The sequence below is a fragment of the Mytilus californianus genome, unplaced genomic scaffold (genome assembly GCF_021869535.1).
Source record: "Mytilus californianus isolate M0D057914Y unplaced genomic scaffold, xbMytCali1.0.p SCAF_2, whole genome shotgun sequence".
Taxonomy (NCBI): domain Eukaryota; kingdom Metazoa; phylum Mollusca; class Bivalvia; order Mytilida; family Mytilidae; genus Mytilus; species Mytilus californianus.
In genome coordinates, this window is record NW_026262668.1 from 70,200,703 (window position 1) to 70,344,881 (window position 144,179).

The 144,179-nt window shown below is 32.1% G+C and overlaps 3 protein-coding genes across 5 annotated transcripts in view; 2 read left to right on the forward strand and 1 right to left on the reverse strand.

Annotated features, from left to right (window-relative positions):
* Positions 1-649: 649 nt before the first annotated feature.
* Positions 650-5,530, reverse strand: LOC127728102 (uncharacterized). Its single transcript, XM_052235330.1, has 2 exons — positions 5,453-5,530; positions 650-3,061 (listed from the first exon to the last, which is right to left on the reverse strand). Exons 1-2 carry the CDS (start codon positions 5,455-5,457, stop codon positions 1,861-1,863), a joined length of 1,206 nt encoding a protein of 401 aa, XP_052091290.1. The 5' UTR covers positions 5,458-5,530; the 3' UTR covers positions 650-1,860.
* A 33,888-nt stretch (positions 5,531-39,418) lies between these two features.
* On the forward strand, positions 39,419-90,986 carry LOC127728050 (uncharacterized). The gene is made up of 14 exons (XM_052235225.1): positions 39,419-39,522; positions 55,796-56,092; positions 56,265-56,444; positions 57,083-57,400; positions 59,168-59,374; positions 59,905-59,976; positions 62,848-63,018; positions 63,761-63,842; positions 66,494-66,708; positions 67,344-67,517; positions 68,857-68,990; positions 70,850-71,015; positions 81,314-81,469; positions 88,171-90,986. The coding sequence occupies exons 1-14, from the start codon at positions 39,462-39,464 to the stop codon at positions 88,281-88,283; spliced, it is 2,346 nt and encodes a 781-aa protein (XP_052091185.1). The 5' UTR covers positions 39,419-39,461; the 3' UTR covers positions 88,284-90,986.
* Positions 90,987-101,888: 10,902 nt separating this feature from the next.
* LOC127728023 (uncharacterized) overlaps positions 101,889-144,179 on the forward strand; it is a 94,763-nt gene continuing 52,472 nt past the window's right edge. For 2 of the 3 annotated variants that reach the window (XR_007993979.1, XM_052235172.1), the window contains exons 1-19: positions 101,889-102,008; positions 114,371-114,664; positions 117,018-117,197; positions 117,741-118,130; positions 120,577-120,777; positions 121,058-121,129; positions 125,209-125,379; positions 126,913-126,994; positions 129,465-129,682; positions 130,786-130,956; positions 131,936-132,069; positions 134,241-134,397; positions 135,283-135,438; positions 136,878-137,183; positions 138,361-138,540; positions 139,286-139,669; positions 141,150-141,350; positions 142,095-142,175; positions 142,901-143,080. Coding sequence is in view for 2 of the 3 variants with exons in the window: in XM_052235172.1 (XP_052091132.1) it covers positions 101,948-102,008; positions 114,371-114,664; positions 117,018-117,197; positions 117,741-118,130; positions 120,577-120,777; positions 121,058-121,129; positions 125,209-125,379; positions 126,913-126,994; positions 129,465-129,682; positions 130,786-130,956; positions 131,936-132,069; positions 134,241-134,397; positions 135,283-135,438; positions 136,878-137,183; positions 138,361-138,540; positions 139,286-139,669; positions 141,150-141,350; positions 142,095-142,175; positions 142,901-143,080 (3,619 nt within the window). In the remaining variant the exon portion in view is untranslated. The remainder of the gene's footprint in view (positions 102,009-114,370; positions 114,665-117,017; positions 117,198-117,740; positions 118,131-120,576; positions 120,778-121,057; positions 121,130-125,208; positions 125,380-126,912; positions 126,995-129,464; positions 129,683-130,785; positions 130,957-131,935; positions 132,070-134,240; positions 134,398-135,282; positions 135,439-136,877; positions 137,184-138,360; positions 138,541-139,285; positions 139,670-141,149; positions 141,351-142,094; positions 142,176-142,900; positions 143,081-144,179) is intronic. The other variant, XM_052235171.1, reaches the window with a different exon arrangement.

Genomic DNA, 144,179 nt, shown 5'->3' on the forward strand with positions numbered 1-144,179 from the left:
GATATATCATTAACTTTATAAGATATCTTGAAATGGAATAAATATAATCAAAGTACTGAAGTACTGAATATCGGATGACCGCAAGTTCTTGTGGATGGTCACAAGCACTTGTCTCAGAAAAAAAATCACATCTCTATACCTGAAAGTGAGGTTAATGTACAGATATAATTTTGTTTCTTAGACAAGTTCGTGCGTGGATGATAAATAAATGACAGGGAATTCAACCTCACCGTAATAAATATGATATTGAAGTGATACAAATCAGTATCATGACTCTGGTTTGTTGTTATATATTATATTAATATTTGTATATTACAGTTACATGTATATATAATTTTCATCCATTTATATATCATTCTATTCTACTATATTAATAATAGTGCAGTGCGAGTGCATGGAGGACACTCTTCTGTAATAATTCGATTTTTCTAATATATTGGATTTGAGTAGGCATTCATATTTTCCCGCCAAACTTTCAATCTCCCATGCAGAGTTATTGGTCCTTGAAAAAGAGCGAGGACCGATAACTCTGCATGGGAGATTGCAAACGTTCTTGAGATATTCTTCCGCATGCGTTAACACACATTTTCTGTACGTGTGCATAGATATTAAAGATTTTTTACTTATATACATATTTCTAACGACAAAACATTTTCATATTATTAATTTATGTTCTAAAAAAATATTTTTAGGAGTATCCATTGAAAAAATGAATTTATAACAAGTGATAAGGAATGTTATTTTGCATTCAATAATGTCTGCGTATTTATCATGTTTATAGATCGGTTACAATCCCAACACGAAAGTTACGTAATGGAAATCTAGGCGACTGCAATACACCGGAATGCCCTCACGGTTATCCGATGTAAAAAACGGCATGCTATATAGGGCATTCTAATTTCATATCCAGGTAATACACAGTTGTGTCACATTTATATATTTAAAACATGTAGTGTTGCATAAAAGTTGAAATTTGAAGTTTTCTTTTTTACCCCTAACGGCCTACATTTGTAAATGTTATATTCAGAATGAATTTACGTTTTGTAAGATCTATGTCTTCATTCACCTTTCTTAACTTTGGTTTATTCGCAAATGGATGGAAGCTAGCCATGAATGCCTTAGTTGCCGTATTTGTTGCATGAACCAATTCAAGACAGACTTTATTTTCATCTGTTTCATTAATTGGATACTCGTGAATTATTATTGCGTGATGGTCGTATATTCTTCCTGCAAAGATAATATGGTCCCCTGGAAAAATGTCTTTCCATAAAAAAGCTGGAATTGGCGTTAAGCATTGTATACATGTTTCTGAAGTCTCGCTATTGTTTTTGTTTGATTTCAGTAAAATGGGCAACCGTTAGAGTGTATCTCAATAACTTATATGAAACATCAAGATAGCTTAGTCCCATCAGTCTACGTTCACCAAACATCCACTTTTAGTATGTGCAGACGTCATTCACAAACAAACAAACAAAAAACGGGCGTTCTCGTTATTACTACAATAATATTAAATTAGTCTTTAATTCAATACGTTTTATCACTCAGTTTAACTCCCGATTAGATATAAGAGAGAAATCTATGTTGTGCATTCCAGTAATGGGAAATAATACAAAGTTGGCCGTTTTGTATATGAGGATTTTACCAGCCCCTACGAGGACCTCTTACTTAAAGCTAAGGTGCCCTCCTTGCAGATTAGACGGATTAGAACAGTGGCTCTAGAAACTTTTAAGATTATAAATAATATAGCTCCTGTGTGCTTACAAAATTTGGTGAGTGTCAAAAAATCTAAGTATTCTTTCAGGTATGTAAATATTCGTCGCTGATGAAGCATTTAACGATAAGGATATCAAATGTTTTAAGTTAAGTTTTGAAACTAATACGTGTTGTCCGTGTGACATTTTTCTCGTCTCGATGTAATTTCAGCTTACACCATCGAGCAAATTGACTTGAATCATTTGAAAAGAATGCAAAAAGTTGTTCTCCAATTCTACTACGCGCTCGTTTGACAACTTCCTGAGGTTCATATACATTGTACTCCTCGGAATACGTTATCACAAACATTGAACCATCCAAAGGGATTGGCAGTGGATCCTCTTGTATTGTTCGATGCTTCCAAAAACCACAAAAAGCATTGTGCGCTATTTTACACTGAACCACCTTTTCTGTAGTTTCAATTATTTCTAGTACGACAGCACAGTGCCACAAATTATAATAGCTATACATTATAATTTCTCCAATTTGAACATGATTTTTATCCTGAATTGTCGTTTTCTCTGCACAAAGTAATTGTTTATTTCTTTCATAGCATGTTTTACAGAGCATACCACTCTTAAATTCTTTTTCATTTCGTTGATTTTCGTCGCTTATTCCTCGAAATCCGCTTCTAAAAAACATTTTCACAATCATGCCGACTTTTCTCACTTGTAAACTTAATGTTTGACCGGTAACGCACCAGGTGGCAAAATGCTCACAGTTATTTACAAAAAGGTCATACTTAAATTCACCTTTTCCTCCTTCTGCATCTGCATCTGCTTCAGCAATGGCTCTTTTTATTATCTCATCTGGATTAAAGTGTTTAATAGTATTCTGGTATACATAAATCATGACTTTACTTTTTGTAAGATCTATGTCTTCTTTCACCTTTCTTAACTTTGCTTTATTCCCAAATGGATGGAAGCTAGCCATGAATGCCTTAGTTGCTGTATTTGTTGCATGAACCAATTCAAGACAGACTCTATTTTCATCTGTTTCATTAATTGGATACTTGTGAACTACTATAGCGTGATGGTCGTATATTCTACCTGCAAAGATAATATGGTCCCCTGGACATATGTCTTTCCATACAAGAGCTGGAATTGGCGTTATGCATTGTATGCATGCCTCTGAAGTCCCGCTTTCGTTTTTGTTTGGTTCTATTGATTCTGACTCTTGATTTGTCGCATTTGTAATTTGGTGTTCACGAAAACTTGATTTCACAGTTTCGGACGATGGTGATCGTTGAAAGAAATTTGGATTAAACTTTTCCAGCCGCCTTGTAATATCATCTATATCCTCTTCGTTGCTGTAAAAAAATATTAATATTCAAAATGTCAAATAAAAACCATAAGAAAGCTTAAGCAAATACCGTATATCGCATTGGTCAGAAAAGTAGCACAACTGAAGAACTAGTAATGAGCCCTTTGGAATAATTTATTCCTTTGGTAAAGATTGAAACGAGGTCTGGAGGTCACTTAAACACGACTCATTTAACATTTGATTTCTAATCAACCGTTTAATGTGCAGCTACAAACATCCAGGGATTTTAACATTTCCTTTAGCTCACATAGATTATTTGCTTAAAAATAAATATAACAATAGTTTGAGGGCTATCGTTAAAACTTCTCCCGGGAGTATAAAAAAAAGGGGCCAATCGAACAATTTGGCCTCACAAATCAGAACAAACTGTATCAAAAATACATATTTTCGGCTATGTAGAAAGGAACGGGTCATCTTGCCCCCTGAATCCACCCATATTTCTACTACACCTTATGTAATAATGCTGTATTTTGATTTGGACGAGAGAAATGGTATTTTTCACAAATTTTCTATTTATTGAGATTTTCTTTTGACTTTCGGTGAATTTGTCATTAAGAAATTCCTTTTGCCGTGGTATTTGCTAGTAAATACCACGGCAGATGGGAAATACCATGTCTAAAAATAACGCGACTTCCGAAGGCCTCTAGACTTTTCTTAGATATGGATACAAAAAATATTCGGTGGAATTAAACAATTATATCATGCTAACAAGGGGTATTTGTAAAAAATACCGGTTTCGAAGTAATCAAATTTTCCTCGCCCAATGGCTCTGAAAATTTATTTACTTCTTTTTTGGCAATTACCCCTTGGAAGCATGATATATGTGTATAAAACCTATTTGTTTTAACTTTGCATTTTCATGGACCACTACGCTAGAAAAAAGGGTTGAAACCTAAACCATGTTGCAATCTTATCAATATGGTAATAACCTTAATACATAGTTGAAGAAGTTTTTTCATGTCGTTTACTTAAAATAATTTGGCAAAGTTTTCATTGTAAAGGAAAATAACGGGAGAACCAAATATAGTTTGAACCCAAAATTTAAAAACATCTGAGGTTTTAAGTGGATACTATATTTTATTAAACAGTATATCAATATATCTTATTCAGTTTTTTTAGATATCATATTTAGATAACAAGAAATCTTTAGTTCAAAAGATATCTTGTCTATTTTAAAAGAAGTCTTTTTCACTATATGAGATATATAATACAATTAAGATATTTGCTAAATCAATCATATAAGATATCTTATGAATTAATAAGATATATATAACAAAGTTGATAATATATCATATACTTTTAAAGATATCTTATAAACAATACAATATATTCCATAAAGTATTTGTTTAAAATATATAAAATATGTAATTTAGTTTAATAGATATCATATAAAGGTAATAAGATATCAGATAAAGTATATCAGATATTGTTTTAACTTCAAAGTAAATAAGATATCTCATAAAGAATACAAAACATCGTATAAACTTTATAAGATATCTCATATATACTTTATAAGATATCTCATATATACTAGAGGTAAAGAGGGAGGGTTGAGATCTCAAAAAACATGTTTAACCCCACCGCATTTTTGCGCCTGTCCCAAGTCAGGAGCCTCTGGCCTTTGTTAGTCTTGTATCATTTTTAATTTTAGTTTCTTGTGTATAATTTGGAGTTTAGTATGACGTCCATTATCACTGAACTAGTATACATATTTGTTTAGGGGCCAGCTGAAGGACGCCTCCGGGTGCGGGAGTTTCTCGCTGCATTGAAGACCCATTGGTGGCCTTCGGCTGTTGTCTGCTCTATGGTCGGGATTTTGTCTCTTTGACACATTCCCCATTTCCATTCTCAATTTTATTTATCAGATATCTTATTCACTTTATAAGATATCTTATATATTATTCTTAATCAGAGATCTTATTAACTTTATAAGATATCTTGCAATTGAATAAATATATTAAAAAATGGGCTTCTACTATCAACCCGGTTTATATCCAGGTAATCCATATATTATGTACACAGTTGACCCATATTTAATTTAACAAACATATAGTGTTGTATAAAAGTTACGTTTAATGTGTTTTATCCCTTACCGCCTACATATATTTCGAAGTTTAATTCTTTTAATATTTCTCGTTAAGTCTGCGTGAATAATCTCCTTACTTCGTTTTTGATATCGTATTTGTAATATTTATATTTCGCTTCCTCCCATGTTTAGTGTTGTTGTGAAATGCGCAAGAATAAATCTTCGTCCCTGTATAGTCTTCAACAGAAGGAAGTACAAAAACCAATAAAGCGTATATAATTACTAATGTTATAAAAGAGTCTATGTAGAACAAGCAATGACAATTGAAATGAAAAATTTCACATATCTTACCTCATTTTGCTTAATGTTGATAATGTGTACTATATTGGTCTGTATGATCTGTACCGTAAATTATATATACACACACACACATACTATGACATACTTATATATAGACTTTACATTGTATCTGTTCTTTTCAAACTTAATAATAAATTCGTAAGGGTTTAGTGAGTGGAGGAAAAATTGTACAAAAGATGATTAAGAACCCTATAGCATCTTCAAACCAGGTACATGCCTTTACGAACAAACAAATACCAGGATTTTAGGATAAAACAGAATCTTTGAATTAAGTACGAAGTTCAACATGTCACTGTCTTACATGCATGTACAAATTTCTACAAATCAGGTCTGATCAGTATCATGAAAAATGATTTATATGCTGAATTCACGTATTGAAGCTATTTTAGTTAATAAGTAAAAAAGACATTCAAGTTAATTCATTCTAAATTTTAACGATATCGTGTATCAGCGAATTTTATCATCTTTCTGATATATAAAAGTTTCCGAAACCAAGTGGTGATTTGGTTCTCGGAAAAAGGTTCAAAGGTTAACGATTATAAGAAATTATCACATTATTTTTTTTACCCCAGTTTACAAGATAGTGCTGGCATATATCTCTTTTTAAGCAGTAGAGAACAAAGGAAAAATCATACTGAGTTTGCTGCTGTGCAGTTTTTCTTTATTTGCATTTATGGTTTTTGCCCATTGTCAATCATAAACCACATTTCCTTAATCAATACTATGTAAGCATGCGATTATGTTTCGGAGATGGAGACTGTATGGTCCTGAGTCAGAATGAGGTATCCTCGTGTTACAACGTGCTTTCCGACAGACTGTTATCCTTCAACTTCGCATTCCTCTATATAGATGATGTTCTCTCACTAAATAATTCAAAATTTGATGACTATGTTGAACGCATCTATCCCATCGAACTTGAGATAAAGGATACAACAGACACAGTTAAGTTGGCCTCATATCTTGACTTGCATCTATTAATTGACAATGATGGTCGGCTAAAAACAAAACTATACGACAAAAGAGATGATTTCAGCTTCCCAATTGTCATCTTTCCATTTCTATGTAGCAACATTCCCGCACCAGCGCCTGCATACGGTGTATATATCTCCCAGTTGATACGATATTCCAGGGCTTGTATTTCCTATCATGATTTCCTTGAAAGAGGGTTGCTGCTCACAAGGAAGCTATTAAACCAAGAGTTCCAAGTAGTGAAGTTGAAATCGTCCCTTCGTAAATTTTACGGACGCCATCACAAGTTGGTTGACCATTACGGAATATCCGTTTCCCAGATGACAGCGGATATGTTCCAATTGTCGTAACTACAATCCCATAACCCCTTTTTTCGAATGTGACCTACCGAATTAGACTTATCATCGGGTTTGTACTAACATGAGCAATACGACGGGTGCCACATGTGGAGCAGGATCTGCTTACTTTTCCGGAGCACCTGAGACCACCCCAAATTTTTGGTGGGGTTCGTGTTGCTCAGTCTGTTTTTTGTTTGTCTTTTTCTTTTTTAGCCATGGCTTTGTCAGTTTGTTTTCGACTTGTGAGTTTGGATGTCCCATTGGTATCCTTCGCCTCTTTACCTTGTTCGATGTAAGCTAACATGTTTCGTTTTATTATACAAGACCTAAAGATGCAAAGCAGAGAACTTCATGTCACATTTATATTAGCTTGTCTCGAATATGTATGCAAATGCACTTGCGTTGAACCTTGAGCAACCATCAACGAATAAATAAGTATTTCATATCAAACAACCATATGCTTTAATCATTAAATCATAACAATCAATCATAAATCATTCAATCAATGTACAGAAATACACGATGAAACATTAATAAATGTGTTGTTTTCGTTTTAATGTTGGCATGAAACTGCTTACTGTCATTACTTTTAGGCTTTATTGTCGCTTTTTCTGTTTTGTGCATTTTATGTAATAATATGCTCTAATCGAAACAATCTTTCGTTAAATTTTCTCTCCATAATAAATGTATCATTTCATTTCCAGTGGCGGATTCAGGAATGCTGTATACATTATGCTGATTTTAACGTTTGGTTAAACCTTTAGTTGAATGAATGATATTGAACTGACAACCAACCACTATTGATACTGTCACTAGTGAAATACTCATAATGTAAGTGGTGGTTTTTGTTTTTGTTTTTGTTTTTTTTTTTTTTCATCATATAATGGTTTTGGATTGCCAAATGACATCATCTTACTTTTGTATATTCAAAGTGTTTTGCGCGCTGAATTCTGTAATTCAAAAATGTAGTTAATTTTCGTGATTTACAGTGATCTCCCTTTCCTCACTTATTGACCGTTATGGAATATCTGTTTCACAGATGACAACGAATACGTTCCCATTGTCGAAACTACAATCCCGTCCTCTTTTCCCGGAATGTGACCTACCGAATAAGACTTATCACCGGGTCTTTACATACATGAGCAACACGACGGGTGCCACATGTTAGTTTTCTATGTTGTGTTTTGTGAACTGTTGTTTGTCTGTTGATCTTTTTCTTTTTTAGCCATGGTGGTGTCAGTTAATTTTCGACTTGTGAGTTTGAATGTCCCTATGGTATCTTTCGCCTCTCTTTTATTGCAATTTAGATGTTAGAATGACTCAGGACACAAATGACACAGTAATTTATTTCATGTTTTCATTGCACTATAAGTATTTTAAGTTTAAGTGTTGAAGACCTCACTGTGACTTTGAGATAAAGAACAGCAATAATAGCGCTGTTCCCTAAATGCTTTTTGTGTGTTTTTTGCTGTGCATGTACTGATTTTGTGTCATGGATGGATACCCCATATTCTTTGTTTTTTCTATTCTATTTCATTGCACAAACAAGTTCTTTTGTCAAATATTCGAAATAAAAAAAAAAAATTAAAACTTTGTAAATGTTATGCGTCAAAATGCTTTTCTGAATTTACCCTTATCAGCCAACTATTTGAAAGCTAAGGGTGTTTAAGTACCGACACACGTTCAGAGTTTTACGAAGATGTGTGCTGTTTTTAAAGTAATTTGATTTGAGGAGTGAATACCGAATTCTTTTGTTTGTTACAATGAAGAAAAAATATATTCGACCGATATTTTTTTTCAATTTTTCTTTTGGATACAAAATAATAGTTTCTTTCTTTGTTTTTCTATATAAACACAAAGCATATCATATATCAAAGTAAATTAAGAGGGTCCGCATGGGGTTTACAGACTAGAGAATAATGGGGGGAAAGGTGCAGAATAAAGAACAAAAATATATAATGAAAAGAGAAAAATAAGCAAAAAAAAAAAAAAATAGAGAATATTGGAGCACTGAAATATAAAGAATAAAGAATAATGGGCAAAAGATTAAAGAATACAGAAATGAATGACCCCATCCAAACCCTCAAATCAGGCCCTTATATAATTTCTCCTAAATTTAGTGCAAATTTAAAAATTATCATACACGACCTCATATTTGCCTAACATGTGTTAAGGTAAAAGGTTAAAGAAATTGCCATTTAGTGTGTTACCTTGGAAAGAAACCATGGCCAAATCAGTATATTTTGTGAAAGGACGAGGTATAATAAGAGCCATGATTATTTGGCCCTGAAATTACTGAAATATTGGACTTATGCAAGCCTTAAATTTTAAGATTTATGTTAATTTTATTAAAAATGAACAGTAAAATTGAGAATGGAAATGGGGAATATATCAAAGAGACAACAACCCGACTAAAGAGCAGACAACAAACTTATATAGTCTGGACATTTTAGTGCAGAAAAATGACATTTGATGTCACTATGACGTCATAAACTTGTCGTTTTTGACGTATTTGACTTAAAATACCCGTTTAATGAATAGTTTTTATTTGGTCAAAATATATATGAGCAAAAGCTTTACCAAAAAGATATTTTGCATACATTACTAGAGATAAAGAATACTACAGATACAGTTAAGTCTGCCTCATATCTTGACTTACATCTAGAAATTGACAATGAGGGTCGGTTGAAAACAAAACTTTACGACAAAAGAGATGATTTCAGTTTCCCAATTGTGAACTTTCCATTTCTATGTAGCAACATTCCAGCAGCGCCTGCATACGGAGTATATATCTCACAATTGATACGATATTCCAGGTCTTGTATTTCCTATCATGAATTCCTTGATAGAGGATTGCTGCTCACAAGGAAGCTATTAAACCAAGAGTTCCAAATGGTGAAGTTGAAATCATCCCTTCGTAAATTTTACGGACGCCATCACGAGTTGGTTGACCGTTATGGAATAACCGTTTCACAGATGATATCGGATATGTTCCTTATGTCGTAACTACAATACCCTTCCCTTTTCACGAATGTAACCTACCGAATTAGACTATTTACCGGATTTGTAATAACATAAGCAACACGACGGGTTCCACATGTGGAGCAGGATCTGCTTACCCTTCCGGAGCTCCTGAGATCACACCCAGTTTTTGGTGGGGTTCGTGTTGCTTAGTCTTTAGTTTTCTATGTTGTGTCATCTGTACTATTATTTGTCTGTTTGTCTTTTTATTTTTGGCCATGGCGTTGTCAGTTTGTTTTCGATCTATATGTTTGACTGTCCCTCTGGTATCTTTCGTCCCTCTTTTAACTTCCTTGTAAAATACATTTTGTAGCTAGAATATCTTTTTTTGGTAAGACTGTTGCTCATATCTAAATATTAATGACAAGATTAAGGTATATATTTTGCTCATCGTTGAATCTGTACGGTGACCTGTAATTTATGCAACTCTTTACCCGTTGTTCTTTAATGGATACAGAAGTTGTCTATTTGACAATCCTACCACATCTCCTTATTTTTTTATTGTAAGCTAAAAATTATTTAATGGTTTTGAAATATAGATTCTCTAATTTTTATGCTATTTTAACATTTCCCGATCGGTTCAATAAAATTGGTGACATGAGTACCACTGTTAAACCAACAACACACAAGGTTCAAGTTAATATATATTCGTAATGTATTGATGATTTCCCAATGACAAATAATATAGAATATGTATCACCATCAATTCAACTTTTGGCGTAGCCTGGCATCCTGACCCAATCTAATACTTCGTCGATAGGACTGTGGAGCAGTGAGCCAGGATCCCAGACTACTTTTGGCGTGGCTCGGTATTTATACATCCCGACATTGTGCTATGGACACTTTTGTATTCTTGTCTTCGATTTTTGCGTATGTACTTTGTCTATAGAGTGTCTATATGCCACTTTGTTTATCTTTGTTGAAATAGTTATTTGTTTTTATAGTGATTACGTTTATAGCACAGTGTTGACTGCTGCACCCCATTTTTTGACATTTTTACCTATTATGTCTGTTTTGCTCACATATTGTTCTCAATATAATGGAATTCTATGCGGCTGTCATACAAGTGAGAGGTTTAGCGTTGTTGAAATAGGTTTTTTTTAATAGTGATTACAATTATAACACAATGTTGACTGCTGTACCTCAATTTTTTGACATTTTAACCGGATTTCCGAAGGAAATAACGGTTATTAATTTGGTGATGTACGGCGGGTGGGCGGCCGTCTGCCAAACAGTGTCCGTTCAATAAGTTGAAAACGCTTTGCCAAAATGTCACTTATGATAAATGAGAGGTCAAGATTGATTTTGGTCTTTCCATTTCTGAACCCTACAAAAATTATTTTATTGTTTTTACTTGATCCTGAGGTTTGGGGGTCCAAATTTGCAAATATCATTTTCGGTTTGCCGTCAATCTGACAGCCTCTTATTACCTATTATGTCTGTTTTTGTGCTCACACATTGTTGTCAATATAATGGAATTCTAGGTGACTTTGAGAGGTTTAGCTAGCTATTAAACTAGGTGTAACCCACCATTTTCTTCATAAGGAAATGCCTGTACCAAGTCAGGAATATGACAGTTGTTTTCCTTTCGTTTGATGTGTTTGAGCTTTTGATTTTTCCATTTGGTAAAGGACTTTCCGTTTCGAATTTTCCTTTGAGTTCGGTATTTTTGTTATTTTACTTTTTTTCAAATAAAATATGGTTATATCTTTGTCTTAGAAATACTATGACATTATGAACCCTTTTCCAATTATTACCTAAACACCCGTTTAAGCTATAAACTAAACAACCTTCTATGCGTTGATTTGGCACAGTAAAATCCCCAAAAAATATCTAGTGTCATTAAAAATAAAACAAAAGACTTTAATTAAAATTTATTTACATGCTATACGCTTTTTGTCCAGATAAATATTCGTCATTTAAATATCATATCTCTTCTAATCTCCAGGACATACAACACCTTATAAACGTTATACAATTTCTGTCATGCATATCTTGTAAAGTCTTAGTAGAGAACTCGTGTACTGTCGGCTAACTTGAATCCTTCAATAGTTTTGGCTGTTATGTTGAAATATGTTTTTTTTTTTTTATTTCTTTGATTTGTTTGTGTTTTAAAAACATGGGTTGTGTATTGTTTTTGATGGTATCCAAAAATTTATGTATCGATAGCAAACTAAGTGTTTTGATTGATAGTTAAAATTGAGAATGGGAATGGGGAATGTGTCAAAGAGACAACAACCCGACCATAGAGCAGACAACAGCCGAAGGCCACCAATGGGTCTTCAATGCAGCGAGAAACTCCCGCACCCGGAGGCGTCCTTCATCTGGCCCCTAAACAAATATGTATACTAGTTCAGTGATAATGGACGTCATACTAAACTCCAAATTATACACAAGAAACTAAAATTAAAAATGATACAAGACTAACAAAGGCCAGAGGCTCCTGACTTGGGACAGGCGCAAAAATGCGGCGGGGTTAAACATGTTTTTTGAGATCTCAATCCTCCCTCTATACCTCTAGCCAATGTAGAAAAAACAAACGTACAACAGTACACACAGTAAAACTCAGTTTAAGAGAAGTCCGAGTCCGATGTCAGAATAGGAAACAAAAGAAAATAAACAAAATGACAATAATACATAAATAACAACAGACTACTAGCAGTAACTGACATGCCAGCTCCAGACCTCAATTAAACTGATTGAAAGATTATGTCTTCATCATATGAATATCAGGCACAATCCCTCCTGTTAGGGGTTTAGTATTATACCATCATAAAATATATGAGAAGAACATAACCCGTGTCATGCCAACAATTGGTTTTAGAATAAATATGTTTAATTCCGATGCAAAGACCCTATAAGTGAATCAATATTAAAGCCAAAATATGCAATCTTTAATGACCTGACAACAGTATCGTAACTATATCCCTTCTTAATAAGTCTGTTTAAAGGTTTCGTTAGCTTTTGAGGTGAATACTGACATTTTTGTGCTTTGTAAAGAATATTACCATAAAAGATTGGATGTGAAATACCCGAACGTATAAGATGTCTGCATGTTGAGTTATATTTACGAATGATGTCCTTATACCGATGATAAAATTTAGTAAATGTCTTGACTAGTTTATGATATCGAAAACCCTGGTGTAATAATTTTTCAGTAATACATAAATTTCTCTCGCTAAAATTTAATACGTTGTTACATACACGAGCGAATCGTACAAGTTGAGATATATAAACACCATAAGATGGTGACAAGGGAACGTCACCATCTAAAAATGGATAATTAACGATAGGAAATGAAAAATCATCTCTTTTATCATAAATTTTTATATTAAGCTTCCCGTTAATGATATAGATATCAAGATCGAGGAAAGGACAGTGGTCATTGTTAGTATTAGCTTTATTTAAAGTGAGTTCAACAGGATAAATTTCTTTAGTATATATACTGAAGTTGTCATTATTGAGAGCCAACATAAAGTTGTTTGTTTCACCTCTACTGTTAAATATTTCATGCAGATATTTACTTTTAATGTAAATTGAAAGATACGTTCTGAATAGATGATCAATCTGCAAAAAAGGAAGACGCGGACTGCCAGTGGAAAAGAAGCCAATTTTGGATGGAAATAGTCATTTCGCAAAAATGTCATCTCAAAGTTATGGCAATGTATCTTTTACGAGACCAAAAATGGAGCATCGAATTTCAGGTATCGTTCCTAGGCATGCAAAATTGTCCTTAGATGAATTTGGCTATTCGTTTAGGTGACTTTTGGTCATATAGCTCCTATCATTTCTATATATTTAAGCATCCCTGGTTTTCAAATGTTTTGGTTTGAGCGTTCCTGCTGGAGATAAATCCAGAAAAGTGCCGCTACGACGCATGGTCCGACGCATGGTCCGACGCATGAAATTTGTAAAGTGTTATTTCCATTAACTGATTTAGCGTTGATTTCTTGAAGTCCTATGTCAATCATTTTATGCGTACACAGAACGAGAACAAATTGACCAATACAATGAATTAATGGGGACTTCAGAGTGGGTAAATCAGGATTATAGACTGCAACTAATTAGAAAAATGGTGTATATACATGTATGTGAAGATAGGTTGAAATTTAGTTTTAAAGTAGACAAACATCGGCCACATCAAAGTGTTGTTGTAGTGGTTCTTTTGCGTGGTGCCAGGTATTGCACTCTCACATCACGAATCATTGGATGAAACGTCCCAATTTTACCCGGACATGACAGCTAACGTCTTTTCATCTCGGACAGCCAAAGGAACGCCCACACAAGTACGAGTTTTTTTGTTTTTTTTTTAGTTTAAGATTATTTATTTATTTAATAAGGGAGCAACCATTTAACTTCAAAGGGGGGTTATGGTTTTTTGTCCGAGTCGGAAAAATCGACGCTATCAACCAAATTATTCTTTTCAAAATTTAACACTATAAGGTATGGGGAATATCTGGATTCAGAATATTTTTTTTGTCATCTGCTTGACCACAATATTTTTGTTCGTCCAATTGGGGATCAGAATATTTTTTTAGGAAAAAACAATAACCCCTCCCTTGAAGTTAAATGGTCATTCCTTTAAGAAATCTGTTGTTGAAGTAAGGTAAGTTTGCAACAATGAACGTTGCAAACTTACCTTACATCAAGACGAAGCAGGTTCAATTACTTCATACTTGTATTAGATTAATATAAAGTGAATTATTTGTATTTTAATTTAATTTCAATATTGTATATCTACATCGTGAATTAAATGCGGATGATGAGTCTTTTGTAGACGAAACGCGCGTCTGGCGCAAATACAAAATTTCAATCCTGGTATCTATGATGAGTTTATGTATAACTCATGTAAAAAGGACACAACTCGTAAGAACAAATTGGCACCACACAAAAATGTCATATATTTTATATATTCTAAGTAACATGATTGTTTTATAACCATTTGAAATTGTGTTATTGTAAGATATCAAATTCAAATGCAATAAAGGCAGGCATAAATACGTTAATAAACATTTTTATGATAGTTCCCTTATAAAATTTCAATTGTCTGAATGAGATGGCAAGTTACTAATCATCCCTTCGAAAAATATACGGACAGCATCACGAATTGGTTGACCGTTATGGAAAATACGTTTCACAGATGACGACGGATACGTTGGAACTGTCGTAACCACAATCTCGTCCTCTCTTCCTCAAACGTGACATCATCGAATTAGACTTATCAGAGAGTATGTACTTACATGAGCAACATGTGAAGCAGGATCCACTTACCCTTCCAGAGCACCTATGATCACCCCTGTTTTTTGGTGGGGTTCGTGTTGCTTTATATGTTTTGTTTTGTGTACTTTTGTTTGTCTTTTCGTCAATTTTCGTTTTTAGCTGCTTTTCTCATAACTTGGCGTCCGTCGTCCGTAGTCGTCGTCGTCGTCATCCCTGCCAGAGCACCTGAGATCACCCCGGTTTTTGGTGGGGTTCGTGTTGCTTTATATGTTGTGTTTTGTGTACTTTTGTTTGTCTTTTCGTCAATTTTTGTTTTTAGCTAACCTGGCCGAAAGACCAAAAGAGCTTTTCTCATCACTTGGCGTCCGTCGTCCGTCGACGTCATCGTCCAGTACGAATCTTAATATCCAGCCAAGTTGATAATCTTGTTCTACATTTCATCACAATGTTTTAAAATTAAGATATTTTTATAAATCTTATCTCTTAAACATAAAATATACGAACGTGGAAATTGTTTTTCGCTATGTCAGACCACTATTTTACAAACAGGGAGAAACATTCCTTTAGATAACAAAACATTAATTGTACCTTTTTTAAATATGTTTTTTTTTCTTCAAAAATTATGAACGACTAGATGTATTATATATCTGTTATCATATGGATGATATAATGAAAAGCCACCCAACTTTCAGAAACAACTTATCCGTGCACACTCAGGACAAACACGTCAAACATTATTTTTAAGATGAAAAGTAGATAATTGTCAATCATGTGTTTCCTAATCTTCGTTTTGTTTGTTTATGTTTTGTTTTATTGATTGGAGTTTTTGTTAGTAGTTTTTGTTATTTTTATTTGTCAGTGTTTTTGCGATTTTTTTTATATACTGGAGATTTGATGTAGAAAGGACAACGTCTTTGTTTAAGGCTTCCCATTTTGGCAGATTTAGTTTGTTTAGGGCATTCATTTATATTTAGATTGTTTTAAAGTCTCCGTCAGATTATATTGAGAAGATAGAACTACAACAAAATTTATGAAGTCATAAAACACATAATAGTAACTCTTGGTTATATTTATCATATAGCACTTTTGCTCTCTCTCTCTCTCTCTCTCTCTCTCTCTCTCTCTCTCTCTCTCTCTCTCAGATTATATTACGAAGATAGAAATACAACAAAATCTATGAAGTCATAAAAACACATAATAGTTAACTCTTGGTTATATTTATCATATAGCACTTTTGCTCTCTCTCTCTCTCTCTCTCTCTCTCTCTCTCTCTCTCTCAAACGTAGACTTAGAAGGTTAAAGTTAAAGAAACAGGACAGCTATTATTATTTTTGTTGTTGATTGTGCAAAAGAAAAAAAAGTACTAAGCATTCGAACATGCACATGTAATTAAATACAGAAAATTACAGACTAAACCTGTCTAGGAATTAATTATGTGTGAAGATCAATTAGTTTCAAAGCGTAAAAACCGAATTGACTTATAAAGCAAGTTCAAAAATCGTGATATAATTTTAACTAAGAAGAGATTGTTCCATATACATATACAACATACATAAAAGAAGTCAATGGTATGAAAAGTCGAAGATATCTTTATTGACAGTTGATCAGCTGATCAAAACTTTCAGATACATGTATGGCCACACCAATTTGATGAATAGTTCTTTGGATTTTCCCCTCCTGTTTTGGAGAAATTGACTTTTCAATAAAAAAAAAAAAAAATACCGCTTCCGCAAATTTTTTATCCGCATGCCGCTTCAAAATTAGTTTCTCCTTGAAATTTTTTTTCACAGACGTTTTTCTGTTGCATATAATGCTATTATCGTTTTAAACGCACGTGCGGTAAATCGAGTTGTAAATAAAAGATCAAAAAACGGGATGCCAACATGCAGTTGTGTCAGCTCATTGCCGTGGACAAGTAGTTATTGAACACACTGTTATTCGAAATGCTTCTCGTTTTACCGTTAAAGACCTGTTATAGGATGCAAAAAAATAAAAATCTGTCGTTTGATGACCACAAACACATCAATATTTGTTAGAACCATCGTCACCCCCGATCCTTGTTTCAACAGGCATAGACCTATCTATCTTTTGGATGAAATGAATGGTAATTCCCATGAACTTTTTAAAACATCACAGAAGTATTTGATGTTGATGAAACCCAATATCCCCTTGTTAGTCTTTTGGCATGCAAGTAGAACTATCCTTTAGTTGGGGCAATTTAAAGAGTACCGACGAGACCACGGTGATGCCGTATTGTGATTGGCATGCTCATAATAATTAGGGGTGTGTAATTGGTCCAACCACTTCTAGTCAAGCTAAACAGCTTTTTTAGGAGCAAAAGGAAAGAGTATTTTGCTCAGTAAGAAAAATGCATGTGAATGGTGACAAGTATTTTAATGGAATATTTTAATACATTTGGATCTACATGTATAGCAATATAACTATCTTACTCATGATGTTGTTTTAGTACAAAGCAAGAAATATTCACCTCACTCATTATTTTGATCCAAAATATGCATAAAATAGTTCCAACTGGATGTCAAGCAGCCATTAAATGAAGGCAACATTAGTATACCGCTGTTCAATAGTCATGATAATTCGATTAAGCAAAAACAAATCCGGGTAACAAACTAAAACCGAGGGAACACATAAACTATAAGACGAAAACAACGGAACAAAGAAACACTGAACTACAACAATAAACAATCATTACCCTATAAAGAAAACTATCAAAATATCTTTCAGGGGCATTTTTTTGGATACATGTACACATATTTTAATTTTATTCAACATGTGTCATTTACCTAACTAACATACTTCCTCTTGTAAAACTGCATCTGCTATGCTTCCTAAATATGTATATGGATTTGAATGGAAATTCACATAGGCAAAGCTTATTAGAAGAAAATAACCAAAATTAACTAAACCACAATGAGACAAGAAAGTCTGATATTGTACAGGCACCAATAAATCAAATTATATGCATTAGAGCATCTGTTGCTCCTCATTTTTCTATGAAATAACACAGTTATAACATGTACATAAATTGTACAACTTCTATATCACACAATTTAAAAAAAAAATTTATACCGCTCGCTTCACTTGTAGACCACTCGACTCAAAAAATCTCATGTTCAAGAAATATATAAAAACAAAAAAAAATTCGCTCGCTCCCCATATTTTTTGAAGCTTTTGTCCGAAGAACTGTTAATCAAATTGGTGTGGCATATAGGCTCGGTTAATTCCTTTAGGCCATGTCAAATTAATACCTCGTTCGTCGGATTCCCCGCGTATTGTGGAAGGTCGACGAGAAAAAAGTACTTTTTTAAAAAAACCCGCGTCCGTCTCTAAATTTATATAACCAAAATTTTAATAAGTTGTGCGTTTTAAAGTAACGCCATACAGACACAAAAACGGACACCAAAAACGATCTAGATCTAACATTCACAACGTTTTTTTTTTATATATGGACAAATATAATATGATATATTTTCTAAACGTAAGACATGAGGGGAATAATTGCAGTTACAGTGGTAACACAGGCAACGACCTTACTACCAAACACAGAGTGGAATGTGATTTTGACAATTCTTTTACCGATGTGTTTGAAGTGCTCCGTGCAAGACAACAAATGACACAAAGCACCAACGCCTCCGAATTGAATGATTGAAATGATGACAATATAACATGCATGAAAATAAAAGAGAATCCAGAAGTTGACGGTACATGCTTTGAAATGGCAACGCAATGATACTACTATATTTTTTACTTTTTTTTTTTATCTTTTAGTTTTAGAATAAAAGTTTGTTTTCCCATGAAACTTTTATTTATATTTGTTAGTATTATTACAAAGTTATAAAGCATGGAATTTGACAAAAAAGTGTTTGTGGTAATTGAATATAACATCAATACAACTTCGCAATTTACAAAATCTTCTAAATATAAGAATGTGTATGATTGTCAATGAGACAAACTTCCACCAGAGACCAAATTTGTTGAGGTTTGCAACCAGTAAAGTTTACGATATAGCCTGCAACACAGAGCAATATCCCCATATACATAGAGATTTGATTGCTATTAAATTCTTCTTCCCCTCAAGGGTGACTGCGGAAAAGAAATATGATCACCATAGCAGTCTTCCTCCGACTGGCTGTAAAACCCTCGCCAGAGTTGGGCATTCGAATGGCTGTGCGGGATATATAAGTGCATAGCCACATCAAGTCAGAATGGGGACGTTAAATCAGATGCCTCGTGTAGGGAGAGTGCCAAACTCTCTGCACGTTAAGAACTCTTGCAACAAATTTTTTAGGGTCAGTAGCTAGGTTGCCTGTTGCAAGGCTGAATGTTTGTCCCTGTCCAATGTACCCTCATTTTCCCGTGTGGTGATCCAAATTTCACCGACCTTCGTCTATGATGGCCTCTGTTACAGGACCTTTCCAATGTGTTTATTGTTTATTTGTTCTCGTCCTGAACATGCATGAAATATTTGCCACTGGATGTTAAGCAACCAATAATCAATCAATCATTCTAAAATCTTCAGCAAAGCATGACTATTTTAAAGTTGAATGTATTAAAATGTACCTGTAATTGTTTAGTTAGTATATAGCATCTGGTGTGATGCATTTGTAGTAGTATAAATTGGTGTAGTTTTTGAAGGACAGTCCTTTATAAATTTTCATCTTGTTGTATTCACAAATATGTATAGTTGTATATAAAAGCTTTATACATGCATATATGCTTTGCATACGTTTATTTGAAACTACATACATGTACCATTCTGTATTATATGCCTGTCCCAAGTCAGGAGCCTGAAGTTTGCTGGTTGTTGTTGAATCATGTCTGTCAAATTTGTTTTTCGTAAATTGTTTTGTTATGAATTAGGCCGTTAGTTTTCTCAAATGAATTGTTTCATATTTGTCATGTCAGGGCCTTTTGTAGCCGACTATACGGTATGGGTTTTCTCATTGTTGAAGGCTTTGGTGGAAAGTTGTTTCATTGGCAATCATATCACATCTCCTTATTTTTATAATGCATCAATTATAACTGACATCAAACATAGATTTCTACCTGTTCAATGCTGTTGTACTATTTCATGTTCAGCTGGATCTTTTATTTGAGCAGACTACACGACACGAAGTTGTAGGCTTTGCTACTAGTTAACCATTTTTGTACTGAAAATAGTGTGTCTGAGAACATATTAAGAAGCAAATTGGGGTAATATAAGAAGTAGGATACGAGTAAATTTATGATCGCTGGCTTGAATAAATGCTTTTGATGGATTTTATTTTTTTAATATTTCAAAAATAATATAGCTCGCTAGTAAAAAAATACTTTCGCCTGCCAAAAATCAAACTTCGTAAAAAAAACAAATAAAAACATTTCGCTCTCTCGCTACCCATTTTTACGGAAGATATCCGAAGAACTAAAAACTAAGTTGGTGTGGCCTTACTGTTACAAATTACTGATCATGGCAAAACATTATAGATTCACAACGAAATTCCTAATGTTTAGTAATACTTTTAGATACTTTCAGTATTTCTCATGTATCTTTCAAACAAAATAATGTATGATAAACGATAATTTCCTTAACTGATTTTTATTGTATGCTCTACTATGTTTCCTTTGTTAGTTAACTAACCGAGAGTTAAAAAAGTTAAGCTGAGATCTTAAACTTTAAAATGCGAGGCTGTGTATTCCTGTATTAGAAAATGCTCATAGTGTAAAAGTGCCTAACGATTATTATTATTTTCGCTACAAATTCTTTGTCTTTTGGAGGAGTCATGATATAAAGTATTTGCATTGTATTTTATCTTGAATTACTTATCCTTAAATCTTATGTTACAGACGTCTCTTTGTCGTTATATCAATTTCTAGACAAGACAACTGACCAGTAGTCTTACATTATCGTTAGGGTTTCGTGTATTAATAACTTCTGGTTTATCATCCAATGTCAAAAGGGTAGTATGTAGAACTTAGACTAGTATAGAGAATATATCAAAAGATCAGCTATATTTGCTGTTGACTAATATTTTACAAAACAATATGTATTACATCATATGGTTATTTAACTCTGACAAAGACTTTCTGTTCGAAACAACGTGCATGAAAATTTAATAAGCTTTGTTCACTGTAATCAGACAATAACACTTGAGTTTACTCGTTTTTTTATTTTTTGTTTTGTTTTTGTTTTTTAAAGTTTTCACATTTAATCAATAAAACTCCGATTCAGCGCAGAATCTATATGTTATTGTTCTAAAGACGTCTTTCACTTATGTCAATTTGTTTTACTACAAAACAATCGAACATTCGGCAAGTTTTCCGGTAAAATTCCAATGTCGTATGTTTAAAGTTGTCGTAGGATATCAAATACTTCAGTTGCACATTTTATGTTATAATAAAGATTAACAAGCAAAAGAAATCCCATATGTATGATGTCATAACTTTTTCAGTCTTGTTTTAGTAAATATATTTACGCATTCCCTATTTTTCCTCCCACAAAAATCGGACCTTTTCATTTGAAATGTAGATGCATTTAACTTTTAAAGAAGAAATTGGCATCATTATTAGGTTCTATTTTACTACACCAGATGCGCATTTCGACATTTAAAGTCTCTCAGTGATGGTCGAGCCCAGAATATTTGAAAGTCCGAAAACTAAATACAAACGTTGAAAAACTGATAAACCAAAAGAAAGAACTAATCTAAACCCAAATCCGGCCTTGGAATATGTGCCATGCATGAGGGAAATTCATTACTTAAATTGAAATTATTTTCCTTATTTACAACATATTCCAATCAAACAATATTCGAATTTCCATGCCAGCACACGAGTCGAAATAAAATCACTTTTTAACATTGAAATAAAAAATACCATCTGAGTGTTTCTTATCAACGTAAACATAACACATCAATGACATTAGTTCTAGAGCTTCTTAGTTCCATTAATACACTATTTTTCGGTATAGACTTTGTTTTTTAAATAGTTTATACATAACTAGCATACCATGTGTTACTATTCTATTACTTAAACTTTTGAAATGAATCTACATCTTGTAGATACTTACATTTTCGCATTGAACAAACTAATGCTTTTTTTCGGACTGCATATATCGTTTTTACACTAAATATTCTGAACCCTTCTTTATTATATTTACAATAAACTAAAACATTTGGTAGTTTTAAACTAAACAACCTTCTGTGTGTTAAGTTGCCCCAGTAAGATCATAAGACAATGAAAAATAAAACAAAAGATTTTAGTTAAAATAGTATATATGCTGTAAACTTTGGTCTACATATTTTTTCGTCATTCAGGTATTTAATCTCTTTTTAATTCAAGGACAAAAAACAAAAGGATATAATGTTAAAAAAGTTCTGGCGTGCATATCTTACACAGTGTAACTAGCAAAATCATGCATTGTCAGTTAATCCTTCATTAGTTTTATAGCTGTTATATTTAAAATTGCTTATGGTCTTTATCCTCTCCTTGATTTGTTTATGTTTAAAGACTGAGTCTCGTTTTTGTGCATCGTTGCTGGTGTATCCAAATATTTACTTGTCAATTACAAACTAAGTGATTGATTGTTGTTGTTTCTTTTACTTCTTTCACTTCTAGATTTGGTTGAACTTGAATATAGGTAGATTATGATTGCCAGTCGAAAGGGACGTTTCGTGGAAGGAAATAGATGTTTTCTCGCAATTCAATTCAACTCAATATTTTATTTAAGTCTCGTCTCTCAATAATATATAATACAACATTACATTTAGCGTAAAATTAAATAGATATAAAAAGAGAGCCATTCTGTACAGAATTATAAGAGACTATAACATTAAAAATAACAGAGAATTCGTCTATTATAAAACATATTAATAAGAACATTATTTACAGTATAAATACAGTATAAAACATTTCTACGTTTATTTAAAATAAGATTACAGGCTTTGGCACAGCTACGAATCATATTAATATCTGTAAATAAAAACACTAATTTCTGTTTATCATCAAAAGACATAAAATCACTATTAAAATGTGTTGCTTCATAAAATATTTTTTTTCTAAAATCGTCATATAAAGGACACGATAAAATAACATGGGCTTCATCTTCTAAAATATCCTTACAACTATCACAGACTCGCTCCTCTAAAAGTAATTTTTCAAATCTCCCCGTTTCGATTCTTAATGGTGATACACCACATCGAAATTTGTCAAAAGATCTCTTTTGTGAAAATGACATTGGAATTGTACAATAAGTTTCAGTTTCAAAACTGTTCTTAAATAAATTATTTGTTCGAAATTTGTTACCACCTTTACCAAACAAAGCTTTCTGTGACTGTAAATTGCATTGCCACTGTTCAACATATTTACTAAACATTTTAGACATAACAGTATTGACCACTGAGGTACTATCAACATATTCTGTAATATTACACAAATGTTCTGCATTGCACCCAGAAAATGTTTTCCGTACATAAAAATTCAAATTTTTTATACACTTGTGTCTTCTACTCATAATGTCTGCCCATATGAAAAGTTTTCTGTTTAACCGATTAGAACTCATATTGTCATAAACGGTAACATAGTCGAATTAAACATTGCCATTGTTTTTGAAAGATGGGTATCCACCCCATATCCCCTGCAACTGCAGTATTTGGAGTATATTTACCAACTCCAAGAAAAAATCTGCATGCTCTATTGTGTTTGGCATTAATAAAAGAAAAGTTTTTGCAACCCCAAATACCAGCACCATATTCAACAATTGGAAGCACCAAACTCATATAATTTTGAAAAGACATTATGAGTAACACCACCTAAGATTTTGCACTTAGCTTTAACAAGACCAAGTGCTATATTTGCAGAAGCTGCAGCAGCTTTAGCAGTTACATTATAATCTAAAAATTCACTTAAAACTAAACCTTAATAAGTATAAGTAGTAGAATATTCAATGATATTAATTCCACATTTAAATACAGTATGTGACTTATTAACAGAAGGTGTTTTAAAATGCACAATATTACACTTTTTGGAATTAATAGTCATACAATTATCTCCACACCATTTATCTAATGCATTTAACAGGGTTTGTAATTCTTTTTCATCGTTTGCTAGTATAACCATGTCATCAGCATAAAGTAAAATACAAACTTTTTCATCATTAATATCAATACCACACTCATATGATTTCAAGAACGAAACTAGGTCATTTATATAGAGATTAAATAGCATAGGTGATAATGGGCATCCTTGTGTAAGACCACTGTTGACATTAAACCATTCTGATAAATGGTCGTTTAATCGTACTGAACATAATACATTTGAGTAAATAGACTGTATAGCAGCACAAAAATTTTCTGCAACACCTATCACATTTAACTTTGACCATAGTATATTTCTATTTATGGTATCATAGGCCTTCTTAAAATCAATAAAGGGACAAAAAGTAGATTTACAAAGCTTTTTTCTGACATCAATTATGTTTGTAAGAGAAGACAATTGATCTATAATGCTTCGATTTTGACGGAAACCATTTTGCTAGTCGACTAATATGTTATTGTCATCTACCCATTGCGTTAGCCTTTCGTTTAAAATATTACAATAAAGCTTATACGAAACACAAGCTAATGCAATATCTCTGTAAGACAAGGGGTCGCGCGGATCTGTCATGTTTGCTTTTAAAATAGGTATGGGATTGATAATAATTTTGTTCCATAAATCTGGCGTTTTTTTGGAACCTAGAGCAAAAATCAAATAGATGGTACAAACACAAAGAATATAGGTAGATTATGATTGCCAGTCGAAAGGGACGTTTCGTGGAAGGAAATAGATTTTTTTCTCGCATGAGGTCATCTGCGTTGATCAACTCAAAAAGTCACAGCATGCCGAAAAAGGAACTGTCCCGAAAGCCGAAGGGAGAATCGAGTTTTACTGATTGAGTATTGTTTAGTTCGATGTAAAACGTTTCTTGCGTATAGAGTACGGAATACCTTGAATTAATAGGGACTGCAAAGTGAATGAGTCTGGATTATAGACTGGCAATTAGAACTTCCAATGAAAAAGGAAGCATGTGTAAAGATGGAATAAAATTGAGTCCTGAAAAAGTCCACCTACGAACTCCTCAATGGGCTCATGCAGTTCTTTAAATGCCAAGTATGGTGCTCTCACGTCACAAAGCATCTGATTTATCATCTCATACCAGTGCATGACCTCTAATTTATTGTACATCTTGCACCGCAAAATGAATGCCCTATTTAGCACGGATCTAAATCTTCTGTCCATTCGGACACCTGTCTACATTTCAAAGTTTTTTGAAATTAAAGAAATAGAAATGTTAAACCTTAAATAAAAATTATAAGAACATGAAAATTGACTTTTGCTATGATGGATCTATTGTTACAAACAGGACGACATTTCTTGTTAGTAACACAAACGTTAACGTTACCAATTCTTATATTGTATTTTTGTTCTTAGACTTTAGAAATAATGAATAAGACCTTCTATCATATAAATTATATCGTGAATGATTACCAAATTTTTCGGACAAACAAGTTAAGAAATATTTCTCAAGTTGATAAGGAAAAAAAAAGCCCAAAATACAAACTGACAAATGACAAATACAAACTTACAAAAAAAATCATATCAATAGAATGATTTAAACATAAAAAAAAGTCGAGGAAACAAATAAATAACAATTATATTCTAAGGGTGAGGTGATGTAAGGTCGACTTTTAGTTTAGGGCTATTCAGTTCGACAATTACAAAAATGTGACTACCATATGTTCCGACCATAAGCGTTAGGTCAGGGAAATTAATACGGGTTACTTTTACTGTCAATTCCATAAGGTATGACCCTCCAAGATGACATAAATTAAGAGAACTCTGACTAAATTTATCCTTTGGTAATCATTGTTACATGGAAATTATCGTTTTTTCCTTACACATACAATATGTTGACTTCGGAAAATAACTCCAATAAATGTCAAAATGAAGTGTTAAACAAGAAGTGCCTATAAATAGCAACACATAACATACAAATCTATTGAGTGTGTTTTTGTTTCCGTCTTTCTTGGGCCTTGGGTTTGTAAATATGCTGATGTGAAGGAACAGTGTGAACTTTATCTCTTTGAAATTTCTTCCTTTATTTTTCCCTATGTTTGGATTGTTCAATTTTTTTTATATCTTCGAGGCGACGTTTTATTGTTGGTAAATCGTCACGTGACATGTGACTACTGTAGATGATATCAGATATTTCATTTTGAATTTGCTTGTAGTTTGTGGTCTTAAAAGAAAGTAACAGTTGAAGTAGAACTTCTGGAGTGCAAGGATAAGAATAAAGGAGTCAACAGAACACCTCTTGTACTCACTTACCATCCTAATTTTAAAAATGTGTCATCCATTGTTCGAAAGCATTTAAATATAATAGAGAAATGACTCCAATTTGAAAAAAAAAAATTTTCTTCACCACCAGTCATGGCCTTCAAAAGACCTAAATATATCCGTGACAAATTAGTGACAGCTGTATTAACAAAGCAACCTACTCCGCCTCTCGGTTGCTACAAACAAAGTGGGAGAAGGAATTGCTTATGCTGTAAAGCTGCCAATACTAGCAATTCTTTCATCAGCTCCTTTACAAAACAAAGTTATACCATCTACACAAATTCAAACTGTAAAACGGAGAACTCAATTTATGTATCAACATGTAACACCTGTGGCATTCAGTACGTGGGAGAAAAAATGGACAAATTTTGATATTCGGCTAAATAACCATCGATCATGGTACAAAACCAACAAAAACTGTCCACTCACAAGACATCTTCGCTCAAAGAAACATCCTTTTGATAATGTTACTTTCCAAATCATAGAAGTGAACACTGAGTGGGACACCACGGCGAGAAGGAGAAGAGAAAACTTCTGGATCCACCAGCTCCATACTTTAGAATTTGATTGGCTTAATCAAAAAGACGAAAAAAGATACAGGAAAGATAAAGAATAACTAATTATACAGCATCGTCCTTTATATCTCTGTAATATTGGCCAATGAACGTTGCAAACTTCAACCACAAATACAAATCCCGATACAGGTTAAATAAAAAAAAAATTGATGATATTTTTTTGTTGTTTTAATTTACAATACTTTGGCAAGCAATTAAACTGACACATATATAATCTCATAGATACTAGGATTCAAATATTGTACGCCAGACGCACGCCTCGTCAACAAAAGACACATCAGTGACGCTGGAATAAAAAAAGCCCAAAAAGCCCCAAAAAAGAACTTAGGACACAAAATTCCGAAAGGTTTTGCCAAATACAGCTAAGGTAATCTATTCCTAGAAAAATCCTTAGTATTTCGGAAAATTTAAGGTTTAATAAACAGTTAATTTATAGTAATTACCATATCAACGATAATTAGTGCTGACTACTGTGCTGGTGATACCATCGGGGAGGAATTCTCCATCAGCCGTGGCATCTACCCACTGGTTTAAATAAACTCATAGATACCAGGATTAAAATGTTGTACGTCAGACGCGCGCCTCATCCACAAAACACTCACCAGTGACATATGTACGTGATAACTGACATTAGTGACACTTTTTTTGTCTGTAATTTATGTTTAAAAGTAAAAAAAAAAAAAAATGGTATGAAATCTGATCGTCAACGATATTTGATACACTTTTTAACTGTAGTGTGTGTTGTCTACTTTCTTCAACAATTAATTGTTGACACAGAGATATGTCTCGCCATCATGCAATTTGATAGTAAAATGCAAAGTTGGTATCAAAATGGCCATATTCTAAAATGTATACTATGCAAAAGATCCGAAGTCAATGGAACATGACCGGGTTCAGGATAAAAAAATACCCATGGAAACTGGATATGCCAATGCCAAAAAAACTGCATAATATATATCATTGATTTATCATTAGGGATTTTCCTTCAAATGACCTAATCAACTAATCGAGGCGAGAGGAAAAAACTGCAGTATAAGAAACAAGCATGGGAACTACTAGTTCCATACTCAATTACTTTCAAATTATGAAAATAAATGCTACTATATGAAAAGTAAAATTTCATGCAACCTTCGTGATTAAGTACAAAGGTCAAATACCATAACAGGATGGGTCCCCGTTGTTGTATGCCGACCACTTGATAAATTGTCCTTCTTTCGGCCATAATTCAATGTGATCATGGTGGGGTTTCATTTTAATTGAATAATAAGACAAATTAGAACATATGTCAAGTTCTTCGTGTATTACTGATTAACAGCCCTAAACATGCATTTACATTAAGCTTTTTAAAACGTTTCCGTTAGATCTAATGAAACAAGCTGATGAAATGATGAAAACACATAGTTCTAGTGTTAAACTCTTTGTTTGATTTGTCACAAAGCAGTTTTTGTTCTCTCTCTCTCTCTCTCTCTCTCTCTCTCAGAAATGTAGAATGTTTCACTGTGAAGGTTAAAGTTAAAGATATAGATCAGCTATTATAATTGCTAATTTTTGTGTGGATAGGTATTCGACAAAACAATAGCCATTCGAATATTTTTTAATATGGTTACTAACTTTTACAAAGACAATCTATTAAAAAGTCTATACATGCAATTAAATACAGGAAAGTCTAGTCTAAATTACCTTACGAATTAATCACGTGTAAGTTAAGTGAAATCATGAATTAATCATGTGTAAGTTAAACGAATTTAAAGTGAAATCATGAATAAACAACTTGAATGTGAAATCAAAGGAAATGTATACGCAAAAACCGAATTGATTGTTAAAGCAAGTTTCAAACATTGTGATATAATGTTAGATAATAGGAATTTTCTCGATACCCTTATACAAACTACGTATTTACAAGTCAAAGTGTGTGATAAAGAAAGAAAAGAGAGATTAAAAAAGAAACTTAATAGAAACTTAGTTCAACAGCAACTTGAACAGAGAGCCAAATTATGTAATTTCGTTATTTGCTTAGAAATAAAAACAGCACTTTTTTTAAAATTCAATGCGTCCGAAGCGCTTTTCATGATTTGCCTTCATCAGAAACGCGCAAAGTCGAATATATGAAAGTCAGGATGTATAAGAACCGAAACAGTTGAAAAGCTTTATGACCAAAAAAAGGCCCTAAAAATAATAGCAAAATCCATGTAAGGCCAACTTTCCCTGAGGGAGTTACAAACATATATACACACGTATAAAAATTGCGGTTTTTATCCAACGCAATCATAGGTTTGAACGTTGTTTTCAATTTAGACTTGTTTATATATATATATATATATATATATATATATATATAGAAGTCTATAAAAAGGACCAACCAGCAAATTTACTATGTACCGGATCGTCTAGAATAGACGATACTGTGCAGATAAGGAAAAAAATTATATAAGTCTAGAGATTTGCACAACGATACTAATATAAGATGGTATAATACCATCTTATATTAGTATCGTTGTGCAAATCTCTAGACTTATATATATATATATATATATATATATATATATATATACAAATCTAAATTGAAAACAACGTTCAAATCTATGATTGCGTTGGATAAAAACCGCAATTTTTATACGTGTGCATGCAAAACAAATTTCTTGGTAGAGGGGTCTAACTACAGCACAAACAACATTTTCCAAAAGACCAAAAAAGTGAAAAAGTATATTTTAACAAAACGCATTTGACTAGCAGGTCGAACAACTGATGTTCTTAAACCCTGCTGACTGTCATTGGCGACTGCCAAATAAACGGATCACCAGATGTAACAAAATGGATCTTATTATTGATTTATTACCAAACAGAAAACAATAAATTTGCGGAAAAGATGGTATACCGCAAACATGAGGTGCACAAATTTGTACACCATATCCGGATTTCGACAACTAATGTCTCTTCAGTGATGTTAGGAATCGAAACGGTATTTGGAAGGCCATATAATTTACCTCAATTTAGGATAGACTCATGAATTTTGAAAGAGTCGAAATAGGATGAACGGATCATATAAACCCGAAGGCAAATATAATACAAACGAAAAAATATAAACAAATCTAAATTGAAAACAACGTTCAAACCTATGATTGCGTTGGATAAAATATATATATATATATATATATATATGTGTGTGTGTGTGTGTGTGTTCATACGACTAAAAAAAGGCTGCTGTTTTACTGACTAGGTTACCTATACTGTTACGAATAACTGTTTATGGGAAAATGTCATAAAGATACAACAAATATCCTCTTGGTAGATATTTTAAGTAAAACCCTGCAGATATTTTCAAGAAATATTCTCTGTTAGCAAAAAGATAACCTCACTATTTTACAGGATGTATCCCAATTGATACGATATTCGAGAGCTTGCATTTCCTATCAAGATTTATTTGATAGAGGGTTGCTGCTTACAAGGAAGCATTTAAACCAAATTGTTTCAAGTGGTGAAGTTGAAATGACCCCTTTGGAAATTTACGACCGCCATCAGGAGTTGGATGACCATTATGGAATATGGAATACTAGTATCTGTTTCACAAATGACGACAGATATGTTCGAATTGCCGTAATTACAATCCCGTCCTCTTTTCCTCGAATGTGACCTATCGAATTACACTTATTACCGGGTTTGTACTTAGTAGTACATACACGAGAAACACGATGGGTGCCACATGTCGAGCAGGATCTGTTTATACTTCCAGAGCACCCGAGACGAAAAAGTCATGATTGTAATCCGACTAGACAAAATCGGCTCAGTCTACAGAGTGTTACGAGAGGCACATTACAATCGGAAGTGCTTGATTGACCTCTCCAGAACATTCACGATCCGTAGGACTCTGTTACGAAAGTATACAACTGCGTCCAGATAATGAGAGGACATTCCAGACCATTTTCACTTTTCGTGTCGTAACGCTGTCTGATCTCCGCATTATCGAAAGTACATTTTTCTGAGAATCCCATATGAGCGTTTTTGCAGTAAAGACTTGGATGTCAATAACTGTTAAAATTTTATAACTAAAAATATGTTGCTGTAAAAATATAGATATCAGACAGAAAGTGGTCAAAACGCTTGCTTACTTATACATAAAAAAAAATAATAGAGATCTTTGTATATGCATTGAGATTTCTATAGGATTAAGATATCTCCCGAATGAATTTGAAGAAACATGTGTATTTCGCATTTTTCTGTACATTGTAATATTTGTTATAGAGCAACAAATATAATGGCGGTCCTCCAATCCTATTGTTTTAGCTTAAAAGGCTTATTGACAAAAGTTAAATTGTTGTTATTGAATCACTGAGCCTGAGTCTAGTATATTTGGGATAAACATTGATTGATTGATTGGTGTTTAGCGCCAATTTCAGCACTATTGGCTTCATCGTAGCAGCCAGTTTTTATAAGTAGTGGAAACTGGAATGCCCGGAGAGAACCACAGACCTTCGGTGGGAAAATTTGCAATCCTAGTCAATTAAGATTAGAGTCGAACGCACAGGTCTGCCAATTGTGGTGTTTGAATTCCCAACGTCGGTGTTGACAAACTAGTGATTGCTGTAGATGAACTATTTAGACCACTCAGCCGACGAGGCCTTTTGGGATAAACAATAATTAGCTTCTTTGTATTTTAGTTTTACACAAGTCGAAATGTTCATTTTGTTTTCCTGTGTTGGAATTCTGTCGAATTTGTTCTTGGTATTGTATACGATCATGCTTTATTGTATTATATATATATATAGATTCTACCACTGCATCGAGTGTGATACGCTATTTATCCACTCGAGACAGTTAAATTTTCAAATTTAAAACGCGAGTGGATAAATAGCGTATTACACGAGATTTGGTGGTGGAATCTGTTTCTCTAATGATTTTCAAACAATAAGCAGGCAAATTTATTCCTTCTTTTCGAATGATCTGCAAAAAGATGTGTTCTTTCTATGTGACGTCATCAGGCATGGTCGCCTTTTTTCATGTCGTCACAATAGGAAATTCAGAGGAAAGCAAGAAAACTCGACGTCATAATCGGATTTTAACCAATGAAGAACCGAGATCAAACGAACCACACGTTGATTAAATTTTTTTTATACAATGGGTGCAGAAAGGGATAAATTGACGAAGAATTAGAGAAATATAGATTCTACCACTGCATCGAGTGTGATACGCTATTTATCCACTCGAGACAGTTAAATTTTCAAATTTAAAACGCGAGGCTCGCCGAGCGTTCTAAATATTTAAAATTTAACTGTCGAGAGTGGATAAATATCGTATTACACGAGATTTGGTGGTGGAATCTGTTTCTCTAATGATTTTCAAACAATAAGCAGGCAAATTTATTCCTTCTTTTCGAATGATCTGCAAAAAGATGTGTTCTTTCTATGTGACGTCATCAGGCATGGTCGCCTTTTTTCATGTCGTCACAATAGGAAATTCAGAGGAAAGCAAGAAAATTCGACGTCATAATCGGATTTTAACCAATGAAGAACCGAGATCAAACGAACCACACGTTGATTAAATTTTTTTTATACAATGGGTGCAGAAAGGGATAAATTGACGAAGAATTAGAGAAATATATATATATCACTTTGTTATAAAATCTTCTATGAAATATAGCCACCGATATTGAAATATATTCAGAAGTAACGTACTTTGAGCTTGCTTTTATTAAGCGCGAGGAGTCTTTCAAACGGTATAATGATTGTTTATTATTGTTTTGTTACACAGATGAATTTACGGAAAGAATGCAAGCTTCTTTTTAAAGTCTCTGTGGTTTAAAGATAAGGTTAGAAACTTATGAAACTTATGAAATGAAGAAATATATATATACCTTACCTTGTGTTATACTTAACGTAAAATATTCTATCTCTCTCTCTCTCGTTATTTTTGTCGAAACAATACAAATTGGGTCATATATTTGTTTCTTTGTTTTACAAGGACATCCTGTTAGAAATAAATTAAGGTACATGTGTCTATGAAATTAGATTATGATTTGTTATATAAGTGTGAAGATAACATTGTTTGAATAGTTTTACCAGTGTAGCCCAACCCTAAACCCAAAAAATATTATGTCGCGTAATATCTTTCGGATGAGTCTTGATGTGGCAATTAACTTATATGAAAACATATGGGATATATCAATGAGACAGCAACCCAACGACAAAAATAAGAAATAAACCAGAGTTATTCTTAAAAAATAGACCAGTGTCTAAAAATATTCCAAGCTCTAAAAGCCTAGAGTCTATAGAACATTTGTGAAAACATTTACACAGTAGACTATTAAAGATCTACCATCAATGCCCCTTATAAAACATCAAAGTGTTATGAAAGACAACCGCTTACAAGGTTCCTGCATGACTTGGGACAATTAAAAAATAATCTTGATTGGTTTAAATAATCATTTGTTATATAGAAATCTGCTCGTATTTCTAAAATGAGGCGTTTCGTTTGGCCTCCATGGACTTTAGAAATACAAATGTAATTTCTAATCACGAAGGAAAAATCTGCAATAAGATGCGCACATGCAGTTAGTGCCGCTCAGAATACAAATTAGCTGACGGTAGGTATACTTATCCTCAAAAGGAACATAAATAATATAGTGCCAAAATTTTTAGCGCTCACTCATTTGCTTCCTTTTTCTATAACAGGAATTGAGTGCAATGAAGTTTTTCGGATAAAATTGTATACTACTAAGTAAACCATTACGACTTGTTAAGAAATCCGGTTCAAAGTCGAATCGTTTGCAAAGTGACTGAAAAAATGCGGTAAGAAAGTTTTTGGACTGTTACTTTGTGCAAATAATGCTATGACAACAGTGTTCCAATATCGTGAACCAACTTTAAAGTTAGAATAGAAGCTTGCAAACTCAGCTTCAAATAGATCTATAGTTTCACGGGAAAGTTCAAATTAAAAAAAACCCGGGTCTAAACGAAATACGTACAGTTAGTGGCACGTGATTGTGAATATTTAGTAAATCAATGGAATGTTGTGTTTTGTGTACTGCTGTTTGTCTTCATCGTCATTCGTTTTTTTCCCATGGCATTTTTTTAAATACTAAGGATTTTCTACCCCTGGAAAAGATTACCTTATCTGTATTTGACAAAACCTTTCAGAATTTTGGGTCCTCATTGCTCTTCAACTTCGTTCTTTATTTAGCCTTTTTAATTTTTTAATTCGAGCGTCACTGAAGAGTCTTTCGTAGACGAAACGAGCGCCTGGCGTACAAAATCTTAAACCTGGTATCTCTGATGAGCTTATTGTCATTTTGTTTTCTACTTATCAGTTTTAATGTCCTTTTGGTATCTTTCGCCTCTCTTTTACTATGTTTGCCATAAGGATCTCACTGTGAATACTCAATATTCAGCGTAATCGTAATACATTCTTTTGTAATGATCTGCAAAAATGTTTGTAATTAGGCGCGGTCGTCCTTGTCAATCACGAGAAACAGAGGACGGCAAGTAAGTTTGACGCAATACTTTTTCACAAATGAACTGAGAACAGGCCGACTACACGTTTATTGTCAAACTAGTCAGGAAAAGTTCAAATCAGCTAATATTGAGACAAATTCTGATTCATTCATAACATCTTATTGATAACGATATGTACATGAATACATGCGAGATAGCTAATTTCCCCTTTAAAATGCGAGGCTACTGACTAATGAATAAGAAAATGTTGATAATGCAAAAATACCTGACGATGATTATGATTTTCGCTGTAAATTCTTCATAATTTGAGTATCAATGTCAGCAGTTCGTATTTGTGTTTCCGCAAGAGCCGATCACTAAGAAGTAATGTATACTTAGCCCTATATCACTGGCGTTTATTTGACGTCATAGCATTTGCAAGCAAGGAAACTGACCAGATCTCTTGGACTGTCGCTAACGTTTTAGTTTATTGAAAACCTCTGGTTATACATCTAATGTTAGAAGGGGTAGTATATAGAACTTACACCTGAATAGACAATAAATCAACAGATCAGCTGTTTGTGTTGCCGACTGAAATAAGATCAACAATATGCATTCGATCATAATTATGGTTAATTAACTCACACAAAGACTTTCCGTCAGAAATTATGTGCATGATAATTCAAGGTTAGATCAGATTATGGGTGGTTAATTAAATGTGAAGTTCAAAAAGTGTAAAAGTAAAGTTATTAAAAATATCTTTTCAAAAGAAACGTGCATAAAACCCTATTTGATAATCACGTTAAAACGTAGTGATATTTTGTAACAGACCAACAATCCGCTTCCGTCCTTTTGCAAAATACATTCAAAGAAACGAGTTAAGTTTAACGGATATGATCAAAAGAACAAGAAAGATCAAGGATATACAAATTGGCAGTTCACCAGCTGGTCAATATCTGCAGATATTGCAAAAAAAAAAAAAAAGGTCACGTACGCGTATACAGAAACATAGATACATAAGATACGTGTATAACCAATATGAACGGAGAGACGAGCTTATATATATTTTTAGAAATGGAAACAGATAAACATGTTCACGATTATGTAAAATAATCTACAGGTCGTCAGATGTAACACTTTCAGTTGTACGTATAGGTGACGAACGAAAAGAAAAAACCCGTTACTCCGCCTAGTATAAGAATACAATACACAGGATATTATGGAATGTGTGTCACAGATAACCACGCAAGTGTTCCTGTGTCACTATTGTCGTTCCCTGCGTATTTCGCGTTCTCTCAACGAATTTGTGAAAGGTTCATGTGAAACTAAGTTTTCTTTGTAACGGTTCGATACATCTTAAGATATACTTATATTTGTCTATGTTTTTGTTTATTGGTTATACGGTCGACGTACCCGGTCTCCCGCCATTTTGAGTGTATGCGATTACCTGGCGTTTTCCCCTTTTGTTTGTGTATTCCCGATACATTTGCAATTTTTAAACATTGGTTTACTTCTGCTGCCTCTTATTTCAATCATTTTTTTAGTTTCTTCGTGACTTTACTTTGTTTCTAAGTTGTCTGGTTAAATGTATCCCCTGTATTTTGACTTAAAAAAATACTGGAATTTTTAAAATAATAAAAATCAAATAAGAATATTTTGACCCCTGGAAATAGAAAATATTCATGATGGGAAAAAGCTAAGAGTTTCTAAAAACATCAACGTTGCAACATTACTATACTTCTATAAGACTAAACTTGATTCTTTGGGTGGGCTGCAGTCATGTTAAAATGCATGAAAACAAATGATGTTTAGCTACACATTTTAAAAATACAGAAATTTCAATTACGTGAAAGGCAGGTATCAATTTGGCCTGAATTTATTTATAAACCTTGTATCTTTGGTTAGTTTCTATTTCAATTTTGTTCATTTCAGTTTCATACATTTGTCTGTAGCTGCATTGTGTGGTATTTCCAAACTTGTAGCTAAATAATTAATATAAAATAGCTCAAAACTGCAATTTTGAAAGATTTCAGCCAATTACGAATATTAATATGAAATTAAGTCCATCGAAATTACATTTGATAAAGTTAAAAACACTTACCGTTATTTTGATGATATATTTTGCTTTAGATAATCAAGAATTTTCTAATTATACAGCGGAAATTTATCCAAGGTAACTTATTCTAAATAATTGTAATAAAAACAGCAATAAGTGTCAGTTTTACTTGAGAAACTCTATACAAAACTTTACGACAAAATAGACGATTTTTCGTTCCTTATTGTTAATTTTCCTTGTTTGAACGGTGAAGTTCCTTTGTCCCTTTCTTATGGTGTGTATATTTTACAATGTCTTCGCTATGTCCGTGTCGGTAGCGACGTTTTAGATTGCATTGAACGTAATCTATGTATAACTGGTAAATTATTAAGTCCGTGATTTTGTTTCCAAAAATTAATTAAAACTTAAATTTGTTCATGGAAACAAAGATTTGTTTTGGAAGTTTGGCTGTTCCTGTAGAATTCTTATTAAAAACGGGACATCATATACTAATTTTTACGATGATGTTGATATGATTCATGTAAACTCGTTGATCTTTTGAATAAACTTATTCACGAAGGTCAGCATTTTAACGCCGAGGTAAAATCTTTAAATATTGTTTATATAAAAATAAGGAGATGAGGTATGATTGCAGTTTATATCGGTACTAAATAAACTCATCACGGATATCAGGATTAAAATGTGTACGCCAGACGCGCGATTCGTCTACAAAAGACACATCAGTGACTCTCGAATCAAAATAGTAAAAAGTCAAATACAGTATGAAGTTGAAAAGCATTGAGGAACATTAAAACTATAACATTGATTGTGTCAATTGTGTCAAAAACATTAAAAACTAACATTGATTATGTTAAAAAATTAAAACTAACATTGATTATGTTAAAAACATGAAAACTAACATTGATTGTGTTAAAAAGTTTTTAACAATAAAAACACTAAAACAAAACTGAATATATAGTATTTTACATGTACAGGTAAGAGTACTTATCATTCTACATCCTATCGATACTGTTTACCTATATAATTGGCATTGCACAAGATCGTGCCTTTCTCAGACTGTTTTTGATGTCTTTGCGCTAAATCCGTTGAGTCTGTACTGATTGATACTTGTGTTTGGGAGAACATGATTATTTGTTGTAATTGGCTTTGAAATGTGAAGGTTTGGTACCATTAAAACGTTTAAACCCGCTGCAATTGTTTGCACCTGTCCTGAGTCAGGAATCTGATGTTCAGTAGTTGTCGTTTGTTGATGTGGTTCATAAGTGTTTCTCGTTTCTCGTTTTTTTATATTATAGATTAGACCGTTGGTTTTCCCGTTTGAATGGTTTTACACTAGTAATTTTTGGGGCCCTTTATAGCTTGCTGTTCGGTGTGAGCCAAGGCTCCGTGTTGAAGACCGTACTTTGACCTATATTGAATTACTTTTATAAATTTTGACTTGGATGGAGAGTTGTCTCATTGGCACTCATACCACATGTTCTTATATCTATTCAGTAACTGCGAGTACTCTTATATTAGTGTCTATTGTCTATTGTTTTATGTTAGTTGGTCTGCGTACCGATCAATTGGGTAAAGCCATTTGCAACTGAATTTTAAAGTTTGTTCTTATGTTGTGCTGTTACACCACTGTCCCTGGTTAGAGGGATAGTTGAGCGCTTGTTGTCTCATTGGCAACCATACAACATCTCCATGTTTTTATATTGAGAAGGATATTCTAAACCAACACCAAAACTATCAGAAGAAAAGCTATGATTGATTGATTGATTGTTAGTGTTTATAGCCACTTTCAGCACTATTGTCTATATCGTGGCGGTCAGTTCTTATTGGAGAGAACCAGCTAACTTCGGCAGGAAAACGGACAATTCTAGTCAATCTAGATTGGAGTCAAACGCACCTGCCACGTGCGGGTTCGAACTCATTACGTCGGTGTTGACAGGCTAGTGATGGCTAGTGATACAGTAGATGAACTCGGCCATTGTTTACATCTGTTTCTATGGGCTTTAAAAGTTTAATGAAAGTGCCTAATTAAGGACTTTATGCATTAATGTACGTGTTTTTCTTGAATTATGGTACATGTATGTAACTTCGAGATATTTGTAAACTTTTAAATTATAGACAAATTTTTACAAAACAGTCGATTGTGGTAGATGCAAATACATGTGGATCTTTTTTGTGCATAAGCATAAATTCCACCGAAAAAATTCTAAAGAATGATTCATAATAAATTGATCTTTTTAAAAGCATTAATTTGCATCTCTGGCGACAGTTTTTTTGGAAAAAATCCCCAAAATGGGCAATACTTTCATCGAAAAGAGAGTCGAGTACACCATATTATGTTAAGGCGTGTTTAAGTTGACTTCTGTCTTAAAAACGTATAAAAGAAAAATATTTGATACATCATCTCGCTTCAGATTCTATTATTTATATATATTTAAGCTCTAGGTTGATATTATAACATTAAAAACTTCTTTTTACCTCTAAATTAAATTTTAAATATATAACAACAACAACAAAAAAACACGTTTAATTAAGTTATTTATTTATTGAAGCGATAATTTATTACTATTATCATCATTTTTATTATTATTAACACTCATTTTCTAATGACATGGGAAAGAACACTATGTGCTGTAGAATGACCAATAAATTTAAATCAATATGCAAACATTTTCTGTTGTTATACTTTTTATACTTTTAAACTTCCTTAACAGAAAAGATAGTTTAAAACTTATATAATAAGCTACTATTGTTGATTGGTTTATAATACGCAGTAAATATATTTGTTTTATTACCTTTAGTTAATGATCCGCCCATTTGTCCCAGTAATAAATAGCATTTTCAAAAAATATTAGACATGCGATATGCACCTTAGAAGGTTAAAGTTCAGTGATTATCTTTCCATTTCACCATGTCCATTTCAAAAGCTGTTTAACTTAGGATAATGGGGCATGCGTGATCTGACTCGAATAAAATGTAAAACTGTGGTTTCTGTTGGTTAAGTTAATTAAACATTTTAAACGTTAATTGACAATGTGGATCTCAGATGTTTTCTTTCTTTCAGTGTGTATTTTATCAAGTACTGCAGTTGGAAGTAAGTATTCAATGATACGTAATTTAAATGTGCTAGTGAAATGGGTAGGAAAAGAGCAGTGGTTAAAGAAATACAATTTAACATCTGAAAGGAAAAGGGAATGATATCAATGCAGGATTTTGAGTAAGGAAGTTCGATCTGAAATAATGACTTAATTTTCATATCTACATTAAAATAAGGTATTTTACGATTTCCTTCAGCATGGGCCCGCCCCAGCAACGTATGAAATAGTTAACGAGAAAGGAATAATATCAACAAGTGGTACCAACTTCTGTATGCAGAACGACGATTATTATTGGAATACTAACCTCCATCAGGAACAATAGTTATATACTAACAGATTTAAATACATAAAATAGTTAAGTTCCTCATAAACAAAAAGGGCATACATGTAGACAGGACAGCCAAATCTTCCCTGATAAACTTGTCTGAAACAGTTCATTTTTGTCGAGCCTTCGACTTTTGTCGAAAAAGCGAGACATAGCGATCCTACATTCCGTCGGCGTCGGCGTCGTCGTCGTCGTCGTCGTCGGCGGCGTCCACAAATATTCACTCTGTGGTTAAAGTTTTTCAAATTTTAATAACTTTCTTAAACTATCCTGGATTTCTACCAAACTTGGACAGAAGCTTGTTTATGATCATAAGATAGTATCCAGAAGTAAATTTTGTAAAAAAAAAATTCCATTTTTTCCGTATTTTACTTATAAATGGACTTAGTTTTTCTGCCAGTTTACATTAGATTCACTCTGTGGTTAAAGTTTTTGAAATTTTAATAACTTTCTTAAACTATCCTGGATTTGTACCAAACTTGGAAAGAAGCTTGTTTAATTTATGATCATAAGATGGTATCCAGAAGTAAATTTTGTAAAAAAAAAATTCCATTTTTTCTGTATTTAACTTATAAATGGACTTAGTTTTTCTGCCAGTTAACATTACATTCACTCTGTGGTTAAAGTTTTTAAAATTTTAACAACTTTCTTAAACTATCCTGGATTTGTACCAAACTTGGACAGAAGCTTGTTTATGATCATAAGATAGTATCCAGAAGTAAAATTAATAAAAAAAATCCAGTTTATCCGTATTTAACTTATAAATGGACTTAGTTTTTCTGCCAGTTTACATTACATTCACTCTGTGGTTAAAGTTTTTTAAAATTTTAACAACTTTCTTAAACTATCCTGGATTTGTACCAAACTTGGACAGAAGCTTGTTTATGATTAAAAGCTAGTATCTAGAAGGAAAATTTGTTAAAATTTTGTACCATTTTTTCCATTTTACTTATAAATGGACTTTGTTTTTCTTCCAGTTAACATTACATACAGTCTGCAGTTTAAGTTTTTAAAACATTAATTAGATTCATAAACTATCATGGATTTTTACCAAACTTGAACAGAAGCTACTTACAATCAAAAGATAGTATAGAGAGGAATATTTTTATTAATTGTTTTCCTCATTTTTGTTGAGCCTGCGATTAACAGCAAAAGTAGGCGAGACACTGGGTTCCGCGGAACCCTTACGAATTATTTCTAAATCATGCCAGTAACACGTCGAAAACATTGGCTATACTTGTGACTTGGTGCACGGTATCGAGTGTAACTTGACCGGGCGACCATTGAGTAGCAGAACTTTGACAAATTTACAACGTATGCTACCGAATAATAGGGATCAAGGCGCGGGTTTCTTAAAATAATCCTTATTAGGTTCGCTCGAGACTTACAGTTTGGAAAGACAGAACAAAAAAAGGTCGAAGACACCAAGGGTGCAATTAAAAACCATAAGTCGAACATAGACAGAACAAACCATGGCACAAAGAGCTACACAAAACTAATTTATTAAAGTTGGAACGCATAATTATGATAGTTATCAGTGTTTGATGATATAGGCATGCCAGGTTGTACAGCAATGTTCGAGAAGATTATCATTCAATGATTTTCACTTTCATGCATGTATATAATGTATTAGTCCCAGATTTTCATAAACGTTATGCGGTATTTAATACAGAATTTTTAATGTTGTCCATGAAAAGTACAATTATTGTTTTTTATCGTATTTATTGATGAAAAGGGTATTATACTTAAACTACCAACTGTAATTTCAATCGCGTATATCTTATAGCATGCTTGATATTTTATTTTCTTAATTTTTTCTACATTTTTTCGGCCAAAGTTCGATTTAATATTTTTATAAGTTCCAAAGAAGCAATGGCTTAAAACAATTCTTATATGACTTTTAAACTATATATAAGCCTTCGGTTTCAATTTGTTTAGATATGTTATTTAGTAAACGTGTATGAAGGAAAACGTCTAACGGAATCAGACCTTTAAGAAGTTGTATTTCAGCTTTTAACATTTTTAAAGGGTTTGATCAGAGACATATAACTCAGCTTTTAACATTTTTAAAGGGTTTGATCAAAGACATATAACTATGTTTATATTTTTCTCTGGTTTAATTGAAGCAATACACAAAGCATTCATTTGAAATTATATTCTTTTCTTTTTCTTTTTTGTTGTTGTTTTGTTTTATGTACAAAACATTAAAAAAAATAACTAAATATTTCAATTTATATTTTAGAACTGCTGTTGTTGCTTTTATAAATGAGAGTAAATAAATGATAAGTATTATAACCACGTTAGCTCATCAAAATTGTAAGGGCTTGTCACATAACTTTTCATCCGGCGTGTTCCCCAGTCCGAGTTAAACTTGTGTACTTAAAAAACAACTGAGAATGCACGCTTAGCAAAATGAAACCATTCTTGGGTGAAGGATAGATGCTTGAGTGATCGATCATAGCCGGAATTTTTTGGTAGCGATCCAAATATAGTCAATGAATATACTTGTTATGCTTTCTGTTCGGCTGAAAATTCAAAAAATAAAAGTGTTATTTACTAAAATTGAGATTGTAACTCCATCACACAGAGTTTGTTTTAGACGATTTGTGGCTGTTCTGTTTAGGTTTTATACTCTGGGGCGTTAAATATATTTGACTTCCCCAACTTTTGGTCCACGATCGTACATGATCTGTTTAAGATTATTCGAGAATCCCGTGTTTTCAACATGGAAAAAGTTATCAAAGTTTATATATTATATGTTTTGTTTTTCCGTTTGTTTTGCTTTTTGTTTTGTTTTTAACCGAAAATGTTATACACACGGTATAAAAAGATACCAAATTTAGCATCATAAGTAACAATACTGACAATTAAATTTAATTTTTGAAACTCTGGAAGTTTAGCTAATTTATAACAATGTAGTTGCATCTTAGGCCATTAACGGTACGCGGAATCATATAGTTGCTTAATTACTACTGAATCGGTGAAACATTTTTTTTCAATTTCTTGCGTTTGTTCTGTATAAACGGAAATATTGAATGCTGTTATTTGGAACAGTATTGTTAAAAAATGTGAAATTGTAAATTGTACTAATTTAAACCAGCGTGAAAATCTATCGAAATCAATAACCGTATCACTTTAAGCGATTTTAGGTTCGTCCTAACATTTTTGCCAAAAAAGTTAAGTTTTTCTGAGTACGGACAAACATGTGTGTGGACCTAGAAAAGTTTTAGGAATGCCAGGACTTCGATATATAAAAGTCAATGCATTTTAGAATATTAAAACATTTTTTGAATCTTAGATTCTTATTTTTAATGAGCATTCTAAGCATATGATTCAAATTCTCAGAATCTGCAAATTTTCAACAACTTATATTTTCGCCACACTAGTCTATCCTGTGGCCAACATTTTATGTACAAAACATTAAAAAAAATAACTAAATATTTCAATTTATATTTTAGAACTGCTGTTGTTGCTTTTATAAATGAGAGTAAATAAATGATAAGTATTATAACCACGTTAGCTCATCAAAATTGTAAGGGCTTGTCACATAACTTTTCATCCGGCGTGTTCCCCAGTCCGAGTTAAACTTGTGTACTTAAAAAACAACTGAGAATGCACGCTTAGCAAAATGAAACCATTCTTGGGTGAAGGATAGATGCTTGAGTGATCGATCATAGCCGGAATTTTTTGGTAGCGATCCAAATATAGTCAATGAATATACCTGTTATGCTTTCTGTTCGGCTGAAAATTCAAAAAATAAAAGTGTTAATTACTAAAATTGAGATTGTAACTCCATCACACAGAGTTTGTTTTAGACGATTTGTGGCTGTTCTGTTTAGGTTTTATACTCTGGGGCGTTAAATATATTTGACTTCCCCAACTTTTGGTCCACGATCGTACATGATCTGTTTAAGATTATTCGAGAATCCCGTGTTTTCAACATGGAAAAAGTTATCAAAGTTTATATATTATATGTTTTGTTTTTCCGTTTGTTTTGCTTTTTGTTTTGTTTTTAACCGAAAATGTTATACACACGGTATAAAAAGATACCAAATTTAGCATCATAAGTAACAATACTGACAATTAAATTTAATTTTTGAAACTCTGGAAGTTTAGCTAATTTATAACAATGTAGTTGCATCTTAGGCCGTTAACGGTACGCGGAATCATATAGTTGCTTAATTACTACTGAATCGGTGAAACATTTTTTTTTCAATTTCTTGCGTTTGTTCTGTATAAACGGAAATATTGAATGCTGTTATTTGGAACAGTATTATTAAAAAATGTGAAATTGTAAATTGTACTAATTTAAACCAGCGTGAAAATCTATCGAAATCAATAACCGTATCACTTTAAGCGATTTTAGGTTCGTCCTAACATTTTTGCCAAAAAAGTTAAGTTTTTCTGAGTACGGACAAACATGTGTGTGGACCTAGAAAAGTTTTAGGAATGCCAGGACTTCGATATATAAAAGTCAATGCATTTTAGAATATTAAAACATTTTTTGAATCTTAGATTCTTATTTTTAATGAGCATTCTAAGCATATGATTCAAATTCTCAGAATCTGCAAATTTTCAACAACTTATATTTTCGCCACACTAGTCTATCCTGTGGCCAACATTTTATGTACAAAACATTAAAAAAAATAACTAAATATTTCAATTTATATTTTAGAACTGTTGTTGTTGCTTTTATAAATGAGAGCAAATAAATGATAAGTATTATAACCACGTTAGCTCATCAAAATTGTAAGGGCTTGTCACATAACTTTTCATCCGGCGTGTTCCCCAGTCCGAGTTAAACTTGTGTACTTAAAAAACAACTGAGAATGCACGCTTAGCAAAATGAAACCATTCTTGGGTGAAGGATAGATGCTTGAGTGATCGATCATAGCCGGAATTTTTTGGTAGCGATCCAAATATAGTCAATGAATATACCTGTTATGCTTTCTGTTCGGCTGAAAATTCAAAAAATAAAATTGTTAATTACTAAAATTGAGATTGTAACTCCATCACACAGAGTTTGTTTTAGACGATTTGTGGCTGTTCTGTTTAGGTTTTATACTCTGGGGCGTTAAATATATTTGACTTCCCCAACTTTTGGTCCACGATCGTACATGATCTGTTTAAGATTATTCGAGAATCCCTTGTTTTCAACATGGAAAAAGTTATCAAAGTTTATATATTATATGTTTTGTTTTTCCGTTTGTTTTGCTTTTTGTTTTGTTTTTAACCGAAAATGTTATACACACGGTATAAAAAGATACCAAATTTAGCATCATAAGTAACAATACTGACAATTAAATTTAATTTTTGAAACTCTGGAAGTTTAGCTAATTTATAACAATGTAGTTGCATCTTAGGCCATTAACGGTACGCGGAATCATATAGTTGCTTAATTACTACTGAATCGGTGAAACATTTTTTTTCAATTTCTTGCGTTTGTTCTGTATAAACGGAAATATTGAATGCTGTTATTTGGAACAGTATTGTTAAAAAATGTGAAATTGTAAATTGTACTAATTTAAACCAGCGTGAAAATCTATCGAAATCAATAACCGTATCACTTTAAGCGATTTTAGGTTCGTCCTAACATTTTTGCCAAAAAAGTTAAGTTTTTCTGAGTACGGACAAACATGTGTGTGGACCTAGAAAAGTTTTAGGAATGCCAGGACTTCGATATATAAAAGTCAATGCATTTTAGAATATTAAAACATTTTTTGAATCTTAGATTCTTATTTTTAATGAGCATTCTAAGCATATGATTCAAATTCTCAGAATCTGCAAATTTTCAACAACTTATATTTTCGCCACACTAGTCTATCCTGTGGCCAACATTTTATGTACAAAACATTAAAAAAAATAACTAAATATTTCAATTTATATTTTAGAACTGCTGTTGTTGCTTTTATAAATGAGAGTAAATAAATGATAAGTATTATAACCACGTTAGCTCATCAAAATTGTAAGGGCTTGTCACATAACTTTTCATCCGCCGTGTTCCCCAGTCCGAGTTAAACTTGTGTACTTAAAAAACAACTGAGAATGCACGCTTAGCAAAATGAAACCATTCTTGGGTGAAGGATAGATGCTTGAGTGATCGATCATAGCCGGAATTTTTTGGTAGCGATCCAAATATAGTCAATGAATATACCTGTTATGCTTTCTGTTCGGCTGAAAATTCAAAAAATAAAAGTGTTATTTACTAAAATTGAGATTGTAACTCCATCACACAGAGTTTGTTTTAGACGATTTGTGGCTGTTCTGTTTAGGTTTTATACTCTGGGGCGTTAAATATATTTGACTTCCCCAACTTTTGGTCCACGATCGTACATGATCTGTTTAAGATTATTCGAGAATCCCGTGTTTTCAACATGGAAAAAGTTATCAAAGTTTATATATTATATGTTTTGTTTTTCCGTTTGTTTTGCTTTTTGTTTTGTTTTTAACCGAAAATGTTATACACACGGTATAAAAAGATACCAAATTTAGCATCATAAGTAACAATACTGACAATTAAATTTAATTTTTGAAACTCTGGAAGTTTAGCTAATTTATAACAATGTAGTTGCATCTTAGGCCATTAACGGCACGCGGAATCATATAGTTGCTTAATTACTACTGAATCGGTGAAACATTTTTTTTCAATTTCTTGCGTTTGTTCTGTATAAACGGAAATATTGAATGCTGTTATTTAGAACAGTATTGTTAAAAAATGTGAAATTGTAAATTGTACTAATTTAAACCAGCGTGAAAATCTATCGAAATCAATAACCGTATCACTTTAAGCGATTTTAGGTTCGTCCTAACATTTTTGCCAAAAAAGTTAAGTTTTTCTGAGTACGGACAAACATGTGTGTGGACCTAGAAAAGTTTTAGGAATGCCAGGACTTCGATATATAAAAGTCAATGCATTTTAGAATATTAAAACATTTTTTGAATCTTAGATTCTTATTTTTAATGAGCATTCTAAGCATATGATTCAAATTCTCAGAATCTGCAAATTTTCAACAACTTATATTTTCGCCACACTAGTCTATCCTGTGGCCAACATTTTATGTACAAAACATTAAAAAAAATAACTAAATATTTCAATTTATATTTTAGAACTGCTGTTGTTGCTTTTATAAATGAGAGTAAATAAATGATAAGTATTATAACCACGTTAGCTCATCAAAATTGTAAGGGCTTGTCACATAACTTTTCATCCGGCGTGTTCCCCAGTCCGAGTTAAACTTGTGTACTTAAAAAACAACTGAGAATGCACGCTTAGCAAAATGAAACCATTCTTGGGTGAAGGATAGATGCTTGAGTGATCGATCATAGCCGGAATTTTTTGGTAGCGATCCAAATATAGTCAATGAATATACCTGTTATGCTTTCTGTTCGGCTGAAAATTCAAAAAATAAAAGTGTTAATTACTAAAATTGAGATTGTAACTCCATCACACAGAGTTTGTTTTAGACGATTTGTGGCTGTTCTGTTTAGGTTTTATACTCTGGGGCGTTAAATATATTTGACTTCCCCAACTTTTGGTCCACGATCGTACATGATCTGTTTAAGATTATTCGAGAATCCCGTGTTTTCAACATGGAAAAAGTTATCAAAGTTTATATATTATATGTTTTGTTTTTCCGTTTGTTTTGCTTTTTGTTTTGTTTTTAACCGAAAATGTTATACACACGGTATAAAAAGATACCAAATTTAGCATCATAAGTAACAATACTGACAATTAAATTTAATTTTTGAAACTCTGGAAGTTTAGCTAATTTATAACAATGTAGTTGCATCTTAGGCCATTAACGGTACGCGGAATCATATAGTTGCTTAATTACTACTGAATCGGTGAAACATTTTTTTTCAATTTCTTGCGTTTGTTCTGTATAAACGGAAATATTGAATGCTGTTATTTGGAACAGTATTGTTAAAAAATGTGAAATTGTAAATTGTACTAATTTAAACCAGCGTGAAAATCTATCGAAATCAATAACCGTATCACTTTAAGCGATTTTAGGTTCGTCCTAACATTTTTGCCAAAAAAGTTAAGTTTTTCTGAGTACGGACAAACATGTGTGTGGACCTAGAAAAGTTTTAGGAATGCCAGGACTTCGATATATAAAAGTCAATGCATTTTAGAATATTAAAACATTTTTTGAATCTTAGATTCTTATTTTTAATGAGCATTCTAAGCATATGATTCAAATTCTCAGAATCTGCAAATTTTCAACAACTTATATTTTCGCCACACTAGTCTATCCTGTGGCCAACATTTTATGTACAAAACATTAAAAAAAATAACTAAATATTTCAATTTATATTTTAGAACTGTTGTTGTTGCTTTTATAAATGAGAGTAAATAAATGATAAGTATTATAACCACGTTAGCTCATCAAAATTGTAAGGGCTTGTCACATAACTTTTCATCCGGCGTGTTCCCCAGTCCGAGTTAAACTTGTGTACTTAAAAAACAACTGAGAATGCACGCTTAGCAAAATGAAACCATTCTTGGGTGAAGGATAGATGCTTGAGTGATCGATCATAGCCGGAATTTTTTGGTAGCGATCCAAATATAGTCAATGAATATACCTGTTATGCTTTCTGTTCGGCTGAAAATTCAAAAAATAAAAGTGTTAATTACTAAAATTGAGATTGTAACTCCATCACACAGAGTTTGTTTTAGACGATTTGTGGCTGTTCTGTTTAGGTTTTATACTCTGGGGCGTTAAATATATTTGACTTCCCCAACTTTTGGTCCACGATCGTACATGATCTGTTTAAGATTATTCGAGAATCCCTTGTTTTCAACATGGAAAAAGTTATCAAAGTTTATATATTATATGTTTTGTTTTTCCGTTTGTTTTGCTTTTTGTTTTGTTTTTAACCGAAAATGTTATACACACGGTATAAAAAGATACCAAATTTAGCATCATAAGTAACAATACTGACAATTAAATTTAATTTTTGAAACTCTGGAAGTTTAGCTAATTTATAACAATGTAGTTGCATCTTAGGCCATTAACGGTACGCGGAATCATATAGTTGCTTAATTACTACTGAATCGGTGAAATATTTTTTTTCAATTTCTTGCGTTTGTTCTGTATAAACGGAAATATTGAATGCTGTTATTTGGAACAGTATTGTTAAAAAATGTGAAATTGTAAATTGTACTAATTTAAACCAGCGTGAAAATCTATCGAAATCAATAACCGTATCACTTTAAGCGATTTTAGGTTCGTCCTAACATTTTTGCCAAAAAAGTTAAGTTTTTCTGAGTACGGACAAACATGTGTGTGGACCTAGAAAAGTTTTAGGAATGCCAGGACTTCGATATATAAAAGTCAATGCATTTTAGAATATTAAAACATTTTTTGAATCTTAGATTCTTATTTTTAATGAGCATTCTAAGCATATGATTCAAATTCTCAGAATCTGCAAATTTTCAACAACTTATATTTTCGCCACACTAGTCTATCCTGTGGCCAACATTTTATGTACAAAACATTAAAAAAAATAACTAAATATTTCAATTTATATTTTAGAACTGCTGTTGTTGCTTTTATAAATGAGAGTAAATAAATGATAAGTATTATAACCACGTTAGCTCATCAAAATTGTAAGGGCTTGTCACATAACTTTTCATCCGGCGTGTTCCCCAGTCCGAGTTAAACTTGTGTACTTAAAAAACAACTGAGAATGCACGCTTAGCAAAATGAAACCATTCTTGGGTGAAGGATAGATGCTTGAGTGATCGATCATAGCCGGAATTTTTTGGTAGCGATCCAAATATAGTCAATGAATATACCTGTTATGCTTTCTGTTCGGCTGAAAATTCAAAAAATAAAAGTGTTAATTACTAAAATTGAGATTGTAACTCCATCACACAGAGTTTGTTTTAGACGATTTGTGGCTGTTCTGTTTAGGTTTTATACTCTGGGGCGTTAAATATATTTGACTTCCCCAACTTTTGGTCCACGATCGTACATGATCTGTTTAAGATTATTCGAGAATCCCGTGTTTTCAACATGGAAAAAGTTATCAAAGTTTATATATTATATGTTTTGTTTTTCCGTTTGTTTTGCTTTTTGTTTTGTTTTTAACCGAAAATGTTATACACACGGTATAAAAAGATACCAAATTTAGCATCATAAGTAACAATACTGACAATTAAATTTAATTTTTGAAACTCTGAAAGTTTAGCTAATTTATAACAATGTAGTTGCATCTTAGGCCATTAACGGTACGCGGAATCATATAGTTGCTTAATTACTACTGAATCGGTGAAACATTTTTTTTCAATTTCTTGCGTTTGTTCTGTATAAACGGAAATATTGAATGCTGTTATTTGGAACAGTATTGTTAAAAAATGTGAAATTGTAAATTGTACTAATTTAAACCAGCGTGAAAATCTATCGAAATCAATAACCGTATCACTTTAAGCGATTTTAGGTTCGTCCTAACATTTTTGCCAAAAAAGTTAAGTTTTTCTGAGTACGGACAAACATGTGTGTGGACCTAGAAAAGTTTTAGGAATGCCAGGACTTCGATATATAAAAGTCAATGCATTTTAGAATATTAAAACATTTTTTGAATCTTAGATTCTTATTTTTAATGAGCATTCTAAGCATATGATTCAAATTCTCAGAATCTGCAAATTTTCAACAACTTATATTTTCGCCACACTAGTCTATCCTGTGGCCAACATTTTATGTACAAAACATTAAAAAAAATAACTAAATATTTCAATTTATATTTTAGAACTGCTGTTGTTGCTTTTATAAATGAGAGTAAATAAATGATAAGTATTATAACCACGTTAGCTCATCAAAATTGTAAGGGCTTGTCACATAACTTTTCATCCGGCGTGTTCCCCAGTCCGAGTTAAACTTGTGTACTTAAAAAACAACTGAGAATGCACGCTTAGCAAAATGAAACCATTCTTGGGTGAAGGATAGATGCTTGAGTGATCGATCATAGCCGGAATTTTTTGGTAGCGATCCAAATATAGTCAATGAATATACCTGTTATGCTTTCTGTTCGGCTGAAAATTCAAAAAATAAAAGTGTTAATTACTAAAATTGAGATTGTAACTCCATCACACAGAGTTTGTTTTAGACGATTTGTGGCTGTTCTGTTTAGGTTTTATACTCTGGGGCGTTAAATATATTTGACTTCCCCAACTTTTGGTCCACGATTGTACATGATCTGTTTAAGATTATTCGAGAATCCCGTGTTTTCAACATGGAAAAAGTTATCAAAGTTTATATATTATATGTTTTGTTTTTCCGTTTGTTTTGCTTTTTGTTTTGTTTTTAACCGAAAATGTTATACACACGGTATAAAAAGATACCAAATTTAGCATCATAAGTAACAATACTGACAATTAAATTTAATTTTTGAAACTCTGAAAGTTTAGCTAATTTATAACAATGTAGTTGCATCTTAGGCCATTAACGGTACGCGGAATCATATAGTTGCTTAATTACTACTGAATCGGTGAAACATTTTTTTTCAATTTCTTGCGTTTGTTCTGTATAAACGGAAATATTGAATGCTGTTATTTGGAACAGTATTGTTAAAAAATGTGAAATTGTAAATTGTACTAATTTAAACCAGCGTGAAAATCTATCGAAATCAATAACCGTATCACTTTAAGCGATTTTAGGTTCGTCCTAACATTTTTGCCAAAAAAGTTAAGTTTTTCTGAGTACGGACAAACATGTGTGTGGACCTAGAAAAGTTTTAGGAATGCCAGGACTTCGATATATAAAAGTCAATGCATTTTAGAATATTAAAACATTTTTTGAATCTTAGATTCTTATTTTTAATGAGCATTCTAAGCATATGATTCAAATTCTCAGAATCTGCAAATTTTCAACAACTTATATTTTCGCCACACTAGTCTATCCTGTGGCCAACTGTCAAATTTTAAAGATTTGTCTCTGTGTGAATAATTCGACGCGTTTTTCAACAAATGATCGGTCATGATTTCTATGGGAACCAGCTATGCACCTCTGGATTTTATATATAATACCTGGCTATTAAATCTATGATATGATATACAATGTATATTAAAAAAAAAATATTTGACTTCATGTTAGCAGTGAGATCAATTTAGACAGAACATGCAGAATTGCAATTTGATACATTTTAAGGAAGATTATCTATAAATCTTATTGTGATAATGTTTCAAATTTTTATGTGTGCTCATTGAAAAATAAGGTGATGCAGTATGTTTGCAAATGAGACAACTATCCACCAAATTCCAAATGAGGTGGATGTAAACATCTATAGACCATTATACAGCCTTCGTCAATGAGAAAAAACATTATGTCTTGAGTTGCTGGACCAACACTTTCTAGAATTCATACACTTTATAATAAGTCTCAAACAAGTGAACTTATAAATTAATATATTATGTCTTATAATATCTTTGCATTTGTAATTGATCACTGATCAATCATCTTAAGGGCATACGATACAGTTTTGATCCCACTGTGAATTTTTGACGAACTGAGTTTGCATACAAGCTATTGTTCACCTAGTTAATTCAGATATGTAATAAAAAGTATACCTTCATGTGCCACTTTAAGAGATAAATAGGGTCGAAATTTTAGACATTTACTGGAAAATTGGCACAAATCTTCATACATAATCAAGCCTTTTAAAATATCCCAGTTTGATGTCGTGAAAAATAAGTTTACCTTAGCAACGATTACCTCCCCTGTATCTGTATCGGGGTTCATGGAAAGTCTTCCAATCTAGCAGTGCGGTGCGAATTGGGCACATTACCTATTAGCATTAAATGTTATCAACTTATGTATAATAAATACTATGTGCGTCTCAGTGATATTGGTGAACGGTCTGGTGGTCCACATGAAATTCTCAAGGCTGCTTTTGAAGTGGACAAAACTCTCACAAATAGAGAAAATTCATTCATGGTCTAATAAATTATGTGAATTATTAAAATATATTGGAATACCCTTAAACAAGCATTGTAATAGTAATTTCAAACAGAAACTAGAAGATTTCTACAAAAATAAAATTATATTTGAACTATCTAAGATAAAAGATGGAAACTGTGGTAAACTTTTATTTTTTTAGTAAAATTTATACTAAATTTAAACAACAAGAATATTTGAACTTTAATGTTCCTAAATATCTTAGAAAAAAACTCACTAAATTAAGAATAAGTGCACACTCATTAGCAATAGAAACTGGTAGGTATGCAAGACCAATAATACCCTCTAATGAGAGATTTGGTAAATTTTGCACAGGAAAATTTGAAAATGAGATACATTTCTTGATTGAATGTCCTCAATATAACAAAATTAGATCTAAATATAAGATCCGTGATAGTAACTCAAATAATTTGGATGAAAATTTACAAAATGTTAAATCCTATGTCTGAAAAAGAACTAAAATCTATTTGTATGTATATTGAAGAAGCTCTTAATTTGAGAGACCACCATACTGTTTCATCAGATAATAATCCTTTATAGAAGTTTGTGCATATACACATATATCTTATATAGGTGATTGTGTGTTTTAAGTAAAATTATGAAAAATTAGAATAATCGTGATGTATATATGTGTATTGTATTAATATGAGTTTAGAATGTACATGGTAATCAAAGAATATACTTAGAATGTTATGATACCCATAGAATTTACTCAGTTATGACTTGCTGTTACATGCATCTATATTTCATGTATATGTTGCTTTAATATTATTATTGTCTGTATTCGGATCACGCCTCTATTGTGCTCTTTCCAATAAATATTGAATTGAATTGAATTGAACAGAGACATATAATATACACAGAGATTGGCAACTATGTGTATATATGTCTCTGAATTGTATTTCGTATTACCCGTGGCTAGTTTTACCCAGTATTACCCGGTAAAACCCAGTTAGAACTTCAAATATTGTAATATTCTTATTCTTGTCCAAATTTTTGACTTAGCAATTTTAAAAAAGTTAGCCTGGGATCCTTGCATTCTGACGCGAAACAGAGGGTGGGCCAAGATGACAGGCGAAGAGCCAAACACGTGATAGGCTTAGTCCGACGTATAACAAACTAGCTAGATCTAATTAGAAAAATTGGCGCCAACTGCACTTTCACTTTCGATTTTGATGAACGCAAGGAAGCTGCACGTGGTATTTTTGTAGGAGAAATAACTTATCACACTCCAATACTCATAAAACTCAGGTTTTTGCCAACCCTGCTCAGTAAAAGCCATGGCTTATTATTTTATGACCCGAAGACAAAGGTACAAAAGTATTACTAGTATAGCTGCGGAACCGTAACTCGAATGTTCCTTATTTTATTTTTTGATTTGTGTGGATCACAAGGACATAGGAGCTACGATTCCACAGCTATAACTAATATACAAGTTAACGGTCTTTATTTCTTTAAAATCGGAAAAGTATATGAATTGAACGGCTGAATTGGTGTTCAACCTATAAGTATAAAAGATAGACAATCCTGTCTTTAAATTACATATGTTTGTCTTTGTGGAACTGGCCAGTTATTTAAATGTTGGTACTAGGTAACAGTTTTCTCTTTTACTCTTAATTAATTAATAAGGACTAGGTAACAGTTTTCTCTTTTACTCTTAATTAATTAATAAGGACCTGTTTTTAAAGTCAACTCCAAAAATTTCAGCTGAAAGATATTTTTTAGAATATATAATTGTTTTTATAAATTACCACAACATATGATTTGAATTAAGAGATCATGGTGATTGCAAGCATTTAAAATTCTGAAGTCTATCTTTGGTGGATTGTATTTTATTATATCAGATGAAAGACAACTCTGACCTTTTGTCACGTGACCAATGTCTTGCCTTAGAAGCCATTAAATCGTTTGCCGTTCAACTGATATTAATTCATATGATGAGACGTACTGTCATATTTATGTTTTGGGTCATGAGTCAAGACACAGGTACAAGGCGAGAATTTTTTAATATATGTATATATACTGAATACAGTGTATTCAGTATACATACATACATACATGACACATAATAAAAAAATCTCTTCTTGTACCAGCTGGGGGTCAAGAGGTCATCAAGCTAAACTAGTCAAAGTAGAATCTTTTTCCTATGATAAATATCTTGTTTTTTTTGGTTAAATGTTTAAATTAAAAGTTCAAAACATTGATGGATTTATGAAGTTTTCAAAATAGTATTTTATAGATGTATTTTGCATTTTTGATGTAAACCGATTTCACAGAGGTAATATGATAAAATAACAGTGGGTAGAAATTTATATGTCAATGGGTCATAAATCTTCATCTTCTGTTGTAATGTCTGTAAAAATTGTATACTAATTTGTTTTGTCTAGTACCGGTAAACATCATTGATATTAATATGAATGATCCTATGTGACTTACATCTTTTAAAATAAGATGTCATAGATTGTATTTCTGATAACTGGGAAAATATATCAGTTGTTTATGATTTTCCTATGAAATATATGAATATGAAGGGATTTTAGCAAACAACAATATATGAATGGGGTTGGTTTTTAAACCCCAGCCGGACCTCTGTCCCAAATTTGTATGTTGAGACCCCCATGTTTTTTATCGTTTCGTTCTTCAAGTTTATCAATTTAATATCCAATTATGTCAGTTGTTGATTCAATATTGAAAATTTGAGATAAACAATCCCTAGCCTCACCATTTTATTAGAAACATATCTGGCTGCAAAATATGGGATCACCCATTTTTGATTACCTAAAATTTGGACCTGTGAGTTGCTAATGTTACTTTGTATGACTACACAACAGAATTGTTGTACTTTTAAGAACCAGAATATTTCAGGGAGCCTGAATTTGATAAATGGAAATGAAATGACCAGTTGCAAGAACATTGGTTAATTAGCACATGAACAACATCTACAGATTATTCTGTAAGTTTGTATTCTTACTTATATTTTTACAGTTTACTACAACTTTGATGGAGATGAAGGAACCAGTGCATCATTGAGTTGTAATGGAGAAGCAGTATTAGTGTCTTATTACACTGACTATGTATACCCATTAAATCCATACATTGTTATAGATGAAGTAAAATACACATTAGAGTCCTTTAATGATTGTCTACATAATTATACATATGGTGTAAAGAACAAATGTGACAATGAAACAACTTGTAATTTTCAAATATCCAATGAGTTAGTTGGGAGTTCCTGTGGCACTAGAGGAAGTGCATCGTTAACTATACGCTACCACTGTGTCCGTAAGTTCAACACACTTTTTATTACTTGATTTAAAGACTTTCATTGCAGAAGTTAAACTCATAATAACATCATATAATTCAAATTAATATGTTTGAAGAACCTCATTATTGACTTATGTTTTGTTTTTGTATGTTGTGCATAAGCATTAATATTTCTATATATTTTATACAGGAGACGGGGCCTGGACAACATGGAATTCCTGGGGTGTTTGTTCTAGAAATTGTGGAGGTGGCTATAGAACTCGGACACGGACTTGTACTAATCCTTCACCAAATGAGTTCAGTAAAAATCTAGTTTGTATGCATGGTAATGTGAATCAGATAGAAAGATGTAACTTTGGAACTTGCTCATGTAAATATATATATTAGTACTACATACATCACTTTCTTGGGTGGATTTTTTTTAAATATATGTACAACACAAGATTATAAAAACAAATTAACATGATTGTTGTGATCATAGAAAATACACTCTCTTTCTATAGGATGGATTGTGGATAATATTATAATGTAGAAACATAACGGCCAACTTTTTAGAGATTGACAAGAAATTCTGGCAAAATTTGTTAGAGTTAGTACAGCATTAAGAAAAAGATCTGATACTGAATCAAGAGACACAAATCAAATTTTGATATTTAAATATCATTTTTTGAAGATTCTAAGAACCCAAAAGGATTACAGTACAAAGAAAGTAAGGTATCTGAACCTAATTGAAAATATGTTGCAGAATATTTAGAAATGTTAGACACTACCATGACTACCAAAATCTATCATTGCCTATGTATATATATTTAGAGTTATTGATATCAAAAACTAACAATAAGCTTTTATCATGTTTATTTTTTCCGACATTTGAAGAGGAAACTTTGTACCTACATTCTGCAGGTCATTTCAGTGATGCTGAGGTAAATTATGATAGGGATTCCTTTAAAAATATATTCAGAATTTTTTCTTGTAAGCAGGAAGAGAATCATATCTTTTATATTTCAGATTCTAGTCATCTTTATAAAAGTAGTTATTTTAATCCAACTTGTTATAATCACAATACCAATGGAAGTCTAACTGTTACCTCTGCTTCGTGGCATAATGGTTGTGGGTGTGTATGGCACAATGTAGCTGAAACATTTCAGACCCCATGTAATAATTACTATACATGTTCTGTTCCTGTTGGACCTAATAATTTACCTAATTGTAATGACAAATGCTATCAAACACACAGTTCAACAAATGAATATAATGAGGTTAGATATTATGTAACTTATCACCAAGAAGTTTGTGATACTTTGGACTATACATATACATGTAAAAGTAAGTATCTTACATATCATAACATCATTAGATGTTTTAACTTTATAATTACCAGGTAACATGAAACACACAACATACACACATCTGACAGCTTTTTCTCTGTTTTTTTTTTTACATTATAAAAAAAATAAGATTTGGTATAAATGCCAATGAGACAACTCTCCACCAGAGACCAAATGACATAGATTTTATAAGAACTATAGGTCACCATATGGCCTTCATTAGTATTGTTTCTAGAGACAGTAATCAGGGATTTGTCTAAACTCTTTTTTTCTTATCTTCTTAGAATGATAAATAGCTAAAATATGAAGCTGGGTATGAAATTTTACTAGACAATTTTGAAATAAATACCAGTAATTCTAGATTTCAAATTTGATCTTGGAACATAAATTTGAATAACTTAAAATTTTGTTGCCCTCCACAATGTTGTAGGTTGTTATATTGAAATACATTCCGGCAGTCTGGTCTTGTAAGCACTCTCATGCATACATATCTTGACAATCTTTTATGAACTTTATACCTGCACTGTCTCAGATAAGCTTAAAAATTTGTACTGATCAACTATTTGTAAAGGAGATACGGTATGTCCCTTGGGAATATAGATTACCGGTATGTTGAAAATTACATTGTAAGTTCTCTACATTCCTTGTAGGATTTTCATATAATTTAAAGCCAAGGTTTATATGCAACAATGTCTGATTCAAAAATCAGCACTGATCAAGTATTTTTAGCTCATGCAATGCAAGTTTTATCTATTATCTTGAAACCGCTCTTGATAGAGAAAATCTGACAGCAGGAATGTTAAAAAATTTGAGATCTACCTACTGTCCCTTTAAATCAAAACTGTCAGATGTCTTCTTATAGGAATAATTGCCCTTAAATGAAAATGTTAAACCTTTTTTGTGGCAAAACTATTGAAGATGGAGAGAAACTTTAAACAGATAAAAAGATCTAGAATACTAGATTAACAAAAAATAGATTTTAGCCGTGACTTATATTCTAGTCTACAATGTTGGAGAGTGCCCATTGTTGAAAATGCTCATAGACCTAGGTGAGCAACACAGGCTCCTCTGAGCCTCTAGTTAAACATGGGAAAGGAATTATGTGCATAAGAAATATAAATTCTATGGAAAATTGCATTATTAGTGCTCTAAAGCCTACTTTTCTTGTCAGACTCTTATTGGCATTTATATCAAAGGTTTATATCAGTTATGCATTGTATGAGTTTGAAAATTGATGCTTATCAACTATTTCTACAGGAATTATGTCCATTTGAAATTTAATTTATATTAAAATTGCATTGTAAGCATTCTCATGCCTACATTTTTGGTCATATTTTTATGAAATTTATAGCAAAGGTTTATTTCAGCAAGGTCTGATAGAAGTTCATAATCTGCACCCATCAACTATATTTGTGGGTGTTATGCCCTTAAGAAATAGAAATTGTATCCTGTGCATACATAATTTGTAGAATAGTTATGAAAATGTTTGAAAGAACCTCTAAAAAATTGTATTGGAGTTATTGGCCGTTACCATCAGTGGGGGACATTGGCACACTGTTCCTTTAGGTTCAACATTTTATTTTATCAGAATTTGTTTGAAATTTAATAATTTTAGAAACATAATGTTCATGGGAGTAAAAAATAGTTCTGGATAAATATTCAGTATACCTTAAAATAATGTGCCTTTCTCACAACCATGTGGTGAACGTTTTTAGTTAGAATATTCCCATATACCATACTACTGTACAGTTGACAACTTTTGTAGTTCCTCAATGGTCTCAGTGGACTGAGTGGTCCGACTGTTCTCAAACATGTGATAGAGGATCTCAGAATAGAACACGTTATTGTGAACCGGACACAGAATCAGACACAAATGATGGCTATATAAACAGATGTGGACAGAAATATGATGAAACACACATACTAGAGACCAGGGAATGTTTACTAATAGGGAATCATCCATATTGTACTTGTAAGTACATGAATGAGCTCATTTATTCCATTCTGCATGTAACCCCTATACTTAGAAGTTATAATGTGTTGCTTATTAATTAAAACCTTCAATTGCACTAACAAAAAATATTATTCTTTCCAACAGAAACCTGGCAGTCATGTTTTTCTTTTGAATTGTCCCGTTTTTTCCAGATGAATTTTCACAAGCTTTTAATAAAAGTTGTAAGTAGCTGTCAGAATCCAAATTGGACAAATAATTACTCCTTGATTTAGGTCAAGTAGAAAATACCTCATTCTTATCTGAGTTGAATCCTAAAAAACTTGTTTTACAGTTCGCATTTTTTTATACAAATAAAAAAATGTTTTTGTCATACAATATTGTGGCCCTTCATTTCATTTATAACACATTTTGATAGATTTGAATAATAAGCATTTCATTGGTACATATACTGGGCACAGCCGTGTAGTTAAAAGAAGTGAAATTGCTGTTGCTCTGTAAAATTAATGGCTAAAAAAAGTTTTTATGTTACTTTTTAAATTATTTCATAGACTGTGAAGACAGAACATTTATTTATGGTGATGAAGTGGCATTAAGAACTGCAGAAAATGACACAGATGAAGGTATAGTATAAAATTGAGAATGTAAATGAGAGACAACTAGACCAAGGAGCAAAAAAACAGCCCAAGGGCACAAATGGGTCTTCAACACAGAGAGAAAATCCCGCACCCAGAGGCGGAGGCGGGATTCAGCTGGCCCCTAAACAATAATGTATACTAGTTCAGCGAAAATGGATGTCAAACTAAACTATGAAACATATAAATGAACCACTAGTCAGTTGAATTTCCATTTAAACATTTGTTAAATAGTATTCCTGAAAAGAAAAACAGCTTGCTGCTGAATAATTTATCATCCAGTTTGTGACGCCAGCTGAGCAGGTTTAGTTTCAACACCTGAATTTTTTTAAAAACAAATCTTCTTTAATCAAATTAAGTTCAAGTGTCAGACCACCAATTCACTCCCTCCAATTTAGAACTTATGTAAAAGTAGCCCTAAATTAGTGCTTTTGATGTCATTGTTTACTTACACTTACTAAAAAATTTGCAGAAATTAAACTTTTGATGAAAGAGAAATATATTTAGACCATTTTGAGTCAAAATTTACTTGTCTATGAGTTTGAATTAAAAATTGAGGCTTAATGCGCTCCATAGTTAACTAATTTAACATTTCCAGAAATCCAGGGGTTATTTTTAGTAGTACTTGGCTTCCGAAAGGCAGTTCTTTCTTACAAGACGTTAAACATGAGTTGAAAATTGGCATGTAGAAAGGTGATATATGTACAATTCAGGATATACCTGGTTTCTATAAGTTAAACTTAAGGTAAAATATTAAGAAAGCTGTGAAAATTGCAAATTTGGTTGAATAGATAAGGATTTTGAATTAGTGGTCTGACATCTTTAAAGCTAAAAGCGGTGAAACAAAAAAATCAGAAAACAATTGATTTTTTTGTCTTAACTGATCATTTGAAATGCAATTGGCAAAAAGTCACATATTGCAAAATTTTCTACTCTAAATTTTATTAACTGATAGTAAATGTAAAAATGTATAACTACCATGACCATAAGAAATTCCTGTAGAAGTCCCTGATGAATTAACAAAATAGATAGTTCCAGAACAAACTGATTGAATGCCTTTGAAGACTATTTATTATCCAATTTATAATCATTTTCATACAATTAAAAACCAATTGTTCAGAGAACAATTGAAGGTCTTTCCACCAACTGATATGGAAAATATTAAAATTCGGTTTGAAATGTCACTTCCAGTGCCAAATAATAGCTTATAGTAAGCTGATTTTAAAAATATATGGTTTATTTACACTTTTGTTTGAAATAAAGGAAGATAATTTGTTACTTTCGGTTTGAAAAATGTCACTTTCAGTATTATCTGATAGTTTACTTGACACTGATTCCAAAAATATATGATTCTATATACTCACATTAAATAAGTACAAAAAATAGCTACTTCCGGTTTACACAAGGTCATTTTCGGTTGGCTTTTTCAAGGACATATGGCTAGCGACCTAACAAAAAAGTCCTATAGCTTTATCATGTATTCAGTTAAAGAAAAGTTCAAAATCTAGAACATCAAAATTACATATGACCTTGACCTCAATTTCAAGGTCATAAACCTAGGACCTCTAATCAAAAGACCCGAGATCTTTATTATATATGGTTAATGAGCTATATCACCATTCGAATAATTTCAAATATAGAGCGGAGAAAACTGCCATTTAATGTCAACGTACCCTTTCAACCAAAATTTATGTGTTACGACATGTCGCAACTAACAATTTAGCAAAATATGTTGTTGATATCTTATAAGATTTTTGAAAAGAAGTGAAAATAAGCCAAAATCCAAATTTAGAACATGACCTTGACCTAATTTTCTTTTTATTGGACCAAAGACCTAAAATCAAAAGACCCTAGGTCTCTATCACTTATGGTTTTCCAGTTAAAATTACGTTTAACTTATTTTAAATACAAAAGGGGAAATAACTCTCATATGGAGGCTCAGGATCTCTTCGGTCAAAATTATTCTTATGATCCTGAGGATATAACGAGCAAATTGGTGAAATAATTTTGTCCTAATCTTTTACAGTTGCGAAGGAGATGCGCACACAAGAAAAACAGTGTTTGGGGAGATAACTCTTACAATAAAAAGTGTTCGGTTAAACAGGGTCAGTTTCAAAGTTGCAATAACTGTTCGATATCATATGCAAAAAATCTAAGCGACATCTTACGAAACCACCAAACACCGGCGGAAGAAGAAAAAAATAATAATAATCAGAACAAAATCAATAGGTCTTTCCACAGAAAAGTGGAAAGACCTAATTTTTGTTTATTTAACCTAAGAAAGTAATGGCCAATGGGAGATAACTCTATCTTCTAATTTCCTTAATTTTTCTATTTAGTATAAATTGCTGCCTGTAATAGTGCAATTAATAACTTAACATATCACCCTTATTTGTCAATCACCTTAACAACAAACTATAACTAAATTTTAAACTAAAGGACCTCATTTAAGAGCTCTGGGATAAAGCAACAGATTGGTATAGAACCATTTTAAATTTTGACTTCTAAATTCATTGATAAGCACAAATCCCTCAAGAAATACCACCCATTAACAGCTTAGTAAATAGTGCAGACAGTTTGCTCCTATAGGGAGAAGATAACTGTATGGTACCAGTGATGTTTAAATGTTGTTGTGACTTGAAAGCTTTCAATTTTGGTCCTGAATTAATAACAACAAATAGCACTTGATAGTACTCTATATGGGTTATTGAAATTCAAGACTGTTGAAAGCAAAAAACCTTTTTACCAGTACTTAGTAAGTTCCAAATAATGGTGAGAGTCCATGAAAATTCATATTTCAACAAAGTCTTTACTGGAATAGCACTGAAACATGAGCTTTTATGTATTTTCTGATTATAGGAAATGCTGTCTTGTTGAAGAATGATATAGACATCATTAGATGTTGTGGATTAATTACATATTGGGAATTTTTTGTAATCAATCCTGGAACTTTGAAGTTGATTGTATGGAGATCTACCAGTAATGATAGCAGCTATAAAGTTGTAGGAACCAACTCTGTCAACATTTCTGGTAATTTCTACTCTTTGACAGGAAATATTGAAGTTTAATGTTAAGTTTATTGATTTAAGTAAATGTAGTATGAGCCAATGTTGCTCAAATTTCAGGTGAGTCACTGGGTATAGGAATATTGAATTGTTTTCTGTAGATCTAGTTATTTAGACGACTTTGTATGATGTCACAGGTACAATCTCCATAATGCATCTTTACTTTGATCTATCGCTATGAATGATCGCTATAAATAATTATAGAAAAGAATTCTATCAGCATTTGTCAAATCAAAACTAAAGATTCTGATATGTGCAGACCTACCAGTTATAAGAATTCTAGAAAAAAAGTATCCATAAAAAATATGTGCTGTCAACAATAGTATAATCTTCATATATTAGAATACTGTTTAATACCTGTCTTAAGGTGGTACATAACACTACAGGGAGATAACTCTGTAAATATTAGCTGAACATTTTAATCACGTTCTATTGTTAAGGAAATATTAAGCTTCTCAATGATCAAAATTAGTGTTTGTTAAACTGCTATGTATCCAATGAAATTTTTCCGATAAAGTGTGTGGTTCAAGTTTTTTTTAAATTTTTATATTTTTGTCAAAGGGTCAAAGTACATATTTTGTCAAAATTTTATGAAAAATGAAAGAGTCAAATTAATTTTAGTCAAGGTGTTTTGTGTCACCTTAACAATGTATGGTATATATATTATTTCACTTTGTGATATTAACATAGAATTAATTATATGACAGATGCTGATGTCAATAAGATATTCAAATTTATACCTGACAGTGCTGACCGTATCACAATTATAGCAGATGATTTAATTGGATGGTAGGTTTTCAATATTTAAAATTAGGAGGGAACTTATACCCAATTGTGTCTTCACCTGTCTTTCAGTTTGTTTGAGTCTCACAAAAGATTTGCCTGTTCAACAAAGATGTTTCAATCAACACCCCATGTGGGGGGCGGGGGAGGGGGTGGGGGCACCTCAATACTTAATTGATAGGGGTGCTGCTGTGGTTCTGTTACCCCACCCTTTTAATATAATTCAGATTTTAAAAATGTATACCTTTTCATATATTGCGTAGGTAAAAATGTAACCTTTTCCATTATTATTTGGTTTTCATGTGGTGTGTGATGTTAGAGTGGAATACCAAAGTGTCAAAAGAGAAAAATTGGTTGATAAAAACACAGCTAGGAACACCAAGAAAGATGACAGACAAAGAAGTTATAGGAACTTTATTGACCTTATTATATATTTCTGATAGTTTTCCTGACCTATTCATATATTTTCAAGCTTGACTTAGGTTTTAGTATTAGATATTTTTACATCCAAGAATCTAGTCATCTTGTTACAATTAATGTATTGAATGCAAACTGTCTCTCTAAATTACATTGCAGATTGACATTCTTTATAGACTGGCTGTTAAATAATCAGTAAATGTGACCAGAAATTATTGTTAATTAATGTTGACCCAGATGCCTGAAACTTCACAGAAGTCTAAACCAGCTTATAGAATGGTGATGATGGAAGAGGGTGGCATAAAGTGGGAACCTATTTTGTATAATCAACTTCTCCTACATTTTTCAACCCAGACCACTGGGAACACCTAGAAACATTGCACACATGTTGTAATGGAAGTGTGATATATATAATTATGGAATTGTTTGAGGAACTTTTTCCACATTAAAGAACTTAGTTGTTTTTTTAGCAAAATTTACAAAAATAAAGAACCAGTTTTGTGTAATCAACCTCTCCTACAGTTTCAGTCTAGACACCTGACACTTCCCAGAAACTTTGCACTTTTGTTGATGTTGTACAGCTGCTGTTATGGGATTGTTTGAGGAATTATTCCAGTTTTTCACACTTAGGAACTTAGTCATTTTTCAGAAAAAGGTTTATGCGAGTTGAAGCATCTTCAGAGCTTATAATAAACTGAAAGTCAGGTTTATATCTTAAGGCTGCAGTTTCAAGCATATGTATTTGGCTATTCAAATGCAAAAGTTTTCAGTAAATCTCAAAAAACAATGTCTCAATTCAAGGTTCCAAAATTTTGCTGAAATTATCTCCCTTTGCACATGGTGATCGTATATAATACATTATGGGTTTTTTGCTGTGAAGTTATATAAGTCCCCAAGTGCCATGTTGTGAATAAACTTAAAATGTTGATAAATAATGGTTCAGAATTGAATCTTGGATTAAGCATATGAGACAGCAACTTAAAGCAAGAATTTGTTATTCTATTTTTTTTTATAAAGAACAGATATGATGTAACTTAAGGAGAAAAACTCATCCCTGTTTTTTACATCGGATGACCATGAGGGCATTCCCGTGTATTGTTGCCACAGACATTTCTACCCACGTGACTTTCGTTTTTGAATGATAACCGAACGCAAAATAACATTCCTTATCGCTTGTTATATATCAATTTCATCAATAAATATTCATGAAAATAATTTTTAAGAACATAGATAAATGATATGAAAATGTTTTGTCGTGAGAAATATATATATCAATAACAAATCAAGAATACTGAAAATTTGTGTTAACACATGCGGAAGAATATCTCAAGAACGTTTTGCGGGAAAATATGAATGCCTACTCAAATCCAATCTATTAGAAAAATCGAATTATTACAGAAGAGTGTCCACCATGCACTTGCACTGCACTATTATTAGAATAGTAGAATAGAATGATATACAAATGCATAAAAATTATATATACATGTAACTGTTATATACAAATATTAATATAATATACAACAACAAACCAGAGTCAAGATACTGATGACAAATTTATATCACTACAATATAATAGTTATTACAGTGAGGTTGAATTCCCTGTCATTTATTCATCATCCACACACGAACATGTCTCAGAAAAAAATGTATCTATGTACCTCACTTTCAGGTATAGAGATTTGATTTTTTTTTTCTGAGACAAGTGCTTGTGACCATCCACAAGAACTTGCCGTCATCCTATGTTCAGTACTTCAGTACTTTGATTATATCTTTATATTGGTTGATATACCTGAATTGTCATTCTTAACATCCATTTGGAAAAATTTGCTTATTTGGAAATTGCTTTGGAAAAAAAAGTCTGAAAAATTAAATCCTGATACTTGTTTTTCATGTTTGTTATAAAATACATGTAGATATGGTTACGGTTATATTGTTGTCAGTATTACAGGTGGTGATTAGGCTAATGTCTTTTTAGAACTGCAGCAATTAATATTTCTGTTTTATATGATAGAGTTGATAAATAGTTCTTTCAAATATTTGTTCAATGTGCACCCCATGGCATGTTACTTTGCATGGATCTATGTTCCTCAGCCTAAACTATTATAAGTTTGTTGCAGACTTTTATGAAAAATTTATTTTGAGAATTTTTTATGATTAACAAACATTTTAAGTCATATGTATATTTCCTTTAAAAAAAAAAAGATTGTCATAAAACTTAGGCATTTTGTTTATTTTTTAAGGTTTGATGATGGTGCTAATATAATTGGCTATGACAACTGTAGTTCTACATACAATGCATCAACTAGTAATCATCGGGACCTACGACCAAATTACTGCCCAACACAGACCTATAAAATGACATTGGACATGGAACCAGAAGATGAAGATGTTGTCCTTTGGTCTGGTACCCGTTACATTGACAGAGTATATGTGATGCAGTACACTACAGTGGAAAGTAAGTTTTGGCACTGTTTGTGCAAACATAATAATAGATTTTAAATACCAGTTCCCTTAAAAAAATCATAACATTGGTAAAATGTGCCATTAATCATTGTTGAAGGCCATACAATGATCTATAGTTGTTAATTTCTGTGTCATTTGGTCTCGTGTGGAGAGTTGTCTCATTGACAGCCATACCACATTTTTTAATTTTCATATACACTAAATTTATTCATAATCCTTATAGTGTTTGCTCATTGAATATTAAAATACAAGAATCTAGATTTGTTTATCAATTTAAAAATGAATTTTGGCAGCAACCCCCCCCCCCCCCCCCCCTTTATATAGTTTAACTACAAATAAAAAGTTGCATTTGTCTTTGATTTTATTTACTGTTAAGCATATACTATGGATTCATTATAATTCGTTGGATAACAATTTTCATGGATTTCGTGGGTATAGGTGAACCACGAAAGCAAATGTTCAACGAATGACAAATTTCCTATAGGCTTATATGCAGAATTTGGCAAAACCACGAAATTAAATATTCACAAACATGTAAGTTTTCCTTAATCCACGAAAATTATTACCCAGGAAAAAAGATTAATCCAAAGTATGTAAAATAAGATGCCAGTTTTCTATATATTTTAGATACTCTTCCATATCTCAACCTGTCAAGATATCACAAGACTATACCTGACCATTCATATATAGACTTTAGTATTATGGACTTTTACTTCAATGATACAGATTATGCTGACTGGTTTGTTTTAGTTAAACCAGAACATGATAGGGATCCATATTTCTATTATGATACTTTTGCAAGTAAGTTTGTATTTACCTTTGATTCAATAGATTATGATGATTAAAAACATAATACAGTTAACTCTCGTTGTCTTGAACTCTGTTGACTCAAATTTTCGGATGAGTCAAAGTTTTCTCGTGGTCCAGAACTTTGTTCCATATAAATATATGTATTTCGACTTCTGATGAGTCGAAATTTTAGTTGACTCGAAACTAAATATACAGTCCCAAGGTTTACATGTCACGGAATAGAAGTTCCTTCATAATATAAGTTCCAAATGGAAACAATATTCTGGAATATTATTTCAACTGGAATAAATATTACAGTAAATGTTCCTAACGGAATAAATGGTATAGAATATTTGTTCCAACAGGAATAGATATTATGACATTGTTTGTAACAAAGTTTCCAGTGGAACTTCTGTTAGGCAGAACAAATATACGTTGACATTCAAAGGCATTCAAAATTCATTATTTATTTTAGCCTTTCCAAGCTAAGCGAGAATTGTGTCCGTTGATATGTCAAACTTCCTGTTTTCGTTTGTGAGTGGAATTACAGGTAACTCGAAATATTTCTCTGGTGCAGCTGACTTCGAGATAATAAGAGCGGTCTGTAAATACATGATAAAAAGAAGATGAATACTCAATTTGATATTTAAGTCTTGAAAAATGGAATTATGCCCTTACAATAAATTTTTTCACCTTGATGCCTTAGTATTGATTGCAGCAAGTGAATAAGTGATTTAATGAATCTACAAGCCCAAATAATTTTAATGGCAAAAAAAAAAAAAAAAGTTGATACCAAGCATTTCATTTTAGCTTGTAAAATATTTCTTTTTATGCCCCACTTAGCGGCATTATGTTTTTTCGGTCTGTGCGTCCGTTCGTTCGTCTGTCCGTTTGTCCGTCTGTCCCGCTTCAGGTTAAAGTTTTTGGTCAAGGTAGTTTTTGATGAAGTTGAAGTCCAATCAACTTGAAACTTAGTACACATGTTCCCTATGATATGATCTTTCTAATTTTAATGCCAAATTAGAGATTTGACCCTAATTTCATGGTCCATTGAACATATAGTGCAAGTGGGGCATCCGTGTACTATGGACACATTCTTGTTAAAAAGTTATTTTAGAAAAATATGAATGGAAAAATTGCTGTTATTAAAATTTTCTCCAGCCATAAGGACACCTGAAAAGCAAATTCTTTATTTATAATCAGTTGCACATTTTCCGGCATTAGCCATTAAAATTGTATATAATTCTAAAGCCTGTGATTTCTATAGAATAATATCTTAAGTTTCATGACTCATGACATGGATGTCGTGTGTTATATAAATATTAATATTTTCCATATTTTCTCTCTACAGAAACTGTTCATGTGAAAGACCAACTTCCCCATATTAGTGGTACACAGAATTATATTCATGAATTCATTGTATGGGCTGAAGATTCTTGTTACAATAGAGTTACGGGAACTGTAACAATAACATCATTCAATGGAGTAAGTTAACTATATGTTATTCAGTGAGTCATTTTAAATTTATTTGATCATTTGACATCTTGTGATAACTAAAGTTTACTTTATTGGACTATTTGTAAATATTTTACATTGTTCCTGTTTTGATGATGACTAACTCCCTTTTGAAACTTTTGTTATTAATCATATACAATTATGACCCGTAGAAAAGGTTATTTCATTGAGGGCACAGCCCGAAGTAAAATTACTTCTGAGGGTTGACAATTTTGGATATTCATTGCTTCTGAGAAGCCACAATTGTTTTATTATACCAAACAAAAATTGGAAGGGCCTCTTGAACCATTGGAGAGGCACTTGCCTGCAGTAACAGATTGCCAAAACACTTATGTTAGAAAACTATTTTGTGTCAAAGAATTTCTTGTATCATTTCAACAAAGGTAGACTCTTTATGTAAAATATAGATGGCCCTGAAAAGAACCGTTCATGAGGAATATCCTAGGCATTAGATGAATTTCCAAGCCTTGTTTGATCTTGTTTCCTCTTCACTCAATCGTCTTTTAAAGTGGCGGTTTCCATTTTGTTTACTAAATTTGACTGTGATGTCATTGTGATGGGAGATTACTTGTGTACAAATCAAGAACCTCAAAAGATTATTCACCAGCCAGTGAATTATAGGGTTATTCATCGTTTGGTGCAAATTTTTAGGGTTATTCATCCTTCCTTGCATTCAAATAAAATTTAACTGAATTATTCCATGTCACGTGATAATGTATTACCCAATAGAATTGTTTATAAAATATCTAAGGTATAATGATACCATTTGTATGCTCCCCTTTTGATAGTAGAGGTGCATTATGCTTTCAAAACTGAGTCTGCATGTTAATCTGTAGGTTCGTATGTCCTGAACCAGTTTTTGTTTAAGGTTGTTTTCAATGATGTTGTGGTAATTTCAATTTGAAACTTAGTACACATGTTCATTTCAATTTGAACTTACTTAATTATATGCCAAATCATTGTTTAACCCAAACGTTTTGATCGCTGAGCATGGCTAATGAAATAGTGTGAAATCAGTAATGTTCTCAGCTTGAAGATTTGTTAACTTGAATCACACACATGTTAATAATGATTTGAACTTTTGAAAAATATGTGCTATTTAAAACTTTTGATCCATATTTTGCCATTCATGGATTATGGACTTGTACTTTACAAGGGGGACAGTTTCCTCAAAATTTTCAATAAAAATGGTACCAGTTTTGTGTAATCAGCTCCTCCTGCAGTTTTTCTTTTATTAAAACTTCCAGAAAGTTTGCACATATATTAAAGTTATGGATTTGTTTTAAAAAAATGTATCACCGTTCATCGCATTAAGTATATCCATATATTTAAGTTCTCCTTTGTATAAGAAGCATTCTATTCAACATTGCCATTTGAGTCCTTGATCATTTTTGTTGATGCTGCAATACTTTGTCGCAGAAGCAAGACTTATTGATCTTACATTCTGTTTCCGTCATCAACATTTTATCTTTACTTTATTGTTGATGTTGGTTTCATACAAAAGTTAAAATTTGGGAAGTTTTTGTTCAATAAATAGCAGTGAATATTGAAAGAAATATTCAGATCAGCCTTAATAGACTAAAGTTATTTGTGTCTGGCATCTATGTGAGTACAGGTCTTAGTTTTTAATTTGTACACATTCAACAATTCAACAACCAAAGCATCTCTGGTGCTGTCATCTATAAAAGTAGTTCTTTCAGGAGATTACAGTACCTAAATATAAACTTTAACATAACTAAAACATTAACCTCATTTTAAATTTTTTTGACATTTTGCCACAGCTTAGCAATCTTGCTTTAATTTATTCTAGAATGGTCTTCTTTTTTCAGCCTCCTACATTTCCTGATTTACCAAAGAAGATATCGATAAGTGAGTCAAAGAGAGGAGCACTATATACGTTTAGTGTTGACGATCCATCGTATGGACCAGACAACATCACATGTCAATACGAAAGAGCAATACCAAATTCAGAAAGCCAGAAATTTTATATTGAGGGTAGGCATAATATTCTTATGTCTAATTATTTTATCATATCAATAGTATTTCATGGAAATATACAATTCAGGAGCCTTCTGACAGAACATAAAGTGCAAGTACTGATAATTTTCAACTATTTTAAAAGTACTATAAGCATAAAAAGGATATAATTTTTTAATACTGAATGAAACTTGGAAGAGAAGGAATCCAGAGAAAACTTTAATAATGTTTATTTCATTTTAAGCTCACTTTACCATAGGACCATGTGATCTATTGCTGTCACTTGGCATCTATTGTCGTTGTAAACTTTTTCAAAGATCTTCTCCTCTGAGACTACTGAACCAATTTCAACCAAACTGATAAATGATCCATATAGGGTATCTAGTATAAAGTTTGTGTTTTTATACATCCGTTTACGGGACATATTATGGCATACCGTTGACTGTCTATCCATCTGTCTGTCCGTCCATCTGTCCGTCTGTCCATCCATCCGTCGTCAACATGTCGGACATTAATTCAAAAACGCTTTAACCAATATGCATGAAACTTTGGTGAATTGTTTATATCTATTGACGTGAGCTCCCTTTCGTTTTTTATAAATTTCAATTTATCATTTCCGAGTTTTGGGGTTTTATTCATTAAAAAAGGGGGGATTTTCCAGTTTTCGGACAATAACTCAAAAAAAATTTCACCAATTTGCAAGAAACTTTTGTGAATTGTTTATATCTTTTGACCTAAGCCCCCTTTCGTTTTTTATAAATTTCAGATGTACTGTTTCCGAGTTTTGGGGTTTTATTCATTAAAAAAGGGATGATTCTCCAATTTTCAGACAATAACTCAAAAACAATTTCACCAATTTGCAAGAAACTTTGGTGAATTGTTTATTTCTATGGACATGATCTCCCTTTTGATTTTTTATAAATTTCAGACTATACATTTCCGATTTATGGGGTTTTATTCATTACAAAAAGGGGGATTTTCCAGTTTTCAGACAATAACTCAAAAATGCTTTCAGCATTTTTTATGAAACTTTGGTAAATTGTTTATATCTATTTTTGTAAGCTCCCTTTTTATTTTTATAAATTTTTGATTTTATGTTTCCGAGTTATAAGATTTTATTTGTTTATAGTCTGACAACAGATTTACTAAGTATTACGCTACAGCACAGTGTATTGCACAACAGCAAGAAATCTTTCATATAACCAATTTCAAGTTCTTTGACTACATTTATTCAGAAACCTATAATATATCAGAGCTCCAGATAAGCTGTGTATTTGCGTGATCACGCAATACAAATAATTAAAAACCCAATGCAATTGCCCATTGCAGGGTTCAAAAACCCAATTCATTTAAAGGAAAACCCAATTATATGCCAAAACCATGAGTTCTTAACGCTTTTATTCGCTATCGTTTGCGTTATTTACCCTTATCTGATTACAGTCGTTGCGTAAATCTATTTTTATAATATTTATAATTGGAAATGTCCTTTCGTTCTAAAAATAGAGCCCTGCATCAAGTAGCCGAAATGGGTCCGTTGGAATTTTCCGTTGTCAAAAGGTACACGTGTTTATGAAAACATTTCGATCTTCTCGGTGTTTATCCAATTAGCATTTGTCTTGTTGTCATATTTTTTTCGAATTGCTCGGGATTTATCATAACATACGATGAATTAAAACGAAGGTAAATATCCGATAAAAATATTGAATAGAAGCATGTTTTCAGCTTCTTTTTGATACTTTAGGGAAAGTTATTATGATGATAACAAGACCCGTTTGCGTACCTTAACGAGAATATTGCTAGAACGATAAACACGGGGTTTTGTCAAGAACGAAATCAGCGGTTGGAAAAAGTGAAAGGCCAAATCAATTATGACATAATATATGTAGTTGGAAAGCATCAGAAACCAAAAGTTCTAATCAGCTGGGACAACTTAACCCAGATTTATGTAAATTAAATTAAACAAAAACATTCAAGTATAATTTTAGTTTATATATTATTTTTTTCATTTTAGTTGATGAGTGAATACACATATCCGTTTTTTACGTCAATGCATCTTGACACTTTCTTTGTTTTGGTCTTTAATATTGCTCTGTATGCTTATGATAGTTGTCTTATTGGCAAGTGCAGTTTAACATTGTCATTTATTTATTTGATGTTGCAGAATTATTTGTAAATTTAACTCTGTAAATTTAAGTTGAATGTGGTCTCCGTCATTAAACCTATATACCTGGTCAAGGTTTTGGGGTATATCTTAAATCTGGGAACTACTTATTATTTTTATTAAAAAGGAGATCTGGCAAATAGGTGAAAGGACTGGCAAAACTTTCTTACAGCACCTAAATTTCACATATATTACATAAAATCTAAACACTTAGCCACGCCTACCCCAACTAAACTGTAGGGTGATCATATGGGATCTAGAAAGGTAATTAGTAACTGTCCAACTAGTGACACCAGCTGCAGTTTATATAAGTTGTGAGAAAACACAAAATTGGCAGAACGTTTAAAATCGGACACAAATTAAACGTACAATTGCTCGTCAGTGAATAAACCAAATAAAACAGCTAGCATATATACAAAGAAAGAAACACATTTAAGATGGAAAAACATCTGCATGGGGTTGATATAATGTGATTATAACATGCCTAAACATTCAATATTGTGTTGATGAAAAAACCCAATACATTAAGGAGCTTGGTGGTGAAAAACCCAATTTTATATTTGCTTGAGGGGTGAATTGGAATTGATAATGCAATTTAAAAACTTTATCACCCAATTACATAAAAAAATGGTGGGTAAAAACCCCAATTTGTGAATTCTTATCTGGAGCTCTGATATATCAAATATTTAATTACAATCCAAATTTAGACCTGTATCAAGCTTGAATAATGTGTCCATTTTTGCCCCAACTGTTTAGGGTTGGACCTCTACGGGCATATCCAGCTGCGCTCAGCGAAGCAGTTTATTCCCATGTTAGTCAGCAAACATGGTGACTATGGCTAAACATAAATAAAGTGTAAAAAACTCATCAATTGTCTTATATCATGAAAATCATAATAGTTAGAGAAAATTTGAATTTGACAAAATACTCTGTATGTGAAGATCCACCTATTTCCTATTCTCACCATAACTATCAGATTACTCCTAAAGGAGTAATTGCCATTAAATGATGATTTTTGAGGAATTTGTATGCATTTGTCAAAAGTAATAATATTATAGAAAGTAGAGACATCAACACCCATGTTATACCAAAATAATATAGAATTTATTATGTCTACATGTTTCACCACATGAGTGGCATCATCAGGACGGTTACAATAAGAAAAAAGTACATTGTATGTGGACTTCCGTAAGTTGATGAAAGCGGAAGTGGAAGTTGATAAAAGCGGAAGTGGAAACAAATATATAAAAAGAAATTAGAAATAAAAAATTAAAAATAATAATAGATAGGTGGAAACTAATAATGCATGGCAAAAATGATTAGCAAAACAAGATCTACAAGAAAATGCCAATATGACCTAAACCATTGGATGACTCCTCAAGGAGTTATGGTAGTTAAATGAAGATTGATCAGCAATATAGGATCTACCAAAAAAGTTGTATGACCAAAACCATTGGATGACTCCTTTAGGAGAAATAGTCTTGAAATGACAATTTTTGATGAATTTTCATGTTTTAGTTAACTACCTCGAGAACAATAAAAGAATTGATAAAAAATCTTAACAGCAAAACTAATTAAGAAATAATTCCTTGATGTCATTCTCTATGCTCATTTTAACATGGGTAGACATTATATTTGTCGATATTTTACACTGAGCAGTAGCTTTTGGCCTAAGATAACAGTTTTTGACTATTTTTTAAAAAAAATTTTGCAAATTATCATGAAACTATGATAGAACAGTACAAACTGTGAACTGAAAAAAATTATCAGCAATACTGTGGATTCATTTATTTTCGTGGGTACCAATTTTCGTGGATTGAGGAAAACTTGCATATTCGTGGATATTTAATTTCGTGGTTTTGGCCAAGTCTGCATACATTCCTTTAAAACATTTGTAATTCGTTGAACATTAAAATTTGTGGTTCCCCTGTACCCACGAAATCCACGAAAATTAGTATCCAACGAATATTAATGAATCCACAGTATACAAGATCTACAAAAATAACTAGGCTGATTGCAATCAAGGTAAAAATTAATATCAAAATGACATGTCTTTACCAGGTGGGATTCAGGCTTATAATTGCCTTTTGTTCTTTATTCTGATGAATCAACCTCATTTTAATTTTTTCAGAGATGCAGTCTGGGTTAAAGGTTTTTTACAAAAAATAAATAACTGTGTCAATGCTTCATTAAATTTTATAATACTTGAACATAAGTTTCTGTATTATCAAGAGATATCATCTGGAGCAAAATTTTGAAGATATTTTTGCATTTTTATTCTTAAATGGACTTATTTTCTGTTGTTGCATTTAATATTTTAATGCAGTTTTGGTTAAAGTTATATAGACATCTTATATACTAGATTTACTTATTGGGGGTGTGAAGAGATGATTGAAGCTGTTACTGTAACTTGACTGTTAGTGTTGCTCTCCACCTATTGCAACTTATTCAAGATTCTGACCAAATTGCAATTTGTTTTATAAAACCAAACTGTTCAACTGGTCAGAAATTTGTACAAACTGCCGTAGAAAACCACAGTAAAGTCGTGAAAGTGCAAGGTGATAAAATAAAGCATACTTACAATCCTATAAGACTTTAATTCCACTTCAAAGTTATTATGAAAAATCAGTCTAACAGTTTGTATAGAAATTTTATTGTTATTGTCATGCTAAAGGTAATAGGTAGTAATTTTGAATTGCTATAAAAATGTCCAAACCAGGGATGGGGTAATCGTAATCTGTAATCGTAATCGATTGTAATTGATTACATTTTTTCCAGTAATCGACAGTAATCTGTAATCGAAGACATTTTCGATTACATGTAATCGTAACTTAATCGATTACAGCAAAAATCGTGATGTAATCATCGATTACTGTCGACTACATTTTGATTACTTTAGTAAAATAGTTTGATGAAATATAACCTATTTTAAATGAAAGCATGTATGTATTCATTACTTTGAAGTACTGATATGACTTAAGAGTTTATCAACTGCCTTTATATTTCTATCTATTGTCTCAAGCTGCATTATGATCAACCAGATCCCCTACCATAATTTACTTTATATCTAGCTTTTGAAACAAATGGATTTATGTGCTTGTCAATAAGTAAACACCTTTTATATTAAAATAAGAAAATAGATTTGAAATAAGAAATTAGATTTAAAATAAGAAATGTGTCTTAAGTTAAGTTCTGTACTTCCTTAAAGTAGTAAGCTTATTTGTATTACATTTCCTAAAAGCATAATTTTCAATAAGATTTAAGCTTAGAATAGATAAACAGTTGATTTCTTATAATCTTATGATATGCATGTATATAAAAAATAAGAAAGTACACAAAATCCTTTTAACGATGAACCAATGCCTATGCATTGAATTTCTTTTCAGAAAAAGATACATGTATCCCTCGTTGACACTATAAATATATAATGTTTATAATTTTATTAGAGAATAAAAAAATCTTAACAAACTTCTTGTCTTTACTAATCAGATGATCAAAGTCTTCTAATCACTATATAAGACACATACTTTGTTTTTATTTCAATTACTGTTTGTCTAATTAAGATGGAGATTTACATTATTTTGCCCCAGGTTATAAATTGTACTCCATTGGCAGTTTTATAACCTATAATTAAGGTGGTTATCCAACAAAAGGATTCAATCATTTCTGTCATTATAATTATAAATTTTGATCTTTAAAATTAACTGAACTAATTAATAATTCTACTTTTTTTATATTTTCTTCAGAGAAAACTTCCTACATTGTAAATAACTATGCTAAAATATACCTGCTTTTAATGAATAAAAAAGAAAAAAGCTAACTAAAGTCAGTACGAAAGCAAAATTATTGAAAAAAACGTAAACATACATATAAGTGATTGATGGAATGTGATGTAATCTCTAATTCATGTTGAAAGTCAAAATTTCAAGATTTTTTTAATAATTCTGATCCTCAGTTAGAGATTCCATCTCGATAACAACTGTCAACTTATAATTTGGAAATAATGCTTTAAGGATGTTCGCTCCTCTTGTTTTTGAATTTTTGTCAGATATTCGGAATCAAGGGTCCGGAAACGATCATATTTGCCAGTCATGTCCTAAGATGAAACTATTTGTCCTAAACGAGTAATTGGGATTTAGGACAAATTTTATTTTTTTACAGAAGTAATTTCTGTCATTTAATTGACTCAATGTTTGAAATCGGATTTCGTAATCGCCATTTTGCACTTGTGATCACTTGTTTTTGTTTATAATCCCTTTCCTGTAATAAAACTGCCACTAGATAGTTTGATAATCCTGAGGGCCCTCCTAATATCTATACCAATGCCTCCGGGAAACATTGGCTAATGATCACTAATCACTTTTTACCTGTGGTTTTAATTCACACCTGACAGTGATCACAAGCTCAGAATAATTCAGTAAAATATATGTGAAATTACAATACATTGTTAATAAGTTTCCATGGGAGATAACTTAAAACATTATTCTTTTGAATATAGAAGACTTTTCGAAAGAAAAATTGATTATCTCCCATGGAAACTTCCTAACAACGTATTGTAATTTCACACATATTTTACTGAATATAAATTTTCTATACAAACTGTTAGACTGATTTTTCATAATAACATTGAAGTGGAATTAAAGTCTTATAGGATTGTAAGTATGCTTTATTTTATCACCTTGCACTTTCACAACTTTACTGTGGTTTTCTACAGCATTTTGTTCAAATTTCTGACCAGTTGAACAGTTTGGTTTTATAAAACAAATTGCAATTTGGTCAGAATTTTGAATAAGTTGCAATAAGTGGAGAGCAACACTAACAGTCAAGTCACAATAATTTTCTCCTTGATAATATTTATGTACGTTTCGGCAATAAAGTTTATCGACAGGTTGTAGGTATTCCTTTGGACACCAATTGCGCCCTTTAATAGCAGACTTGTTCTTGTACTGTTATGAATCCAAGTTTATGACCAAACTGAGTAAAGACTCGTCTAAATTGCATTTTATTGATAAATTCAACAAGACTTATTGTTATCTTGATGATATTTTTCGTTAAATAATCAAGAATTTTCTTAATATACTGCTGAAATATACTCAAAGGAACTTACTTTAAATAAATCAAATATAAACGGTAATAACTGTCCATTCCTACATTTAGATATTTCAGTTTTACACGTGAAAATCTACACTAAAATTTACGACAAAAAGGACAATTTTTCGTTCCCTATAGTTAATTTTCCTTTTTTGGATGGTGATGTTCCTTTGCCACCATCTTACAGTGTTTATATATCACAGCTCATTGGCTATGCCCGTGTCTGCTGTGACGTTTTGGATTTCAATGAACATAATCTATGTATAACTGGTAAATTATTAAGTCAGAAAATTTGTTACCACAAATTACTTAAAACCTTTACTTAATTCTTCCATAGATATAAAGATTTGGTTTGGAAGTTTGGTTGTACCTGTAGAAAACTTATTTTTAAGTACATTCAAATTTTTACGGAGATGTTGTTTACCGAACCTGGAAATTTAGATACAATCGGTATAAACTTATTGATCCTTTCAATAAAATTATTCTTAAAGGTTACCAATTCAACACTATAATAGATCTTTAAATATTGTTTTTATTGGTATTAATATTGATTTTGTTATCAGTAAATTAAAATCAAACTAAATATTATTTTTATATACATATGGACATTCATGGCTCTACAATCTGTCGATACCTGTATCTTGGCATTGCACAAGGTCATGTTTTTCTCTGACTGTTAAATGACATATTTATCCTAAATCCATTGGATGTTGGATGTGTACTGATTGATGTATTTTAGTCTTAGATGCATGATTTTTGTCGAGCCTTCAACTTTTGTCGCAGAAAGCTCGACATATGGATAGTGATCTGGCAGTGGTGGCAGCATTAACTAACTACTTAAAAGCTGTATATTTTAGACGGTGGAAGACCTGGATGCTTCATACTTTGTATATAGATGCCTTATGTTATGAAGTTTCCGTCTGTCATATGTCCATGGTCCTTGACCTCATTTTCATGGTTCAGTGACTACTTGAAATAAAAGTTAAGATTTTTTGTAATGTTAATTTCTCTCTTATTATGAGTAATAGGATAACTTATTTAGTACATGTATATGCATACCTTGCAAGGTCCTCATGTCTGTCAGACAGTTTTCATCTTACTTCAACCTCATTCATGGATCAGTGAACAAGGTTAAGTTTTCATGGTCAAGTCCATATATTAGATACTATAAGCAATAGGTCTACTATATTTGGTGTATGGAATGATTGTAAGGTGTACATGTCCAACTGGCAGGTGTCATCTGTCCTTGACCTAATTTTCATGGTTCAGTGTATAAAGTTAAGTTTTTGTGTTTTGGTCTTTTTTTCTAATACTATATACAATAGGTAAACTATATTTGGTGTATGGAAATATTTTACGATGTACAAGTCAGTCTGGCAGATTTCATTTGACCTTGACATCATTTTCACGGTTCATTACTCAGTGTTAAGTTTTTGTGTTTTGGTCTGTTTTTCTTAAACTATAAGCAATTGGTCAACTATATTTGGTTTATGGAATGATTGTAAGGTGTATATGTCTGTCTGGCAGGTATCATCTGACCATGACTTCATTTTAATGGTTCATTGGTCAATGTTAAGTTTTCATGGTTAAGATTGTTTCTTAGATACTATAGCAATAGGTCAACTATATTTGGTGTATGAAATGATTGTAAGGTTAATATGTCTGTCTGGCAGGTATCATCTGATCTTGATCTCATTTTCATGGTTCATTGGTCAATGTTAAGTTTTCATGGTTAAGTTTGTTTCTTAGATACTATAAACAATAAGTCAACTATATTTAATGCATAGATTGATTGTTAGGTGTACATGTCTGTATGGCATGGTTCATCTGCCCTTGACCTCATTTTCATGGTTCATTGGTCAATGTTAAGTTTTCCTGATTAAGTTTGTTTCTTAAGAAACTATGAGCAATAGGTCAACTATATTTGGTGTATGGAATGATTGTAAGGTATACAGGTATTTCCGGTTTAGTTTATCTGACCTTGACCTCATTTTCTTAGATCATGTTAAGTTTATGTGATACTTGTAGTAAAGCTTTATATTTAGGACTATCAACATAAAATTAATGGTCAGTAAAGCAGGTGAGACATTTCAGTTAGTGCACTCTTGTTTTATTAGCTGTTATTGGCTTTGAACTAGCTGTCAGTAACTGCGAGTACTCTCAGATTTGTACTTAGTGTCTTTTTGTTGTGGGGATGTATAAGTACCCTGCCACGTCCACTCTGTGTTTTTGTTAGATGTATTTCTGCTTTGTATCGATCTGATGAGTTAAGCCCTTTTCAACTGATTTTTATAGTTTGTTCTTATGTTTTACTGTTACACCACTGTCCCAGGGTATGGGGAGGATTGGCGCGCCTTCAAACTAGTTTAACCCAGCCACATTCTGTATGTGCCTGTCCCAAGTTAGGAGCCCGTAATTCAGTAGTTGTCGTTTGTTGCTGTATATCATACTTGTTTTTCATTCATTATTTTGTACACAAATCAGGCCGTTAGTTTTCTCATTTGAATTGTTTTACATTTGTCATTTCGGGGCCTTTTATAGCAGACTGTGCGGTATTAGTTTTACTCATTGTTGAAGGCGGTACATTGACCTATAGTTGTTAATTTCTATGTCATTTGGTCTCTTGTGGAGAGTTGTCTCATTGGCAATCATACCACATCTTCTTATTTTTATATAAATAATTTTTGTTAAACATTCATAGGAATTTATTTGATGTGGTAAAACTTCAAAAATATCAAAAATATTATCAGTTATTAAATAGTATAGCTGAATGTATATTAATAGCATCTGACACTATGAACTTCAACAAAAACAATTTGTTTCCTTCTTTTTTTGATTGGTTTGAGTGAAACCCTCCAGCTGTCTTCTTAGTTATGTCTTACATGCAAAACAGTAATATTCCAACTTAGGCTAAACAGTCTGTAATTGATCCACATAATTGTCTTGATACCACATGGTTGACCATTTTCAAGGTCAGATGAAGGTCAAGGTGATTCTTCTCTAATACTGTTGTTCATTAGAACATAAATTAATAATTTGATATAGTCTTTGACATGTTTTCCAGGTAAGACAATATACCTCTACAGCAATGCTACACTGGACAAAGACCTGAATCCTGAATATGAGATTGTAATATCTTGTGATGATGGAACAGACACATCAGTCACTTTCCTTAAAATAGAAATAACTAAAGAAATAACAGACTCAGAAGCACCTCCAGGTATTTTTTGTCTGAGATTATCAATGTTACTTTCTGCCACTGTGTGAGTAATATCTTATGTGAAGATTGCCTCTGTGATCTCGCGGTAGCTTTCTTGCCTTAAGTGTTGGAGGTCATGGATTTGCTGCTTCTCCACTAAGCACATTGTATTTAGGAGTAAGAGCAAAGACTGGTTTGCTGAAGTCTTAAGTAATGCGTCTTGGTAAGGTGACATGTCTACTGGTATCTGCAGACAGTTAGGTTGTTGACTAGCATCCATCATCATTATCTAATGTGAAGTTTTCTGATTCGAACCATTTCAGAATAAAATACTTATGATACAGGAACCCTCAGTTATGGTCATGTGGCTTTGTAATTGAATTTTTAAAGCTTTTTGATTAGGTTTTTATATGCAAAATTATATATGTGGATAAAGAAAGGTGTTGGTTATGAAAATGAGACAGCTTATATATAGACAAAATATAACTAACCAGTAGACATATTGAGGGCAATATATGGTCCTCAACATTTGATGTTTAAAAAAGTGTTCATATTAAATGTCAAGCTCTAGGTCATCCAAAGTTTATAAAAAAAAGTATGAATTGATTTAAAAGAAATTATTTAAAGATTTGCCATCAAAGTTGCCATTTTTATACGACCGCAAAAAAATTTTGAGGTCGTATATTGGTATGACGTTGGCGTCGTCGTCGTCGTCGTCCAGCGTCATCGTCCGAATACACAATGGTTTTCGCACTCTAACTTTAGTTTAAGTGAATGGATCTCTATGAAATTTTACCATAAGGTTCAATACCACAATAGGAAGGTGGGGATTGATTTTGGGGGTTATGGTACCAACAGTTAAGGAATTAGGGGCCAAAAAGGGGCAGAAAATAAGCATTTTTGTAACTTCCAGACATAACTTGTGTGTTAGCATATGGATCTCTTTGACATTGTACCACAAGATTCCATATCACAAAGGGTCAATGCTGGGATTGATTTTGGGGTTAATTGCCTCAAAATTTTAGGAATAAGGGGCCAAAAGGGGGCAAAAAACAAGCATTTTTCTAGTTTCATGACAATAACTTGTGTGTAAGTGTATGGATCTTTCTGAAATTTTACTACAAGGTTCCATTTCACAAAGGGAAAGCTGGAATTGAGTGTTGTGGTAATTGCCCAAAACATTTAGTAATAAGGGGCCTAAAAAGGGGTTTAAAATAAGCATTTTTTAGTTTCTAGACAATAACTTGTGTTCAAGTGTATGGATCTCTCTAAAATTGTATTACAAGGTACCATACCACAAAGGCAAGGCTGTTATTGAGCTTGGTTTGGGGAGAAAGGGGGTGGGGGTGATGAATCATAAGGGGGGCGGGGGTCAAAAAAGGGGTAATTTTTTTTTTTCCTTTTTTTTTTGTTTAAAATTTACATTTTAAGTTAGTTATTTTTTATCACGAAGAGAAAGTAGGAATTGAGTTTTGGGGTTAATTGCTCAAACATTTATGAATAAGGGGCCAAATATTGGTTGAAAATAAGGATTTTTTTAGTTTGCAACAAAAACTTGTGTTCAAGTGTATGGATCTCTGTGAAATTGTATTGCAATGTACCATACCACAAATTGAAGGTTGTGATTGAGGTGGGGGATGATGAATCAAAAGGGGGTTGAAAAAATGTGTGGGGGGTAGGATTTTTTTTTTTCCTTTTTTTTTCTTTAAAATTTTCCAATTAAAGATGGTTGTTTTAGATTTATATATGAAAGAAAATAATAATGATACGGTTATATATCATGAGGAATTGAAATTTAAACTTATGTATATTGGAAATTTAGGTTATATTGGAAAGTAATAATTGGCTTTGGGGGGGGGGGGGGGGGGGGTGGTTATGGCTCTAATGTTTAAGGAATAAGGGGAAAAAAGGTTAAAAAACAAGGGTTTCCATTTTAATAGACAAATAATTGAGTAAAGAATATTATTTAAAAGCAGTGTAAGGTTGGTAATTCAAACTCATTTAAATATCTCATCTACACTGCTTTTAAATTATGTAAATTGGAAATTTGCCAATAACTTTATTGTTAATAAATGCATTGGAAATTTGCCAACAATTTTAGTGTAATAAACTTCATTGGAAATTTGCCAATATAAAATTTTGCTGATGAAGGTTTTTTGTTTACCTTTAGCCTTGACTATGAAGTCATTTTCTATTTTTATAGCCTTATGATGTAGTTGAATTATTTAATACTTTTATGATGTGTTTAAATGGAGTTTTATCATGTTTATGGTTGCAAATTTATTGTTTTAGTATAATAAACTCCATTTAAAATTTGCCAATAAAAAAAATTTTTGTTTATTTTTAGCTATGATTATGATGTCATTTTCTATTTTACTTTTATGGTTGCAAAGAAATTTTTATTTTTGGAAAATGACGCTATCAGCGGCATGTTTCCGATACCAGTGACCAGAACTTACGGAAGTCGATTATTGCCTCCGCCTACCGCACTCGGTTTCATATTTACTATTTTACATACTAACTGGAATCTGCTTGTATTACGCTACACTCGAACAAAGTGTTGTAGTCGGACGGGAACCAGTTTACATACTTTATTTTATTTACCAAAAAGATATCTTGACCTGTCCATATGTTTTTTGTTATTAAATGGTATTTAGAGCTATCCCTTTGTTATATTTTTCATATTTATTCGAGCTTTCACTTTTATGCACATGTCTTACAATAAACAATCGGTATGTATACATGATAAATAGATCCGTTTTGTTATGGTGTTGGACTTTTTACCCTCCAATGATCAGCAATCGCTAGACAAAATAGTTCTCCTCAATAATGTTAGCCTTTCATGCCATTTCAACTTTACAATCATTAAAAAAGTGAAAATCGGAATAATTTTGATATCCATTGGATAGAAACTGGTTTTTATCCAGATTTACGAAGATTTTAAAAATCGGAAATTAGTAATACGGTTATACCCACGCGGTGCGTATGAATCTTTGTTTACAATCAGGATTTCGGAACGTCTTTAGTTTTTAGATCGTAAGTCACGATAAACTCAAACTGAAAGTAAACAGTTGTTTGTAAGACGCAGGTTTACTCACCATAAACAAGTTGAAACGTTCAGTATGGCATATATTTTAGGTTAAAGACGGTCCCATTCATTAAAAAGCATTTTGAAAGTAGACAATGGGATTATTTCAGGTTTGGGGAACGAGTAAATTATCACAAAGTTCATTTCTTGACGACCTCATAATTTCATCATGTCGATGGTACAAATCGATTTTTACTGTTTACTGTCGCTTCTCATGTTTTGTATTTAAACGATCGTTTATTTTTAAACCCGAACCAGGCCTCAAAAAACATGTTTAACCTCGCCGCATTTTTGCGCCTGTCCCAAGTCAGGAGCCTCTGGCCTTTGTTAGTCTTGTATCATTTTTAATTTTAGTTTCTTGTGTATAATTTGGAGTTTAGTATGACGTCCATTATCACTGAACTAGTATACATATTTGTTTAGGGGCCAGCTGAAGGACGCCTCTGGGTTCGGGAGTTTCTCGTTGCATTGAAGACCCATTGGTGGCCTTCGGCTGGTGTCTGCTCTATGGTCGGGTTGTTGTCTCTTTGACACATTCCCCATTTCCATTCTCAATTTTATATGCATTCTGTAATTGTGCAAATCTTCGTTCTTTGGTCAATTGGCTTATGGATAGTTGTATCAATTTCAACTCTTACATTATTTTTTTTTTAAATATATTTGCATTACACATGCAATGGCAGTACCTTTCCAATTATTTTTTATGTGTTGTGTCTAAATTAAAGTTGTAACACTTTATAGTGACTGGAAAGGGTAGAAAAATTCATCAGATGAGAACAGGCTGAAGATACTTCAAACGGCACAGAATCATTAGATATTGCATCTTATAAAAAGAATCTGAGATTTGGATAGTTCCACTTCAAGGTGAAAATGTTTATCTCTTGTGAAATGAAATAAAAAAAATATTGTAACACTGTAGTTAATTAATAAAAATACTATTACATGTATTTTTGTATTGGCCTTATTATTGGTCCTCGGCCAGCAGTATTGGCATTCCGCTTCGCCTCAGACCAATACACCCAAGACATGGACCAATAACAAGGCCAATACAGAAATACTTACGCAATGATATTATAGAATGACAGTATGGTTCAATAGCGGGAATCAGCCCCTCAACTACTTTTTACATAAATATTAACTTCTGGCTTCAACGCTTTGTACGTCTTGTCTGGAGATCTTGCTGTAGTTCCAGTTCAGCAAGCATTTTAGAGACGTATCCCGTCCATCCTCTTTTGACTTGTAATCTCTGGTGATAGATTTTGCCGCTTGACATTGTATCCTTTCAAGCTTGTTTTTTTTTTGTTACCGTGTAGGGGTCCCATACTATGGCTCCATATTAAATTATAAGATCCATTCCTAAAGATCTAGATAATTGTTCTAATCTGACACAAATTTCAATAACTGGAATGCTACCCAAGTTGAATATATATTGACCCACGAGAACAGCATTATCACTATTGAAATTGTGTTTAATACCATGATTGTTCAATGTCATTAACTTAAATGGAGACAGAAATTTGACCTGAAAGACATGAAAGGTGGCGTGGGAGTGCAAAATCAAAAACTAACTGACTATGATATATGGTTAAAGAATGAATATCAATTACATGGTTCAACATGGTCAAGGGCAGAGATGTTATAAAATAACAATATGGCAGAGAAGTGGTTTCAAGTTTCATATAAAGCGACCTGACTGACATGAAATAAAAAATCGAAGGAGTATCCCTATTTGTCTAATCTTCAAGGTGAAATAAAACTAGTAAAACAATATTATACTATTGTCTAAATATACAGAAATATAATTTGCTTCAAGTAACAGAAATAACTAGGTCACTAGTACCTTATTTAATGAGTATGTGGGGTATGAGAGCTTGCTAACACCAGGCTCTTCATAATCATTTGGTTTGAAAAGGATACTAGTAGTCTATATTCTTGATTTAGAAAAATGTAATTGCAAGAAAAAAATCACATTACTTAGAATACTTTAGATCATTCAAGTAGTCTTTATTTATATGTACATGTACAAAAGAACAGCCAGTAGTCATTGGATATTGTAGATCATTCAAATAGTCTTGACCTTTTTATTAGTACAAAAGAACAGCCAGTAGTCATTGGATATTGTAGATCATTCCGGTAGTCTTGACCTATTTATTTATACAAAAAAAAGCCAGTAGTAATTGGATACTGTAGATCATTCAGGTAGTCTTGACCTATTCATTTATACTGAAAAAACAAACACATATACGAATATCAATTATATGCTTACGAGACATGTTAAACTTATTACGACATGTGAAAATCAAGACTTGCATAAAAAATATCTCAATATTAGAGACAGTGGCGTCATTTTTACTCAGAGCTTTCAGCTCTTTGATTAGATATTACTGTTAAATGATGCTGATTAAGGTTTTTGCTATGTTTAGCCATGACTATGATGTCATTTTCTATTTTAATATCTGTTATGATGTATTTAAATGGGCTTTTATGGTTACAAAGGAATTTTATTTTTAGATATTACTATAAAATGTTGCTGATGCTGATTAAGGATTTTGTTTATTTTTAGCCATGACTATGATGTCATTTTCTATTTTAATACCTTTATGATGTAATTTCCCTTTTTAGATATTACTGTTAAATGATGCTGATTAAGGGTTTTTTGCTATGTTTAGCCATGACTATGATGTCATTTTCTATTTTAATATCTTTATGATGTATTTAAATGGGCTTTTATGGTTACAAAGGAATTTTATTTTTAGATATTACTTTAAATGTTGCTGATTAAGGATTTTTGTTTATTTTTAGCCAAGACTATGATGTCACTTTCTATTTTAATACCTTTATGATGTATTTAAATGGGCTCCCATGTATTTAGATTTTTGATTATTTATAAATGTTACCAAATTGGTCCACATTGAACAAAAACGGTCCAAATTTCAACTTTATTACATTACATCAAACATTGAATTCTACATATTCTTTGATATATTGAAATTAACAAACAATTTAGTTTATGGATATTCCACCATAATAGGTAAATTAAATTTTTTCCAGTTCTTACACCACATTCATCCTGTGTCAGAAACCTATGCTGTGTCAAATATTTAATGACAATCCAAAGTCATAGCTGTATCAAGCTTGAATTTTGTGTCCATACTTGCCCCAACTGTTCAGGGTTCGACCTCTGCGGTCGTATCAAGCTGCGCCCCAGCGAAGCATTTTATTTATGATATGCTGGTGGAAAATTTCTCCTGTTGTTTTTGTGCATTTTTTTTATTTAATGTCATGTGAGTATTTCCTCAGCATATAAACTTCTAATTAACATTTACAAATAATTGAACAGTTCATTTAAAGTATTCATAACAATTAGAAACCAAATACATGTACCGACAAATCAGAGTTCAATTTGATTCATCAGTATATCTGTTCATGACAGACTTGTTTATGATTGTTTTGCAGTGTAAAAAATTATTGAAATGAAATATTAAGCCAGAATTTTGTTTGTATACATAAATACTGCAGTAAAATTTACTTTCACCTGAATAAACCTTGTCTGTAAAGATTAGCATGTCCAGCAAATTTTAAGATCATGATTTGTATCATATCTTTTTATGTGTATTTTTTTTGTGTGTTTCAGATTTTGTCTTGATAGAGACTGGTGTCATCTTTGCTGGTACCTTTATTGCTGTAGCCATTAATGTAGGTGCTATATATACTATAATGATGAACTCATTGGTTATAACTCCATGAAAATGAAATACAATATTGTAAAAACAGAAAAACTGTATTTTGCTTGAATTAAGTCATATCTGTTTATTCAATTAGGGTTTTCTCTGCAAAAATTTTAATATCCTCAGATTATGGTTTGTTGCTTTTAAGACAGTGTAGATTGTTGGTCGATCAAATTGATTAGTTTGTGAAAATATCATACACTGTAAATTCAGTAATTAATCCAAGGTTTTTATTATAGAGAATAATGCCACTAGGTGAGTATCCCAATAATAAGAAGTCACATTCTGATCACTGCCTGTAACCGAGGAAGGCAGAAAGTGATTTTCCCCCGATTACAGTACTGATTTTCCCGATTGATTACTGATTTTTCCCCGATTTTCCTATGTAGAGAACATCAAAAGGGTAATTATATATGAATTAAAGAAAATCTGTGTCAATAATTATGCAACCTTCCTTTTCATTCATACATTTTTATCATTGACCTCCCATGGACAATATGGATTTTAATGACCAATCCTAAAAATAGAAACTTTTCCGAAGCAAGGAATTCATGGGAAGTGATTTTCTTATATTATTCAAATATCTAAATGTTATTTCTCTAATTATAGAATACTTATTCAAATGTGCAAATTAAGTAAGCTTAAAGCTGGAAGTACTTTTTTAAGGAGATTAGGAAAATACTAAAAAAAATATGATTTCAATTTCTGAAGCAGTGTACTGATTGTCCACTATCAGTGTACAGATTGTCCCAGAGAAGATGAAGTTAATTACAGATTTTCCCCGATTTTCTCTTATAGCATCATAAGGAAAAAGGTTCATTCTAAGTTTTATCTTTAACTGTTACTTGCAAAAAAATATCAACTTTCTAAAAATGTCATTTTTGAAGAAATAGTAGCTCACCATCAGAAGACACATCCATCTGAAAAACTTGTCATTTGGAGAAGACTTGAAGAGGGTGGTGAAAGATAACATACCATGCATTCATTCCAGAACTTCTTGACAGAGAAGGAAAAACTTTTATTGAAATACAAGATGAAAAAATTATAATTTGTAACTTATCAACAAATACACCACAAAAGATTATCAAAAAAGGCAAATCATCACAATCTCTAACCTTTTCAGACAATTTATCAAATTCACCAAACTATGAATCCAGAAATATACAAACAGTAAGTTATGAACCCCAAGCAAGAAGAAACCTGTTTAAAGTTTCAGAATCAAACAATGAAATATCAATGAACAAAAAAATCTCTAATTCAATTTTATATATAAAATTATAGAATTACAGGTTTGCAGGAAAATTTTTCATATATTCCACTATTTTTATTAGCACATGCCTAAGTGTAATGAAGATCCACATATAAGCTTTATTTTTGAAGGATTAGCTTTTTCAAAATCGGGGACAATCTGTATAGGTGTCAGGGAAAATCTGTAATCAACACAAGCTGATCGGGGACAATCTGTACACCAAAGCTCAAGTTTAATTGCTAGTTTTTTTCCCATTTAAATGCTTATTTTGTCCAAATTTCTACTTGCATTTTTCAGATTATTATATTTGAACAAAATTTCATGAAAAAAATCTAATTTATATTCCCAGTTTTCTAAAAGCAGACTAAAACAGATTTTTTTTACTCAAATCAGCTACAACAACATCAAAACAAAGAATAAGGAAGGTCATGATGTAACTTCAAAGCAATCCCACCTCAGGATATCACTTACTAATGACTGCTGACCAGACAGAATAAATGATCTTTAACCAATTGATTAGTTCAAGCTACTTAAATTGAATAACAGAACTATAGTGTAAAATTTATCATGAACAATCAGTACAAAATCGAGGAAAATCAGTACATTTTTGTACTATAATGGGGGAAAATCATTTTCTGCCATACTCGGTTACAGGCAGTGCTGATAGTTGATACATTTTTGTATGCAGATTTTCCTGAAATCTCAATAATTTATCTCACATTTTTGTGCTTTCTTCAAAAATTGCAATAATAAATGCATGATAAATTTGGAATTTGCAGTATCAAATTTATTTGCATGGAAAAACGTCTGTTTACATTCATGTTTGATGTAACTTTTGAACATTTAGTATGTTTTAATGGCTGTGAACTTTTGTAACTGAATGAGTTGCAATACTGAAACTATAAATATATTAACCAATTTTCCTATTTTTTATAAGTAGTATATATGTTATGAACCAAATTGCTCTGGTTGAACTTGGGTAATTCTTAGGTAAGATCAAAGGAAGCCAGTTATATTGATTACAAAATTGGATTAATTGGGATTCTAACTCCCAACCTCAGTGTTGACACGCTAGTGATAAAGAAGATTGACTGCTTAGACTATACTCAGTCACTGAGGCCCCCTACAATATTGGACAATGAAAAATGTTTTGAATAGCTTCAAAATAAAAATTGAAATTGAAACAATATTACTTGCAACTAAACTAGTTACAGCAAAGGAGTGAAACTGAAAAGAAACCAAATCATACAGATTGGATGTAAAACAAATTTTAAAATTTAATTGAACAGTTGCAACAAAGTTGTTTAACATATGTATGGTTTTGGTTGTAATTGTTAAACATTATCATTAATTATTATATTGTTTGTTAAAGTATTCTGTTAGTATGTTTTTGATATAAATAAAATGTACATATCATTAGCTTGTAAATAAAATGTGCATATCATTAGCTTGTAAATAAAATGTTGCATATTTCTTTATTATTTATTATGAATAGATTCTTTGTGGTTAGTAAGGTCTTTTAAAACCTTAAAACTGGCAAAATCTATTCTTTATAAAAATATCATCTCATGATGCAGGGGTTAAAATTAGTGTGAAAAAATTTAGGCTTAAGCATAGTTTTGTTTCGGAACACTTTTGAAAAAGAGTTTGCTTGCATGAAGGCATTTTACCCTTTGGTCGTTGGTTCATAAAGAAACAGATTTAACCTGAATCTGAGCATCGTCCTCAGATATCCAATAGAGAGTAAACAGGAAATTCATGAACTGATACTAGTTGATAATTCTATCGGCCAAAACAGTTGTTTTTTTATGGTTATTCAAGATACAAATGCAAATGACTATTCCCGTACACAAGTTTTAAAAAGAAATTTCTTAGTCAAGGAATTATCCTCAGTCTGTATAGGGGAGATAACCTAGTATGAGAACAGATTACTTCAGTTATTACTTGATCTCTTTACATACAGTAAACACAAGGAATTATCCTCAGTCTGTATAGGGGAGATAACCTTGTATGTGAACAGATTACTTCAGTTATTACCTAATCTCTTTACATACAGTAAACACGAGGAATTATCCCCAGTCTGTATAGGGGAGATAACCTAGTAAAAGAACAGATTACTTCAGTTATTACTTGATCACTTTACATACAGTAAACACAAGGAATTATCCTCAGTCTGTATAGGGGAGATAACCTTGTATGTGAACAGATTACTTCAGTTATTACTTGATCTCTTTACATACAGTAAACACGAGGAATTATCCTCAGTCTGTATAGGGGAGATAACCTTGTATGTGAACAGATTACTTCAGTTATTACCTAATCTCTTTACATACAGTAAACACGAGGAATTATCCCCAGTCTGTATAGGGGAGATAACCTTGTATGTGAACAGATTACTTCAGTTATTACTTGATCTCTTTACATACAGTAAACACAAGGAATTATCCTCAGTCTGTATAGGGGAGATAACCTAGTAAAAGAACAGATTACTTCAGTTATTACTTGATCACTTTACATACAGTAAACACAAGGAAATATCCTCAGTCTGTATAGGGGAGATAACCTTGTATGTGAACAGATTACTTCAGTTATTACTTGATCTCTTTACATACAGTAAACACAAGGAATTATCCTCAGTCTGTATAAGGGAGATAACCTAGTAAAAGAACAGATTACTTCAGTTATTACTTGATCACTTTACATACAGTAAACACAAGGAATTATCCTCAGTCTGTATAGGGGAGTAAAAGATAGTAAATATTTAGGCGTAACTATAAGCCATGATCTTGATTGGGGAACACATATAAACAATATTACCTGTAAGGCAAATAAAACCTTAGGTTTTCTTCGTAGGAACTTAAAAAACTGCACACGTAAGGTTAAAAACCTTACGTACACATCACTTGTCCGTCCAGTCGTCGAATACTCTTCCCCTGTATGGGACCCGTACAAAAAGCAACACATCACTCAGGTTGAGCAGGTACAGCGTAAGGCAGCCAGGTTTGTCTTCAATGATTATAAAGACACATCACCTGGAGCAGTTTCAAATTTAATTAAATCATTGGAATGGGAAAATTTAGAAATAAGAAGGAAAAAAGCTAGATTAACTATGCTATATAAAATAAATTGGGGGTTAGTGGAAGTTCCTAAGGACAATTTAACAATATCTGATAGACGTACTAGGGGGAAACATAAATTTAGGCAAATATCAACAAATAAAGATTTCTATAAATTTTCTTTTTATCCTCGCACTATTTCGGACTGGAACTCACTACCTGAAGCAATAGGTATGTCTGACACCCTGGAATCCTTCAAAAGTGGCATATCCACTCTAACATTTGAAGGAGCCACAACAACTTATTAAACTACAAAGCCACTGTACATAATGTATATATGTTATTGTTAATGATTTTTCTTTGTCATATTATTTTTAAATTAAGTCCATATGTACATAGCACACAAGTTTCGGGAAGTTTTACACTCCTACCTAGGAGTCTACTCCCGTATTCGGAAGAAGAAGAAGAAGAAGAAGGGAGATAACCTTGTATGTGAACAGATTACTTCAGTTATTACTTGATCACTTTACATACAGTAAACACAAGGAATTATCCTCAGTCTGTATAGGGGAGATAACCTTGTATGTGAACAGATTACTTCAGTTATTACCTAATCTCTTTACATACAGTAAACACGAGGAATTATCCCCAGTCTGTATAGGGGAGATAACCTAGTAAAAGAACAGATTACTTCAGTTATTACTTGATCACTTTACATACAGTAAACACAAGGAATTATCCTCAGTCTGTATAGGGGAGATAACCTTGTATGTGAACAGATTACTTCAGTTATTACTTGATCTCTTTACATACAGTAAACACGAGGAATTATCCTCAGTCTGTATAGGGGAGATAACCTTGTATGTGAACAGATTACTTCAGTTATTACCTAATCTCTTTACATACAGTAAACACGAGGAATTATCCCCAGTCTGTATAGGGGAGATAACCTTGTATGTGAACAGATTACTTCAGTTATTACTTGATCTCTTTACATACAGTAAACACCAGGAATTATCCTCAGTCAGTATAAGGGAGATAACCTAGTAAAAGAACAGATTACATCAGTTATTACTTTATCACTTTACATACAGTAAACACAAGGAATTATCCTCAGTCTGTATAGGGGAGATAACCTTGTATGTGAACAGATTACTTCAGTCATTACTTGATCTCTTTACATACACTAAACACCAGGAATTATCCTCAGTCTGTATAGGGGAGATAACCTTGTATGTGAACAGATTACTTCAGTTATTACTTGATCTCTTTACATACAGTAAACACCAGGAATTATCCTCAGTCTGTATAAGGGAGATAACCTAGTAAAAGAACAGATTACTTCAGTTATTACTTGATCTCTTTACATACAGTAAACACAAGGAATTATCCTCAGTCTGTATAGGGGAGATAACCTTGTATGTGAACAGATTACTTCAGTTATTACCTAATCTCTTTACATACAGTAAACACCAGGAATTATCCCCAGTCTGTAAAGGGGAGATAACCTTGTATGTGAACAGATTACTTCAGTTATTACTTGATCACTTTACATACAGTAAACACAAGGAATTATCCTCAGTCTGTATAGGGGAGATAACCTTGTATGTGAACAGATTACTTCAGTTATTACTTGATCTCTTTACATACAGTAAACACAAGGAATTATCCTCAGTCTGTATAGGGGAGATAACCTAGTATGAGAACAGATTACTTCAGTTATTACTTGATCTCTTTACATACAGTAAACACAAGGAATTATCCTCAGTCTGTATAGGGGAGATAACCTTGTATATGAACAGATTACTTCAGTTATTACTTGATCTCTTTACATACAGTAAATACCAGGAATAATCCTCAGTCTGTATAGGGGAGATAATCTAGTAAAAGAACGGATTACTTCAGTTATTACTTGATCTCTTTACATACACTAAACACCAGGAATTATCCTCAGTCTGTATAGGGGAGATAACCTAGTAAAAGAACAGATTACTTCAGTTATTACTTGATCTCTTTACATACAGTAAACACCAGGAATTATCCTCAGTCTGTATAGGGGAGATAACCTTGTATGTGAACAGATTACTTCAGTTATTACCTAATCTCTTTACATACAGTAAACACCAGGAATTATCCCGTCTGTATAGGGGAGATTACCTTGTATGTGAACAGATTACTTCAGTTATTACTTGATCACTTTACATACAGTAAACACAAGGAATTATCCTCAGTCTGTATAGGGGAGATAACCTTGTATGTGAACAGATTACTTCAGTTATTACTTGATCTCTTTACATACAGTAAACACAAGGAATTATCCTCAGTCTGTATAGGGGAGATAACCTAGTATGAGAACAGATTACTTCAGTTATTACTTGATCACTTTACATACATTAAACACAAGGAATTATCCTCAGTCTGTATAGGGGAGATAACCTTGTATATGAACAGATTACTTCAGTTATTACTTGATCTCTTTACATACAGTAAATACCAGGAATAATCCTCAGTCTGTATAGGGGAGATTATCTAGTAAAAGAACAGATTACTTCAGTTATTACTTGATCTCTTTACATACAGTAAACACCAGGAATTATCCTCAGTCTGTAAAGGGGAGATAACCTAGTATGAGAACAAATTACTTCAGTTATTACTTGATCACTTTATATACAGTAACACCAGGAATTATCTTCAGTCTGTATAGGGGAGATAACCTTGTATGTGAACAGATTACTTCAGTTATTACTTGATCTCTTTACATACAGTAAACACGAGGAATTATCCTCAGTCTGTATAGGGGAGATAACCATGTATGGGAACAGATTACTTCAGTTATTACTTGATCTCTTTACATACACTAAACACCAGGAATTATCCTCAGTCTGTATAGGGGAGATAACCTAGTAAAAGAACAGATTACTTCAGTTATTACTTGATCTCTTTACATACAGTAAACACCAGGAATTATCCTCAGTCCGTATAGGGGTGATAACCTTGTATGAGAACAGATTACTTCAGTTATTACTTGATCTCTTTACATACAGTAAACACGAAGAATTATCCTTAGTCTGTATAGGGGAGATAACCTTGTATGTGAACAGATTACTTCAGTTATTACTTGATCTCTTTACATACAGTACTTTAAAAAAGATTTTGAAATCAGAAATGGTACATTTAGATGGAACAAATCAATCTACAAGAAAAGAAGTTGTCTGAAGGACAGTTAACATGAAAAAAAGGAAACAAAAAAATAGATATAAGGAGGGGTGGTATGGGAGGCACTCAGATTAATTGTGAGTGCATTTTTCTTAGTATTAAGTAAAATTCAAATTTTATATCTATAGTTGGTTGAGGTCTAAAAAAGGTGCTGCCCATGCCCCACATGTATAATTCTGGAAAAGCTCTAAAGAGAAAAAGGGTATAGAGTATAATTGTTCCAACAGGAACAGATATTATAGCATTTTTTATAGAAAAGTTTCCAGAGGAACTTTTTTTGGGAGGAACAAATATATATTGTCAGAAGAAGACTGAAGGTTTTATGTTTATGTATTAAATGATGTTTTATATTGATAATTATATTATACATATTGTTTAAAACAAATTGTTTTACATCTTTTAAATTACAAACAATGAAAATAGATGCATAATGTTCTAGAAGTATCTTTATTATATCATATTTTGGATATTTAAAGATTTCTCAAACCAGACATATCTAGAATTTTTGTTGTATCAGTATAAATACTGGGATCCAGTGACCAGAATTCATTTCAGTTTTAAGTGCCATTCACAGTTCTGTGCTATTATATTGTGTACTATATATGTTCATCTGTGGCATATATAATCTTTGAACAGCCTACATATGGAATATATTATAACTGGTGGATATATTACAAACTGTGAACTGTGGAATAATTGTTATTCATTGGACACATTTGGAATACAAACTGTCATTTGGAAGTAATTGGAATCAGTGAATATAATAGGAAAATAAATTTTGGATCTTCTTAAAGGACGTATTATTTGTAAGTAACTTAATTTTATAAAGAGAGAGAGAGAATATACCAAAGGCGACACCAAAAATAACACAAGTTGAAAAAAAGACAACATCATCATGATCATGGCAAAAAAAGAAAAGATGAAAAGACCAAAAAAAAAGAAACCGCTTCACAGTAACTAAAGATTGAGCAATACAAACCTCAAAAAAAAAAAAGCGTGGATTGAACTGTGGCGCTCCAGAAGGGTAATCTGTTTCTGCTTCTCTACTGGCACCAGTCTTGTAACCAATTGTCAGTTAAAATATGAATATGGTGACAAGTCACATATAGTAATGTCACAGGAAGAAGACTAGATTGTGATTACAACAAGTGGAACAAATCTGAAGTCATCTGTCACACAGCTATTACACAATGGTCAACCAAATCATGATGGGGTCCAGAAAACTTTTGAAAGAATGAAAATTCAATTTTACCATTAGGAATCTTTTATGAAATAGCTTCCTTGCAAGCTGTAACCCTGCTATCAAGAAAGGCATGATAGGAAACATAAGCCCTGGAATAAAAATGTATCAACCTGGAGATATATACTTCATATGCAGCTGCTACTGTAATCCTGTAACACAGAAATGAAAAGTTCCCAATTGGAAAATCAAAATCATCTCTTTTTCGAAAAGTTTAGGTCTCAAACACACTCATTACCAATTTCAAGATGTAAGTAAAGATATGAATCAGACTTAACTATATTAACTGTATCTGTGGTATGATCTGTTTATGGTTCACTTGGATAGTCACCAATCTTTTAATTATTCAGTGAAAATTTGTAAATCAATTTCATTTGGTTTAATTGTTGGGTTTTCTCTTTTTTCTGTGTTGCCTTTTTTGGCTCACCTGGCCCATAGGGCCAAGTGAGCTTTTCTCATCACTTGGCGTCCGTTGTCCTCGTCTGTTAACTTTAACAAAAATCTTCTCCTCTGAAACTACTGGGCCAAATTTAACCAAAGTTGGCCACAATCATAATTGGGGTATCTAGTTTAAAAATGTGTCCCATGACCCGGTTGGCCAACCAAGATGGACGACATGGCTTAAATAGAACATTAAAGGGTAAAATTCAAGTTTTTTCTATTTTGAAAAGGGTAATAAATAGAGAAAATCTGACAAGGGCAGAAATGTTGAGCTCTACCAATTGTTCATGCACGTCAAAACTGTCAGATGACTTCTTATAGGAATTATTGCCCTTAAATGACAAATTTTACCATTTATTTCATTTTTGCCTATTATCTTGAAAACTATAATAAATAGATAAAAACTTTAAACTGCAAAAATGATCAGCAAGACAAGATATACAATTAAGTCTGCATGGTCCAAATCGTCGATTCCTTATAGAGTTATTGCCCTTTGTTGAAGGTTGCTTTATAGATGATTTTAATATTTGTAGAGACATGGCTAAATGCTGCATCATGGAAGTTAATGGTTCATGTTGTTTGACCTCCATGGACACATAGATTATAATCAGATAATACAGGTAAGGTGTTTTTTTTTAAATTCATGTAATATATCAAGTAATTATTAGTTTCATTTAGAATTTCAGTGTTAATTACTTTCTATTCTAAATCATATGTGAGAGGATTTATTGCCAAAAACTAGCTTATATTGGAATTTATGTTTTTTTCTGTTTTCTCAGTCTTGTCAGCTGTAGTCAATTTTTTATTTGCCTTCATTCTGTTAGTTTGTAAATTAATGAAGTGCTTTTATCAATTTTACAAATTCAACTTGCTTTTATCAATATTACAAATACAACTGACTTTTATCAATATTACAAAATCAACTGGCTTTTATCAATACTACAAATTCAAATGACTCTTATGAATATTAAAAATTCAGCTAGTTATTTAGAATATTGAAAGTCTCTTTTTTTGTTCACCTAGAAAAAGGCTATGATGAGCTGCTCCCATCACTTTTGGTTAGTCTCATTTTAATCATCTTCTCTGAATGAACTGAACCAATAAAGATGACACTTTGTTGTTTGAATGAATGTGTGCATCATCCTTTATAAAAAAAGATATTTTTGTTCCCATTAGATGAAAAACATAATATGAACACTACCTGGAAGCAGAAGAATTTTCAATAAGTCTCCAAAGATAAGTTTGCTATATCTTCTGTGTTTTCTCTGTTGTCTGTAAGTTGGCGGGCCGTACAGTTTTGCACTTGTTCCTCATTCCGCCATTGAGCAAGGAACAGTTATACATGCTTTTTTTCAAAACGCCTTCTCTTATTGAGCTGATTTTTAGTATGTGAGTCTAATATGATGAGTTACAGAACGAGTTTATGTTTGGTTTGGCTCAGTTGAATTTTGCCGAAATATCAGGCTTTGGAATTTCAACTCCTAAAAATGGCTTCAAGTTTTTTCGTGTTTGAGGCCATTTGTTTCGTTGCAACACATCTAGTTTTGTCTTTCATTTTCTTTCTGGCCACAAAATACACAGTTTTGTCAACAGTAGATTCAGGAACTGTAATTGGTATCTTCTTGCCGTACATGAGGTACTATGTTGGGGCTAGCTGTCACATGAAATATTTTTGTTGTTACATTGGGGTTCCAATGAATGATATTTTGGTGGCCTAAGAAGTTGTTGTAACTGCAAAATAACTGGTTACATCTTCATTCAATAACGCTCATTAACAAGAATGTGTCCATAGTACACTGATGCCCCACACACACAATCATTTTCTATGTTCAGTGGACCATTAAATTGGGGTCAAAACTCTAATTTGGCATTAAAATTAGAAAGATCATATCATAGGGAACACAATTGTACAAAGTTTCAATTTGATTGAACTTCATTAAAAACTACCTTAACCAAAAACTTTAACCTGAAGCGGGACAGACGGACAGACGAACGAACAGATGCACAGACCGAAAAAAACATAATGCCCCTATGTGGGGCATAACTAGGTTGGGCATAAAAATCTCATCAAAAATAGCAGGCTTATATTTTGTAAGCCAGAAGTGAGTTGAATATTATAAGGTACTGCAAGATTTACTATGACAACATGTTTTAGATAATGTATACCCATTCCCCAAAAGAGTAATCACCAGCCCCCTCATGGTATGAATATCCCCATATGAAAGTACATGTATATCAAAATCTATAAAAAGGAAATTGGTCACTTTTAACATTTGCTTTAGTAAGAATGAGTTCAGGTGAATGAATTTCATTTCTATATTTTAGCAAAATCAAAACTGAACTTGGGCAATTTCTGACATTGACAGAGGATATATCATCTGAATATCAGAAGGTAGTGATAAAAATATCTAGGGATGTTTTGATGGGTGTTTAAAAAAGTTAGTAAAGTTATACCATAAGTTGTAATTCCTGTTAGTAAAGAAGTAAGTCTGATAAGAAAGAGGGACACACAAGGTGTTTTTAAAATCGGTTAGAAAATAACTAGATCATGTAATGATATATTAATCAATAGAACAATTAGGTAATTGTCTCAAAATCATTGATTTGTGCTTGCCAACTTATATGATTTGGAATTTTTTTTTTCTTTTGAATGATTTTGATAGATATTTTTGTCAATGATTCAAGGTTATTGTACTCTTTACCTAGCTGTCAAATAAAATTCATATGTCATGTTTATATTATGTAACTTTGTTTTAAATTTCATTATAAGATTTACAATTGTTTGATCTGAAGTCTTATATAGATTTAAAAAAAAAGAAAGAAGTACCACAATTTTTATTGTTCAAACATATTACAGCTTTTTCCAGTAGCTATTTTGACATCATGAAATGGTATAAATATTTTACAAGCTGGTTTGAAAAGACTTGATACTGGTGAAGTTTTTTTTATATATGATGGTATAAATGGGCTTGATGAGCTGTTGTCATCATTTTTAATATGCAGAGGTGGATCCAGGGGGGTGTCACTGGGTGCATGTATCACTTATGATATATTTGTCATTTTATATCTAATACAAATGATTTTCCTTAATGCAATTAACTAGTTTAAATGTAATTACCAAATTTTCACCAACATTACTTTTTTTTCGATACTGTGATGCCAAAATCCAAATGATTTGTCATTTGTTCTAATTATTAACTCATAAATCTTATACCCCAACCTTTTCATATTTCCTTCCAATTTTGAATTTTTTAGAAGTTTTTGATCTTTTAAAACTTCAACTTGTTTGGCAAGTGGACTTTCTTCCGAAGAAAAACTGTGGTGGTATTTCTGTCAAAATACAAAAGAAACATTTTTAATGTCAGCTACAGTAACTACCGGTAAAAGCATTAAGAAATGCAACAACAAACATCTTCAACATTCTTAAAATTGTCTACACATATTAACCAGTTCTAAATGTGAGCATTCAAATAGTGAGCTCATGTTCCTGAAACTGTTTGACGTGCAAAAATAGGGGAGTAAGTAACTGATAAATCATCACTGAAGCACCTTCATTGTGATTCAGACTTTGACCTTGATAAGATACACTTTTGCTTGCAGACATAAAAGAAAAATAATGATGATGATGGATGACTATTTAACCTCCAGTGGGAAATAAAATTCATATTCAAGATGAGAACATGATACTGTGGATTCATTTATTTTCGTGGGTATCAATTTTCGTGGATTGCTGAATTCTTGCATATTCGTGGATATTTGATTTCACGGTTTTGCCAATCTCTGTATACAAAGCCTATTAAAAATATGCTATATGTTAAAAATTTGAATTTGTGGTTCACCTGTACCCACGAAACCCACGAAAATTGGTATCCAACGAATAATAATGAATCCACAGTATGTGATATACATATAAACCCAATAATGTTTGAACTAGACCTACTCACTAAGTCAGATTATTAATGTGTAAGTTCACAAGGGAACAGTCTACAGGAAGACATGTTAACCTACCCAGACACATTATTCTGACTCCAAGCCAATCAGTCTTTGCTTTTTCCCCTAAATGCTGTGTGTTTAACAGAGAAGCAGCAAATGCATATTTGCTAGTCTTTTGCTTGACCCCACTGTGGTTCAAACCTATGCTCTCCCCGAGCCTACCTCTGGAGCATCAAGCAGTCAAAGAAAAATGAAATAGGAATCAATTTTGTAAACCATGTGGTTCCATTTGTTTTGTTTCTACCTTAATGAACTTTTCAAAAACAATTATAGGACATGAGACATTGACCGTGTTTTTAAAAGGTTAAAATGACGGATTTGATCTTTTCCTTTCAATTTCTTCAGGGTGTGAAAACAATTGTTTTAATGCATACTTAATTTTATACCACATGGTTCTAAGGTTCATAGATCACTGTCATATAAATAAGGGAAATAGGGAAAATAGGAGATTTGTGTATATCATTTAATTTGATGTCCACAATATCAAAATGGGTCTTTTAAAGGTGGTATGTGTCCTTTTTTGTCTGTTGGGAACATCTGTAGCAGAAAGTAAGTAAAACTAATAAATAAATAATCTCTCCTGAAACCACAAAGCAAATTAAGATCCAATTTCACAAAAATCATATTTAGGGTTACAGGTCTTTTGTATGATATTTGTTTCTGCTTAATACCAACCAAAATGGCTACAGTTACTATAAAAAGAACAAAGTGAATTTAACAAATATTGGTGAAAGGATTCTGTTGTGGTGGTCATGATTTTATTTTGTGATAATACATTATCAAGCAATCAGTATTCAAAGCTTGAAAATCATGAAATGATTTATAAATATTAAGAAAAGCATGAAAGTGTGATATTGTTCAATTTCAGTATTTCAAATGAAAGATAGTTAAGTAACTGAACATATAAGTATTAATTTTTATACGCATTAGTTGTAGCATTAGTACATAGTGATGTGAGTGTACATCTATTTGTCTTTCTGCTTGTTTATATAAAAAAGAGCTATAAAAGAGAATAAATAGACAACTCTTCACAACAGACCAATTGACACAGAAACTAACAACTATTGGTCACCGTACCGCTTGTCCATTTGTTGCTCCATCAACATTTCGCATCAACAACTTGACCAGTACAAACAAGGAATTATTTGAATCTGGAATAATTTTGAATTCTGGAAAATTGATAAGAAATGTATGAGAAAAACTAACCTAACTAAATAGGGTTAGCTAAGGTGGGTTTAAGTTTAAAATATCAGTGAAAGTAAAATCAACCTTAGTCATGGACTATTTAGTTGGGTTAGTTTTTCTTATCAATTTTCCAGAATTCAAAATTATTTCAGATTCAAATAATTCCTTCTTTACACTGGATTATTATTGAAATCTCACTGTTCAGTTATATACCATGTAATGTGCTTTTTGTGCCTTTCTAATGACATTTTTATAAGAATGTTTAAAAAAAACAACTTTGATGTGATTTGCAATCTGTTCAAATAGGCCGTGTTATGTATTTTGAATATGATTTAAATATAATGCCTAATGGATCTGAAAGCATCTATCAATATCCATACAAATCTGTTTCCACTAATATATATAATTTATAACCTATTATTATACACCCACTTTAAAAAAGTGGGGGTATACTGTTTTACCTCTGTCTGCCAGTCATACCGTTTGTCTGTCCGTCAGTCCGTCCGTCTGTCCAATGAATATTTTTATTCCCATCTTTCTCAGGAACGTCATTACAAGGATTTTTGAAACTTGGTTTCATGGTTTATATAAGTCACCTATACCTTTACGGGACGTATTATGGTATACCGTCGACCGTCTGTCTGTCCGTCTGTCCGTCAACATGTCGGACATTAACTCAAAAAAGCTTTAACCAATATGTATGAAACTTTGGTGAATTGTTTATATCTATTGACGTGAGCTCCCTTTTGTTTTTTATAAATTTCAGATTTACCGTTTCTGAGTTTTGGGGTTATATTCATTAAAAAAGGGGGGATTTTCCGACAATAACTCAAGAATGCTTTCACCAACTTGTAAGAAATTTTGGTGAATTGTTTATATCTATTGACATGAGCTCCCTTTCGATTTTTATAAATTTTAGATTTTACGTTTCCGAGTTACAGGGTTTTATTCATAAAAAAAGGGTGATTTTCTAGTTTTCAGACAATAACTAAAAAATGCTTTCAGCAGTTCTCATGAAACTTTGGTGAATTGTTTATATATGTTGATGTAAGCTCCCTTTAGAATTTTATAAATTTTAGATTTTACATTTCTGAGTTATGGGGTTTTATTCATTAAAAAAGGGGGGATTTTCCAGTTTTTGGACAATAACTCAAAAATGCTTTCAGCAGTTCTCATGAAACTTTGGTGAATTATTTATAGCTATTGATGTAATCTCCTTATTGATTTTCATAAATTTCAAATATGACATTGAGAAGAAATTGAACTTTATTTGTTGATAGTCTGACAACAGATTTACAAAGTATTGCGCAACAGCACAGTGTATTGCACAACAGCAAGAAATCTTTAATTAAATATAAATTCAATTCATATAACCAATTTCAAGTTCTTTGACTACATTTATTCAGAAACCTATAATATGTCAAATATTTAATTACAATCCAAATTTAGACCTGTATCAAGCTTGAATATTGTGTAAATTTTTGCCCCAACTGTTCAGGGTTGGACCTCTGCAGGCGTATCCAACTGCACTCAGCGAAGCAGTTTATTGATGAAGTTGGAGTCCAATCAACTTGAAACTTAGTACACATGTTCCCTATGAAATGATCTTTTTAAGTTTAATGCCAAATTAGAGTTTTGACCCCAATTTAACAGCCCACTGAACATAGAAAATGATAATGCAAGTTGGGCATCTGTGTACTATGGACACATTCTTGTTTTTACCTATGCTGTGAGTAGTAGGATAACTATATTGCCACAAATTTTTTAAGGAGCATATAATTAATATTTGGTTAATAGAATCATTGCAAGGTTTAAATGTCAGTTTACCTGACCTTGACCTCTTATCATGGATGTTAAATCTCCGTTGTTGGGCTCTTTGCAGATACTTAAAGCAAAAAATCAACTAATTTTAAGAATAAAGAATGATTTTTAGGCAGGGGCAGATCCAACCATTTTTAAAGGGGCCGGGGGGTTTCCAACCATATGTCCCCATTCAAAAGCAATAATTGTCAAAAAAAAGAGGGGTTCCATCTTATATATTATATGAGATATCTTGAAGAATTAATAGTAAAACGGCTTGCCATAAGTGTTATATTTAATTGTAAGTCACTAAAAGATCTTATATTCAATTAACTGATTAAAAGACAATTACTTTTTATGTACTTTAGTTTAAGTGTAAATAATATATCCAAATCTTCATGTTAATAAGCAGGCCTTGAATAATTAAATAACAAAAGACATCCAAAACAATTCTTTGCTTATTATTAGCTAGAATAATTCATATCCGTTGACTGTATACTTTTTTATTTACTTAAAATAGGCATGACATGGACTTTCTCATATCCACACACTATGTACACAATTCAAAATCATATCTGTTTTAACACTCATTCAGAAAATATATAATGCCATTGTGCACCTCCTATCTTTGTTTTATATCCAAATTAATTTTGGTTATTTCCCTTATCGAATCAGGCACTTTCCAATGTCAAGGATTGGGAAAAATGTAAAAAATAAAATAATATCAAATTGGCACATATTTGCAAAGTGATCCAAATTTTCTCTAAAGAGCCTCTTTTTGTTATTGTTCGTTAAACTCTGACAACTTTTCAATACTTTTTGTCACTAATTAAAAAGTTGGCTTATAAATACTTGTCTAGGATAAACTCATTTGATATTTGAATTTATTGTATAGAATTTTGAACAGAACACCTTGGCCTACAGTCATAAAACTTTACTGAGTAAACATTTTGTGTTTGAAACACCAAATCCTATATTTTGATTTGTTGAAATCTAAGTCTGAGTACCATATTCATACTCCAAATTTTTATGACCGCAATGTCAGGCCAGACCAGTTATTATAATTGTCAGAGTAAATTCATTCATTGATGTAGTACTAAACCCATTCACCTTGTTTTTGTAGAGCCTGCGACTTCTGTCACAAAAAGCTCGACATAGGTATAGTGATTCAGCGGCGGGGGCAGCAGCGGCGTTAACTAACTTCTTAAAAGCTTTATATTTTAGAAGGTGGAAGACCTGGATGCTTCATACTTTGTATATAGATGCCTCATGTTACGAAGTTTTCATCTGTCTTCTGTCCATTGTCCTTGACCTCATTTTCATGGTTCAGTGACTACTTGAAAAAATAGTTAAGATTTTTTGTAATGTTAATTTCTTATTATGAGTAATAGGATAACTACAGTTTTCATTTGACCACGACCTCATTTCATGGATCAATGAACAAGGTGAAGGAGGTGGTTGAGTCCATATATCAGATACTTTAAGCAATAGGTCTACTATATTTGGTGTATGGAATAATTGTAAGGTGTACATGTCCAACTGGCAGGTGTCATCTGACCTTGACCTCATTTTCATGGTTCAGTGGTCAAATTTAAGTTTTTAAGTTTTGGTCTGTTTTTCTTAAACTATAAGCAATAGGTCAACTATATTTGTTGTATGGAAGGATTGTAAGGTGTATATGTCTGTCTGGCAGGTATCATCTGACCTTGACCTCATTTTCATGGTTCATTTGTCAATGTAAGTTTCATGGTTAAGTTTGTTTCTTAGATATACTATAAGCAAGAGGTCAACTATGTTTAATGCATAGATTGATTGTAAGGTGTGCATGTCTGTCTGGCATGGTTCATCTGACCTTGACCTCAATTTCATGGTTCATTGGTCAATGTTTAGTTTTCTTGCTTAAGTTTGTTTCTTAGAAACTATAGGTCAACTATATTTAGTGTATTGAATGATTGTAAGGTGTACATGTATTTCTCGTTTGGTTTATCTGACCTTGACCTCATTTTCTTGGATCATGTTAAAGTTTGTGTGATACATATAGTAAAGCTTTATATTTAGGACTTTCAACATAAAATCAATGGTTAGTAAAGAAGGTGAGACATTTCAGCATGTGCACTCTTGTTTTAAGGATGTACTTGTGTAGGTGAGGTTTAGGGATTTCAAATGATCTGACTCTTTGGTTTTTGTCCTGCGATACAGGGTACAATATTTTGCCCCATAACAACCGCAATCTTTTCTTGCTATTTTTTAAAATTAACTATCTTGAAAAGGAGATCCATAACCTATCAATGTTTTTAGCTTATTTTGTTCTTACATACTCCTCTGACTTATAGTATCATTTTTAATTTCTAGATTTTTTAATTTCACCTAAGTACATCCTTAATACATATATTTTTTATTAGACCAAATGATCAACTTTTTTAGTTACTTGAGCAAAATTAGATAATCATTTTAAAAGTAATTTAAAGATTACTAGAACTCAAACAGTATTAAAAAACAGTAATAAAATTTTGATCATCTATGTTTTGTAGTTATTGTCCGTAAAGTTCGTTACTTAGGTTACAACTTTACATGTTTACAGAAGATATATAATAGGTGGTGTTTAAATGTAAATGTGTTGTTTGCTAAATATATTGTAATTAGAAAGCCTAAAGTAATCAGACCTATAAATGTATATACAGTCAATAGATACGAATTATTCTAGTATAAAGAATTGTTACTGACGTCTTTTGTAATTAAATTCTTCAAGCCCTGTTTATTAACACGAAGATTTGGACTTATTATTTACACTTAAACTTAATTACATAAAAAGTAATTGTCTTTTAATCAGATAATCGAATATAAGATCTTTCAGTGACTAACAATTAAATATAACACATAGTTAAATTACAACATTATAAATGTAGAGCAAATTAATGTCAGAAAAAATTTAGAGCAATGAATAAAAGTCAAATGTTTTTTTGGCACAAACATATTTACAGTAAAAAGAAAATAATATTTGACGGATAACTTGCAAGTTTTACATTTAGTATATTTGATATTATATATTTGTTTACTAACACTGGGACAGCCTTGCTGCTGATAATATTAGTTCTTTAGGGAGCATCCACACAGTTGCCAGAATTTATTTAAACTAATGTATTTGAGATTTTTTTGTTTTATTATATCCCATGAAACAAAGGGTTTTTGACTGTCAGTCCGTCTGTCCATTCGTCGGTCTGTCAGTCCGTCAGTCCTGTTCTTGTCCTCGCAACTCCTCTGAAACCACAAAACAGAATTTCATGACACTTTGTAGTTTATTAGGACAAACTATGTAGATGTGTATGTGGCCAGGAAATAATGGTTCAATTTTTATCCAGGAGTTATACCCCTTTAAACTTAGAATTTTTGCCTAAATATACTACTGCAACAGTTTGTATTTGCAACTCCTCTGAAACCACACAACAGAATATCATGAAACTTTGTTGATATTAAGGACATACCATGTAGTTGTGCATATTGACAAGAAATTATGATTTAATTTTTTTTCTAGGAGTTAAGTCACTTTGAACTTAGAACTTCTGCCTAAATATACTACTACAAAAGTTTGTCATCGCAACTCCTCTGAAACCGGTCCACACAACAGAATTTCATGAAACTTTGCAGATGATAAGGACATACTATTAGTTGTGCAGATTGACATGAAATAATGATTCAATTTTTTTTAGGACTTAAGCCACTTTGAATTTAGAATTTTGGCCTAAATATACTACACAACAGAATTTTATGAAACTTTGTAGATAATAAGGACATAATATGAAGATTTGCATATCAGTTCTTTATTTTAAACTAATATATTAAGTGACTGTATGTACTGGTTTTTATACGACCACAAAAAAAATTTGAGGTCGTATATTGGTATGACGTTGGCGTCCGAAGACACATTGATTTTCGCACTCTAACTTTAGTTTAATTGATGGATCTCTATGAAATTTTACCATAAGGTTCAATACCACAAAAGGAAGGTGGGGATTGATTTGGGGGTTATGGTACTAACAGTTAAGGAATTAGGGGCCAAAAAGGGGCCAAAAATAAGCATTTTTGTAACTTCCAGACATAACTTGTGTGTTAGTGTATGGATCTCTCTGACATTGTACAACAAGGTTCCATATCACAAAGGGAATGCTGGGATTGATTTTGGGGGTAATTGCCTCCAAATTTTAGGAATTAGGGGCCAAAAAGGGGCAAAAAACAAGCATTTTTCTAGTTTCATGACAATAAATTGTGTGTAAGTGTATGGATCTCTCTGACATTGTACCACAAGGTTCCATATCACAAAGGAAATGCTGGGATTGATTTTGAGGGTAATTGTCTCCAGATTTTAGGAATTAGAGGCCAAAAAGGGGCAAAAAACAAGCATTTTTCTAGTTTCATGACAATAACTTGTGTTCAAGTGTATGGATACAACAAGGTTCCATATCACAAAGGGAAAGCTGGAATTGAGTTTGGGGGTAATTGCCCAAAACGTTTAGGAATAAGGGGCAAAAAAGGGGCCAAAAATAAGCATTTTTCTAGTTTCCAGACAATAACTTGTGTTCAAGTGTATGGATCTCTCTGAAATTGTACTGCAAGGTACCATACCACAAAGGGAAGGCTGGGATTGATTTTGGGGGTAATTCCCTCAAAACTTTAGGAATTAGGGGCCATAAAAGGGCAAAAAAACGCATTTTTCTAGTTTCAGGACAATAACTTGTGTGTAAGTGTATGGATCTTTATGAAATTGTACTGCAAGGTTCCATATCACAAAGGGAAAGCTGGGTTTGAGTTTGGGGGTAATGGCCCTAAAAGTTTAGGAATTTGGGGCCAAAAAGGGGCCAAAAACAAGCATTTTTCTAGTTTCCAGACAATAACTTGTGTTCAAGTGTATGGATCTCTCTGAAATTGTACTGCAAGGTACCATACCACAAAGGGAAGGCTGGGATTGATTTTGGGGGTGATGAATCATAAGGGGGTTTAAAAAATTGGGGGGGGATTTTTTTTTCCTTTTTTTTCTTTAAAATTTTCCATTTTAAATTGGTTATTTCTGATTTATATATAAAAGCAAATAATAATGATATGGTTTGAATAGGTAAATTAAAATTTTTTAAGTTCTTAGACCACATTCATTCTGTGTCAGAAACCTATGCTGTGTCAATTATTTAATTACAATCCAAATTCAGTGCTGTATCAAGCTTGAATGTTGTGTCCATACTTGCCCCAACTGTTCAGGGTTCGACCTCTGCGGTCGTATCAAGCTGCGCCCCAGTGGAGCATTTTATTCTCTTTAATGTCCACAGTAATTTGGTTTCTTCTTTAGATCATGCGAGTTTCTCTTAAAATCATATGGTACCTCATATTTAAAAAATAGTTGAATATGTTTTACATACTATTTTGGGGGGAAGTCATGAATTATATTCTTTTCTAGATTTTATACAGAAATGTTTTTTTACATTAGGTGTTTACTGTCTTGTTACTTTGGTTCTGATGAAAAGTCTTGGCCTTTAGGGGGCCTACAGAGGTCCAATTGGTTCTGATTTTTCAAAGATCTTCTTCTCAAGAACTAAGTAAACAAAACTCTCCAGATATGTTCCATATGTTATTATTACTCGATTCTAATTTTTAGCTCACCTGGCCCAATGGGCCAAGTGAGCTTTTCTCATCACTTGTCATCTGTTGTCGTGGTCATCCTTTATTTTTTACAAAAATCTTCTTCTCTTAAACTACTGGGCCAAATTTAACCATTTTGGCCACAATCATCATTGGGGTATCTAGTTTAAATGATGTGTCTGATGACCCAGCCTGCCAACCAAGATGACCGACTTGGCTTAAAATAGAACATAGGGGTAAAATGCAAGTTTTGTCTATTATTTTGTAACTATAATAGATAGAGAAAATCTGACAAGGGCATAAATGATCAGAATGTTGAAGTCTACCAATTGTTAATATGCGTCAAAACTGTCAGACGACTTCATATAGGAGTTATTCTCTTAAAATTTTTTTCTTTTTTGCCCATTATCTTGAAGACTATAATGGATAAAGAGAAACTTTAAATTGCAGAAATGATCAGAAGACAAGTTCTACAAATAAGTCTAATGGTTGAAACCTTCTGTCAAATCCTCATTAGAGTTATTGCCCTTTGAAGATGATTTTTACCAATTTTTTGCGTTTTTGCCTTGTATCATGTATATCTTAAAATAATATTATAGATAGAAACTTAAATGAGCAAATATGATCAGAAAGACAAGTTCTATAAGTTTTGTGCTATATTCACATTTCTTGATCTGTGTGTATACAGTGATAAAAATATTTCCCCTCTCTAGAGAAATATCTGTTCTCGGCAAATGATTGGTCGAAATTTAATTATGATGTCTGAATTTCCTATTGTGATGTCATGAAGAAAAAAAGCGACCATGCCTGATGACGTCACACATTAAGAACACAACTTTCTGTAATCTTTGAAAAGGAAGGATAACAATCATTAGAGAAATGGTTTTCACCAGTACAACTTGTGTATTACAATATTTCTCCTCTCTCAACAGTTAAATTTTAGTTATTTAAAAAGCTGGCAGGCCTCACGCTTTAAACATAAAAATTTAACCGTCTCTTGTTGAGAAAAATCGTAACACACATGTTGCAGTGGTGGAATATATATATCTACAATCAAGAAAATTTGGAGGAAATAGTCCGACGTCTCTTTTAGGAGTTATTGCCCTTTAAAATGATTGTTATGATTTTTTTGCGTTTTGTCTTACATGATAATAATTATAGATAGATAGACACAATCACAAAATGATCAGCAAATCTTCATCTTTCACAGGACAAATTTTGCCGATATAGTTAGTAGACTGTCACTCTCTATAGGAGTGATTGCCCTTATTTGAGTTTTTTTTTTACCCTCTTCTGTGTTTTGAGCAAAAACTAAATAAGATAGAAAGAAACTAAACAAACTAAATGATCAGCAAAGCAGATTTTTGTCATGAATTCTATTCTCGTCTACAATATTGGAGAGTGTCTTTTGTTGAATATGCACATAGACCAAGGTTAGCAACACAGCTCGGCTCTTTAGAGCCTCTAGTTTATTAATTAGTCCCCTACCGACGAAGTCGAAGGGGACTTTAGGTTTCCACTCTGTCCGTCTGTCTGTCTGTCCGTCTGTCCATCCGTCAGTGTGGCAAATCAGTTTTCCAGACTTTTTTAATCATGCTTGAAGATATTGATTTGATATTTGGTGTATTGTTTTATCATGACAAGTTACAGGTCAAGTTCGATTTTCACGATTTTAGCTTTTCTCCTTGTTCAGTTAAAACCCTTTCCCTAGAATTAAATTTTTGATGAAATACTTATGAATTACTAGATTTCTGTTCAAAGGGAATTAACTCATTTTTAGATCACCTGGCCAAAAGGGCCATGTGAGCTTTTCTCATCACTTGTCGTCCGTCGTCCGTCGTCCGTAAACTTTTACAAAAATCTTCTCCTCTGAAACTACTGGGCCAAATTGGACCAAACTTGGCCACAATCATCATTGGGGTATCTAGTTTAAAAAATGTGTCCAGTGACCCGGCCAACCAACCAAGATGGCCACCATGGCTAAAAATAGAACATAGGGGTAAAATGTAGATTTTGGCTTATATCTCTGAAACCAAAGCATTAAGAGCAAATCTGACATGGGGTAAAATTGTTTATCAGGTCAAGATCTATCTGCCCTGAAATTTTCAGATGAATCTGACAACTCGTTGTTGGGTTGCTGCACCTGAATTGGTAATTTTAAGGAAATTTTGCCGTTTTTGGTTATTATCTTGAATATTATTATAGATAGAGATAAACTGTAAACAGCAATAATGTTCAGCAAAGTAAGATCTACAAATAAGTCAACTTGACCAAAATGGTCAGTTGACCCCTTAAGGAGTTATTGCCCTTTATAGTCAATTTTTATACGTCCGTCAATTTTTGACGGGACATATTATAGTATACAAACGTCCGGTGTCCGTCTGTCCGTCTGTCCGTCTGTCTGTCCAGAGTAAACATTTCGCACCGTAACTTGAGAATGACTTATCCAAATTTCATGAAACTTAACATAGTTGTTTTTCATGATTGTCAAACGATGTGTATACTTTTTGGTGAAAATAAGGTTAAAACTTTTTGAGTTACGGGACTTAGTAACTAAAACAGGTGTGTGTTTTTTTTCACATGTCGCGCCGTATCTCAAAAACAATTTATGATTATTGCTTAAAACTTTACACACTTCTTAGTTATATTAATCTTAAGATCTGTATACTTTTTGGTGATTATTCAAAATTTTATTTTAGAGATATTGAGTATTTTGTTAAAAAAGGGGGAGGGGTTTTTCACATGTCGCGCCGTATCTCAAAAACGATTTATGATTATTGCTGAAAATTTTACACACTTCTTAGTTATATTAATCTAAAGATCTGTATACTTTTTGGTTTTGATTCAAAATTTTATTTTTGAGATATTGATTTTTTTTTTTTTTAAAGGGGGGTTTTCACATGTCGCGCCGTATCTCAAAAACGATTTATGATTATTGCTTAAAATTTTACACACTTCTTAGTTATATTAATCTAAAGATCTGTATACTTTTTGGTTTTGATTTAAAATTTTATTTTAGAGATATTGAGTTTTTTGTAAAAAAAAAGGGGGGTTTTCGCATGTCAGAAACTATTTATGCTTATTGCATAAAAATTCACACACAAGACGACGGGCGTATCATGCGCTCATGGCACAGCTGTTTATTAACCATTTTTCGTAAATTTTTGTAATCTTTTACAAAAATCTTCTCCTCTGAAACTACTAAGACAAATTTAACCAAACTTGTGCACAATCATCATTAGGGTATCTAGTTTAAAAAATGTGTCCGATGACCCAGCCCGCGAACCAAGATGGCCGACATGGCCAAAAAATAGTACATAGGGTAAAATGCAGTTTTTGGCTCATATCTCTGAAACCAAAGCATTTAGAGCAAATCTGACAAGGATAAAATTGTTCATTATGTCAAGATCTGTCTGCCCTGAAATTTTCAGACCAATCAGGCAACACGTTGTTGGATTGCTGCCCCTGAATTGGTAATTTTAAGAACATTTTGCGGTTTTTGGTTATTATCTTGAATATTATTATAGATAGAGATAAACTGTAAACAGCTATAATGTACAGCAAAGTAAGATCTACAAATAAGTCAACATGACCAAAATTGTCAATTGACCCCTTAAGGAGTTATTGCCCTTTATAGTCAATCCTTTACAACTTTCATAAATTTTGTAAATTTTTGTAAATTTTTACAAAATATTTTCCACTGTAACTACTGGGCCAAGTTCATTATAGATAGAGATAATTGTAAGCAGCAAGAATGTTCAGTAAAGTAAGATCTACAAACACATCACCATCACCAAAACACAATTTTGTCATGAATCCATCTGTGTCCTTTGTTAAATATGCACATAGACCAAGGTGAGCGACACAGGCTCTTTAGAGCCTCTAGTTTAATTTTCCCTAGAATTAAATTTTTGATGAAATAATTATTAATTATTAGATTTCTGTTTAAAGGGAAATAACTCTTTTTTTTTTAAAGATTTGTAATAGACATTGTATTAAGATAAATGACATTTTGGATTTTTTTCCTTTTCTTTAGTAAATTGTTTGAAGAATTTAGTGGTAGGTTTGCTCCATTACAATGATTTTTTAACCGGTAGGGGACTATGTATTGTCATGCAATACTCACAGAATGCTTGTTATTTTTTGTTTATGATTTCAACGTGTTTTGGCCTGATATTTTCAGAAATGTTACCCCTCTCATAACTGAACCTAACTTATGGAAATTGTATTACCCATGGTAAAATATCAATAAACAGTGGTCAATCATAAAGTATTTAATTTATTGAACTTACTTCTTGCAGATTACTACTTCTTCACTGGGAAAGAGGGAACTGTAGCAACATTGGATTGTATGCAAGAATATGTTGGGTATGATGATTACAGTGCCAGTGGATACACCTACCCAGGACATCCATACATTGTGGTGGATGAAGTCCGATATACATTTGAGGATTGTCAACATTATGACATATATGGTGTGAAGAACTTATGCGATAATGAGACTACTTTTTCCTTTTTGATTACTAATGAAAATGTTGGAAGTTCTTGTGGGACTGGTGGAGATGCTGGATTATACATACGCTACCACTGTGTTCGTAAGTTAGCATAATATTTATAATATCCATCAATTATCAAAGTTGATTTTGGAAGTAATACTAACTGCAATTTTACATAATTTACAATTTTCTTATGATAAGATTATCAGCCAAGTGAATCATATATATATCCCTTTTTATACGCCTGTTTATTATACGCCCTTTTACGGGGCGTATTATGGTTTACCTCTGTCCGTCCGTCCGTCGTCAACATGTCGGGCATTAACTCAAAAACACTTCAACCAATTTGCATAAAACTTTTGTGAATTGTTCATATCTATTGATGTGAGCTCTCTTTCGTTTTTTATAAAATTTAGATTTTACGTTTCTGAGTTATGGGGTTTTATTCATTGAAAAAGGGGGGATTTTCCAGTTTTCAGACAATACCTTTAAAGTGCTTTGAGCAGATTTCACTAAACTTTGGTGACTGGTTTATATCAATTAAGATAACCTCCCTTTAGTTTTTCAAAAATTTCTGATATGACATTGAGAAGATATTGAACTTTATTTGTAAAAAATGCGACGGGCGTATCATGCGCTCATGGCGCAGCTGTTTATTACATCTCCTGGCCCAAAAGGACAGAGTGAGCTATTGCCATCACTTGGCATTTGTTCTCTGTTGTCCTTTAACTTTTAAATAATCTTCTTTGCTGAAACTACCAGGACAATTGGAATCAAACTTGACCATTGTCATCATTGGTATATATAGTTTAAAAGACTTAAAGATTTGTCCAACATTGCTTAAAATAGAACGTAGATCCCCCATGTCCTGTGGACCTCAGGTTTTCAAATCATCATAGTTTTTCAAGTAGATATAAGAAGATGTGGTATCAGTGCAAATGAGACAACTCTCCATCCAAATCACAATTTGTTAAAAGTAAACCATTATAGGTCAAAGTAAAGTCTTCAACATGGAGCATTGGCTCACACCGAACAGCAAGCTATAAAGGACCCCAAAATGACTAGTGTAAAACAATTCAAACAGGAATGACTATATAGTAATAATGCTCCAATAAGTATTTGATATCAATATAACATGTTTGAAAATATTTTAACACTTTTACTTAGTCATGGTTTTTTGATTGATTGATTGTTGGTTGCTCAATATCCAGTGGCAAATATTTCATTCATGTTCAGGTAACCTCTGTACCATGGAAAATTTACTTATATCATTTGATTTCAGTGCATAATAGTTATTACTCCACTACCCCGTCCTCCCTCCGTCCATCCGTCTGTCTGTCCGTCTGTCCGTCCGTCCGTCTGTCCCTGTTTGATCAGTCTGGCAAATAAGTTTTCCACACTTTTTTACTTTGTGCTTGAAGATGTTGATTTTATATTTGGTATATAGTTTTATCATGACCAGTTACAGATCAAGTTTGAATTTTGTTCTGGTCTGATAATTTTGTGCAGAGTTATGGTCCTTTCCAAGAAATCAGTTTTTCACACTTTTTCGTCATGCTTGAAGATATAGATTTTATAGTTGTTATATTGTTTAACCATGACAAGTTATAGATCAAGTTTTAATTTTGTTCCGTTCGGATGGATTTTTTGCAGAGCTATGGTCCTTGGACTTAGAAAATACATGCAAGTATCAGTTTTCCACATTTTTTTCACATTTTGTTCCAGTAAAATGAAGTTTTAACCAATTGGGGACTATGTATTTCCATGCAACACTCTCAGTGTGCTTGTTAAACTACTTTATATAGGAATAATGCTTCAATAAGTGTTGAGTATAAATTAAACATGTTTGAACTGATGTTTTTAATAATGATATTTTGACCTTTGTGCATTGAAAAATAACAGCCCTCCTGACCCCTCAGTCTGGAAACTTTTTCAGTCTTATGTATTATTTTTGGCGGGAATGAAATAAATCATGCTTTTGAAGATCAAAACACTTTCAATCTTAAACTATAGAATCTTTAATTGATCTATACAAATCTACTGCTCAAAGTGAAAAAAAGAATTATGCTTGTAGGTTTGATATTATTGAATAATTTCAAATAACAACCAAACAATGTTTATATTTGGGAAAACATGAAACTGAGGTTGCTGTAGTGACAAGACAATGTTGGTGACCCCTAATTTTTTGCATTGTATTTTGTTCCCAAATGCATGAAATACCTTTACACAAAATTATAAGAAAAAATCACTGGTTTTTTGAAAATAATATGATGTAAATATGTGTAAAATCTTATTTATCATGTCACTTTTTTCTTACAGGAATATCAGTTTTTATGTTATAGTATATGATGAAATGAAGTATCAAAGTTTTTTTTGTTGTTGTTGAAATTATAGTTTTATTCCTTACTTATTCTTTTTCTCAGTTTTTTTTTTGCTTATAATACTTTGACAGGAGATGGAGGCTGGACTTCTTGGAGCTCTTATGGTAGCTGTTCTAGATCTTGTGGTGGTGGATACCAGACTAGGACACGATCTTGTACTAACCCTTTGCCAAACTACTTCAGCAAGAATCAAGCTTGTATGGATGATAGGGATTATCAGACCAGAAGATGTTACACAGGAACATGTCCACGTAATTGAATTTTACAACTTGATAAATGTTTGAAGAAATAAATTTTAAAGAATACATGTTTAAACATAAGAAAACGACAACAGAAAAAATGATCAGCAATGCAAGATCAACAAAAAAGAGATTTTTAACATAAATTCTATTCTAGTCTACAATTTTTGAGAGTGTCCATTAATTAAGATGCACATAAATCTAGGTGAACGACACAGGCCCATTAGAGACTGTAGTTTCATTTTTGCCTATTAACTTTATAACATAATAGATACAGAAACTTTATAACATAAAAGATCAGCAAGACCAGATCTACTAATGAAGTCAACATGGCCCAAATCGTCAATGGACTTTTATTGGAGTTATTGTCCTTTAATGACAATTTTTACCAATTTGCTTGCATTTTTTCCCAATATCCTGCTAACTAGAATAAAAACAAGGATAACATTTCATTTTTTTATTGATAAGTGTTCTCTACTTTCAGAATTTTTGTTTTACCCATGGATTAACCCCTCCATATCTTATTTTGTCCATTTTAATTCAATTGTTTTGCAGACTCTGGTAGTGTTTGCAGAAACTACTATTTTCAACCAACTTGTTATGATTATAACACCAAAGGGAAGATTGCTATCACATCGGCAACATGGAAGGAAGGATGTAGCTGGGATTACACAGATGTATCCCATGATGTTGCTGGGACTATTCAAAGCAGCTGTAATAATCATTATGATTGCTCTGTTAAGGTGGATGACAGTTTACAATCCTGTTATACCAGCTATTACTATACTGCATATACATATCAAGCATATCAAACAAGATGGTGCCTCTTCGGTGTATTTGGTGGTTTGATCTGTACTGGTTACTACACTGCATACAGAGTTGTCTCATATGCTGTATTATACAGACAAATTTGTGGTGTATTGTACTATGGATACACATGTACAAGTATGTATAGTCTTATGTTAGGGAATGATATACTAATAAGTTTGCAATAAATATTTCATGGAAAGCTTACAAGTTTGAAGTCTATTGGTGCTGATAAGGTATGATGAAATATATCTCCTTATGAATTGGGGTCAAATTTATGTTAGAATCAAATGCATTGAAAACATTTATCCAGTTTCCATCTAATTAAATAATGTGTACATTTTTAAAACCTATGCACAACAGCATGAATAGCTGATCAGTTTCAATTTCCTATAGATTAGACTATTTTTTCAGCATTTATATGTAAAGTAAGTTTAATATTAGGTCAGTATAACCACTAATGATAAGTCAATGATATTGGATGTGCAGTTGTATTTGCATTTTCAAGTATCATTTCCACGGATAATATACAGCCCCACTCCCTACTCATGGTTCATTGAATTTTACGTAGCTGACATGTTTGAGTTTGTGTTGAGTTTAATTTAAAGGGATGATAAGTAAATGATATTTGGTATGCAGTTGTATTAGCATTGACATTTCTCGTTTCCACATGGGTTATTTGGCCCTGTACCATCAATCATAGTTTATGTCTTTGAATGTTTTGTGTAGTTTACAATTTAAAGTATTGTTACGCCCCGTTGATTTGAAAGCTGATAATTTTACTGTGGTTTTACTTGTGTAAATAAGATATTCTCTATTTATATTATAACTGTGGTCTCCATTCCACACTTGATACATGCAGATGTCCGTTGTTGTGTTCTGATTCGTACTTTACAGAAGAAATAGCTTACCTGGACCTTACATTATAAACTGACTTCTTTAAATCTATATATCGACTTTATTTATGTGTGTAATTGTTCATTTTGTATTTGTTTATACTTAGTTTCAGTGTAACGCGCCAAATGTAACGTTACGTGTTCCTATTCTTGTTTATGAATAACTTGTGTATTACGTCACACGTAACAACGATTTTGTATAAAAAATGGAACTCATGTTCCTACTGGGAGCTTCTTTCCAAGAACCTCCATGCGGTTAGCAGTATATCTAAAATTATAATTTGCTGCACCAAGTAAAAGTGCTTGGTGATATTATTTAATAGACTTGATAATTAACTAAGTCTTCATATAAAAATGCTGACGTACTGTTTGCTCTGGTAAATCACTAACCATGCACCGAGTATGCTGAGTATTAGAAGGCAGTGCCCCAAGTAGATTTTCCTGCACCAACTACGCAGAGTATTAGAATGCAGTGTCCCAAGTAGATTTTCTTGCACCAAGTATGCAGAGTTTTAGAATGCAGTGTCCCAAGTAGATTTTCCTGCACCAAGTATGCAGAGTATTAGAATGCCGTGTCCCAAGTAGATTTTCTTGCACCTAGCGCTAGAAGAATTATTTTATTAACTTGGTGCAAGTAATGCACCTTGCTGTATTACTTATTGTATATATTATTAACGTATTTGGTTTCATGAACCACTGTATTTGTTGTATTGCTTAAACAGAAATAATACAATTTATGAACTCCAATATGATTTTTATTATTACTTCCTTCACCAGAGGCCCACATAAGTAATAAGTAACGACAGGTATCCTGACAAGAAAACCCCGGAACGTTACAGTATTGCCATTTTAATTTCAACTTTTGCTTTAAACTGTCAAATTTCATAAAGGAGAGACATAGTTCTGTGTCAACAGTGTATAAGTTATATTATATTCATTACACTTGGAAACTTTTGAAAAGTTATTGACTTTTTTAAAATTTCAAAAAGTTTCAAACTTCAGAATTTTATCTTTTGAGTTTTCTTTGTAGTGTCTCTGATCCTATGTCATCAACTATTGTGTCCAAAACATAAGAAACCCTTATGACTTGTAAAGGGCATTGAACATCCCTTATTGAACATTAATAATCCTTTTAACTTCAGGGCATATGATACAGTTACTTGCTAAGTAAAATGTTATTTATCACGACTTTAAACTTTGACAAATTGGGAAAAGATGCATTTTTTTAACTGATAGCCTTAAAACTAGTGTACATAGACCCTTCTTTTGCAAAATGACATTTGGCTTGATTATGTATAAAGATTACACTGAACTGCAGTCAAGTTTAGCCTTTGGTAATTCATTGATAACATTTTGACGTATTAAGTTGTTTGTTTGTTTGTTTGTGATACGCCAGAATGTTATGAATGAATTATCAAAGGCTAAACTTGACTGCAGTTCAGTGTGTTTGTTCCAATTTTCATAAAAATCACAAACGATTTTTTTTTTTAATTAAATAAATTTACAGCAAAAATGCAGCTTTTTTCTAAAATCATGATAATTTGATAAACATGAATTATTGTAAATTTTAGGCATACGTATGTAAAGAATATATTCTAAATACTTTAACAAGAAATCTGTTTGTGTTTGTCTTCAATAGCTTCCCTGTACTGCAAATAAACACAACATTTAATATTTTTAATTTTTAGTTCCTCAGTGGACTTTATGGAGTGAGTGGGATGGATGTACTGTTACCTGTGGCAGAGGTACCCAGTCTAGAACCAGAACATGTGAAAATGAACATACAACACTTGACGGTCATAGTAATGTTTGCGGACAAAGTGGTTCTGAAGTACAGACATCAGAAACCAGGGAATGTTTACTGGCAGGCTCTGTACCCTATTGTGCTTGTATGTATCTGCATAAACTGTCAAGAAATTAAAAGTAGATATAAGATTACTTCATTTAGAAGCCCAAACCTATTTGCCACTGTTATCATAGAAGTGTTCACAAATTTTCTTGCCACTGTGGTCAGGTGTGGAAAACACAATTGCTCAGGTGAAATTGGTGTAAATCTTACATTAATTAACCCCATATATGTGATTTATTCATTTGTTTGAATTTTGTTAAAGATACCAAAATTGAAATATGTTAATTCATTAGCAATATTTAAAACAATTAATTTTGCAGACTGTGATACTGGAACTACCCACAAGTACATCAGTATAGACTCCATGACATATAGCAGAGATACTACATCAGGTATGTATAGACATGATAATGGAAATCACTAAAAACTATATCAAAGGAAGAGCACTATAATAATTGCTGTTTTTCATCTGAAAAGTTTCTTTATGACAAATGCTTCAGCAATGATTTAAGATTGTTCCCTCCTTTGTTTCAAAATAGCAAGTTTTAAAAAAGACCCATGTCCTTGTTTTTGAGATATAATTAATTGAAAATTTGGTGAGAAATGATTCTCTCTAGACTTTTCATAAATTTAACATTGGCACCTGTTTTATTTCAAAAACCATGAAAAAATAACAAGGATTTTATAAGATTTACAAAACTGGCTTTTTAACTAATGTAATCAAATTATAAAAGAAAAGTAGATGTTGGAGGGCAAAATTTTTATTGGCACTACATGGATAAAACTAGAGAGTTCCAAATATCTGACAAAGAGTCAAAAACAAGAGTAGGGAAAATCCTTAATGAGTTAGCACCCTTACAGTATGATCAAGAAGGTGAACCAATAGGTGATAACATTATAATACATATTGATCAGAATATGAAAGGCTTTCCTGTACTGATTTTTATTGATATACACCTATCTTAGAAGGAACATATTCATGTTTATACGATAGTTCAAAATTGCTTTAACCAATTCTCATGAATTTTAAACACAAAATAAGGATTGACAGAAGAAAGTTTTCTTTTAATTTTAACAATTTCCATTTTCATTATTCCAGAGTCTGTGCTTCACTCAAAAATGTGAAAGCAGGACTCTTGCTGACATGTCAGTTTTCTAGTTTTGTAATGGTATAACTTTTTTATGTATCAATTTTAGGGAAGTTCCAATTTTTACCTATTTGAGACAATTAATTTTGCTTACATTTATCCTACATTTCTTCTTATATCTTTCAATATAAAGAATAAAATGATTTTTTTCCTAGTCATGTCATTTAAATGAATACAAATACGAATACTTTATTAAATACTTTATTAAACCAATCATCAGTCCATATAAGGCATGTTACATATAATAATTACAAATAAAAATAAGCATACCTGCCAACTTTTCAAAAAGGATTTTATGTGCAAGAGGACCTAAGGCTTCTCTAATACTGTCTTAAGTGTTTAAAACTACTACTATATTGTTTGGATGAGTATATATGTGTATATAATAAAGAATTTCAAAATCCAGGTCTACACCATTTGTGGGGGATATCCCCATAAATCGGGATAGTTGGCAGGTCTGAATAAGTAGAGAAACAATAATGACAATGCTTATGACAATATAAAGTTAACTTATAATGCTTATGACAATATAAAGTTAACTTATAAAGCAGTTGTTTTTTTTCATTTTTGTAAAACATTTATAACAAATTAAGGTAGCTGGGGTGTCTTCCTCCATCGTTGAATTGAAATAGCAGATAACAATCGGTCTATATCTTTAATGAAATGTGCAAATTTCGAGAGTAGTATGTAATTCATGTGTAAGACTTTTCGTGTTACTATAGAAAATTATGTGTTTTATCATATTTACGGCTGTACTTTACAAAAAACAGAATGATTGATTAATTTTTTTTCAACTTTCCACATAAGGGGAGATAACTCAGATAAAGCAACTTTTATAAAAGAATGTGTTGTGAATTTACCTATTTTATTATGTACCAAGAAAACAAGTCTGGTGATCCCATTTTTATACGACCGCAAAAAAAATTTTGTGGTCGTATATTGGTATGACGATGGCGTCGTCCGAAGACACATTGGTTTTCGCACTCTAACTTTAGTTTAAGTGAATGGATCTCTATGAAATTTTACCACAAGGTTCAATACCACAAAAGGAAGGTTGGGATTGATTTTGGGGGTTATGGTACCAACAGTAAAGGATTTAGGGGCCAAAAAGGTGCCAAAAATAAGCATTTTTGTAACTTCCAGACATAACTTGTGTGTTAGTGTATGGATCTCTCTGACATTGTACCACAAGCTTCCATATCACAAAAGGAATGCTGGGATTGATTTTGGGGGTAATTGCCTCAAAATTTTAGGAATTAGGGGCCAAAAAAGAGGCAAAAAACAAGCATTTTTCTAGTTTCATGACAATAACTTGTGTGTAGGTGTATGGATCTTTCTGAAATTGTACTACAAGGTTCCATATCACAAAGGGAAAGCTGGAATTGAGTTTGGGGGTAATTGCCGAAACGTTTAGGAATTGGGGGCCAAAAAGGGGTCAAAAATAAGCATTTATCTAGTTTCCAGACAATAACTTGTGTTTAAGTGTATGGATCTCTCTGACATTGTACTGCAAGGTACCATACCACAAAGGGAAGGCTGGGATTGATGATTGGGGTAATTGCCTCAATATTTTAGGAATTAGGGGCCAAAAAGGGGCAAAAAACAAGCATTTTTCTAGTTTCATGACAATAACTTGTGTGTAAGTGTATGGATCTTTCTGAAATTGTACTACAAGGTTCCATATCACAAAGAGAAAGCTGGGTTTTGAGTTTGGGGGTAATTGTCCTAAACGTTTAGGAATTTGGGGCCAAAAAGGGGCCAAAAAACACATTTTTCTAGTTTCCAGACAATAACTTGTGTTCAAGTGTATGGATCTCTCTGAAATTGTACTGCAAGGTACCATACCACAAAGGGAAGGCTGGGATTGAGTTTGGGGGTGATGAATCATAAGGGGGTTCAAAAAATTTGGGGGGGGATTTTTTTTTTTTCCTTTTTTTATTCTTTTAAAATTTTCCATTTTAAGTTGGTTATTTCTGATTTATATTTAAAAGCAAATAATAATGATATGGTAGGAGATACACACCAAACAGGATGTGTAAATTATTATATAATAAGTATTGTGCAATAGCAAGAAATTTTCAATTGCACAGTATTGCACAATAGCAAGAAATCTTCAATTGCACAGTATTGCGCAATAGCAAGAAATCTTCAATTGCACAGTATTGCGCAATAGCAAGAAATATCCAATAGCACAATATTGCGCAATAGCAAGAAATTGTCAATTGTACAGTATTGCACAATAGCAAGAAATATTTAATTGCACAGTATTGTGCAAAAGAATATACTTCGTATAAATTGCTTATTTCTTGACCAATTTCAATGGGGTTTTATTCTTGAATTCTTGGGGTTCTTTAATATGCTGAATCTAACCCTGTATTTAGTTTTTGGATTTTGGGCCCTGTTTTAAATAGGTCCACATTGAGGTCCAAAGGGTCCAAAATTAAACTTTGTTTGATTTCATCAAAAATTGAATTATTGGGGTTCTTTGATATGCCGAATCTAACTGTGTATTTAGATTCTTAATTTTTGGTTCCCTTTTCAAATTGGTCTACATTAAGGTCCAAAGGGTCCAAAATTAAACTTAGTTTGATTTTAACAAAAATTGAATTCTTAGGGTTCTTTGATATGCTGAATCTAAACATGTATTTAGATTTTTTATCATGGGCCCAGTTTTCAAGTTGGTCCAAATCGGGGTCCAAAATTAAACTTTGTTTGATTTCAACAAAAATTGAATATATGGGGTTCTTTGATATGCTGAATCTAACCATGTATTTAGATTTTGGATATTGGACCATAATAGGTGAATGTCCAATTTAAAATTTTTAAGTTCTTAGACCACATTCATTCTGTGTCAGAAACCTATGCTGTGTCAAATATTTAATCACAATCCAAATGCAAAGCTGTATCAAGCTTGAATGTTGTGTCCATGCTTGCCCCAACTGTTCAGGGTTCGACCTCTGCGGTCGTATCAAGCTGCGCACTGCGGAGCATTTTATTTCTTTTTCTTATCTGAAAGCATATTATTAGAGCTATCTTCTCATATTTTATCTTACAATTCTATTGTGTAGTTTTCTTTTTATCACACAAAATTGTGTTTTCCATTCATAATCTATATAAAATCGGACAATTTTGCACAACCTGTAGCATGAAAAAAAGCCCGGTGACCCATACTTTTTATTATATTTTTGAAAAAAGCATGATATAAACTATATTTTGACAAATTATTAAAAAATTCTTTGGATATTAATGAAGACCCCCTATCCACCTTAAAGGCACAGTGTGCATAATTTTTTTTCATGATCATGTCATTTAATGTGTTTTAGGAAATGCTGTCATGCTAGAGAGTGATATTGACATAGTCAGATGTTGTGGAAGAATATCATCCTTTCGATTCTATCCTAAAAATGCTGGAACTGTGAAATTTGTGGTATTTAGACCTACTGAAGATATTGATTATAAGAGAATTGCTGCAACTTACTCTGTCACAGTGGCTAGTAAGTGTTGAAATCAGAAAACAAAAAGAATATATAAGTTAAAATTATAACTATCAATATAAATTAATTACACTAGATTCACATAATAGACCACTTTCAAGTTCGTTGCATTTTCCGTCAAAAACTTTGGTTTTATTGAACATCATTCGTGTGTTTAGGGGCATTGCCACTTCCTTCCCATTTTGAGCGAGTGGTTGAAAAAATATGATGCTATATTGCACAAATTATTTGGCAAATTAAATTCTTATAATTGATAATCTGCACTACTGTCACTAGGGAATTGTGACTAAGTACCTACGGAACAAACATTAATCCTAGTTTATCCTGCATAATTACAATCATGAAGACACTTGATGAACTTTAATAGTGCAGGGATACAGGCGGTCCCTTCTATCTGGTAAATGATGTCATAAGAGCACGCATAATTAAATAACTTTTCAAGTGAAGGACATAACTTGAAAGTGGTCTATTGCATTTTCTTTGTTTTTTTCAATATCATTTCCTATGAAATCTTAGTAAACACTTTCATTACATTATGTAGGTCAAAACAACAGTTGCTATTTATTGCATAAAAATATCTGAAAATGATCAAAATTTTCCTTTTCTGAAAAATGAAATGTTTTGATAATTAGTAACATAGATATAAGAACTAGCCAAATTGTGTTTCACAAGAATTTTGTAACAATATTCTGTACTTTCTTTCTTTGAATTGATACACTGATCATTCCTTTCCTGTCCAATCTTTCTTTGTATTGACACACTGAGCTTTTCACTAATGTATCAAGTGTGTTTATTTAACAAGATACATCTTTATATTTATAAAAGGTGAAAGGTGAAGATTACTTTTTTTCTGGCTCACCTGTCCTTTGTCATAGGCTGAATTAAACTTAATTTGGCCACAATCATGGAGAATTGAGAAAATCTGACTGTGGCAAAACAATTCAGAATGTCCGTTTTGACCAAAATGTCACATTGGAAATTGCATTATATTTGCTCTCATGTATTTATTTCTCTTAAGATATTTCTAAAAAGTTTTAAAGAACAAAAAAAAAGATTTTAAAAAATGTGTCAGATTACCCCGCACGCCAGATTACATGGTTGAAATGGCAAAAAAATGGGAACATAGGGGTAAAATACAAGTTTTGTCTTTTATCTTGAAAAACATAATTAATAGAGAAAATCTGTCAGTGGCATAAATGTTCAAAATGATGAAATCTATTTACCTGTCACTTACCTCAAAACTGCTGGACAACTTCTTACAGGAGTTATTGCCCTTGAATTACAAATGTTACCATTTTTTTTCTTTCTGCCTATCATCTTGCAAAATTATAATAGATAAAGAGAAACTTTAAAAATGATCAGCAAGACAAGATCTACATGTAAGTCATGGTGGAAATAGACTGACAACTCTTTATTGGAGTTAGTGCCCTTTAATGACGTCCCTTTAGAAAGGTGAGCTACACAGGCTCTTTAGAGTCTCTAGTTATATTGATATACAGAATCAGTTAATATTTGATAAAAATATTCCACCAGGTGGAGATTTGAACAGTATGAAAACAGTTGTACTTGATGATGCAGATAAGATGACAATTGCCGCAGGTGACAGTATTGGATGGTAAAATCTTTATATTAGGAAGTACACCACTAATTCATGGCCCCATTGCTTTCTATGTTAAATTCCTCAATTTCAAACAGGCACAGCTCTTTTGTTTTAAGTTAAAATAAAGTGACAATCATTGCATGTCAAAGATTTAACACTTTATGGTGCCTTGTACTGAAAAAATCAACATACCTTTAATGGTATATAAGAAAGAACTGGTTCCCGGAACTTCGGATGTACCAAAACAGTATACTTCAGATCTGACAAACAGGCAAAATGTTCCCTCTTTTTTAAATTTCATGCAATTTTTTTATTATTCAAAATTATAAGTCAAAAAGTGTTCTACAATAATCACCAGTCATTCAGCTTTCATTTGATACCAAAATTACCTAAATATTCTACATATTTTGAAAGTTGCACCCATGCGTAGGAACTATTTTGTGTTAAATATGTACTACTTTCTGGTATGTGCTTTCTGGCCGGGCCCGAATTAGTGATGTTACACCATTAGAGTCATATTTATATACTAATGATTATATCTAAATATTACTATAAATAATTTTTCTAAAGAAAATGTTTGAAGACCTCAGACAAACAAGGAAGACAAAATCAAATATATCATTGCCTATTTTAAAATATCTGACAATTTAATGTCTTGTATATATATATCTAACAAATGAACTCGACCTTCAATCAATCTGGTCAATGTTATTTCATAGATTCACATTACTTGATGGTTTTCAATTTTAAGTGGCCTGTTTTTATACGACCGGAAAAAATTTTTTGTGGTCGTATATTTGTATGACGTTGGCGTCGTCGTCGTCATCGTCCGAAGACACATTGGTTTTCGCACTCTAACTTTAGTTTAAGTGAATGGATCTCTATGAAATTTTACCATAAGGTTCAATACCACAAAAGGAAGGTGGGATTGATTTTGGGGGTTCTGATACCAACAGTTAAGGAATTAGGGGCCAAAAAGGGGCCAAAAATAAGCATTTTTGTAACTTCCAGACATAACTTGTGTGTTAGTGTATGGATCTCTCTGACATTGTACCACAAGGTTCCATATCACAAAGGGAATGCTGGGATTGATTTTGGGGGTAATTGCCTCCAAATTTTAGGAATTAGGGGCCAAAAAGGGGCAAAAAACAAGCATTTTTCTAGTTTCATGACAAAAACTTGTGTGTAAGTGTATGGGTCTCTCTGACGTTGTACCACAAGGTTCCATATCACAAAGGGAAAGCTGGGATAGATTTTGGGGGTAATTGCCTCCAAATTTTAGGAATTAGGGGTAAAAAAGGGGCAAAAACAAGTATTTTTCTAGTTTCATGACAATAACTTGTGTGTAAGTGTATGGGTCTCTCTGACGTTGTACCACAAGGTTCCATATCACAAAGGGAAAGCTGGGATAGATTTTGGGGGTAATTGCCTCCAAATTTTAGGAATTAGGGGTAAAAAAGGGGCAAAAACAAGTATTTTTCTAGTTTCATGACAATAACTTGTGTGTAAGTGCAAGGTTCCATATCACAAAGGGAAAGCTGGAATTGAGTTTGGGGGTAATTGCCCAAAACGTTTAGGAATAAGGGGCCAAAAAGGGGCCAAAAATAAGCATTTTTCTAGTTTCCAGACAATAGCTTGTGTTCAAGTGTATGGATCTCTCTGAAATTGTACTGCAAGGTACCATACCACAAAGGGAAGGCTGGGATTGTTTTCGGGAGTAATTCCCTCAAATTTCAGGAATTAGGGGCCATAAAGGGGCAAAAAAACAAGCATTTTTCTAGTTTCAGGACAATAACTTGTGTGTAAGTGTATGGATCTTTATGAATTTGTATTGAAAGGTTCCATATCACAAAGGGAAAGCTGGGTTTGAGTTTGTGGGTAATTGCCCTAAACGTTTAGGAATTTGGGGCCAAAAAACAAGCATTTTTCTAGTTTCCAGACAATAACTTGTGTTCAAGTGTACGGATCTCTCTGAAATTGTACTACAAGGTACCATACCATAAAGGGAAGGCTGGGATTGAGTTTGGGGGTGATGAATCATAAGGGGGTTCAAAAAATTTGGGGGGGATTTTTTTTTCCTTTTTTTTCTTTAAAATTTCCATTTTAAATTGGTTATATCTGATTTATATATAAAAGCAAATCATAATGATATGGTTTGAATAGGTAAATTAAAAATTTTAAGTTCTTAGACCACATTCATTCTGTGTCAGAAACCTATGCTGTGTCAAATATTTAATTACAATCCAAATTCAGTGCTGTATCTAGCTTGAATGTTGTGTCCATACTTGCCCCAACTGTTCAGGGTTCGACCTCTGTGGTCGTATCAAGCTGCGCCCCAGCGGAGCATTTTATTGCAATATTTTCTCCTTTGAAATTCCTTAATTTTGAGAACTATAACATCAGGATTTTTCTAAATGATGACTAAAGAATTTTTCAATGCTATTCATTGGATCTGTTCTGAGTTATTTATCCATACGGTTTACAGGTTTGATAACGCTGCAAATATTATTGCTTATGATACATGTACTTCAACCTTGGATCCTGATGCCAACTCAGCTATTGCACTCAACTATCAAACAAACTACTGCCCAACAAAAACTTACAGACTGACCCTTAGTGATCCAGTAGATGGTGCTAGGATACAGTATACAACAGGTTCCAAATACACAAGATTTTATGCCTTGGAATACAAAATCACAACAAGTAAGTGATCACTGCATTGTACATAATAAGGGTCCTGATTATTTATTTGTGGATGGCCTAATTAAGGTATCAGCTTGTTTGTCCATCACAAACTTCAAACCCCTTGGACTAATGATATGAAACTTGGCATTATTATTCACCACTTTAAGGTGTTTCATATAAAAGGAAGAACACTAAATGTCTATTTTGTGTAGTCAGGTTACTGACTCATTAGTGTATACCTCACTTCTAATTACATTGATATTATGTAATGACAGACAGTAGCCAATGGGAGACAACTCTGTTTTCTTACAAGTAAAATAATTTATGAAGTTTACATGACTTTAGTTTATAGTTACTCTTTCATTGATTGCAGTACAAATTGCTGTAAAAAATCTAATTTGTTATTTATCTTCGATAATAATAAACTAACTTAAAACATGTATTTCCCAACTTGCCATGTTCATGAGCTTAAGGAGTTAACAATACCTTCCAATTAAGGATGTTCACTACTCTGTTTCAAAATAACAAGCTTTTTAAAGACTGTTATAAGTTGATAGTATATAAATAAAGAAACTAAAAAAGCAGTAAAAAATGAAGGGTCAGTGTGCTTGTTTTCGAGATATAAGCAACTGAAAATTTGGCGGGAAATAATTCTCTCTAGATTTTTCATACATTTAACATTGACACCTTTTTTCTTTCAAAAATGATGAAAAATAACAAGGATTCTATAAGATTTTCAAATATGACATTTTAAACTATATGTAATCAAATTATGGAAAGAAAAGTAGGGGTTGGTGGGCAAATTTTTTAATGGCTCTACATGGATAAAACCAGAGGATTCCGAATATCTGGAAAAAATTCAAAAACAAGAGGAGCGAACATCCTTAACTATTGTAAATTCCAACTTACACATTGTTATGTCCAACATTGATTTACATTTTTACAGACCCCCAAGAAAGACTGTGGACTATGGACATTTTTAGCTAAAGCTTTAGGCTCAGCCCAAAATTTAAAGCATTAATTTCATTCAGAAGTTTAGCCAGTGCTGTAAAATGCTTAACCAATCCAGTTTGAATTTACTTTGTGTTTGCAGTAGCTATATCAACACCTTTATGTTTCAGATACAGCACCAATGTTAGCTATGAGTTCTCCCACCACTGTGTCTATACCAGACCATACTCCCATTGACACCAGAGTTATTGACCTTTATTTTAATGATACCGATTATGGTGACTGGTATGTCAATATATACTCAGAGAGTCATTCATATTTCTACTATGACTCTACACTAGGTATGTATAATGTATAAAAAGTAGTAATGTTAACAGTAGATTATTTTTTTTACCATGACACAGTCTGTCCTTAAAACTTTTTGTCAGATTTTTCTCTCCAACTACCATTGATACCTTGAAATATGGACCCAACATCAAAATATTTTGAAATGTTTTAAGTAATTTTGTCATTTTTCAGCAAAATTTTTCTAAAGAAGGTATTTAATTTGTGTAATGAGCACCTCCTACAGTTTTCAGATTCTTGAAACTTCACAGAAATATTGCACTTCCATTATCTTTCTGCCTGTTTTTATGAAATTGTTGGTGGATTCCCCCCCCCCCATTTTTCAAGACTGGGGAACTTAAGTCATTATCATCAAAATTTACAATAGACAGTACCAAATATGTGTACCGTACCAGGGTAATCAACTCCTCCTTAATTTTAAAGGGAAGACCATTGAAGCTTTTCAGAAATATTGCACCCATATTGAAGTTAGGTACATGTTATTAATGAATTGTTTGAGGATTTTTACCTGTTTTTCCAGACTTGTGAATTCAGGCATTTCTTCATCAAAATTTAAAAAAGGGTACCATATTTTGTGAAGTCAGTTCAATTCTTTCTTAGAGGCAAGACCATTGAAACTTAATTGAAAGAATGCACTCATATTGAAATTGTGCACATGCTTTTATTAAATATTTTGAGGAATTCCCCCCATTTTTCTACACTTGGGAACTTAGTAATTTTATATCAAAATTTTTTAAAGAGAGTACCAATTTTGTGTTACATCAACCCACCTGCAGTTTCAACTCAACATTTTGAAACTTCACATTAAGTTTTGCAACTCTCGAAGTTGTGCAGCTCCCATTATGTTTATTCTGTTTTGTAATCGATACATTTCATACAACCTGGCAATTAGAGTCTTTGAACCATTTAATTATTGAAAATGAGTTTTGAATATAAGAATGCTCATTTTAATACATTTTTACAAATTTTAAACAGACACAGTAAATGTGAAAACTGTCTTACCAAAAACAATTGGAACACATGAACAGGTTCATGAATTTATTGTGTGGGCAGAGGATTCATGCTATAATAGAGTCACAGGAACTGTTACCATAACAACATACAATGAGGTTAGTTATAAGAACCAACATTTATAGCTTTTTAAAATATATAGTGAAAAGTCTTTTTAATTTAACTTTTGTTTGTGTGTATGTACTGCCATTCTGTTCTCCTTTTTTGGAAATTTTTTATTCCAAAAACCATGTCTTTTATTGATACATCATCATCTTTTTAAATCATAGAATTAATGTCAGGTGACAAGAACCCTTGTATTACACTTCAGGTAGAGAAATTTTTGAGTTTTAGGTTAAACTTTATTTCTGAGAAATATCTTCTTTTGCTGTGAGCAGCAGTTAGTTACAGAAAATAGTGATGTTCTATTCATTTTTATACGACCGCAAAAATTTTTTTTTTTTTTCATTTTTTTTCTTTTTTTCCTTTTTTTTTTCTTTTAAAATTTTCCATTTTAAGTTGGTTATTTCTGATTTATATTTAAAAGCAAATAATAATGATATGGTAGGAGATACACACCAAACAGGATGTGTAAATTATTATATAATAAGTATTGTGCAATAGCAAGAAATTTTCAATTGCACAGTATTTCACAATAGCAAGAAATCTTCAATTGCACAGTATTGCGCAATAGCAAGAAATCTTCAATTGCACAGTATTGCGCAATAGCAAGAAATATCCAATAGCACAATATTGCGCAATAGCAAGAAATTGTCAATTGTACAGTATTGCACAATAGCAAGAAATATTTAATTGCACAGTATTGTGCAAAAGAAGATACTTCGTATAAATTGCTTATTTCTTGACCAATTTCAATGGGGTTTTATTCTTGAATTCTTGGGGTTCTTTAATATGCTGAATCTAACCGTGTATTTAGTTTTTGGATTTTAGGCCCTGTTTTTAAATTGGTCCACATTGTGGTCCAAAGGGTCCAAAATTAAACTTTGTTTGATTTCATCAAAAATTGAATTATTGGGGTTCTTTGATATGCCGAATCTAACCGTATATTTAGATTCTTAATTTTTTGTTCCGTTTTCAAATTGGTCTACATTAAGGTCCAAAGGGTCCAAAATTAAACTTAGTTTGATTTTAACAAAAATTGAATTCTTGGGGTTCTTTGATATGCTGAATTTAAACATGTATTTAGATTTTTGATTATGGGCCCAGTTTTCAAGTTGGTCCAAATTGGGGTCCAAAATTAAACTTTGTTTGATTTCAACAAAAATTGAATATATAGGGGTTCTTTGATATGCTGAATCTAACCATGTATTTAGATTTTTGATTTTTGGGCCCCGTTATCAACTTTGTCCACATTGAGGTCAAAAGGGTCCAAAATTAAACTTTGTTTGATTTCATCAAAAATTGAATTCTTGGGGTTCTTTGATATGCTGAATCTAACCATGTATTTAGATTTTGGATATTGGACCATAATAGGTGAATGTCCAATTTAAAATTTATAAGTTCTTAGACCACATTCATTCTGTGTCAGAAACCTATACTGTGTCAAATATTTAATCACAATCCAAATGCAAAGCTGTATCAAGCTTGAATGTTGTGTCCATACTTGCCCCAACTGTTCAGGGTTCGACCTCTGCGGTCGTATCAAGCTGCGCCCTGCTGAGCATTTTATTGCATTTTAGGATAGAAAATATAAAATAAACTTGTGGATCAAAGGCACTGATTAATGAAAATTTCAGAAATAATAGTGAGGTTTTTATTAATTCGAAAAATACGATTGGGTGAGTATTGTAATAATAAAAACTTTCATTCTGATATCTAATACATATATCTGTATCCAGATTTTCCTGAAATCGCATTAATTAATTTCGTATTATTGTTTATTTCTCAAAAATCGCAATAAGAAATGCTCGCAAAATTTTTTGAATTGATAGTATTGAATATTATACATTACTGTCTTTTGGTTGGCCGAAGTGAATATCAGTTTTTCAAAAGTCAATTAAACCACATATTTACCTAAACAAAAGACAGTAATTGTTTTATTCCATATTCTGAGAGAATGCCGAGAGAAAAGTATGTAATGACAATTATTTACCAAAACCATTTGTACATCAAACGATTTTAACATAATTATACACATAAAAACACACGACGTTTTGCGCGGTGAATATACTTTTTCAGCAGGTGAATATGCTTATTTATTCAAAATTCCATTTATATAGAAAAACCTACTAAAGTTTTATCAATATGGATTAATTATCTTTATTAACAGCCTCCCTACTTCCCAGACTTACCAAAAACAGCTGTGGTTGATGAAACTGACACAGGAGATCTGGTACCCTTCACTGTTGTTGATGATTATGGTGATCCTACTGATAACTGTATGATATCATCAACCAGTCCTTCAACAAGCATGTTTGTTTTAAATGGTAAGAAGCTGTGTTTAAAGATATTTCTGGGACAGATATTATTATATTTGATGTACCTTCTTTCCTTTTTGTGTTTCTATTTATTTTTTACCTATTGCTAAAACCTGTGCTCAGAAAAATCTGGACATTTTTTTATGTATGGAATTAAAAATCACATTTATTAAAAGTAATTTGTTCTGAGTAAACATTTTATAAGTTGTACTTTACAAGGGATGTTTGGTCAAATATTGTCAAAATACACAAAAATACTTTCCTATTTTGAAAAAGGGTAATACATTAATGCATGCTAAGTATAAAAATAAGATGTGCTATGATAGCCAATTAGACAACTATCCATCAGAGACCAAATGACGTAGATGTAAACAACTATGATCAGCCTTCCTTCCAACAATGAGCAAAAGCCATACTGTATTTTTAGCTATAATTACTCTGTCATGATTTAGATTTGTTTGTCATTAACTACTAGGGTATGTTACACATGCTGCAGAAAGTTTGTTTTTTTAGGCAAATTCACATATTTTTCTGTATTTACAATTTACTTTAGAAACTTTGTATAAACTCAAAAGATGCACAAACCTTCAAATTAATTTTAGAAAAAAACAGCACTTGTTCAATGACATCATTTAGTCTACAAAGCAAAAATTCATGCTATTTTATTTTAGAATGATTGCATTTTAGATTATCAATGTTAGTAGATATTCATGACATGTCAAAAATCAAGGGTACAGGATTTTTTTTTCATTTTGTTTAATTTTTACAGAAAATTACTAAGCAAATGTTGTGAGAAGCACACTAGAATCCCTGTTTATACAGGATGAATTTATTAATCATAATGTTATAAAAAATTTTATTGCACAATTTTTCTGCATACCCTTTTTGGTTTAGGTTGGAATGTTGCATTGTCAAGTTCAGCTACTATGAATAAAGATGCTGGTGCTGAGTATACTGTTGATATAGAATGTAATGATGGAACAGATACCAATGGTAGTTATATAGTGATCCAACTTAGGAGGAATATTACAGAGGAGGGAGAACATGAACGTGAGTTTACACTGTGTTCCAACTGAAACTTGTCATCATCAACTAGCTTAGTTGATAAATATTTATGACCAAAATTTAAAATTATTGTCTAACTATCATATTAATATCGCTAAAGGTTGAGAACATGAATAGGAATATATCTTGTCATCCAACTCAAGGGAACATTTGTTTACTTATTTATAACGTCCGTTTTCACTGAACTAGTACACATTTTTGTTTAGGGTCCAGCTTATTTATTTATTTTGAAGCCCTGACATCTGGGTGCAGGATTTTCTCACTGTGTTGAAGACCCATTGGTGGCCTTCAGCGTTTTTTTGCTCTTTGGTCGGGAGGTTGTCTCTTTGACACATTCCCCATTTCCATTCTCAATTTTATTTATTATTTATTTATTATTAAGCTATCTGTCTGAGATTAAGACCAGGAACATTAGTATACTTTTGTTATCTAACACTGTTCTAAATGTGAGCATATCTTGCTATCAAGATTGAGGATGAAAGAATGAATTTGAGTAATTCTCAGTAACAACCAAAATCATACACTGGTCCACCAATGTCCTTGCAAGTACCAATTCATAAAGAGATGTTTTTTTTTTAAAGTATGATGTTAAAACCAGGTGATGGTCAGGTGAATTTCAGGTAATGACTCCTGTAGCAAGTTACTTCACCTGAGCAGTAAGCAATATGGATATCATTACCATAAATAAATCTATTATAAAGCACCTAAAAATAAAGTTCAAATTAATCTGACCAGTTGCTAAAAAATTGATGAACACATGATCCGAGGCTTGTACATTCATATTTTGAAATATTTTAAGAATAGAGAACAATAGTAGAAACTGTCATCTTTTTTTTTGGTCAAAAGTTAAATCATAATCTGTAGACTGTATTCATATTCCATGGTAAAAATCCTTGCATCAAGTTATATACCAATAATTTTAGATTTTAATGATATATATTCATAATGATCTAAAAGATTGAAAATATTTGTTGTCAATAAATGTCAAGTAGCTATTATAGATTAAAATTTTTCTATGTATCTGTCTCTGTTTATTTTGATTCTTGGTAAGAATCTTCACTTCAGAATGGGCATCACTGTCACACAGATTGTCGGTACATGGTCAGGTCTCTTTTTAAATAATTTATTTGATTTGTGATAAAGGTGAATTGCTCTTGAGAATTTGATACCTAATAAAAAATTATTTTAAGATAATAATTTTGATGAATTTTTACAGATTTTATCAACATAGTTGAAATCAAAAATCATCAGCATTTTTATTCTTCTATTTTTCAGACAATTATTTTCAGCATTTGTGTTCTTCTATTATTAAAACCACCATCATCAGCATTTTTATTCTTCTATTTTTCTAACAATCATTTTCAGTATTTGTGTTCTTCTATATTTCAGCTATAAATCATCATTTGTGTTCTTCTATTTTGTAGTCCACTATTATTACAACCAAACAGAAGGACAAGTAGCAATATTAGATTGTAGGGATGAAGTCAGAAGTTATGATTCCTATACAGATTTTGTTCCCCCAGAAGATGTGTATATAGTCATAGATGAGGTCATTTATACTTTTTTTGATGGTCGATGTATTCATACAGCTCAATATGGAGTTTACCATCAGTGTGAGCGGGTACATAAAACTACGTGTACTTTTGACGTGACAGGGTCAAATGTTGCTAGCTCATGTGGTAATACACTTGAGAAGATAGGTGGATTATTTGTTCGTTACCACTGTGTCAGTAAGTTCTATATTTATCTTATCCTTAACTTTATTTTGTTATTATAATCTTTAAATATGAGTGATGATAACAATTTGACTACAATTCAGGAAAAAAATATTGAGAAAAAAGGAAAAACATGAGAAGAAAAAATTTTTTTTTACTTACCGTTAAAAGGCTTGTATAGTCCGCGGTTTTATTCTCCAAAATTGACCCTGACAGCAGGGGTGCGGACTATAGAGTACAATAAGCAAGAAATAAGAGAGAAAATTTCAATTTCGCGATTTGGTTTGTTTACGTTCCGCCATGTTTGTTATTGACATTGTAGAGGGCGCTCTTATCATTTTTCAAACCAATAATTTTACCCAATCCATATTAATAAGTTATTTTTATTCAATATCAAATTAATACTGATAAATTTAAAAATTAAATGCTTCATTACAAAATACTTGTTTCTTTTCAATGCATTGCTAAATATAAACTGGTATCTGCTTGAATGAAATCGTACAAAAAAAGTAAAAAAAGACGACCGTAAACCAGCTTACGATGTGTAAACTACAAACGTAATCGGTTATTATTCGTTCCCGTTTTGGTGTTTCCTATTGACAAATATGTTTTGTATTAGCTTAAGACCCTTCAAACATTAATGTGATAGATATATTAAACACTGTTTTACATAAGGAGGGAACTGTTTTACTTTCAAAGTCGTATTATAGTGATGTCTATTATGTACGGATTTCACCTCTCACTGGGTTTTTTCATCTTTTACACGTGCTTTTCAAACTTCCGGTTTAAACATACACAAGTTTCTAAATTGTTTTTTGTGTGATTTAGACTTATTTTAACCAGCGTGAAGTGTTTTAGAACCATTTACAAGCAGTTTCAGCTTCTGTTTGGTGATGGAAAATAGGTTTTTCCAAGAAAATACCGCAAACGACCACACACGATTTAAAATTACCGGAGGTTCATTAGACCTTTTCTAACAGTTACAAAAATTTTTTTGCCTGAAATTTCGTGGGGAGAAGGGGGTGCGGACTATGTACCAGTGCGAACTTTACAAGCCCGATTATGGTAATTGCATTCCAGTTTGATTTTTTGAAGAACAAATTTTAAATTTTTGAACCAAACTTAGATTTATTTGAATTTTTCTTTATTGATTTGATAAGATAATAAGAAAAGTGATTAATCTTTTGAATAGGAGAAGGAGCTTGGACTACATGGGGAGAGTGGGGTGACTGTAGTAGAAGTTGTGCTGGTGGCTATGTCCAAAGGTTTAGAAATTATACCAATCCTGAACCAAATTTCTTTGCTGAAAATGTTGCGCGTGAAGATGAACTTCATTATGATACTAAAAGATGTAATACGCATGACTGCACATGTAAGTAGATTAAATCAAAACTGTATCAGTACTGGCATTAATTTAATTGATCTTATGACCTTTGTATAATGAGGTCATTCAGCTTAAATATATGTAGAAATGTAAATGAATATAACCTTATAACTTCTGTATGTTGTCATTGGTTTGGTATCATCCTCAGATTTTACTGTCTGGTTAGAATGTGATGATAAATCTGATCCCCCCTCCCCATTTTGGGAGTTTCCATGCTTTCTGCATATTAAAGACCCCTTTTTGCAACTTTTTGAGGGGTCAATATAAAGTCACTGACCATTTGAAAACAAAGATTTTGTCATGATGCATTATTTTTTTTTCTCCAGTGACAGTTAAAATTTCCATTCTTTCATTTTGTTTGCTTCATTTTGCAGAACATTTCCAACTTATACAGAACTTACATAATTGATGTAAGAGGAAGGTTGAGTAAAGAGTAGATCTCAGATGGGCTAGGTCTAACACTTCTTTAAGTAATATTTTCAAACCTGATTTCTGATCTCAAGTTCTTAGTGTCTAGATTAGTTAGTTGGTAGTGTATACAGTTTAATGTCCTTCACAAAAACTTTTAAAAGCTCTTAGTCTGAAGGGATTGCAGAGTTTTGTATTTATCTATTTATATTGAAAAGCATAAGAAATGTTAGGCAGTATACATGTATAAGTTGAATTCTGCTGCTGTATATTGAAGAATGTTCGGACACATTATTTCGATTATTATCCTTATTTTATGTTTTAGTCAATGGAGCTACCTGTAGAGATGAAACTTTCACAGCAGTTTGCAGAGATTTTGATACAAATGGTAGAATTTCAATACTTGGCAGCACATACACATATGGTTGTGCCTGGAACTACAACACAGCTGACCCGTCACATGATGTGACATCAGCTCTTGAATCCCACTGTGGCAATCGTAACACATGTCCAGTTGTTGTCAGTGACGGTAACATGCAACAATCCTGTAGTTTAATGGATTATATGACAGACAGTTTTACATATGAGTCAATGTATTGGTGTGAACAAGATGGCTGGTATTCATGTTACTCTACGATATCAGACTCTAACAGGAAGTTGAATTCTCTGTCATACTGTGGGAAGCTGTACTGGGATTATCAATGTACAAGTGAGAATTTACTGCTGTAATTTCAATTCTATTGCCCTTCTACTGTGAATTCATTATTATTCGTGGGATACCAATTTTCATGAATTTCGTGGGTATAGGTAAACCATGAATTTAAAAGTTTAACAAAGAACAACTATTCCAAAGACTCGTATGCAGACTTTTGCAAAACCATGAAATCAAATATCCACATAAATAAAATTTGTCCTCAATCCATGAAAATTGGTATCTACAAAAAAAAATGAATCCACAGTATTTGTAAAAAACTCCTCTTATTCAAATGAAATGGAGCCATTTAACATTCAGTTACCAGAAAATGCAAATTATATATGTTTAAATTAATTGATTGGTGATTGCTTTATGACGCATCATTTACCGGGTATGTTTAAATATCTATGTACAGTATTTGATAAAAACTCTTGACATCATATTCGCTGATTTAATTGAAATTACAAAAAACTAGTGTATGAAAAAGGTTAACATTTAGATTATATGTAATTGTTTCTCTATTTTCAACCAAAATTTGAGGAATGATAGATTTGTAATCTCATCAAACAAACTGGTTGATGACCTATCACCCACATCAAAAGTACTGACTCACTACTAAAAATGGAAAACTAAACCTAAAAAACTCATCAATAGAATTATAATGCAACCATTATTGAAAATAATAAAGTTGAGAGAGAAAAAAAAGTAACTGTAACAAGACCAATTTCTACCAAAAATTTAAGGAAGCTATGCATATATATGATCACCATTAAGAATGATCACTGATAATCCGGCCCAAGAACACAGTTATTTCGTAGTGCATTTCTTTTAGACAAAAAACGCAAATTAAAAAAATCGCACCTGCAATATCCAAAAAAGATTTTTACAGTGTAGTGTACTACTTTTGGGACAAATTACATCAAAATTATTGAAAAGTCTATCGGCTGTAACTCAAAATATGGATAATTTTATGTTAAGGGGTCTGTAATTCAGTTTGACAGCTTCAGACATACTAATTTTTGACCTTTTCAAACTGGACCAAATCACTACTTTACCTAAAAAATCATGCCCCAAATATTTTTTACATGTAATTTCATCCCCCTACTTACTATTTTAGGCATAAAATATAAAAAATAAATTTGGAAGGTGTATGAAAAAAATTTGCAAGTTATACACTGTCCACACTAGGGACTCTATTCCTAGACAACGAAAATCAAAGGACCATAACTGTGTCCCCGGACCATCCAAACTGCCATTGATTGCTTATGGAATTCCAAAGTTCAACTCTTACAAGAACTTCCAGATTATATGAATGTACATCATTGATAGCAATCACAGCATAATTTATTTTAAAATCTGATAATAAAAATATATCATAAAAAAAAACTCATTTTTAATCAAAACTACAAAGGCTTCTATGGCTGCATACTATTTACATGGTTTAAACAAAGAAACTATAAAGTTAGGGTCTGATTATTTTTTTGTTCTATTTTAGTACCTCAATGGGCAATGTGGGGTGATTGGTCATCCTGTACTGTAACATGTGGTCAAGGAACTCAAACCAGGCAAAGGTCTTGTGAAAATGACCATACAACCCTTGATGGATATAACAACTTGTGTTCTCAGGATGGATCAGAAAAACACAACCAAGAAACTCGGGGTTGTCTTCTAAAAGGCAGTCAGCCTTACTGCACTTGTTAGTATTCAAATGTTATTTGAACAAAAATCAATCTATGGTTATCATTTTTTGTTATTCTATGCTTGCCGTATTTAAAAATCATTTTGAATAAAGGTAAATAGCAATAATATGCAAACCAAAAATAGACTTCCAGAGGTCACCATTACAAACGAATGCTTTTATTTTTGATACTGTTTGTGACAAATTAGAATTACTTATACATACATTTGGTGACAAGAAAATATAAAAAAAATTTAAAATCTACTGTCATACTGTAAATGTATTTATATTTACTTCATCAGTAAGGCAGTTGAGAAAATGATAAAAAAAAAATTTGATCTAGACAAAGGTCAAAATTACAATGTCAAAGTATTATATTTATGATATCTTGAAAAAGTGCAGAAAACAATATTCTCATCAAACCATAAATAATTCTTTCATGATTTCTTCACTTTATAGATCAATTTTTACCCTACTTTTTTTATTTGTAAAGCAACAGTGGTGGTGATTGTTAATTTTTTTGGCCAGAAGTAAGAAATTTGTTTACGATAAAAGCCTCAACTTAGAAATATAAATCCAATCTTGGTACATGTATAATTGTGCCTTTCCCACTGAAATTAAGTCCCGTATAAATAGACTAACCTTTTTATTCAGGCCTAGTTCATTACACATAGGAGTTTATATGCATTGACGGGGTTGCATTATAGATGGTGGAATATTGTACATTCCTTTTAATTATATTAATTGATTTATTTATTTCAGATTGTATAGATGAGTGGCATTACCCTTATAACCAAATACCAGTATCTAGCATGGCAAATGGTTATAGCGATAGTTCATCTGGTAAGTACTTGGATACTGAGAGGTGTCTGCATTTTTTGTAATGAGGACATGTACGTATGTTTTAACGTAGTATTGGAGTTAAAAATTGTTGAAACCAACTTTGATTTAAATATATGATATAAAGGATTAGGTTCACAATCAATATTAGCCCTTAATTCCTTGAAATTTAAGTTAATCATAAGCATTTGGTGAAAAATCTGTAAAAATATCAGTCAAGTACAAAGTTAACAAATGTTGACACATTCCACCTGATATGATGTCATTGTGATGTCATGTAATTGTACAGTCATACTTTTGACTATTGTTGTTAAACATGTAAAAGCTTATCTCATCAAAATGCAATTATATTTGCTATATACCAAAATGATAAGATTTGCTATTACAAAATAGGTTCAATAAAGTTGTCTTTGTAATTCTTCTGATTTCATTTGCACAAAATTGTTTTTCTCTATATATGTATAATCCATAGAAAATACTGGTCATGCATTTTGTGCAATATAAACATATTTGCAAAATTTTCTTTTATTTCACTCTGCCATGCATGGCTAACATGATGTTTTATCTTTGGGGGTCTATAATATTTTCAGAAAATGATATTTTACTAGAGCGAATATATGAAATCATCAAATGTATTAAATGGTTATATATATCAGATTTGTTATTATGTACAATATGATCTGCATGGTAACATCTTTTTTTATTTTTAAGCATAATCTATATTTCAGGAAATGCTGTTTTACTGGAGAGTGATTATGACATTATTAGATGTTGTGGATTGATATCACAATGGGTATTCCGTCCAGCAAGGTCTGGTTGGGTAACATTTGTTGTATGGCGACCTACAGGATTTCCTGGTGAAGATGAGTACAGAAAGGTTATTGGAATTAATTCCTATAAAGTTTCTAGTAAGTTATAAAGACTTTCTTAATAAAAAAAGATACAGTGCATAGATCTAAATATTTGTTGCCTATATTTTTTTCCTATATATTTCATATAAAATCACAATTTTTCATAAAATTATTTCAAAGGTGTTTTTTAATCTTTTTCTTACTTAAAATAAGACTCATGTGAAAATCAATAGAAAATAACAATCTTCACATCGTAATTCGTACCAAATAAACAATGAAATGTGTGCCAACTTTCATTCTAGCGGTACATAGTTGATAAAAATCTAACCAGAGATGATCCCACAATTATTTTTTTAGAATGTGGTTTTATATGAAATGTATTGCAAAAAATGCAATTGACTAAAACTCATGTCCATGCACTGTAGCTGTAGAATTAGCTTTTTATTAATTTGTCCAAAGGTCGCAACATTAAAGAAAACAGTTTACAACCAAACTCGTACACATGGTTATTTTGTTCATGAATGGTCAGTTCAATTTGGAATCAATCTACAGCTATTGAAAAGATATCATGTTGCTCTAATGAATTTATCCTAGATTAGTTCTGGGTTCCATGTGAGCCATTTTAGTTCAACCACTCAACAGTGAAATAGAATTGAAAAGTTTAAAAAAAAAATATAGTAACACTTATATGATTTCAACTGTAAGACATTACTTTTCCAAAAATGATATATAGTATTAATTAGTTAATTTTTAGTTGTCTTTGAAGCATTCAATTAATTAGCATTTTAAATATTACAAAATGACATGGTAGGGGATGCAATTTGTATGGAAATTTAAAGAATAATAAAACCGCTCATCCATAAAAATTTGTTTCTTTATCAGTTCAAAGAAACTTTTAATACAACATGTCTTTCAATAATTATACTTCATGTATATGCGATAATTTCTATAAAAAATCACAATGTTGTCTTTCGCAGTTGACAGAAGCAGTAACGTTTTTATGCCCCCGCCGTAGCGGTGGGGGCATTAAGTTTTACCCTTGTCCGTCTGTACGTACGAACGTACGTACGTACGTACGTCCGTCCGTCCGTACGTCCCAAAATTGGTTTCCGTTCTCTAACTTGAGTTTGCCTCAACCAAATGTTATGAAACTTAT

Coding starts and splice junctions, on each gene's coding strand:
- LOC127728050 (XM_052235225.1), top strand. CDS start 39,462: ATGTGGATCTCAGATGTTTTCTTTCTTTCAGTGTGTATTTTATCAAGT. Junction 57,401..59,167: donor CTATACATATACATGTAAAA/GTAAGTATCTTA, acceptor CAACTTTTGTAG/TTCCTCAATGGTCTCAGTGG. Junction 66,709..67,343: donor GCAGTACACTACAGTGGAAA/GTAAGTTTTGGC, acceptor TATATATTTTAG/ATACTCTTCCATATCTCAAC.